Source organism: Microtus oregoni, unplaced genomic scaffold (genome assembly GCF_018167655.1).
Source record: "Microtus oregoni isolate MIOR12 unplaced genomic scaffold, Mior012 000013F_ref0000133, whole genome shotgun sequence".
NCBI lineage: Eukaryota > Metazoa > Chordata > Mammalia > Rodentia > Cricetidae > Microtus > Microtus oregoni.
This window is the reverse complement of record NW_024543072.1, coordinates 2,134,997-2,279,175: the sequence shown is the minus strand read 5'-3', so window position 1 is coordinate 2,279,175 and position 144,179 is coordinate 2,134,997. Positions and strand designations below refer to the sequence as shown.

General features: G+C 44.3%; 2 protein-coding genes across 3 annotated transcripts; one reads left to right on the top strand and one right to left on the bottom strand.

The window, feature by feature from the left end:
- The first annotated feature begins 24,793 nt into the window (after nucleotides 1-24,793).
- Capn7 (calpain 7) lies at nucleotides 24,794-64,057 on the top strand. Of its 2 annotated transcripts, XM_041662905.1 has the most exons (21): nucleotides 24,794-25,109; nucleotides 27,906-28,014; nucleotides 32,339-32,496; nucleotides 33,543-33,610; nucleotides 35,676-35,876; nucleotides 38,856-38,942; nucleotides 41,953-42,079; nucleotides 44,005-44,090; nucleotides 45,952-46,045; nucleotides 48,015-48,161; nucleotides 49,018-49,124; nucleotides 49,873-49,993; nucleotides 53,888-54,032; nucleotides 55,060-55,159; nucleotides 57,217-57,352; nucleotides 58,026-58,101; nucleotides 59,908-60,053; nucleotides 60,921-60,983; nucleotides 61,622-61,752; nucleotides 62,711-62,803; nucleotides 62,890-64,057. In XM_041662905.1, the coding sequence occupies exons 1-21, from the start codon at nucleotides 25,008-25,010 to the stop codon at nucleotides 63,032-63,034; spliced, it is 2,442 nt and encodes an 813-aa protein (XP_041518839.1). In that variant the 5' UTR covers nucleotides 24,794-25,007; the 3' UTR covers nucleotides 63,035-64,057. The 2 variants fall into 2 exon arrangements, with proteins under 2 accessions (XP_041518839.1, XP_041518840.1); XM_041662906.1 differs by lacking the exons at nucleotides 57,217-57,352; nucleotides 59,908-60,053.
- A 1,534-nt stretch (nucleotides 64,058-65,591) lies between these two features.
- Sh3bp5 (SH3 domain binding protein 5) lies at nucleotides 65,592-136,277 on the bottom strand. Its single transcript, XM_041662233.1, has 9 exons — nucleotides 135,984-136,277; nucleotides 133,984-134,046; nucleotides 110,628-110,756; nucleotides 78,661-78,825; nucleotides 71,926-72,056; nucleotides 70,091-70,133; nucleotides 69,258-69,477; nucleotides 67,258-67,518; nucleotides 65,592-66,964 (listed from the first exon to the last, which is right to left on the bottom strand). Exons 1-9 carry the CDS (start codon nucleotides 136,128-136,130, stop codon nucleotides 66,753-66,755), a joined length of 1,371 nt encoding a protein of 456 aa, XP_041518167.1. The 5' UTR covers nucleotides 136,131-136,277; the 3' UTR covers nucleotides 65,592-66,752.
- Between the last annotated feature and the right edge of the window lie 7,902 nt (nucleotides 136,278-144,179).

The following is a 144,179-nucleotide window of genomic DNA, read 5'->3' as shown; positions in this document are numbered from 1 at the left end:
ACCATGATGGAATAGATTTTACCCACTCCAGCCCCAGTCCATGTTGCTCCACGCTTTGCCCTGTGGTACTGTGGGTTGGAATTCCTCCTTCTTGGTCTTCCTATATTTTTCCTTTCCATCTCAGACCACTCCGCCTCAGGAAGCCATCTCTTAGTGTGTAGAGGACACAGGTCCTTGTGCTCACAGATAAGTGGTAGGGAAACCAGGAATGTTAGGCCCACGGGGAGAAATATATTACCTGTTTCCACCCAGAAGGTTGGGAACAGAGGTCGTTAATAGCCTGGGGACCTTTGCGTTATCTGTGTGACTGAGACCATAGTAGATCTTCCCCCAGACCCCTCAAATGTCACGTGTAGTCAATATATAGAACCCATCTTCATGGAAGATGCCACAAAAGAGTTTTGATGTAGCTGGGCCTTAAGTTTTATTGTGCACATAAGAGTGAATTAATTATCACCAGGAAAGTTTTTCCCTCCAAAATTTCCCATGCTTAAATATGCCTGAAATAAACTACCCAGTGTCAGACTCTTGAAGTTTGAACCAACACTGGCTACTGAGTCATGCTGAGTCATGCTGACTTTCTTCTTTCCTTGTGTGTACACTCTTCTGAGTGTAGTGTTTGCAGAGACCCCCACATCGCTGTCCCAGCCCGCAGAGCACACACATTCTCCTCAATACTATTTGGTAGGTGACCATGCAGTGATGTGTCTCCAGCTGTGTCCCGAGTCGATCCTCATGCCCTCCCTTCTAGAATGCTTCCCTCTCACCCAAGATTCAAGACCATTCTTGGAAGAGGGTCCAAGATTCTGAGCCCCTGTTCTCCAGGAGCGGCAAACAGGAGAGTCTCTCCTGCTTACTACCTGTCTAGGCTGAAGCCCCAGATGATAGGCCTGAGAACGTGACGTCTTTCACAGGGCATTTTCAGCAGATGCCTAAAGAAGTGCATAGGAAATGGTTTAGCATAGTCAGGTCCTGTTCTACACAGATGGGTTAATATGGAGCGGAGTAGAATTCATCGCCCCCACTGTGTGGATGGAAAAACTCAGGCTTAATGGAGGATGAAGCCTGCCCAGTGAGCCATCAGAAACTCCCAAGCCTCCTGCACTGTCCCTGGAGCTTGGGTAGGAAAAGGTGAGCTGGCAGCCTGTTTCTCAAAGTGGATTGTTCTAGAAAGGGGGAGGTGTAAGACGCAGGTTTCCTGGAAGTTTGGGTGGGGACCCTTGGTAGGTCACAGAGCCATCATCCATTCTGCTGAAATGTTACTTAGTGGCTGTCCGTCAAGTTCTTTGGAGCCGAGAGGAACTAAGATGTACTTAGAGCCTTAATAAACTCTGTCCTCCTTAGGTTGCCCTTGGTCATGGTCTTTTATCACAGCAGCAGAAAAGGAACTAATACAACCCAAAAGTAATATGATTTTTTTTTTTCATTTAAAAACATCACTTCTGGTGTGACTAGATGGCTCAATGGTTAAGTGAACTCACTGCTCCTCCAGAGGACCCTGGGTTCAATCTCCAGCACCCACGCGGCAGCTCACAACAATCTATAACTCGAGTACCAGGGACCTCTTCTGACCTCTGCAGGCACACTCTTGGTGCATAGAAGTACATGCAGGCAAAACGCCCATACACATAAAAATAAATCTTAAAAAAAAAACACACTTCAAAGAAAGAAAAGACCCCCTCAGTTCTTAAAAAACCCTCCCAATATTATAATAAATCTTCTTAGGAATCATTATGAAGTGGTGAAAGTTGAGAGTCACATGCTGTAGGAGTGTTAATTGTCAATCTTACCAAAGGAGCCTCCCAAGGAGTTGGGCTTCTGGGCATGCCTGTGGGGGGTTATCTCAATTATGCTAAAGTAGGAAGCCAGTCAACCAGGGGTGGCACCATTCCTGACCCGGGTGGACTGTAGAAACAGATGGAGAGACCCAAGCATGCATGTGCGCATTGCTCTCTGCCTTTTGAATATGGATGCAATAGGAGTAGCCCTGGCTTCTGGGGATCCTCTGCCAGTATGAACTGTAACCTAGAGCTGTGGTAAACAACAAACCCTTTCTCAAGCCGCTTTCATCAAGAGTATTTTATCACTGCAGCAGGTAAATGAAGATGTGTGTTTCAAGTATGCTGTCTGGAGTTTTCATTTCAACTCTTCACACATTTTAACAGCCCTTAGAGGTGTAGCCAAGGAAGGCTGCTGAGATGGATGCTTCGCGGTACTGTAAAGACCTGTGCAGTGAATGAATGGGTAAAAGTCCTAGAGGTTTCTGAAATCTCAAAAGGGGACCTGCTCAGCTTTCTGCTTTACTTTGGTCTTCTCTTTCTACCTACCATCGTGATTCTCTATATAATGGGAAGATATAAAAAGAAAAGCACAAAATGTGTCCACTCCTGTCTTTATGACCTGGAGTTTACATTAACAGCCAGATTTAGAGAATGCGTTTGTGGGGCTTTGGGAGCAGAAGGAACCATCCTCTCTCTCCATCTGTACTGCATCAATCCTTTCCCCATGGCAACTGCCCATTGGGATTCTGGGGCAGCAAGACAGCGAAGGTGACCTTTGAGATGCGTGAACCAAGTGTGCCACTGCGCACATGAGGGGAGCTGCTGCTGAGCTCCAGGAATGGATTCTGGAGATGCCTTCTGACTTCTCACTCCTTAACCATGGCTGTCACACCTGGGACATGCTGGCTTCAGCACTATCATCTACTTACAAAACCTGAAGGATTCATTCAAAGCTAGGAGGAGGTACCCAGTGGGTTATGTAACAAAACAAGTGTTACAATCCTATAATGCTGGCTAGGCTGTAGACAAGTTACTTTGTATCTTCATTGAATTAATCAGGTAAAGTTAGGAAGTGTGAGATTTGCAAATTAATTTAATGCCGCTTGCCTTGTCTACTTTTACGTTTATAGCAAATAATATCTCTAGATTTTTGTGGCTTTTTGAACCCAGTGTATCTCATAACTTAGCAGTCTATGTCGGAGTCAATATCAAATTTGCTGATGGTGTATTCTATTTATGCAAAAACCCCATATATATTCCACAAATTATCAAATGATGCGACACAGAGATGACTAAAACAAAAATATTTTAGAAAATATTTAGAATATTATTGTTGAAAAAATGATGTAGGCCTACAGACACTTGTTGAAAAAAATGATGGGCAGCTGCTGGCCGCTCGCTGCATGGATCGGGTTGACATGGAAGCTTGCGGGCTGCTGGCCCGGACCTGAAAACCGTCTTCTTTATGGTAACTGAGCTCTCTGTTTTCTTTGTTTGGGACAGTTTAGAAACGCACTTAGTGACGGAAAGAGGGTCACTGTTTTGAAGAACACCTGGCCGAAGTCGAATTCCCTTTAAAACTTTTGAAAATGGATTTCTCGGATTAGTGGAGAACCGTACCGATTCTCAGATGGTCGGACACCAAATAAGTATCCACTTAAAGGGGCTGGAGAGATGGCTCAGTGGTTAAGAGCATTGCCTGTTCTTCCAAAGGTCATGAGTTCAATTCCCAGCAACCACATGGTGGCTCACAACCATCTGTAATGAGGTCTGGTGCCCTCTTCTGGCCTGCAGACATACACACAGACAGAATATTGTATACATAATAAATAAATAATTTAAAAAAAGAATCCACTTAAAGCTTTTTATGAAAGCAGGGCTTACATACCTAGAAACTCATCAGCACCTGCTTTTAGAACATCACTTATCTTTGTGGAAACAGAGAGAGCTTTCAGAAAAACTAAGTACAGGATGGCAAAGGTGGCGATCAGAATCAAAAGTTGGCAGATGAGGCTTTGAAGGGAGACGATTGTGACTGTCAACCTGAATTTCTGCCACCTCCACGTCAGCCTCCAAAACATAAAGGAAAACAAAAATCACAAAACAATGAATCAGAAAAGCACAGTTCTAATTCACAAGTGACTTTACCAGTAGATTTGAAAAACATTTTGGAGAAAAGTTTTCAAAATCTTCAAAGCCGTACACCACAATTTTGCTAAAATCATGAAAATGTTGAGAAACTTAATTCAGGATGGGTACACAGCCTTGTTGGAGCAGTGCTGCCACAGCGCAGCCCAGGCCTTTACAGAGTTGTGGAATGGTTTAGATCCTCAGACAATCAGGCAATTGAACCTGGCCATGATGAATTCCATACTAGTAGTCTATGGACTTGCTATTTCTCTCCTTGGAATAGGACGGCCTGCGGAGCTGTCTGAAGCAGAAAACCGGTTCAAAAGGATCATCGAGCACCACCCCAATGAGGGGCTTGACTGCTTGGCCTACTGTGGAATAGGAAAAGTGTATCTGAAGAAAAACAGGAAGCATGGTGGCATGCAGCCAGACATGGTGCTGCAGAAAGAGCTGCGAGTTCTGCATCTGGATCTGCAGTTTCTTCCCCGCACCTGTTCTAGTGGAGATTATTGACTCTGGATCTGGTCGCTGGCTCAATCCTGATCCACCCATGTCCCAGGACTGGATTTGCTCCTGGCTTCTGCTCCTGGTGGAGCTTGTTCTCTCTCTGTCCTAGGTAGCTGGTTGAGTCCCACTCCCGGGGTTCCGGTTCTAGTGGAGATCACAGACTCTGAGTCAGGTTGTTGGCTCAATCCTGGTCTGACTTTTAACTATGGCTCCAGGGAAATTGATACCTCCTTCTTCTGACCTCTGCAAGTAACCACATGTACCTGGCACACACAAAAATCTTAAACCAGCACTGATTTCGTGATTTTTAATATACCCTTTGAGATAATTTTAATATTCTGTGATATGAATTTTAGTTCTATCTTGTGAAATTCGTGATAAACTCCAAGTGCAAGAGATGCACTGGGTGATATTCGAGATAATCATGCTAGTGCTCATTGGTCCTTGATTGATGTGGAGTTGGTCTGTACAGTCATGTTAGTGCTCCCAGTCCCGAGTCAAACTATTCAGAAGGTAAGAGATGTACCATGGAGCCAGGGCTAGTTACAAGGTCATGGGCCAATTATGCTCTTGGAATGACAGTTGCCTAGTTAGTTCTAAATAGATTACAAAGCATGGAAACTTTGAAATCCGAAAAAGATTATAAAACACAGAAAGAACTAAATGTTACAATGGTGCTGTGAGGATCAGCCCTCAGCAGCTCAGGAGTTGTGGGGGAGCCATGAAGATTGTGGGCTAACCACTCAGTTGAGTTTCTCTTCTGAGGGAGTAAAACTTAATTTTCTGGGGCCTTAATCAGGGTGAAATTTAACTCTCTGAGGCTGGCGAAAAGAGAAACACACACACACACACCTCCCCCAACACGTCAGGATCTCACTAGGGTGTTGATGAATGGAAAGCCTTCAACAGGTCAGAGAAACGGAAGAGGAGATGCGGAGATACTGGACAGACACACGAGGACTTTTCTGAGGGTCCAAGCTTAGTTCTTCATTTTATTATTCTTGCTGTCACTTGTTCTGTTCTGTTTCTGTTAGAAGTGCATTGGGAATGGGATTGAAAGATTTTACCTCTGTCCTTGCTTCACTGTCTGCTCTGTGTTCAAGCAATTAGTTAGCTAGCAGTGTTTCCTGTCCACACACCACAGTGGAGGGTTGTGTTCCCATTGGAATCCACAGCTCTGGATCCGCACCAAGCTTCAGGAATATGGCACAATATCCCTCCTACTGTCTTACCAGGAGGCCTGTAGGTATTTTTACAAAGAAACACATTATCGATTCAAAGAAGTTGAGACAAACATTCCAAAAATTTCACTGAATAGTTACCTTTAAATGAGATAAAGTTCTGTGCTATATGGATATTACCCTCTCCTTTTGAGACAGGGTCTCTTGATGTAGCTCAAGTGTCCTAAATTAAGAATCTCCCCGTCTCAGCCTCCCAACGCTACTATCATGGTTGTGTACTACCACACCAAGATATTCTAAGCATCAAAATCAAATCCATCTCAACTGAAGCTGTCGTCCACGATCTACTTTAATTAGACATGTGCAGTAGCCCTCATCGCAGGCAGTATGTTACATTGCTTCTCTGTCAGAAGTCACCACATCTGGGTGGTCATGGGTGCAGGAAATGCCGAACAGTCCTGAGAAAATAAAGGGACATTTTAGGAAATGACAGAATGCTGCATCAAAGCCTACTCATCCGTACAACTCTGAATATTAGATATTAGGATGTAATTCATTTTCTTTGAAGAACGAGGACACGCTAGGATAGATTTTCTCTACTCGTGTGTCCCATTTGCAGTGCTAGAGGTATCTCCCATGGATGTCCCATTCGAGGCAAGCGCCTATCAGTGAGCTACATCCCAGCTCAGAGCAGCTGACTGCGTGAAAGGAACATGGCCCTTAGAGTTAACTCACCTTGGATTTGAATCCTGTCATCTGTTACCTGCCAGCTACTTCTTAGGCTCAGCAACTCAGTTTCCTCATCTGTACAATGGGGATTAGAAATGCTTGTTACGGGACTGGAGCAATGGCTTACCAATCTTGCAGAGGACCTGAGTTCAGCTCCCAGCACCCATATCTGGTGGCTCACAACTGCCTGAAACTGTAGCTCCAGGGTATTCTGATGGCTCTCGCCTTCACGGTGTGCATATAGCCCTCCTTGACACACATCCACAGTAGTTATGCCACCCAGATTGCTTTAAAGCTACCAGTAAAGTACTCTAAAGGAGGAAGAGCAGGTGGTGTATTTGAAAACCAGGGGAAAAGCTTTATTTCTCATAAAGATATCTTGAATGCTACATGGTATGCAAGTTCCAGATGCCTGGGAGACTGAGGCAGGAAGAAAGCCCAACATCCTTTCCCCTATCTCAGAAGCTCCCAGAAGGTAATGCTTCTCCCATGCTGCCCCTGCCTGATCCCCAAAACTGCTGCTTCTTCTATTCCTCACTCGTTCCAGACCCTCGACTCATCTGTCTCTTGTCTGTTACCAGTGTTATATTCTTGGAATGTGAGGGAGTGCTCCATGGTGGCCCCAGCACCAACGCGGTTGCCACAGCACCAACACCTAGCAATTTTGTGGAGTAGTCCCACAGCCGTGTAACTGGTGAGGTATCTGGGCACTGGATGGCTGTCACCACTAGCACACTTGAAGCCCAAGTAGGTGGTTGCACTACTTTGAGGACCGAGAGCCACCTTGAATCTGGACATCAGAGTTAACGTCTTCTGTTGATCAGGCCAAGGGCCTCCTAGGTTCCTCCCCTGCCTCTTTCAACACTAGGCCTTTGAAGGTAAGTCAATTCTCCCTCTGCTCTTCAAAGAACATCCTACTCCCAGAAAGACTGGTGGTTCCTTACCTGTCAGTGCATTTTGTTACCTAGAATCATGGCACAACTCTAAGTGGTTCAGTACCTGACAGTGCTCTATTTCACGGCCAAGCCATGCCATTGAAGTGTTCGCCACAGGTGCTCATATGCGTGCCTCAGACACTGGAGACAGGAGCCTAGCCCGATGAGCACAGGCTATGCACAAAGCCTGCTTGCAAGCGCATCTCTGGAGCACACACCTGGAGCAGGTGGTGGTCCAGATAACAGACTGTGAACACAATTTCCTGGGTGCCTGTGTTTGGATCCTGCAAGGTCCCATTTTTCCGGACTGATGCTGAGCCACTATTTGGATTGCTTACTTTCTTTTCTTAGTATTTTTGGCGTTTAGTAGGTGTTGCTCATCTGTCCAAACCCCCTCTCAGGTTGTTCCCACCCCCTTAACTTAAAGATTGGCATCTCCCCGTTATTTGTTTTACTTGGATTCTTCGGAGCACATGTGTTCTCTCTCTCTCTCTCTCTCTCTCTCTCTCTCTCTCTCTCACACACACACACACACACACACAAACACACATCTTCACTGTGTTTAATTAAAACCTTACCTTCCTCAACTCTTGGCTGTGTCCAAGCTTTGAACAATTCTATGGACATTAACAGAGTTTGACAGTTTGCAACTAACTGTTCCTCAATGATTGCTCTTTCTTTCATTTTTGAGATTTTACTTACTTTTTTATTTTATGTGGATATTTTTCTGCATGCTTATCTGTGCACCACATGTGTACCTGGTGCCTATGGAAAAAAAGGGTGTCAGATCCCCTAGAACTTGAGTTATAGACAGTTGTGGTCATTGTCAACTGTCATGTGGGTGCTAGGAATTGAACTCCAGTCCTCTGGAAGAACAGCTAGTACTCTTAACCAGAGAGACATCTCTCTGTTCCCTCTTTCTTTTTGATGATATTTGGAATGTGCTTTAAGTTACTTTCAGGTGTGTTCATTGATAATGTTCAGAAACACAGTTCATATTTATTCCTTGACCTCATAGCCTATAGTATTGCTGAACTTATTTTATATATTCTGCAGAATTTCCTTTATTATATACTATTATGTCTTGGGTATTAAGAAAAAACTTTACAGTAACAAGCTTTTTCTTTTAGGCCACCAACCAGCTCCCAAGTCATGACATGGAGACTTATTATTCGTTTTGAATGCTCAGCCTATCTTATGCATGTTCCTGGCTAGCTCTTTTAACTGAAATAACCTGTTTCTTTTTATCTACCTTTTGCCTTTGGGCTTTTTATATCTTTCTTCCTTCTGTATATCTTACTTTCTTTATTATTATTATTATTTTATTACTTTAAAAAATACCAATCCAAATTTCCACTTCCTCTCTTCCTCCCTCTCCCTCCAATCCTAAGAGAGGGCAAGGCACCCTGCCCTTTGGAAAATCCAAGGCCCTCCCTACTACATCCAGGTTGAGCAAGGTATACATCCAAAGAGAATAGGATCCCAAAAAGCCAGTTCATGCAGTAGAGACAAATCCCAGTGCCATTGTCATTGGCCCCTCAGTCTGCCCCTACTGTCAACCACATTCAGAGGGACTAGTTTGACCCATGCTCGTTCATTCCCAGTCCAGTTGGAGTTGGTGAGCTTCCATTAGCCCAGGCACACTGTCTCAGTGGGTGAACCCCTTGTGGTCTTGACTTCCTTGCTCATACTCTTCCTCCTTCCGCACTTCAGCTGGACCTTGGGAGCTCAGTCCAGTGCTCTGATGTGGGTCTCTGCCTCTGTTTCCATCTGTTGTTGGACAAAAGTTCTATGGTTATATTTAAGATGATCATCAGTCTGACTGCAGGACAAGGCCAGTTCAGGCACCCTCTCCTCTATTGTTTAGGGTCTTAGCTGGGGTCATCCTTGTGGATTCTTGGGAATTTTTCTAGAGCCAGGTTTCTTGCTATCCCCAAAATGGCTCCCTCAATAAAGATATCTCTTTCCTTGCTCTCATACCTGTCCTTCCTCCATCTCAACTATCCCATTCCCTCAAGCTCTCCCAACCCTCCCCTTCTCCCCTTCCTTCTACCACCCACCCCCATGCTTCCAAATTTTGTCAGATGATCTTGTCTGCTTCCAATTTCCAGGTGGATCTATATATGTTTTTCTTTGGGTTTACCTTAATACTTAGCTTCTCTAGGACCACGAACTATAGGCTCAATGTCCTTTGTTTATGGCTAGTATCCACCAATGAGTGAGTACATACCATATTCATATTTTTGGGTCTGTGTTATCTCACTCAGGATAGTGTTTCCTAATTCCATCCACTTGCATGCAAAATTCAAGATGTCACTGTTTTTCAGAATTCAAGATGTCATTGTTTTTAACTTTCACTGTTTCTCTATGTTTGTCTGTCTGGCATCCGCCTGGTTTCTTACCCCAGGTTTGTCCCCCATTCTCTCCTTTTTTTTTCTCTTCTCCTTCCTTCAGAGCCTAGATTTCTCTTCTTGTTTATTCTCTTTGCTGCCAGCCCTGCCTATCCTTTCTCCTGTCTTGCTATTGGCATTCATCTGTTTATTAGACCAATCAGGTACCTTAGGCAGGCAAAGAGTAACAAATGCAGCAATCTTTTCATAATTCAACAAATGCAGCACAAAAAAGTATAACACATCCTTACATCATTAAACAAATGCAGTATAAACAAATATAACACACCTTTACCAAGTTAATATTCTCCAACACTTTACTCTTTTAATATGTAGTTTTTTCCTTACAGGATTTATTTAGCAGAATCCTAGAGTACAATGCTGAATACAAGAATATCTGTGTTTGGCTTCCATATTTGGTGGGGAAGGGGATGTAGGCAGAGGCCGCTCATTTGTTTCTGGCTGCCCAGACCTGAAATAATCACACAGAAACTATATTAATTACAACACTGCTTGGCCTAGTAGCGCAGGCTTCTTATTAACTAACTCTTACAGCTTAAAAGAAATTAACCCTTTTCTATCATTTTATATTTTACTGTGAGGCTTGTGATTTACCGGTAAGGTTCCGGTACATCTGTATCCTTCAGTGGCTACATGGCATCTCTCTGACTTCATAGTCTTTCCTCCTCTGTCTGCTTGTAATTCCCGCCTTATTCCATTCTGCCCTGCCGTAGGCTACAGCATCTTTATTCATTAACCAATAAAAGCAACACATATACAGAAGGACTTCCCACAGCAGGGAAGTTGTCTTTCTATGATGCTTACTGTAGGTTTTCTATTGATACCTGTTGTGTGAATTTCCTGAGAAAGTAGCAAACAAACAAACAAACAAACAGTAAACAGTCTGCCTCCAGACTGAGATGTCTTGGAGAAGTGCAGCTTGGCAAGCCCGTGTTTATGATCAGCTATTTTCAGAGTGACATGAGCGCAAGTACGGAAGCGGCCATCATCCTCCACCACAGTTCAGCGGCTACTTTAAGTCTGCCGAGGGATGTGCACAAGCCTGCCTTACATCACTGCCTAGTGTTCAACAGCAGATGTGACTACTTTAAGTCTGCCGAGGGATGTACACAAGCCTGACTTACATCACTGCCTAGTGTTCAACAGCAGATGTGACTACTTTAAGTCTGCCGAGGGATGTACACAAGCCTGACTTACATCACTGCCTAGTGTTCAACAGCAGATGTGACTACTTTAAGTCTGCCGAGGGATGTGCACAAGCCTGCCTTACATCGCTGCCTAGTGTTCAACAGCAGATGTGACTACTTTAAGTCTGCCGAGGGATGTACACAAGCCTGACTTACATCACTGCCTAGTGTTCAACAGCAGATGTGACTACTTTAAGTCTGCCGAGGGATGTACACAAGCCTGACTTACATCACTGCCTAGTGTTCAACAGCAGATGTGACTACTTTAAGTCTGCCGAGGGATGTGCACAAGCCTGCCTTACATCACTGCCTAGTGTTCAACAGCAGATGTGACTACTTTAAGTCTGCCGAGGGATGTACACAAGCCTGCCTTACATCACTGCCTAGTGTTCAACAGCAGATGTGACTACTTTAAGTCTGCCGAGGGATGTGCACAAGCCTGCCTTACATCACTGCCTAGTGTTCAACAGCAGATGTGACTACTTTAAGTCTGCCGAGGGATGTGCACAAGCCTGCCTTACATCACTGCCTAGTGTTCAACAGCAGATGTGACTACTTTAAGTCTGCCGAGGGATGTACACAAGCCTGCCTTACATCACTGCCTAGTGTTCAACAGCAGATGTGACTACTTTAAGTCTGCCGAGGGATGTACACAAGCCTGCCTTACATCACTGCCTAGTGTTCAACAGCAGATGTGACTACTTTAAGTCTGCCGAGGGATGTACACAAGCCTGCCTTACATCGCTGCCTAGTGTTCAACGGCAGATGTGACTACTTTAAGTCTGCCGAGGGATGTGCACAAGCCTGCCTTACATCACTGCCTAGTGTTCAACGGCAGATGTGACTACTTTAAGTCTGCCGAGGGATGTGCACAAGCCTGCCTTACATCACTGCCTAGTGTTCAACGGCAGATGTGACTACTTTAAGTCTGCCGAGGGATGTACACAAGCCTGCCTTACATCACTGCCTAGTGTTCAACGGCAGATGTGACTACTTTAAGTCTGCCGAGGGATGTACACAAGCCTGCCTTACATCACTGCCTAGTGTTCAACGGCAGATGTGACTACTTTAAGTCTGCCGAGGGATGTACACAAGCCTGCCTTACATCACTGCCTAGTGTTCAACAGCAGATGTGACTACTTTAAGTCTGCCGAGGGATGTGCACAAGCCTGCCTTACATCGCTGCCTAGTGTTCAACAGCAGATGTGACTACTTTAAGTCTGCCGAGGGATGTGCACAAGCCTGCCTTACATCGCTGCCTAGTGTTCAACAGCAGATGTGACTACTTTAAGTCTGCCGAGGGATGTACACAAGCCTGCCTTACATCACTGCCTAGTGTTCAACAGCAGATGTGACTACTTTAAGTCTGCCGAGGGATGTGCACAAGCCTGCCTTACATCACTGCCTAGTGTTCAACAGCAGATGTGACTACTTTAAGTCTGCCGAGGGATGTGCACAAGCCTGCCTTACATCACTGCCTAGTGTTCAACAGCAGATGTGACTACTTTAAGTCTGCCGAGGGATGTACACAAGCCTGCCTTACATCACTGCCTAGTGTTCAACAGCAGATGTGACTACTTTAAGTCTGCCGAGGGATGTACACAAGCCTGCCTTACATCACTGCCTAGTGTTCAACAGCAGATGTGACTACTTTAAGTCTGCCGAGGGATGTACACAAGCCTGCCTTACATCGCTGCCTAGTGTTCAACGGCAGATGTGACTACTTTAAGTCTGCCGAGGGATGTGCACAAGCCTGCCTTACATCACTGCCTAGTGTTCAACGGCAGATGTGACTACTTTAAGTCTGCCGAGGGATGTGCACAAGCCTGCCTTACATCACTGCCTAGTGTTCAACGGCAGATGTGACTACTTTAAGTCTGCCGAGGGATGTACACAAGCCTGCCTTACATCACTGCCTAGTGTTCAACGGCAGATGTGACTACTTTAAGTCTGCCGAGGGATGTACACAAGCCTGCCTTACATCACTGCCTAGTGTTCAACGGCAGATGTGACTACTTTAAGTCTGCCGAGGGATGTACACAAGCCTGCCTTACATCACTGCCTAGTGTTCAACAGCAGATGTGACTACTTTAAGTCTGCCGAGGGATGTGCACAAGCCTGCCTTACATCGCTGCCTAGTGTTCAACAGCAGATGTGACTACTTTAAGTCTGCCGAGGGATGTGCACAAGCCTGCCTTACATCGCTGCCTAGTGTTCAACAGCAGATGTGACTACTTTAAGTCTGCCGAGGGATGTACACAAGCCTGCCTTACATCACTGCCTAGTGTTCAACGGCAGATGTGACTACTTTAAGTCTGCCGAGGGATGTACACAAGCCTGCCTTACATCACTGCCTAGTGTTCAACAGCAGATGTGACTACTTTAAGTCTGCCGAGGGATGTGCACAAGCCTGCCTTACATCACTGCCTAGTGTTCAACAGCAGATGTGACTACTTTAAGTCTGCCGAGGGATGTACACAAGCCTGCCTTACATCACTGCCTAGTGTTCAACAGCAGATGTGACTACTTTAAGTCTGCCGAGGGATGTACACAAGCCTGCCTTACATCACTGCCTAGTGTTCAACAGCAGATGTGACTACTTTAAGTCTGCTGAGGGATGTACACAAGCCTGCCTTACATCACTGCCTAGTGTTCAACAGCAGATGTGACCACACACTTAGAGCACATAGAGCACGAATAAAGCCAGACCGAAAGCTACGTGTTTCTATGGCCCCTGTCTAGCTCTTATCAAAGGTTCTGATGGCCCCAGCAAACTCTTTCAGACAATGGAAAGAAGTATTTATAATGATACAGTCTAGAATGTGGACACAATGCACAGACAACAGCCAAGTGGCTGCTTTCTGTAGGGTGGAATTATTCCAGCTAAGGTACAGAGGACTAGACTTCTCAAGTGTACTTCATTAGAGTGTGAAAATTCTCTTTAATTCTTATTTTTCTTAGTTCTTAATTGTAGATAGATCTAGTAGTACATTGCTATTTCTTATCACATCCATACTCTCCCTTATTTTATTAATATTACATGATATAATTAATTTTTATACAGAGATTATAATTTGATATACAGAAAGCTACATATTTAATAGACTTGACTTAAGTTCTTAAAATATTCGTTTTTATTTCATGTGTGGATATTTTGCTGGAATGTATATCTGGTGCCACTAGAGGCCAGAAGAGGGTGTCAGATCCTCTTGGACTGGAGTTATAGACAGTTATGAGCCACCATGTGGGTTCTTGGAATGGAAAACAGATCTTCTGGAAAAGCATCTTTTGATCTTAAATACTAAGCCATTTCTCCAGTCCCTATAAGTTTCTTGATCATATTTATAATATAGTACCATTTAACCAATCATCCAGGTAATGTGTTTACCCCAACACACACACACATACATACACACACATATATATACACACAGCACACATATACACACACAACACAAATATACATGCATACACACAAACACATATACACAACACACATACACACAACACACAATACACACACATATACACATATCACACACATACATACACACACCACATACATACATACTTACATATACACATAGACACACACATACAAACACGCATACAGACATACAGACACACACTACACACACATACATATATACATATACATACACACCACACACAATACACACACAAACATACAGACACATACATATATACACACCACACACATACACACACGTACACACTCACACACATACACACACACACACATACACACACACACACACCAGGAAATTTGGAAGTGCAGATATGATGCACACACCTGTACTACTTTACATATTAAGTCACACATCATGGCACAACCACACTCTGTCATGATATACGATGTGTTTTATGTTACTATGTTCAGTTTGATAGTATTACATTGACTACATCTTTGTCTACATTCAAGAAAGCAGTTACTCTGAGATCTTAGGTTCTTTTGATGCTTTTTCATAGTTTTGTGTAGTGACAATCTAATCTACAGAAAATGTCACCATAAAAATCCACCATTATGTATATTAATATATGCTAACAATACATACCAATACATATAAAGCTCTTTTATCTAGCATATTACTTCAATTGGAGCCTTTATAATACAAGCTACATTTTAATTATAAACTACATTGGGGATCTTTCCCCATGTGGTAAAATATACTATTATTTCATCATTACTGAATAATCTCAAACTAAGTTCTAAAATCTATTAAAATAGACTTCAGTAATTGGAGACTGAGGCAAGACAATTATGAATTCAAAGACAGCCTGGGAGAGGAGTGGGGGGAGGGGGAGAAAAGTGAGGGAGGGGGGAGAGGAGTGGGGGAGGGGGAGAGGAGTGGAAGGAAGGGGAGGGAAATGGGAGGCGGGGAGGAGGCGGAATTTTTTTCAACAACAAAAAAAAAATTAAAAAAAAAAGACAGCCTGAATCCCAGCACTCGGGAGGCAGAGGCAGGTGGATCTCTGTGAGTTCAAGACCAGTCTGGTCTACAGAGCTAGTTCCAGGACAGGCTCCAAAGCCACAGAGAAACCCTGTCTCGAAAAACCAAAAAAAAAAAAAAAAAAAAAAAAGACAGCCTGTTATAAATGAGACCCTATTTAAAAAAATTTACGAAAACAATTAAATAGCGAACCAGAAGGTAGAATGAATACATAAATGAAATAATTATTATGGTGGCGCACACCTTTAATTTCCAGTACTTGCTAGGTAGAGGCAATAGGACTGCATAAGTTTCAAGGACATCCAGGGCCTTATACCAAAACCTCATCAGAAAAGAAGGAAAGGAAAAAAAGAAGGAAGTGGGGAGGGAGTAGTTACTGCTTTCCTGGAGTTATCATAAACCTTGAGCACCAATGTCTCCAAGATTCAGTTTCCTGTCCCTGTAAAATGGGAGCATTTGTTGTGGAATATTACTTTAACTATGGAAATGTGTGTTACATTTGTTTATGTTGTGAACTATTGTTTTAACTCTGTAAAGGTGTGTTACAGTTGTTTATGTTGTGGAATATTACTTTAACTATTTAAATGTGTGTTACATTTGTTTATGTTGTGGACTATTATTTTAACTTTGTAAAGGTGTGTTACATTTGTTTATGTTGTGGACTATTAACTATATAAAGGTGTGTTACATTTGTTTATGTTGTGAACTATTGTTTTAACTATGGAAAGGTGTGTTACATTTGTTTATGTTGTGAACTATTGTTTTAACTATGGAAAGGTGTGTTACATTTGTTTATGTTGTGGACTATTATTTTAACTATGGAAAGGTATGCTACATTTGTTTATATTGTGGACTATTACTTTAACTATATAAAGGTGTGTTACATTTGTTTATGTTGTGAACTATTATTTTAACTATGGAAAGGTGTGTTACATTTGTTTACGTTGTGGACTATTACTTTAACTATATAAAGGTGTGTTACATTTGTTTACGTTGTGGACTATTACTTTAACTATATAAAGGTATGTTACATTTGTTTATGTTGTGAACTATTGTTTTAACTATGGAAAGGTGTGTTACATTTGTTTATGTTGTGGACTATTATTTTAACTATGGAAAGGTGTGTTACATTTGTTTATGTTGTGAACTATTTATTGTTTTAACTATGGAAAGGTGTGTTACATTTGTTTATGTTGTGAACTATTGTTTTAACTATGGAAAGGTGTGTTACATTTGTTTATGTTGTGAACTATTGTTTTAACTATGGAAAGGTGTGTTACATTTGTTTATGTTGTGGACTATTACTTTAACTATGTACAGAGAGTGAAAGAAAGGTAAAAAGTCCTGAGACAAAGCAGATGAAGAGAAACAGGTTAATTTAAGTTTTAAAAGCTGGTGGGACAAGCATTAAGCTAAGGCTAAGCATTTATAACAAATAAGAAGTCTCAGTGTCATGATTTGGGAACAGGTTGGTGGCCCAAAAAGCCTGCTGCAGACATTAGTCTTACTACATAAGGTCTTATGACTAAGCAAGAAAATGCTGGAAATGCACAGTGCCTGGAACATATAGACAAGATTAAATTCTGTAATAGTATGGCCCTTGCTCTCCTGCTTATTTCAGAGATGATTCATCAATGCAAAGTCAGAAGAAATGCATGGTGGTCTAGCTTTCTCTCACTGGCTGCTGAACTTTGATTCCATGTCCTCAAGTCTGACCATCTTGGAAGACACAACCAACAGCAGTGTCCAAGAGCTGGGACTATGGAATGTGAGTATTCATAGGTTTCTTTTCCCACAGACGATATTGTAGAATATTCCTCTACAAAGTGTGAAGATGTTTCGCTCTGAATGGTTTAAAAACCTGAACGGCCAATAGCTAGGCAGATTTCCTGGAAGAGAGGATGCTGGGAAGAAGAAAGGCAGAGTCACCAGTCAGACTTGGAAAAAGCAGGATGGGCAAATGAAGGTGAGGTAAAGAGTGTGTGAAAAAATGTAGATGAAAAATTATGGAGTTAATTTAAGTTATAAGAGCTAGTTAGAAACAAGCCTAAGCTATTGGTTGAGCTTTCATAATAATTAAAAATTTCCATGTTGGCTCTTTGTGTGTGTGTGTGTGTGTGAAGCTGGTGGCTCAAAGAAAAATCTGCCTACAGGATTATGTGTTGAAAGCAGGTTTACAAATCTTTGTCATATCCTTGGTGCAAATTTGCAACTCATAAAGACTGGCTACCCTGTGGTAGGACTGTTTCCTGACAAGGAACCAGGGGTACTTCCAGATGAATGCAAGTGACGTTAAATGGAATATAAAGATATGTACCCACATTTCAAATTGTTTATATGCTATCCCCCATGTTCATTCCCCTCCTCCCCTTTTTGGAGAAAGGTCTCATGTTGTCCAGGTTAGCCTCAAACTCTCTATGTGAAGCTGAGGATGACCTTGAAATCCTGATTCTCTTGCTTTCACCCTCCAAGTGCTGGAATTATAGTTGTGGGCCACCACAGTCCTCTTAATTTTCTTGAAGACTTCTTCTGTAGTGATAATTCTAGGTCTGCACATTGGGTGTGTTTGTGAGCCGACTTCTTAATCCTTTAATTCAATCAAAGACAGTAATGTTCAGAGTTGGACACTACCCCCAAACACACAGCCAAGTCACCTTACTCCTGCCCTGAGTCTGATTTATATGACAAGATCCTGGACTTGAACCCGATGCTTTCATAGTTTGAGATCCAGGAGTTCTGAGAGTGTATCTGGATCTTTTAATGGTTTGCAGGCCAACTGTAACACCTTTCAAAAGGATATATAACTATGAATATTTCTTTTTTTTTTTTTGTGGTTTTTCGAGACAGGGTTTCTCTGTGGTTTTGGAGCCTGTCCTGGAACTAGCTCTTGTAGACCAGGCTGGTCTCGAACTCACAGAGATCCGCCTGCCTCTGCCTCCCGAGTGCTGGGATTAAAGGCGTGCGCCACCACCGCCCGGCTTATGAATATTTCCAAAGAGAACCTGGACTGCCTTCCCACCAGGAAGTATATCAGGGGAATTTGGGAATGCTGATTGGGTTATTCACATAGGTATTGGAGTTACCTACTGTTCTTGCCTGGTTGACCAAATAGAAACGTAGAGGACAACTATGTGCCAGTTATTCTTCATAAATTTGGAGAAGTGGAGTTCAGGACATGATGTGATGAAAATGAGTGGTATATGTCACTGAGAAAGCCAGGGGAGGAGAGCAGTTACGGTACAGCTTCCTGGTCAAGCCTAGGAGACAGCTCCAATAATCCAGGCTAGAAATAACAATGCTGTTCTCACACTTCTCCTTTGTCTACAGTGGTGCTCACTTCCTCTGTTTCTGATAAACCTCTCTTCTCTGAAAGCACTTGCAATGAGGGTGACCACTTCAAACCGACACATGCTGTAAACAGGGACAGTGTCTATGTCTTTAGAATTTAGCACAGAAGAGAACGTAAAGTGCTGTGGTTTTTGTATTAGTTGAGACGAACCATTTTCCAAGATACAGGGTTAAACATATATTTTGAATTATATTTCAAAAACCAGTTTCTCTTGCTTTACCTCCTGTATGTATTTTACATACATACCTGGCAATGTATGTTTACACACATCAATGTATACGATTGTGGGCACATATGATGAAGTCCATATGTGGAGGCCAGAGGAAAACCTTGGGGGTTGATCTTCGCTTTCCACTTTGTCTGAGTCAAGGTCTTTTTTCCCCCCAATGCGTGTGCCCAGCTAGCAGCCATGGCTGTTAGGGACTCTTTTTTCTACATCTCCCGTCTCTCCACTCACATCCAGTTTTTACTGGGATCCTGGGCAGTCAGCCTTGGGTCCTCACACTTCTGCCAGAGTGCATTTACCCACCGAACCATATCCTCATCATTTTTTGTTTCTTTTAAAATAATGTGTCTATGGGAGGTAGAGGCAGGGGGATTGCTGCTAAATCAAAGTCAGCCAAATCTAGGTATTGAGTTCTAGGCCAAACAATGAGACTCTTGTCTTAAATAAACAAGTAGAATAGCAGACAATAAAATGTTTCCTAGGAAATTTACAACTAATGTGGCTCACATTACATTCCTGCTGGCAGCAGGGTGCTTAGATAAACATGCTGTGTCCACTCACATGTTATAGACTGTAGCATTTGCTCTTTAGTCGAGGTCTTGATGGTATTCTGTTGTCACACACTAGGATCTCAGGAAATCATATGCTAAAATGGAGTCAGGAGTCTAAGGAGCCTGTTAAGAGCAGCATCTGGGGAAGGAAATGGGAGGAAGACAGAATGGAAGGCAGCTAGGGGTCATTAGGCAGACCTGATAGAATGCACCTTCCAGACTGACGAGGAGCTTGTCCTTTCATGGTGCCCCTCTTTGGGCAGAAATACCCGGCTGATGTATCATTGTCTTGATCAATTATCAATTGGGAGTTGGCTGTCGTAGTCTGTTTGTGGTGCAATCCCCCAAATACTTTCTGGGCTAACTTAGAAACAAAAGAAACTTACTTCTCACAGTTCTGAAGATTGGGGGTCCAAGATCAAAGCACTGGTACTGACCCCAGTTAAGGTGACTTGTTGCCATGTTCTCATATGGCAGAGGGGACCGGCTCAGAAGGGCCAGATGCTCTGTTAAGCCTCTTGTACAAGTCGTTTCCACCCTCAAGACTTAACCTCTGCTCCACATACTTTCAGGTTGGAGATTAACTTCCAGTATGAGCTTTGGAGGGACACATTCAGACCATGGCAAGAGTATCTAAGAAGAAAGTGGCTTCGACTTGAAGGCAGAAAGAGACTAGGAGGAGGCCAGCAGCTGGCCACATCATCCTCAGCCAGGCAGTGAGTTCTCTCTTGAGCAGGGACCACTTATTTCTAAACATACCACAAACACACATGCTTATTAAATTCTAATAAGCATTTAATGGTGTATATCTAAAATAATTTACATTTCTATGTACTTATTAAAACATATCAAAATTAAAATATACAATAAAACAGTTCCAACACCCTAGATACCCCCTTTTATTTTTTCCTAGATAGTATTAACCAGAAATAACCATTATTTCAACTTTCTCACTTAGATCAGCTTTGCCAGATCTAGTTTCATACAACTGAAATCATAGATACATACCCCTTTGGCCTGGATTTTTTAAAAACATAATTCTTTATTGATTCTTTGAAAAATTTCATATCATGCATCCCAATCCCGCTCAACTCCCAATCATCCCATATCTGCCCCCCCCCACGTGCAACATCCTCCCTTAAATTAATTAAAAACAAAACAAACAAGAAAATTCCTCGCTCTTCCATCCTCCCATTGCCTCTCATTCATCCTAGCGGCACTGGGAACTGCAATGTGTCAGGCAGTATAACCTTCTGTTCAATCAGTTCACCCACGAAATGTTCCTTGCAGTGAGTCACTGGTCTGGCTCAAGGGCTCTGGCACACCATCACCACTGGGCCCTCACTGAAACTCCTCTCGGATCCCCTGCTGTTTCCCAGAGTCATGGAGATTGTGCAGTTATTCTTCAGGACCAGTCCCGGTATGCACTCCAGCAGGTCAGAGATGGGGTAGATGTTATGGTGGACCAACCCAAGGTTCAGGATTGTAGGTCTGGCTGGTGAGGGTTGGAGTGAGGGGTAGGGCCATCTCTTCTCATTGAATGGGAGGTGTGTGGGGAGGGTGTTCTCCCATGGGGGTGGACCAGCTCTCCTAGGCCCATGGGGCCATCTCTGTGAGTGTGGGGAAGGTGACAGTTCTCCTGCTGCAATGTCCAGTGAGAGGGAGGACCTGGCTGGCCCAACACAGCCCTTGGATTTCAACATGCATGGTTTCTATTACCTCCGGTGTTTACATGGGCCTTGGACATAATCACAGACCCCAGCTGTAGTAGGAACATGGACCCAGACATGGCCCACAGCAGCAGCTGAGGCCTGAACACAATGGCCCTGTGTGGCAGTGCAGACCAACCAGACTGGCATGGCCCCAGTGGTAGCACAACCATCAGACACTAACACGGCCACAGGCTGTGGCCCAGACCCCAAGCAGTCACGTGGTTTTTGGTGGAACCATGGACAATGGACATCAATGCAGAACTTAGCTGTGGTAGGACCAGAGACCCAGACATGGTCCTTGGTAGCAGCCCAGGCTTGGGTGTCACCATGGCCCCACGCCACTTAGATTGTCATGGCCCCTGTGGTAGCATTTGGCCTGGATTCTTTAATTCCTCATGTCTTTGAGATTCATCCTGTTTTTCTCTTTTTTCATTCTAATGTCCCTTTAAAACTTCTTGTAGCCAGGCAGTGGTGGCTTTAACCCTACACCTTTAATCCCAGCACTTGAGAGGCAGAGACAGGCAGATCTCTGTGAGATCAAGTCCAGCCTGGTCTACAGAGGGATTTCGAGGACAGTCAAGCAACCTTATTCCAAAAAACAAACTAAACCCAAAACCAAAATAAAACAAAAAATCTTGTGTGCTATTCAATTGCATAAATATGACTTTATTCACCTACCCATTCTATTCTTTTAAAACTTTTCTTAGATTTTAATTCAATTTTATGTGTATGGGTGTTTTGCCTGTATGTATGTCTGTGTAGCATATGATACCTGTAGTCAGAGGAAGATGTTGAGTCCCCTGGAACTGGAGTCTGATGAGCCATCTCTCCAGCCCTGACCCCTTCTGATCATTTCTAGTCTCAAGAGTAAAGTTGAGGAAAGCATATTTATGTCTCACGGTGGATATGCACAGTCATTTCTCCTGCATATGGGTCTGGAAATGGAGCTACTGAATCAGAAGCTATGCTTCTTTTAACACAATAAGCAGCTACCAAACCATTTTCCAAGTGCTTGCTCTAGTTTATATACCCACCAGCATGGACTCAGTGCTGATTCAGCTGCTGTTCCTGAGGCCCTCCCAGTCCCGACAGCTTTCTCATTAACCACCCAAAGGTGCTGCCACCTGTTGGCTGGTGCGGGTCAGCAGGCCACCTTGCCTTAACACCCAGCATATTTATTGAATGAAGTAATAAATTACCACTGCCTGGCTAGGAGTAGTAATGAAATAACTGATAAGTCACTTCACATTCACGAAGTCCTTCCTATGATCATTTTTATATTTAAAAACCAATTTTATTAGGGTGAAATTTTTTTATACTCATATAAAACACTAACAAACACTGAGAGCTCAGTGATCCTTCCCCATCAACCACTCTGTCCCACAGTTCTTGGTACACGCTGACATACTTTCTGTCATAATTTAGTTTTATGTTTTCTTGAGTGTTAGCGATATAGGGTCAGAAAGCATACTCCTTTGTCCTTGCTTTCTTTGCTCAGAATAATATTTTTGAGATTCATCCATATTAGATAGGATGTGTCAGTAATGAAGCCGAGCCGAATTTCATTGTGTAAATATATCACGACTTCTTTATCTGTGCTTTGAATTATTTCTAGTTTTTAGCTAGTAAGAATAAAACTACATGAATTTGTTGGCTCAATTTAACCTCAAAAATATTGTTAAGGCAGCATGGATATGTATATTTACTAATTACAAGATAAATTTAAAAATAAAGCCGCTATGAACATTCATGGCTTTTTTGTGAAAAAGTACTTCTTTTAAAAATTATGTTTAGATTTATTTATTTTATGTACATAAATATTTTGCTTGAATGTAGTTTGGTGTGTGGCTGATGTCCTAAGATGTTAGCAGATGACATAGAAACCAGAATAACAGATATTGTGAGCCACTAGGTGGATGCTGGGAATCCCTCGAGTCCTCTGTAGGAACCAAGTGCTCTTAGCCACTGAGCCATCTCTCCGGCCCTGGGAAAAAAAGTATTTACTCTTAAAAGCACTTCTTGCCTTTTAGGTTCATGAACATCCTTTTTGAGCTTCGCGAAACCTGGGAGATTTGACAGGTGAGGAAGGACCTGGCGTGTGTGAGAATAAGTAAATATTTCTCAACTGGTGAACAAGTATACAAATGTGTAATTACCCACCTGAAACATGATTTGCCTGTCTCATCACGGTGCATTTGTGATGGACCATCCAAGACTAAGCCTCAGCCTAGAGCTTCCCTAGGAGATGACATGGAACAAAAGCCCTGGACCCATGCCTCTGAGGGGCTGGTGTGGAGAAAATCCTAACGCTGGGGCTTGAGACAGTAAGAAGGGAAGGAGGAGATGACAGTCGTAGCTGGAACAAGAAAGGTGAAAGGTCCAGGTAGTCAAGATGAACAGGGATGCTAAGCACAGCCTATTTAGCTGGACACTGACTAGTTCTAGTAGCTAGCATCCACATGCTTGTAACCTTGATAATGAACTTCCTGAACCACCAACATTAGTGTTACTAGGGAGTCTTTCTTGAGTTTGCGGACAGCTGACACCACTCTGGACTGGATCACAATCAACTTTTTTTTTTCTTCTCTGTGACAAGGTTTCTCTTTGTATCCCTGACTGTCCTGGGATATGCTCTGAAGATCAAGCTGGCCTCAAATTCAGGGCTCTGCGTGCCTCTGCTTATGTCTCCTGAGTGCTGGGATTAAAGGCATTCATCACCATGCTCAGCTCACAATCAACTCTGAACAAGATATTCAGGTGACGTGTGTTCGTGTTTGATGGAGAAGCATTGCACTATGACAGATATATGCTTCCTGGGGTTGTTCAAGGGTTTTCACTGTGTAAAATGTGCTGGGCTAGTCCCCTTACCTCAACCTCCAGAATGCTGGCTTCCTGGCGTGTGTTACCATTTGCTGTTCTAACGTTTCTTATTAGTAGAATCATACTACAGTATATAATTTTGTCAAGACCTGCTACTTTGACGCAGCATGAATTTTGAATTTCACCCAAGTTCTAGACTCCCCTATTTATTTTTTTATCATCGCTGAATTCAAACTTTTAATAGAACAGAAGAAGGCAATTAAAATATCACATTTAATTACAACGTTAAACCTGTCTAAAGATACAAGTAAAAATACATCATCTGGTTCGTAGACAATTCAAACACTACCACACTTAGGTGTACCTTGGGGCGTCATATAAGGTCATGTTTTAGTTTGTGAAAATGAACACAATCTCAAGATCACGCAACAGACCATCTCAAGAGCACGTCCTAGCCTCACTTCATATCTCTGATTTATCCTAATTAATCCAGTTGGCGACGGGAGGTGCTGATTGTTTCTTTCTGCCTACCAGACACTTAGTGGATGAAAGGCTCTCAAGCGCATGCTCCTTTTAAGCAAAACCGGAACCGTCTGGAACACCCTCACCTGCGTGGCCGCCTCTCCTAGGCGGCCGGCGTAGAGAAGCCCTCGGCGTCGACCTGGCACCTGCTTCTTCTCGCCCAATCCCACGGAACACCGTTTAGGCCCCGCCCACCTGCGGTGCCTTGAGCCCCGCCCTCTCCGGAGGGAGCGCCTTGGGGCCGAGTGCGCCTGCGCAATGCCGCCAGTGGGCGGAGCGAGGAGGGGTAGATGTGAAGAGGGGCGGCCGCGAGGGCTCCGAAGCGAAGCTGTTCAGCGCTAGCAGGCGTCCTGGCCGGTCTGAGGGAATAGAGGCTCCGTCTTCCCTTCCTCCGCCCTCGAAAGTCAACTTCACCGCTCCGCCCGCAACGTCTGCGGGCGGCGGGGGCCGGCGTCAGGGCTTGTCTGCCTCCTCCGGCGTGGGGCCTGGGCGCCATGGACGCGACGGCGCTGGAGCGGGACGCCGTGCAGTTCGCGCGGCTGGCGGTGCAGCGCGACCACGAAGGCCGCTACTCTGAGGCGGTGTTCTACTACAAGGTGAGGCCAGGCGTCGGGAGGGCTCGGGCCGGCTCCCCGGAGCGAGCGCTGGCGGAGCCCGAGGCGGAGGGGCGGGGTCCTGCTACCCAGGCCGCGGTCTAGCTGGCAGATGCCCTCGGCTCGGCAGGCGGCGGGCGGGGAGCGGACGGCCTCTTCGCTGTACCTTGGCCCTGTTGTGTGGCCAGCCGTGGATGATCTGTCATAATATGCCAAGAGGGCATGTTCGATGTAGAAAGGAAAATGTAAATTAGAAAAGAAATTCATCTCTTACCAGCATTTGATGTATATGTTAATGGTTGTTTCCTAAACGTTTGTGTACACAGATTTTTCACTCCGAAACTTGAATCCTATCATTTATACTATTTTGACACCTCACTTCTGCATTGTTCTAGATAACCACACTTGCAGCCTATTCCGTAGTTTGGTTGTGGTCTAGCAATGTAATGATGCGGGTTCCTTAGAGCTAAATTTTTGGGCATTTGTGATATTCTTCTTTTGGATGAATGACTGGGAGTACAATAGCTAAACCAAAGGATCATGCGTTTCCGCAGCTTATCCTGAGGGTTTGCAAACACACCCCTCCAGTTACAGCTTCATGATGTAGGCATTCTTGATTATACAGTGGTAGTAACCCCCCCACCCCCCACCCCCCCCCACTCCCGCCGCCGCATATGTGCTATCAATAAAGCATGGTTTGCTTTCCCTTAATATTTTATTGATTTTATTTTAAGATATACTGTACACTTAGAGACTTTTGGTGTGTTTTAGGATCATTCATTTCAAATTTTCTAGTTTTAGATTTTACAACCCCTGTGTGTGTGTGTGTCTGTGTATCCGTGTATCCGTCCGTCCCCGTCCGTCTGTATGTGTGTCTGTGTGTCAGTGACCCTCTCTCTTTGGGATCTAGCTCTATAGTGGAGGCTGGTCCTCTCCTTGCCGTAGCCTCCCCAGTGCTGAGATTTCAGGAATGTGCCAGCATGCCTGACTACCAGTTGAGAGTTCCTAAAAAGAAAATTCCGTTTTAGTTTTGTGAAACTACTTCCCAACTACTAAACCAGTGAAACACTGCCACATAGCCTAATGGAGTAGCACCTGCTTATTTGCTTGTAATCCCAGCACTCAGGACCAAGAGGTAAGAGGATCACTCTGTTCAGGCCAGCTTGGACTACATTGTAAGACTTTGTCTCAAAAACAAAACCCAATAGTACAATATAAAAATAGCTTTTTTTTAAAACAAAAGAAACTATTGAGCCATTTTCTTTTAGAAGAAGTTGTAATTTAAGAATTAAAATCCTTTGAGGATGGCTGTGGCTCTCCAGTGCTTCATAAAAACTGGAGTCAGGAGGATCAGCTTAGGGCGTATGAGACCCTGTGTGTGTGTGTGTGTGTGTGTGTGTGTGTGTGTGTGTGTGTTGGGGGGACGGCAGGGTTGGTCAGGGGACAGAGGGAGAGAGATCCAGAGTCCTTTTACCCACGCGTAGTCCCCAGCACTTGGGAGGTAGAGACTGGTGGGTCTCTGTAAGTTTAAGGCTAGCCTGGTCTTCATCTCAGTTTCCAGGCTAACCAAAGTTACATAGTGAAACTGTGTCTTTAATTAGGGGGGGGGGGGGGTTTGAACTTTGCCCCTGATTATGTTTTCACTTTTGAATATAAGTGAAATGAGTAAAATAAGATTGATAGTTATTTGACTTTTTAGAAAGCAAGGTGATTATTTGAAAATCACTACTTAATGTGAAGGGTAAACTATTTTCAGGTTACTATTTAATTTATATACAAGGGGTTCAGTTCATTGAAGTTTAATGTATTTTAATAATTATGATAAATATATAAGATTAGATATTTAATGTTTGGATGGAAAATTATTTTTTCTCCCTTGAAATACCTGCTTTATGGACCCTGAAGAAATGTTTTCTACCCCATCTGGCTTTTATGGTTGAATTTCTCATGGGTTGTAAACTTCATTTACTGACTTTGTAGGATTCAGTTAAACAGTTTCTGTTTAAAATCTGGTTTGCAAAGTGAAGCTGATTATAGCACACAGTTTACCTTAGAACAGTGATGGGAAAAGTAGAAGCTCTCTCTCCCTTGCTAGCCATAGTACAACTGACTATGGAAGTTAGGGAAAACTGGAAGGCAAATTAGGCTTTCTTAAGTTTGTTTTATAAAACTGAAATCTACTTTATGTTTATATTCTACTGTGAGACTTTTAACCTTTACAGTTTAAGACTTTTTTAATTGATAATTTGTTTTGGTGATGGTTTTACTTATTTGGTTTTGGTTTTGATGGTTCTGGATATTGAACACAGTGCCTTCCTTCCACATGCCAGGCAACTGCTGTACATAGCTAAGCCCTACATCTGTTTTCATGCTTTTAAGACTCGGTGTGCCTTTCCACAGTTGTACAGATTACACATAAAAAAAACACAGAAAACATGTAAGTCATTCAGTATCTTTTCAGAGTATACAGTTTACACATAAGGAACACAGAAAACATGTAAGTCACTCAGTGTGTCTTTTCAGAGTATACAGTTTACACATAAGGAACACAGAAAACATGTAAGTCACAACTATTCTGAAGAAATGTTTAGTAATTGGGTTCTTCAATTTTAAGCAGAATATAAAAAGGATATTGAAAATGGAAAGAAAGATACTAAACTTTTTAACTTACTTGCTGTATAAAAAGAATTTGTAGATGCTTTTGTTTTGTTATGAAATGACTAGAAAATTAGAAAGTAGTAATTAAAATTTGTATTGTGAAAGTCTTTTGAATTCTTTATATTATTATTATTTTTTAAGGAAGCTGCACAAGCCTTAATTTATGCTGAGATGGCAGGATCCAGCCTAGAACGGATCCAAGAAAAGATCAGTGAATATCTGGAAAGAGTCCAAGCTCTGCACTCTGCAGGTTAGTCAAAAGATGCCACATTACTCCTGTATTTGTCTTTCCTCTTCATCTTGGATCTTTTTCGAGACATGGTTTCTCTGTGTAGCTCCTAGCTGTCCTGAAACTCACTCTGTAGACCAGGATGGCCTGGAAACCACAGAGACCCACCTGTCCTTGTCTCCTGAGTGCTGGGACTAAAGGTGTGTGCCACTGCCTAGTTTCATCTTAGATCTTGACACTCGCTCTTTCTGTTCACTGAGAAGAATCTCCTAAAGAGATTTAAGAAATCATGATAGGGAAGTAAGAAAAATGCTGAGACCTATGTAGAGCACACTTTCCTAATTTTCTCTAGCTGTAGAGATAGTAAATTCTCGATAGTAAATTCTCCACATTGAATTTATCATTGACAGAGTTGCAGTGAATACCATGTCAGAACCTGTTTTAAAGTGTTAGTTCTGGGCTGGAGAGATGGCTCAGAGGTTAAGAGCGTTGCCTGCTCTTCCAAAGGTCCTGAGTTCAATTCCCAGCAACCACATGGTGGCTCACAACCATCTGTAATGGAGTCTTCTGGCTTGCAGGCATACACACAAAGAGAATATTGTATACATAATAAATAATAAAATAATTTGGGAAAAAAAAGTTTTAAAAAAAAATAAAGTGTTAGTTCTGACACTAAAGTTAGGACACAAATTGTTCTTACTGTTTAAAGACTTCAGCAGTAGGCAGTAGATTCTCAGACTTTTCTCTCAGTGTCTTCTACCTTGAGTGAACTGGTTTTTTTTTTTGTTGTTTTGTTTTTTGTTTTTATGCTACACCTTGGAAGGAAAACATGTAAGCAAAGACCTGGAGCAGCTTGTATTTAGCTTTATGAACAGCTTAGCAGGTGCCACAAGAGACGTATTTATTAGCTTAGTGGTCAGTTTTGTTAGTGAAAAAGGGTTTGTGTTCATATGGGTAGAAAAGAAAAAATATTGCTAACCTTTGGCTTAGAAATATATTCATCTCACTGGGTGGTGGTGGTGCACGCATTTAATCCTGGTACTTGGGAGGCAGAAGCAAGTGGATCTCTGTGAGTTCCAGGCTAGCCTGGTCTACAGAGCAAGTTCTAGGACAGCCAAGGCTAACAGAGAAACTATGTCTCAAAAACTGAAAAAAAGAAGAAAATATTTGTCTTCAGGATGATTTTTAAATCTTTTATCTCTTTCGACTACTCAGGATTTCGTTTTAGATGGGTTCTGTTACTGTCCATCCCTCCTCAGTGGAATGAGTGAGCAGTTATAAGCATATAATTAGGATGAAGTCTGTGTGATCTGCTTTTGATTCCCTGTTACGACAGTCTTCTTAAAAGTTGATAGGCTGCTTAACAGTGGTGTCCAGAAGTTGCCTGAATTATAGGAATTGTTTGACAGAACGTTACACTAATCGCTGCATTCAGAATATCTTGTTGGAAGCTCTGGGAGTGGCTCAGCTAGGAGACCTATTTAGCATGCTTTAGGTTCTGGGTTTCCTTCTTAACATGGGGTGAAGGGCCATAGGACCTGCTGCATGATTAAAAAGAATTTCATTTTCCCAGCCAATAAATGATGCTCTTAAATGTAATTGCCTTGTTTAAAAAATGATTCACATTATTTCATATACTGTTTTCCAAGAAAATTATTTTAATAATTATTATTTTAATAACAGTAAATGTTCTTAACTGCTGAGCCATCTTTCCAGCCCCAAGAAAATTATTTTTAAAGTTCATAAAATAATCCTTCAGGATTATTTCCATGATTTCCCTATTCTCTCTATAGATATTTTAGTTTATTTCAACAGTGATGTACTGAATTGATGTTTGAGCTGAATGGTAAATGGGTGGGTGGTACAAGAGCCCCCAGGAAGCCCTAAGCAGCCAGATGTGGAGATCTAAAAATAAGAACATTGCAATGTTTTAGAAACTCTTTCTGAAACATATTAGCCAAATGTGAACATAGACTTATCTAGAAGGAAAAGAAGGTGTGATAATACTAGCTTAGGAGTAGGAACTAGTAACTGAGGGAATTTTCATCTTCTTAGTCCATGGGCTGTTATATTCATTCCAGTCAGTGATCTCTAAATTCTTCAAGTTCTTCCAACAATTGTGAAAAAAATACAATTTTTTTCCCTAGAGAATTAGGAAATATCTCCCTAGTTTGTGTTATATTTTAAAATTTTAAAAATTGCTTTTAAACTGGTGTAGCGGTATGAGCCTGCAGTCCCAGTACTCAGGAGGCTTAAGCAGAAGGATCATTTGAGTCTATGAATGTAAGGCCAGCCTGAGCAATATAGCAACAATGCAGAACAAAAACAAATTGCATTTGATCCTGGAAAGTAAATTCTAAAATTGATACTATGAATGTGATTCTCTCTTACAGAAGAATAACACTAATCTCTTAATTACTCTTTTGTCATTTGGCTTCTTTCACTGAGCTTAATGTTTCTAAGGTTTATTCATGTTATAGGATGTAGCTAGTCATTCTCTGTCCTGCCAGACAGCTCCCAAATCTCAACACGGAGACTTATTATTAATTATGAAACCTCAGCCAATAGCTTGTTTTTGGCTAGCTCTTATAACGTAACCCATTTCTATTAATCTGTGTGCTGTCTTGAGGCTTATTTACATCATTTACGTATTGCCCATACTGCTTTCCTGCTACTTCTGTGTCTCCTTGCATTTCTACCCTTCTTCCCAGCATCCTCTGTGCCAGGAAATCCTGCCTAGTTATTGGTTGTTCAGCTTTTTATTAATCGACCAGAGTGACACTTCTTCACAGTGTACAAAAAGATTATTCCACAGCAATAGGATATATCAGTACTTTATTCCTTTTCATGGCTAGATAGTAGTCCATTGTATTAACATACTACAATTTGTATGCCCATTTATCAAGTGGTAAATATTTGGGTTTTCTTCCTTTTGTCTATTGTGAGTAATGCTGTGCACGTTCAGGTACTATGTAATTCTGTGCATAGTGGACTGTGTACACTCAGGTATAAAATGGCTGCATATTTTATGCTTACTGTTCCACCAGCAGCATAGCTGGTTTCAGTTTCTTAGTTCCCTTATGTTCTTACTCTTATATACAAGCTCTCTCTCCCTCTCCTCTTTTCTGTGTATGTGGAGAGTGCTGGGAATTGCCTGATATATGCTAAACAAGTGCCTTGCCACTGAGCAATATCCATAGCTCTGCAACGCCTTTTTTTTTTTTTTTAAAGACTAGACCTTGCTGCCCAGCTTCAAACTCTGATACCCCTGTCTCCACCTTCCAAGTGCTGGGATTACAGAGCTCTGCCTCCAGTATTGCCTTGTTAATGACTTTTATATTTAGCCATACTGATGGATTATATCTCATTGAGTTTTGATGTGCATTGCTTTGAGGAGTAATGATGTTGAGCATCTACACATGTGCTGTAGACTGGAGAGATGGCTGAGGAGTTAAGAGTACTTGTTCTTGCAGAGGACCCACATGGTGATTCACAACTGTCTGTAACTCCACTTTCTAGGAATCTTATACCCTCTTCTGACCTCAAGGGCACCAGGCATGATCGAGTGTACAGATGTACATGCAGGAAAAACACCCGTGGACATAAGCACATCTTTCAAACAAAACACAAACACACACAAAAACCAATTCCCGTAAAAGCACGATGGCTTCTTCTGGACTCAGATGGATAAGAAAAGCAGAGCAGGAACTTATCGTCATGGTCTAGTATTATCTGTACTATGTACTAAAAAATTACCTTAAAATATGATGATTACTACTTCTCCCCCATCTCATCCCTTCTTCCTCTTCCTTTTCCTTCTCCTCTTTTCGTTTCTCCTCCTCTTTTCCTTTCTTTTCCTTTTCACCTCTTCTTCCGCTTTTCCTTTTCTGGTAGTAGCCATAGAGCCCAGGGCATACTGTGAAGCAAGTTTGTTCTGCCCCTGAGCTATGCCCCCAGCCCTATATGTTTCTTAATAGTTAGCATTTTCTAAGTTTTTACTTTGTTCATGTGGAGGGAGAAGGATATGAGGAAGACTCTCCTTTGTTTTGCTTTTTATTTTAATGAAGGGAGTGCTAGTAGAAAAAAATTCAGGGAAATTTTCAATAAAGCATTTCTAATACCCTGTCTCTGATGTCTGAACAATTGGGCTTGGCCAGGGGACTTAAGATTAGAGAGAGAAAGGAGAAATTATTCCTCTTTTAAAAGATTTTTGTTGTATAGCTTGCTAAATCTTTTAAATGAGGGATGTAAAATTTAGTAAGGAATGTCTTAAATATATTAAAATATTGGTATTCCCTGGCTACATTTAAATAATCTTTCTACATGTTTTTTTATTCTGTACTAGTTCAGTCAAAGAGTGCTGATCCTTTGAAATCAAAACATCAGTTGGATCTGGAGCGTGCCCATTTTCTTGTTACGCAAGCCTTTGATGAGGATGAAAAGGGAAATGTGGAAGATGCCATAGAATTGTATACAGAAGCTGTGGATCTCTGTCTAAAAACCGTAGGTATAGCTATGAGTTAAACTTGATGGAATTATGTTAGGAAATTGCTTCTCTTACTTACGAATTTAATTTGAAGGAACCCCTACATTCTATTGTTATGAATAAAGCTAATTTAATCTTCATTGAAAATGTTGAGTAGATCACTAATAATAGAGTTTTATACCTTATGAAAGTTTTGCTGCTACTGAATCACTAAGCAATTGCTTTTAAAACATTATATTTGCTTATTATTATATTTAAACTGTTTAAGGTTATCATGTAACTAAGACTACTATAAGAAGGATTCACTATCATGAATCTGTAAATTTAGCATAAACTTTTTTCAATTTCATACAGTAAAAAATAAAGTAGTAGTTTGGGAGAGCTTCATTAACTTGCGATATAAAATCTATGTGCTAGCCGGGCGATGGTGGCGCACGCCTTTAATCCCAGCACTCAGGAGGCAGAGGCAGGTGGATCTCTGTGAGTTCGAGACCAGCCTGGTCTACAGAGCTAGTTCCAGGACAGGCTCCAAAGCCACAGAGAAACCCTGTCTCGAAAAACCAAAAAAAAACCAAACCAAAACAAAAAAATCTATGTGCTGAGTGGCTCTTAGTACTCCCTAATGGACCTTGATTGAGATGCTCAGCTTCAAGGGGCATCTAGTACTTAAGAGTACCATGCATTTAGGAGGAGGATGAGGTAATGTAGTAGAGGATGTTCCCATTGTCTTCCACATGGAAGCTTTTTGGCAGGCTATTGTGGTCAGAAAAACCACCCACCTTGATTTCTACAACCCTGGAGAACATAGATAAGTGCTGGTCTCCCTGGTTCCTCCTGCGCAGCCTTCCCATGGTCCATGTTTACACATTTATGGTCTAGTTCACATGGTCTACAGAAATGTGACAAAATGCTCAATATGGTTTTAAGTGATAACCTTTAAAGACAGAAATAAAATGTTGTTATTATTTACTCATAATTTCAAGAAATATATTTAATTTTGCATAGAAATATGGATTAAGCAAATTAAAGAACTATGCTTTAGAATGTCTCTCTTTCTCTTAAGTCTTATGAAACTGCTGATAAGACTCTGCAAAATAAATTGAAACAGTTGGCTCGACAGGCACTAGATAGGTGAGTTTTGTCACTTAAGTTCTTATCAATGGACAGCATGAATTGTGCTCTTTTTTTTTTTAATCATAACATCTTAAATGTGTGGTAGAGGTCTAAATGTTCGTCCATAAGCTGAGACTTAGTGCTTCAGACCAAATAAGTAGCCTATTCATTAGTCAAGAAGTCTTTTAGTTTTTGCTTATTTAGAGAATTAACTGTGATAATTGGTTTGTTTTATTGCCCTGTTTCTGAGTGTCTATGGTAGTCTTGTGGCCTGAATCCAGGATCTCGTGCATGGTATTCATTCTACCACTGAACCATATTCCCAGCTCCCCGCAGTCATATTTCAGATGGAATCCTTTCTCTGTGTTGTATAATATCAGACTTCCAAAACAGCCTTTTCAGAAAGTCATCCAGAGTTGCTATTAAAAGATAGACATTGAGAATGGCCTTACATTCATCCCAACATCAAACTGTATGTGTTGCCTTCATCTTAAGCTTGTGTCCTGAGGCTTGCTAGAAACATTTTATTTAAAGTTGAATTTAAATTTCTTCCAACACTTTCATTCTGATTGCTCTGCTTGTTTCAATATTCTTTTCCATTGTTATTACCGCATTGTGGAATATACAAAAAGACCAGTTTGTTGTATTTTTTGTTGATGTCTGTGTTACATTCAACCTTTATTCCCTAAGTGGAAACTTGTGAAGACAGAGTTGCCTATTTTGTTCACTGCTTAAGTGAGCACCCTGCAGAATGCCTAATGTAGATGTGTTCAGCATGTATTTGGTGAATGAATGGATCTGTGTAAGTGAATAATGCTGCCTCTTTCAATAGCTGAGGTAGAAAACTTTCTTGTAAAGGAAAGGAGTAGAAATTTCATCTATTTCTAGAATGTGAATTTTCGAAATTCTTAGTTTGAAGCTTTACCTGTAGCTATGTTCTAGTCCTTTCATTGCAGAATAGCTTATCCCTTCTCTGCTTCATCAGTGAAGCTTTAGTTTGTTTACCCAAACTCATGAAGTAGGAGCACTTGACACAGTTGCCTTCTCCAGTTTTCATGACATGGGAATCACCGTGTTCACCAGGCATGGTAGCCTTCTCCATCATGATTTCTTTTATCAGCTCTAATCATAGTTGGTTTTTATTCTTGTGTAGATAAGCCATCCAGTATTTCTGAGTCCATCCTAGGTGAAGGTAGGTAGGGCGAGGTATCATTTAGAGGGTCCTTTGAGGATCTGCTGAAGGAAGATTAAGGACCTTCTTCTAGGAAAATGTATGTCTAGTGTTCTTGGCATATAATTTTGGAGTGTTATAAGATTCATGAAGCTCATATGTGGATCTTAGGTGAAAAACGTTTTTAGCTTGTTAGTTCTTTGACAGAACAGTCAATAGCCCCTTGCATGTCATGTGATGCCCCCTGTCAATCAGTTTTTATTTTCCTCTCACCTCGTCTCCTGCTGTCTCTCACTTGTAGTTTTGACGGGGTCTGTATCCATCCTTTGATATTACCATCGCTTGCTCTGCTGTTTGGTACTACTGCGTGTTCTTAACTGCAGAGGAAGTTCTCTAAGACTCAAGCATTAAGTCTCAGTGCCCTTCCCTCCATTCACCCTCTTTTCTTGGTGACTAGGGCTATTATTTCTTTTGTGTATTCATTTGCATGAAACTCTTCTGTCCTGGCATCTGTCGTTTTGACAGTTATCTTTTTTATCCACAAAATCTTTTAAGGATATGATTTATACATTATTATACACCCTTTACCTTGCATATAATAAATAAAATGTTCATTTAAGTATTGCTTACAAAATATGTGCAGTAGCTTACATGGAGATATTTTGGTTAGTATGTAAGGATTTTATGAACTGATTTTACATTAGGATGCTTTACTAACTTAAAATAAGTTTTGTGTCCTGTAAGTTTAAATGAAATACCCAAGAGGTAGAGGCAGGAGGATCAGGGCTTCAAGGCCAGATTGCTACATGGCAAGTTTGAGGCCAGTCTCTTTATTGAAACCCTGTCTCATAAAAGGCAAAAGCATAAATGTAAGAAAAAAACTAGAACAATTCTTCTGTGCTTCTGTTTTAGAGCAGAAGCATTGAGTGAACCTTTGACAAAGCCATTTTGCAAACTCAAATCAACAAATATGAAAGTGAAGACTGCCCCAGTAAGAACACATTTTCCTCTGGGACCTAATCCTTTCCTTGAAAAGCCTCAGCCATTTATAAGTCCACAGTCATGTGACGCCCAAGGACAGAGATACACAGCAGAAGAAATAGAAGTACTCAGGTAAATCCACTCATGACTCAGGGTAATGAAAACTTTAAAATAACCAGTGCAGACCATTTTATTCGGAATTACATGAATAATTACATAGCAGTTATGGCAGGCTGCTCATTTTCTGTGTATCTTTGTAACCACAAGTCTCACGGGGATGGAGGGTTACTTTGAAATAGCCAGCAAACAAAAGTCTGGAGTTATGAATCCTTTAATTTGTTTGGTTTTTTTCAAGACAGGGTTTCTCTGTATAGCTCTGGCTGTCCTGGAGCTCTCTCTATAGACCAGGCTGGCTTAGAACTCACATAGATCTGCCTGCCTCTGCCCTCTGAGTGCTGAGATTAAAGATGTGCACCACCGCCTGGCTACTTTTCACTTTTTAAGAGTTTAAAAAAAACTCTTAAATTCTGAAAACAGAATTATGACAGAGACCACTTCATAAAACCTAAACTGAGTATAATGTCAATCTTTACAGAAAATGTTCATAGACTTCTGATCTAGACAGACAGCTCTGTGTATTTGAAAGCAGTCTTGGGGGCTATTAAAAATTCAAAGCCTGAGCTTGACATAGAACTTGCCTGTAATCCCAGCACTCTGGAGAAGGGATACTTATAAATTCAGGTTCAAGGCCAGCCTGGACTGCAAAGGAAACCCTGCCTGAAACAAAACAAACAAACAACAACAACAACAAAAAACAGTAACAGCAAGACCCTCGATAATGTAGAGATCCTTTACTGTCTTCTGAACCAGTTGATCAGGTGAAAGAGGATAAATCTCTGAGCCAGCTGATGGTTCTTGAGTTGGGCAGGTCATTTAGATGTTAATTTTAAGTTTTCAGAGATTGAGCTGAAAGGAACAGTGTTCCCTCCTTGGTCACAGCCTTCCAGAGCATCTTCCTTTCTTCCTGAAGATTTCCATTACACATCTCTTAGTTTGCTTCCTTTGCCTAATAAAAATAGTATGTAAACAAAACAACAACAAAAGGGTCCTTTTAAAGATGAGGCTTTAAGTTACTGAGTGTCTTAATTAGGGTTGTTATTGCTATGATAAAACACCATGACCTAAGCATTTTAGGGACGGAAGGGTTTACTATGCTTCCACATCACTGTCCATCATCAAAGGAAGTCAGGAACTCAAGCGAGGCAGGAGCTGATATAGATGCCATGGAGGGGTGCAGCTTACTGGGTTGCTCCTCATGGCTTGCTCAGCCTGTTTTTTATAGAATGCAGGGCCACCAGCCCAGGGATGGCACTCAGAATGAACTGGTGTTCCCCAGTCAATCACTAAGAAAATGCCCTATAGGCTTGCCTACAGCCTGATCCTATGGAGGCATTTTCTCAGTGGAGGTTAGCCAGTACAGTGAGAATTCATCATTTTGGCTACTCAGAATCTATATACTACTTTTATATATACTACACATTTGAAGTTCCACACTTTAACAAAACAACTCATTTAAAACACAACTGTCCTTCATACAAGTGAAAATGAGTGCTGGGCGATGGTGGCGCACGCCTTTAATCCCAGCACTCAGAAGGCAGAGGCAGGTGTATCTCTGTGAATTCGAGGCCAGCCTGGTCTACAAGACCTAGTTCCAGGACAGGCTCCAAAGCTACAGAGAAACTTGTCTCGAAAAAAACAAACAAACAAAAAAAGAAATGAGTATACACTGTCCCAACAGTTATTGTATCCATTCCTGACTACATTAATCTTCAGGTTCACTGAGTATATTACCCAAAGACTACAACTACTCTTAAAAAAAAAAAAAAAAGGAAAGAAAAAAACAGCAGATGCATAAGAAAGAAGTAGCTACTAAACCTGGTGGCACGTGCTGCAATTCCAGCCCTTGAGATTCCAGTGCAAGAATTTTTGAGTTCGAGGCCAGCCTGATAGCCTGGGTTATATAGCAAAGCCCTATCTTAGTTCAACAACAACAGACAACCCCACCCCCCCAACATAAAACATGCAGAACTTCTACAAATCTCACCGAATTTGTTGACAGATCATAGCTCTTTCTATGCCACTTTCTTCTTTCAGGACCCATCCATGTTCTGATAGCCAGAAGATAGAAAGATCACATTTTTAAGAGTTTATTGTGTCTTTTAGTTAGTTGGTTAGTTTGGTTGCCTTTTAGTTTTTCTAGACAGGGTTTCTCTTTGTAGCCCTGGCTGCCCTGGAATTTACTCTGTAGACCAGGTTGGGCCTGAACTCATAGATTTGTCTGGGATTAAAGCCTGTACCACCATTGCCCAGCTTGTTTTTTAAATCCCCAAATAACTAAGTTATTGCTTTTTTTCTTTGGCCTTAGGTTAGACTTGTCTTTGTCCCAAGTCTAGGAAGTTAATTTTAAAAGAACGTTCTTATTAAAATGAATTGAATTATAACAGTTATACTCTGGTCTCTCTCTCTCTCTCTCTCTCTCTCTCTCTCTCTCTCTCTCTCTCTCTCTTGGTTTTTCGAAACAGGATTTCTCTGTGTTAACATCCCTAGCTGTCCTGGAGCTAGCTCTTGTAGATGAGGCTGGCCTCGAACTTATAGAGATCTGCCTGCCTCTGCCTCCTGAGTGCTGGTATTAAAGGCATATGCCGCCATGCTGTGCAATGAAGGAAAAATTTCAATGACAAAGTATGGTACTATATTAAATTGACAACTTCATAGTTTTCAGATCTTTATTAGGATGGTTTTGATAAGAGAAATACCAGAGACGGGCGGTGTTAGTGCACACCTTTAATCCCAGCACTTAGGAGGTAGAGGCAGGGGATCTCTGTGAGTTCGATGCCAGCCTGGTCTACAAGAGCTCGTTCCAGAACAGTCTCCAAAGCAACACAGAGAAACCCTGTCTTGAAAAAACCAAAATAAAAAGGAAAAGAAACTTTTCCTTCGGTACTAGCTAAAAGACTGAGATGCTATTGTATTTTAAACTTAGAGTTTAACTAAAATTGGTGATTTATAAGATAGATTTGAAAACTTAGATCTTTTTCTTGTGCCTTATAGGACAACATCAAAAATAAATGGTATAGAATATGTTCCTTTCATGAGTGTTGATCTGAGGGAACGTTTTGCTTATCCAATGCCTTTTTGGTAAGTAAGCACATTTAACTTTTATTTCCAATACTCTGAAGTTCAATTTAATTCATAGCCTTGAAGTTAAATTTTATATACAAAGTTGGTTGGAAAAGAGGAGTACTTTTGGGAAAGAGGTGGGAAGATAAAGAGGTTGAAATAAAGATCTGAGCAACATGAAGTTGTCAGTTTAATAGAGTACGATGATAGAGAACCATTATATCACATTGATCTTAATTGGCTTGGTTGTGGGCTCAAGGGGATTTTTTTTAACCTAACATTATAAACATAGTGCTTAATATAATAAATATAATACTTGGTACAGTGTAAATACTGAGCAACCATTTGTCTAGTTAATGATTGGATCACTGTAGAAAAAACCCCAGAAAGTAATCTAAGTGTTTAGAGATACACTCAAATACCTACACAAAAGATACTATAATTGTGAATTATTAGAGTAAATCACTCTAGTATGTGCTATATATATATATGTATTTACACTAGAGTATGATTATATTTAAGGAGATATAAATTTGTGTTTTCAGTTTAAATGTAGCAAATTAAATCACATCTCTCATGCGAGAATGTCCAAAAGAAAAATATAGAAAAGTTGAGACAATTTAGTAATATGATTGAAAAAGTAAAACATGAAATACAAAATCTCTTTTAATTTGCAGGAGATCAATGTGTTCAGGGTGGTATGGCCATCGACAAAGCTCCCTCAGTTTAGGAATTAGTATTCCTAAATTGGGATTTCTAAATTCCATAGTTAGAAGTTCCCCCTCCACTTTTTCTTTTTTTGATAATTACTTGCTTAATACATGTCCCCATCTGGAAACTATAAGCTTTGTAAGGACAGAGATCTTGTCTATTTAACTAAATTCTATCCTGTATCTAGCACAATATCTGTTTTTTCTTTTTTTTTTAATTTCTATAATATCTCTTTATAGTAAATACTCAAGATTTACTTACTGAGTGAATTATATTTAAGATTATAATATATTGAATTATATTATCTATTTGAAGAATAGATAAATACTAAAATTGACTAAGTGGCAGTATTTTCCCACTTTTGTCATCTAAATTATTTTACATAGAGAATAATTATAAGAAAAAATGTAAAAATTTAAATTTATTTAACAGATTGACAGGAAAAAGGCTTCATAATTTAACATAATTTAGAGCAGTGGTTCTCAACCTTTCTAATGCTGTGGCCCTTTCTCATGTTGTGGTGACCTCCCAACCATAAAATTATTTCGTTGTTACTTTATAAATGTAATATTGCTACTTTTATGAAATGTAATGTAAATAACTGATATGCAGTATGTCTTATATGGGACTCCCCCAAATTGGTTATGACCTGCAGATTGAGAACCAATGATTTAGAGACTGATTTAAATTTTTTTTATTCTGGTGATATGTTAACCTTTAAATCATAAGCATTGTAGTTTATAAAATACTTTTAGTACCCTTATGAGTCTAAGAAAAGAAATGTGTTTAACACTGACTTTAATCACTAACAGTGATTTGAGAGAACAAATACCGTGGAACCTTTCTTCAGTTTATTCTCTAGTATCTGTTATATGGAAGACTAATAATGGATGAACAATAAATAAAATTATAGGCTTGAATTAGTTTTGATTTTCTTCCTTACGAGTTTGTGATTGCTGTCCTTTAAACTCCTAAGTTTACTGAGCCCTGTCTCTATTTATACTCGGCTCCTGACATTACACAGGTTCTAGCTAAAGTGTTACCTGAACAGCAGAGGTTCTGTGAGGTGATGATCAGAATGTTTGAGAGTCCAGGTGTGACGGCACACCTGCAGTCACAGCGCCCTGAGGGCAGAGGTAGGGTGGTCATAAGTTCAAGACCACTTCTCAAAATGTAAAAACAACAAAACGTTTTTAAGCAGTGTTGTAGGCAGTTGTTTCTATCTAAGAGATTTGCAACAACATGGGCTCATAAAAGTCTAGAGGTGTTCTACCTACAGTGAAGAAACTAGTACTTTAAGTTTTCAGGTCATACTTGAGCACAAAATCTTCTAATCTAATACTCATCAACATTCTTGGATAAAAGAACTACACAAATTTGTTTTAGTTTGCATATTACACATTACCGCAAAATCTTTTGAAATCCAAAGAGACCCATGTTGCCATTGGTGTAGGAAGGTGAAGACTTGGGGTTTGGGGAGGTAGGTGGTTTTTATTCAGGTTTTATGTCAGCTTTAAAGAGATCCTACAGCACAGAGTGAGTACAGTGTAGTGGGTGACACGGTGGATGTGGTACCACATGCTTGGATTCGGTTGTCACTTCTTAGCTTCATGACCTTGGTAACCAACCAGTTTGTGCTTTTCTAAAAAGTTCTTAACTGAATAGTTATTTTGAGCATTTAAGTGGAGAATAATATATAAAGCATATTGGCGTTATGCTTGGCACAAAGTCACTGTTTAGTAAACTTGCTGGTCTCTCTGCCCTTTCAAGAGCAAGGGAAGGAGCTGGTAGCTTCCTAGGTCCTCAGTGGGTCAGTGTGTATTGTTAATGACTTCATTTTATTGCTGAGTTTCCTGACCATCATAACTATGGTAAGTGTCTATACCATATTTCTAAGTAAATATAAGCTTCTGTCTTCACTTTTATTTTTTTAAACTGGAGAAGGTGTTCAGTTTGACTGATTTCTTTTTTTTTTTAATATTTATTTATTTAGTATACAATGTTCTGTCTGTGTGTATGACTGTAGGCCAGAAGAGGGCACCAGACCTCATTACAGATGGTTGTGAGCCACCATGTGGTTGCTGGGAATTGAACTCAGGACCTTTGGAAGAGCAGGCACTGCTCTTAACCTCTGAGCCATCTCTCCAGCCCCAGGTTGACTGATTTCAAGGTTAAGTGTAAAGAGCCAGATCTGACTGATTATTTTAGGAAGGCAGAAGTGTAGCTGTATGATATCTATGTCAAAAAGGAGGTCTCATTCCCACTCAAGTCATCTTTAAAAATTAATATATTCTTTTAACTTTTATTGTTTCCTCAGTGATAGATGGGGCAAGCTTCCATTATCACCTAAACAAAAAACAACATTTTCTAAGTGGGTACGACCAGAAGATCTCACCAACAACCCTACAATGATATACACTGTATCCAGTTTTAGTATAAAGCAGGTAAACATTTATTTTGTATAATGTTTAAGAAAATTGGTACTCTAAGGAAATTTGAATTTAGATTTGATTTTTATTAGATTGTATATATTTAGATGCATGAGTATAATTGCAAAATTTTCTCATCCTTCACATTATTATTTCCAGCTTGATTTGGTAGCACATACCTATAATCTCAGCTCTCATGGTTTAATGCTGTCGTGGGCTACATAGTAAGTTTGAGACCAGTCTGGGCTACATGACAAGATAAATCTCAAAATGAGACCGAAAATTTGTTATTTTTTTTCTTCTGAGATAGCATCTTGCTCTGTTGCCTGAGCTGGCCTTAAATTCAGTGATCTCCAACATCAGCCTCCCAAGTAGCTGAGATCACGGTGTGTGCCACCATGCCTAGTGCAATCTGTGCATTCTGTCTTTAACATTGAGAAAATAATACGAGAAACTGTTCTGAGCAATTACAGATTTTTTTCCAATAATGGGAATTGAATTTGGGATCTAGTGCGTGCTAGGCAATCACTGTATAACTAAGCTACAACCCAAGCCCCAAGTATAGATTTTTGCATTTGTAGGTGTGAAACTTGAGAATTGAATTTTATACTTGCCAAGGAAATTTTATACTTAATTATTTAAGTATTTAACTCTTGGAGGCTAGGGAAGTCCCTGCTGCATAAGCATAAAGACTTGAATTTGCATCCTCAGAAACACATAAGAATTCAGGAGGGGATGGAGATGGCTTAGTGGGTAAGAACACTGGCTGCTCCTCCAGAGGACCAAGGTTCAATTTCCAGCACCTACATGGAAGCTCATACCTGTTTGTAACTCTAGTCCCAGGGGATTGAATGCCTTCTAATTTTTTTGGTCAGTGGGCAAACATGTGGTTCACAGAATTATATGCAGACTGAACACCCATACACATAAAATTTTTTATTATTTATTATTATTATTATCTTTTTTTTTTTTTGGTGTTTTGAGACAGGGTTTCTCTGTAGCTTTGGTGCCTGTCCTGGAACTAGCTCTTGTAGACCAGGCTGGCCTCGAACTCACAGAGATCTGCCTTCCTCTGCCTCCCGAGTGCTGGGATTAAAGGCGTGCGCCACCACTGCCCGGCCTTTTTAAAGATTTTTATGTAAACTGGGCGGTGGTGGCGCACGCCTTTAATCCCAGCACTCTGGAGGCAGAGGCAGGCGGATCTCTGTGAGTTCGAGGCCAGCCTGGTCTAGAAGAGCTAGTTCTAGGACAGGAACCAAAAGCTACAGAGAAACCCTGTCTCGAAAATCAAAAAAAAAAATTTTTTTTAAAAAGGAAAAGGATGACTGTGTGCTACTGTAACACCCCGCCTTGGTGATGCAGATAAGTGATCTCTGATGTTATCTGGCCAGCCAGCCTACTTGAATTGGGAAGCTTCAAGTTCAGTGAAAGACCCTCTCAAAAAGTAAAGGGTGGATAAGTTTGGTTCCCACTGCATGATATTGGAGCTCATAAGCCTGCAATGTTCTCTTTTGTTTTCCTTGAGTTTCCACACTCCATGTGCACATATAGCCCCAAATAGACACATACAGAGATACATAATTGAAAATAAACACAGACACACATACACGTATATTTTAAAAGTAAAAGGTAGAAAGTGATTGAATGGAACAATCCTTATCATTGACCTTGGGCCTGCATATATACCTACGTGTACATGCTTACACTAATACACCACCCCATAAAAGTATATAATACACCACAAACCTAAAAGTATTCATTGCGATACTTTTTCTAGGATTTGTTTGAATAAAATATATGAGTTAGTAACATGACAGTTCTATTTTTCTATTTGAATATTAATCAAGATATTTAATATAAAAGCTAAAGTGGTAGATGTAATGTATAAATATTGTACAAATGCTGGTTACATGAATGAAAGAATATGCTCTTATTAACAGACAATAGTATCAGATTGTTCCTTTGTGGCATCATTGGCCATCAGTGCAGCTTATGAGAGACGATTCAATAAGAAGTTGATTACCAGGTAAATTTTTGTGTTTGTCCTTCATATAATTGTTACTTAACTGAAAATTTAAGGCTTAGACCATATGCATGTAGTAGTGGAGAGGGTATATCACTAGATTATTATGACCCTTCTGTGGGTTAAATAGATGATTCCTGAATGTTAGAAGTTCATCTAAAGAACATGTACATACGTTGCAAAATAATGTATGTGGAATTTGTTTAGAAATTGATGTAATCAAGGTAGAAACCATGTCCTATTTATACTTGGTAATTTTAACTGTACAGAAAGTTAGCCACTGGTTATTGAACACTTGGAATAGGTTAAGATGGGTGGCAAGTGCAAGAGGTCCATGAGATTTTGAAAACTTAACATACAAATTGTAGAATTGGAAAATATTTCTTTAAGTGTTGAGTATTTGTTGGAATCATAATTGGATTAAGCAAAAAATATTACAGAATTAATCTGATTTTTAACTTTTTTGTTTGTTTTTGGAGACATGGTCTTTATGTCGCCTGACTGGCCTCAAACTTAACAAAGATTTACCTGCTTCTGCCTCCCTAGTGTTGAAATTAAATGATTTTCATCTTTAACTTTTAATATGGCTACAGGAAAATATAAAATGGCATGCATTTCTGTTGACTATAACAGCTTTAAATTGTATTGAAATGTTTGAGTTTTGTTCAGTTTTTGAAAATTATATTAAGCTTAAAAGCACTCAGTATAATTATAACCATGCTCTCATTTAGCTTGTCCTAAGAATAAACGATAAATCAGGCAGTGCTTAGTTTCATTTATTTGCCATATAAATAAACAATTTGGAATGTGCTTGATTTGGTGCACACTTTTAAAAGAAAATTGGTAATGAAAATTCTTAAAATATCTCATTGTATAATTTAAAAAAAATTTAAAATGTGTATGGATAGATGTTTTGCTTGCATGTATATCTGTGCACCACATGCCTTTTGTGCAACTTTGTAATTTATTAATTGTATGATCATATGTGTTGTGTCTTTACTCTCTACACAAAAATTGTCTGGTGCCCTTTGAAATTAGATGGTTTTGGATCACCTGGATCTGGAGTTAAAATGGGTATTAGCCACCGTGTGGATGCTAGCAACAGATCCCAGGTCCTTTGCAAAGACGAGAAGTACTTTTTAAGTGCTGAGTCATCTCTCTAGAATTCATTATATACTTTTAATTTTGTGTAGCCTTATTAGAATGGTGCTACGTGCTTTAATTATATTTATTGAAATGATCTTTTTAAAACCAATGATAAAAGATAATTTTAACTGGCTTAAAATATATTTATTCAATATGTGATTTGTTAAAACTTGTAGTTAAAAATTGAGTACTATAGACTGTAGCTCAGTTAATAAAGTGCTTGCCTAGTACACGGGGCCCTGGGTTCAATCCTCAATACTGTTTAAACTTATCATAATGGAGTACACCTATCATCCCGCCATTCTGGAGGTGGAAGCTGGAAGATCAGAAGTTCAAAACCCTCCTCTGCTATATAGTTAGAAGCCAGCCTGAAGTATGTAAGACCCTAACGCAGAATATTGTGAAGATTTATGCTCTAGTTTATGATTTTAGAAGATATTTCCTTAAGTTGGGAATGGTGGTACATTTGGTAGGTTGAAGCAGGAAGCTTATGAGTTCAAGATCAGCTTGGCTACATAATGAGACCCTATCTCAAAAGGAAAACCAAAACCAAGCAATGTTTAAAATATTAAAATAAAATAGTCTGTTTATTTTTTATAAAGTTTGGAAGAAAATATCAGTGAATGGCTTATGTTTAAATGTAATATAAAATTTTATATATTAGTTGATGCTGAATATTAACATTGGTATTTTAATACTTATTTTTTTCTTTCCAAAGCATAATTTATCCACAGAATAAGGATGGAGAACCAGAGTACAATCCCTGTGGAAAGTATATGGTAAAACTTCACCTCAATGGTGTCCCAAGAAAGGTGAATATCTTTTTCCTTCCCATTCCCTACTTCCATCTCTTCTTTGTTTATCTCTTCACCCTTGAATCTTGAGGGAAACAAGCTAAGAAAAGTTGACTGTGTAAAGATTTTAAAAGTCAATTGGTTTGATTTGAATATGTGATATATTGTATATACTACTACTAATAGAATCATTTGTTAGTAATTAAAAATAAAACAAGTATAAAATTTTTCAAGACTTTTTAAATTTGTGTATATTTGTGTGCATGCATTACATGTGTGCAGGTGCCTGGGACTAGAAATTATAGGTCCTTGTAAGATATGGGTACTAGGAGCTGAACTCTGGCCTCTTGAGGAGCAGCAAGTGTTCTTAACCACTGAGCTGTCTTTATAGCCCCATAAAAATATTTTCTTATAGATTTAATTGTTTTGCTCAAATTGTCTTCAGTTGGTCTCAAGTGATCCTCATGAATAGCTGGAGCTACAGGTATGAGTCACTGCACTAAAGTCTTTTTTAAAAATTGGTTTTCAAATACCTTATGCAGAGTTCTAAAAGAATTGTTAATGATTAATAATTTTTAATCTGATCTAAATTTTTGTTTTGCTTCCTTTTTCTGACAGGGTGTGGTTAATGTATCCCATTCTTGCCTCAAACCTGTAATGCTTTTGCCTCACCTTGAGAACAATGGAAAGTCTCTTTAATTCTTTTAATTAAAAGGAAATGGGGATCAGCCAAATTGTTTCATGGGTAAAGGCACTTCCCTTGCAAACCTAATGGATGAGTTCAATTCTTGGAATGTAAATGTGGAAGGGGACTTGAGTGCCTTCACTCCTGCTGTGACATATCCTTCCACACATGTCCATGCATCATGCACATTCACAGATAATAATAATGTTTTTTTAAAAATTATAAATTAATAAGAGGTTGGTGGTACATAACTTTACTCCCAGCATTCAGGAGACAAAGGCAGGCAGATAGATCTCTTGAGTCCATCCTGGTCTACATAGTGAGTTCATGCCATCCAAGACTACATAGTGATACCCTGATGCCTGCCTCAGCCTTTGGAGTAGCTTAGACTATAGGTCTGTATCTCCAGCCCTGGTTTACTTTCTCATTTAGCAGATCTGGGATGAGGCCAGAACTTGCCTTTTTAACAGTCTCAGTGCTAATCCTAATGCTGATGCTATTGTTTGGGAACACTTTAGAATTACTTTGATTACTTAAAAACTAAATAAACAATTTTGAGAAAGATAGTAACCTCTTGTTTAAAAGACCCTTTCAGTGTTGAGCATGGTGGCACATAGGCACATACCTATACCTAGGACTCAGGAGGCTGAGACTGGAGGATAGCTAGTTAGAGGCCAGCCTGGGCTACATAGCTTGTTTCAAAAAGTTTTGAAGTAATAATCTTTGTACTATTTTCAGATTAGAACTCTTATTTTAGCCCCATGTCTTCCAAATCATTTTCTTCTTTTTTTTTCCCAAGTCATTTTTGGTATTAATTAGATACCAAATCTTTGTGGTATTGCTTGCTCAGTTATTTAAATGTATTTTTTAGTTAGAATATTCTACTGGTACAATCATATATAGTATAAATCTTTTTATAAAGATATACCAAAAATAGGAAGGCTCTTTTGTAATTTTAAATATAGTATACATTCTAGAATCCCTAATAATCTTGATATATATGTATATATAATATATATGTATATATAATATATATGTATATATAATATATATGTATATATATATAATATATATATACACACACATACACATCTCTTGTGTGTAATTATTGGCTTTCTTGTCAGTGAGATTAGCTTGTAAGACTGAATAAAGACATTGTATTAAAATGGTAAGCATTTTATAAAGCTGTCATTATCTTAATAATAGGTACATTGTGGCTGTTGTTGATATAAAGTTGGTTTTTTTTTAAATTGAGATTTAAAGATTGTTTCACCTAATGAAGTTAATGTTCTCTTTCTGCAGGTGATAATTGATGATCAGTTACCTGTTGATCATAAAGGAGAATTGTTGTGTTCTTATTCCAACAATAAAAGTGAATTATGGGTATCACTTATAGAGAAAGCATACATGAAAGTTATGGGAGGATATGATTTCCCAGGATCCAACTCAGTAAGTCATGGATATGTGTTACAGACACACACTTATGCTACCTAATATATTTTAAAGTTTAAAAGTCATTCTTCAGGATCTTACAATGCAAGGCAGTGAATGGAAAGGTCATATTTATATTGATATTAACAGTTTTACTTCCCAACCCGCACATTCAGTTATGTTTTTTCAGATGCTTTTAGTTTAGTTTTGTAATTAATTGCCCCTTTTTTTGTTTGTTTGTTTGAGATGCTGTTTCTTTATGTAGCCCTGGCTGTCCTGAAACTGGCTATATAGAGCAGGCTGGCCTTGAACTCACAGAGATTTATTTGCCTCTGCCTCCATCATGCTTACCTAGGTGATTGCCTTTTTATTCAACTTAGAGAAAGAAAGAGTAGGAGTGTATGTAACATGCTAGAACTGACTGATTGTAAAAACTTACTGTGTGATAAATAACTTGTCATCATAGCAATCTCTTATATTGCATTTTGAGTCTTCTTATATCTACCAATAAAAAAAAAGTCTTTTTATGAGGCTGGATAGATGGCTTAGCACTTAAGAACTCCTGTTGCTTTTGTAGAAGACCTGAGTTCTGTTCCCAGCTTCCAACATGCCAGCTCCCAACTGTCTGTAATTCCTGTTCAAGAGGATCTGATGCCTGTTCTGGTCTCCATGGGCACCAGGCACACAAGTGGTGCACAGACACACATGGCGGGCAAAACACCCATACACATAGATCTTTCTTAAAGAATTCTCAAGTTCAGAAAGCAGAAAAGCCACTTTATCTTCAAGATCATTATGCCAAATCAGTAGCTCTCCTGGGAATTTATTAGCAGCCTAAAAACACTGACAGTTCTGAATTGTGTTTATATTTCAGAATATTGATTTGCATGCACTGACTGGGTGGATACCAGAGAGGATTGCGATGCATTCAGATAGCCAGACCTTCAGTAAGGATAATTCATTCAGAATGCTTTATCAAAGGTAAGTGTGTTTCCTCACTCTCTCCCTTCCTGTTTAAAGGCATCACACTTTATTTAGGGTAGGTGATGGCAGAAACTGTTTGTTTTTTGAGAAGTATGGGTGGACCTCCAACTTGTGATCCTCCTGCCTCAGCTTTCTGGAATCACCTCTGCACACACTACCTCCAGTAAAAGCAGTCATTTTACATGTGTGCTAACTGACAGCCTTAGTTGTCCTTAATTGTGGACACAGTTAATCCAAATTTGAGATGTCCCATAGTTGTTGAATATGGAATGTGGAATGTAGAAAAACCATATGCTCCTGCCAAAGTACTTATAAAGTCTGAGGGAAGGTGGGAAAAGAAGTCTCGAGAGTTTAAACTGCAAATGGGAAATTTATATGAAGGTTCTGGGAAACTCTCCAAACCATAACAAACATAGAGTATCAGAAGTAGGAAACTTGTGATTTGGTAAACAAAGCCAAATCCATTTTGGAGAAGTAAATTTAATCTTTCACATCTGTATCCTTGTTCGTCAGGTAAAAATTTAGCACTTGTTTTTCTTCACTGATAGGTTGTGCCTGAGAATTAAGTTGTCCTGGTGGGGTGGTGGGTAATAAAAATGATAATTCATCTGTTAAAATAGCCAGTTTTAAAAACAGTTTTCAAATGTGAAGTTTTTGTATAAGCCAGCAGACAGTAAGAAAGATGGTGTGATCTGAGATTTAAAGTGTGTCGTGCTCTAACTGCCTGTCTCTGGTGCCCGTGCAGATTTCACAAAGGGGATGTCCTCATCACTGCGTCAACTGGAATGATGACCGAAGCGGAAGGGGAGAAGTGGGGCCTGGTTCCCACACATGCATATGCTGTTTTGGATATTAGAGAGTTCAAGGTTAAGCCTTATAATTTTATCTTTCTTGATTGATAACATCTTACAGTAGCACAGTGATCAGACTTTAGAGCCATTCTACTAGTGTAAGCAACTTGGTTTCTGCCATTGGAAATTAGGAGACCAAAGGTGCAGATGAAATGCAGTGACAGTGCAGTGACAATGGAACAGAGATGCCAGCACACCTTTTCTTCTCCAGGACAGTCACCACAGTTGAGACTAGTACATAGCTCTGACGGGCCCAGGTAGCATGTTGGTGCTCTGGGTTAGTCATGGTAGAAAGCTCAAGGGCATAGAAGATATATATCTGTGAAAGGAAATATAGGAAAATGGCTAGGAATAAGAGATGATTGGGCCTGTGTGCACGTGCACTTCTCTTCCTTGAAGTTTTTACAGCCTTTCTCAGTATGTCCTTGGGCATCCTGAGGTCTTCAAATGTGACCTTATTACTCTGCAGGTTATTGTTATTTTTAAATGAAAAGTTGATGAGTTCTCTGCAGTAGAAGATACAAGTGGCCTTCCTTAACTGGATAGAGGTGTGATCATTCAGAAAAATAGTACCCATTATTTGTTAATTAAACTGTCAAGTTGGCACACAGAAATAGGTTATTTAGCCCAAGATATAATCCAAGAAATCTGTCCGTGATTTTGTTATGCAGACACAAGAGTTCCTTACAGAGCCTAGATGGTATGGTCTTGTGTCTGTCTGTCTGTCTGTCTTGCTCCTAGGGCCTTCAAGAAGAAATACCAGATTAAATCAAACAAGAGAAAATGGTGCAGCAGGAGACACAAGATGTGTGAAGCTCTTGTTAGCTTAAGGTAGCTGCATACAGTTTGACAGTTAAGGCTTTTTTTAAGACAGGGTTTTGCCAGGTATCCCAGGCTGGCCTTGAACTCCTAACCCTTCTGCCCTGGGATTACAGGTACATGCCATCATGTCTGGCTCCTTTTTTTTTCTTTTCAGTAGGAGTATATTCTAAAATGATGATAAAAAAATATAGGGAGTATATAAACTAGTGCCAGAAGTATTTGTCATTATTAGATATTGTGTACTTTGCATAATTATATGTGCTATACTCTTTACAGTTGACTGTACAAATACAATAGGTTTATTTTTACAAGCCTCACAATAAAAGAAAAGCAAATTTTAAAAAAGGTTAAAAAACAATTCCAGAATTCCAGATACAGGGTAAGAAACAAACTCTAAAGGCCAACCTGGGCTACATAGTCACCCTGGGATATGTAATGAGACCTTTCAAACAACAAATGCATAGTATTTAACAGTAATAAATGTTATTCATGATATTTTGGCCAGTGATTGTCGTGTGTTCAGTTCTAAACAAACAAGCCTCCGAGCTTACTTAGTTAAAATGTGTATATATAATGCATTGCACTCTGACCTTAGGATGGCTGTGATGTCACTAAGCATCAGGAATTTTCAGATCCATTATAATTTTTTTTTTTTTTTTTTTTGGTTTTTCGAGACAGGGTTTCTCTGTGACTTTGGAGCCTGTCCTGGAACTAGGTCTTGTAGACCAGGCTGTTCTCAAACTCACAGAGATCCGCCTGCCTCTGCCTCCCAAGTGCTGGGATTAAAGGCGTGCGCCACTACTGTATGTGATCACTGTCATATATAAGGTCCACTACTGGCCAAATGCTGTTGTGACACATAATTGTATAGGAATGAAAGGCAGTATGAGCCTGCCACAACAGTTAAACTTTAAATCCTCCACTGGATGATGTTGCTGAGTGGCAGAGCACTTCAGCAGTCATGAGGGCATAGATTCAATCCTCAATCCTTGGTATAACTTATAGATTCAATCCTCAATCCTTGGTAAAACTTTATGATCTTAAGGCTTTATGAATTAGGCAGGATTCCAACCCCAACCATGTTGTATAAAATTGTTTATTTCCTTAAACATGTCAGTAAAATTGAATCTTTTTTTTTTTTTTTTTGGTTTTCGAGACAGGGTTTCTCCGTAGCTTTTTGGTTCCTGTCCTGGAACTAGCTCTTGTAGACCAGGCTGGACTCGAACTCACAGAGATCCGCCTGCCTCTGCCTCCCGAGTGCTGGGATTAAAGGTGTGCACCACCACTGCTCGGCTAAATTGAATCCTTAAAGCAAAAAGTAAAAAGGTAATGCAAAGTTCAGGAAAGCTAAAAGGTGTGCTTGTTTTAGAATCGTAGTTTTCTCCACACATGAAGTACTACAGTTAACAGTTACTATCCAGGCCTGAGCTCCTTTTTTGTTTGTTTGCTTGTTTGTTTGAGACAGGGTTTCTCTGTAGCTTTGGAGCCTGTTCTGGAACTAGCTCTTGTAGACCAAGCTGGCCTCGAATTCACAGAGATCTGCTTACCTCTGCCTCCCAAGTGCTGGGATTAAAGGCCTGCGCCACTACCACCGGAGCTCCTTTGTTAGAGGTTGGTGTCAGTGCAGTAGATAGTATATAGTAATATATATATATATAAGTAATATAATAAGATATATAATATAATAACTACTTATAAGTAATATAATAAGATAGAATAGTAAGATAGTGGCCTGTGATTAAGTTTGGATAGTGAAACAGCAGCCTTTCTAGTTAGATTAGTGCCTTTACACTAATCTGTACAGTCATTCTGTACACACTGAGGCATTTTATTAGAGTATGTGTAACCAAAATACGTTGTGGCCCAGTAATAGTTTTTTCACTAATAATGTTCCCTTTCAGACTGCAATCATGTGCATTGTTGCCCAGCTTGAGCAGGTTTTATAACCTGTAGAGTGCCCACTTTAAACTTGCTTGTGAATTTCATGCTGTCAGAGTTGATCTTTGCTCAAATTCTTGATGTGTGTTGAAATTGAAAGCATTAACTAGTGTTCTTTAATGGTGTATAAATTTGAACCTTTCCTGGGCTTGTCCTTTATTGGGTGTGTAGTTTTATTTCTGCTGTCTTTAGTCTTTGAAACATTTATTCAAATTTTAAGACAGGGTTTTACTATGTTGCCCTAGCTGGCCTGGAACTCAGAGATCTGCCTTTCAAGTGCTGTAATTAAAGGCATATTGCCACCATGCCCTACCAATTTTGACTTCCTTCTAAAATGTTATTATGCCTATAAGACTTTTTTTCACAGTCTTAAAGCTACTTAAAATCTCATTTGTGACTTTTATTAATATATTCCTAAAAGTATTTTGTGTGTGTGTGTGTGTATCTGTATCTAACACGTTTGCATGCTCTGCGATCTTTATTTCCATTTCCCATCCTCCTTCAATTCTGTGTCTCCTGGAGGAACTGTCCCATAGTTTACTCTAAGGCCCATCCATGGTTCAAGGCCCTTGCTTTTCTGTCCACTCACCTTACAGCATTTCTTAACCTATATTAAGGCTTTCTCCTTTGCTGGAAATAACTAGAATTTGTATGTTGCTGCATATACTAATTTTTTTTTCTGAACTTTTCTTGTATTTCTTCTTCTGTTCTGGGCCCTTTCTGCTTATCAGTAAAATCTCCAGTCATATGCCTTTGAATGCCTCTGGATATTTAGCAGAAATTTCTACTCCTTTATGCTCCCCTTTTAGAAAATATTGCTGTGAATTAGGAATTGATATTTGAGGGGCTGGAGAGATGGCTCAGGGGTTAAGAGCATTGCCTGCTCATCCAAAGGTCCTGAGTTCAAGTCCCAGCAACCACATGGTGGCTCACAACCATCTGTAGTGAGGTCTGGTGCCCTCGTCTGGCCTGCAGGCATACACACAGAACATTATATACATAATAAATAAATAAATATGAAAAAAAAAGAATTGATATTTGATAAGTAATGAAGTTTATTCTAAGAAGATTATAACATGGTAAATCTCTTTCAATTTAATGTTATCTTTTGTTGTTAATCTTTTTGTTTTGTTTTGTCTTTTAATATAGGGCCTGCGGTTTATCCAGTTGAAAAACCCTTGGAGCCATTTACGCTGGAAAGGAAGGTACAGTGAAAATGATGTGAAAAACTGGACCCCAGAATTGCAAAAGTATTTAAACTTTGATCCCCGAACAGCTCAGAAAATAGATAATGGTAAATATCTCTTTGTAACTTTAATACCATTTTGGGATTGGGAGGTGTGTATGAGTGCCTGTGTGTGCATGCATATGGAGGTCACAACTCAATATCAAATATCTTTCTCTGTTGCTCTCCACCTTACTTTTTGAGAACAAGGTGTCTTGCTGAACAAGGAGCTTATTGATTGACTAGCCTAGCTAGTCATCAAGACCCCAGGATCCTCCAGTCTTTGCCTCCCCAATACTGGGAATATACACATACACTGGCATGCCCAGCTTCTGTATGGGTGCTGGAGATGGGCGCAGGTCCTCATGCTTGTGCAGTAAGCACTTTGCTGACTAAGCCATCTCCCTAGCCTTTACTTGCTTTTATGTGTGTGTTTTGTCTGCATGTATGTATGTATGTGCACCAAATGTGTGCAGTCTCTACAGAAATCATAAGAGGACTCCCTGGAAACTAGGGTTACACATGGGTATGAGCCATTGTGTGGGTGCTGGGAACCAAATCCAGGTCTTAGAGCAGCAAGTACTAACATTTGCTATCTCGAGCTCTCCAGCCCTTTAATATCATTTCAAGATGAGATAGACCACTGGGAGGTGGTGGCGCGTTGCCTTTAATTCCAGCACTTGGGGGCAGAGGCAGGTGGATCTCAGTGAGTTCAAGGCTAGCTTAGTCTACAAGAGCTAGTTCCAGGACAGGCTCCAAAGCTACAGAGAAACCCTGTCTCGAAAAACCAAACAACAACAAAACAAACAAATAAATAAATATGAGATAGACCTGTCTCAAGAGTTTCTAATTTTTAATTGTTATTTTTTTACATATGTAGGCGTTTTGCCTGAATGTATATCTGTACAGTATGTGTGTGCTTGGTGACCTTGGAAACGGATCACTGAAACTGGAGTTAAAAAGAGTTGTGGGCCATTGTGTGGGTGCTGGGATTGAATCCGGGTTCTCTGCAGAGCAGCCAGGTGCTCTTAACCACTGAGTCTTCTTATTTATTGCTAAGATATGTTTTAGATTAACAAAGACATTTAATTTTTAGGAATATTTTGGATTTCCTGGGATGATCTTTGCCAGTATTATGATGTAGTGTATTTGAGTTGGAATCCAGCTCTTTTTAAAGAATCAACTTGCATTCACAGGTAAGTTTTTATACATTTTATAGTATGCGTCATAATAGTCTCTACATTTGAAAGATTTAAAAATTTTTAAATTTATGTGGCAAATGAGAATGGGGTTTGCACATGAGTGCATGCGTCTGGGAAGCCAGAAGAGGATGGATGTTGGGTTCTCAGGAGCTGGAGTTACAGGCCGCTCTGAGTCACCCAAAATGGGTTCTGGGAATTGAACTCAGGTCATCTACAGGAGCAGTACATGCTCTTAACCACAAACTGTCTCTCCAGTGCCTATACTCCACATTAAAATTTTTAAATACAGTGATCAATTCAGAAGGACCATCAGGCCCTCTTTTTGGTATTTGTAGTAGACATTTTTTCTATATTACTTTATTACACCAAAAACTTTTTAAAGGATGAAACAAAAAAAAAATCTGATAGTTAATGCGTAGCAATGGTAGTGCACACCTTTAAGGCCTGCCTGTCTACGTAGTGAGTTCCAGTACAGCCAGGGCTACACAGAGAAACCCTGTTTTGAAAAATAATAATTGATTAGGGCTGGAGAGATAGCTCAGTGGTTAAGAGCACTGGCTGTTCTTCCAGAGGACAGAGTTCAATTCTTAGCTCAAAACTGTCTGTAACTCCATTCTAGGGGGGAATCTGACACCTTCACACCAATGTATATAAAATAAAGTTGAAATAAGTAAAAAAAAATAATAAAAATCTTTGAAAGCTTATTTGCATTTGAAGCACATCACTTTTTTCTTTTTTTTTTTTGATATTTATTGAGCTCTACATTTTTCTCTGATTCCCTCCCTGCCTCTCCCCTCCCCCCTTCAACCTTGCCTAAGTCCCCATGCTCCCAATTTACTCAGGAGATCTTGTCTTTTTCTGCTTTACACTTCCCATATAGATTAGATCTGTGTTAGTCTCTCTTAGTGTCCTCGTTGTTGTCTAAGTTCTCTGGGATTGTGGTTTGTAGGCTGGCTTTCTTTAATTTATGTTTAAAAACCACCTCTGAGTGATAATTGTCTTTCTGTGTCTGGGTTACCTCACTCAAAATAATGTTTTCTAGCTCCATCCATTTTCCTGCAAAATTCAAGCTTATCGTTATTTTTTTCTGCTATGTAGTACTCCACTGTGTAAATGTACCACATTTTCCTTATCCGTTCTTTGGTCGAGGGGCATTTAGGTTGTGTCCGGGTTCTGGCTATGACAAACAAAGCTGCTATGAACATAGTTGAGCACATGTCCTTGTGGCACGATTTGAGCGTCCTTTGGATATATACCCAAAAGTGGTTATTATTGGGTCTTGAGGAAGGTTTTTCATAATTTTCTGAGAAATTGCCACAATGACATCCAAAGGGGTTGTAACAGTTTGCATTGTACCAGCAATGCAGAAGGAAACACATCATTTTTATGTTTTATTTTTTCAAGACAGGGTTTTCTCTGTGGCTTTAGAGCCTGTGTGGAACTAGCTCTTGTAGACCAGGCTGGCCTCGAACTCACAGAGATCCTCCTGCCTCTGCCTCCCAAATGCTGGGATTAAAGGCCTGTGTCACTGCCGCCCAGTGAAACATTTTAAAGTAGTGTTTAAAAGTTTAGTTGTGGACTAGAGAGGTGACTCAGCAGTTAAGAGTTCTTGTTGGTCTTGTAGAGAACCCAGGTTAAATTTCCAGCACCCACATAGTTGCTTACAATCATGTTAACTACAGTTCCAGAGGATCTGATGCCCTCTTCTGATCTCCACAGGCACCAAACACACATGCACAAAGATACGTGCAGACCAAACATTCTTTTTTTTTTTGGTTTTTCGAGACAGGGTTTCTCTGTGGCTTTGGAGCCTGGCCTGGAACTAGCTCTGTAGACCAGGCTGGTCTCGAACTCACAGAGATCCACCTGCCTCTGCCTCCCGAGTGCTGGGATTAAAGGCGTGCGCCACCATCGCCCGGCCAGACCAAACATTCTTATACATAAAATAATGAAGTAAGTATCCAAAAAGATAATTTTTTTTAAAAAAAAGTTTAAAAATATCTTTACTGGAAATTTAATCATTGCTGTCTTTTTGTTAATTTTTCTTTTAGTTCTTGGGATGCTAAACAAGGACCTGTGAAAGATGCTTATAGCCTGGCCAACAATCCCCAGTACAAACTGGAGGTGCAGTGTCCACAAGGGGGTGCTGCAGTTTGGGTTTTGCTTAGTAGACACATAACAGACAAGGTATGGATACCTTCTAATGCCACCACATTCACCACATAGAAATTCTTTCAAATACAATTGTTAGAGCCATAGCTTTATGACTAGCCAGTTCCATGTATATAGGTGGTCAGAAAATGTTTTCTCAAGTATATAATTATTATCATCAGGTCAGTTTCCTAATAATTATGCACTAAAGTCTTAATCAGATTTCTCTGAAGGAGAAGCTTGCTTTTCAGTGAGAACATAAGGGTTGATACATACTTTGGAATTTATGAATGGTAAGCTTAGACTATTCTGGAAGGGATTTGGAAATGTTGGATCATTAGTTTTGATTGTAGAAAGGTTTACTGTAATCTTAATCATTCACATAGTCATTTATTCAGAAAAGCATGGCTCCTATAGAACTAAGTAGCTGAGTGTTCTTGAAAATGAGTTCAGCCGGGCGGTGGTGGTGCACGCCTTTAATCCCAGCACTTGGGAGGCAGAGGCAGGCAGATCTCTGTGAGTTTGAGACCAGCCTGGTCTACAAGAGCTAGTTCCAGGCCAGGCTCCAAAGCCACAGAGAAACCCTGTCTTGAAAAAAAACAAAAAACAAAAAAAAAAAAAGAAAAAGAAAATGAATTCAGTAGGCATTTAGAATAAAGAACATCCTGAGTCCATTTTCCTAACCACCTTGCGTTCTCTGTGATTTTAGGATGACTTTGCAAATAACCGTGAGTTTATCACAATGGTTGTGTACAAGACTGATGGCAAGAAAGTTTATTACCCAGGTAAGTTCTGCTGAGCAGACATTGAACGTTCTTATTTATATAATTGAGTTGGAAAAGAAAGACTTGTATATAGGTGGCATGTAGAAATCAATAATGATTATGCTGTTAGGCTAATAAAATAGCAAAACAGATTGGGTATTTAGGTCTTGTTTTTAATTTTGAGATTCTTGGAATTTGGGTTTATATGTTCTTGTACATACCACCAGAACTTGATTTCTAAGAGGTGCAAAAGTCTACAAACTGCCCAAAAGAGAACAGAGGGAAGATGACATAGCTTGGGTTTAAAAAGCATTGAGTTTCTTCTCAACATTTATTAGTTACAGCCCAAAATGAAGCAATTTTACTTGAGAAATGATGGTTTGAACTTGGGTTGTTGTAGTGTAAGGTAAGGAGGACAGATAATGCGTTTCAGTAAGGACCCTGGAATCAGATGTTACTAAGACGGATAAGAATTGGTCAGATGCAAGGAGGGAGCAGATTTATGTTATAGAGTAAAATCAGATGTTAATTTTTGGCTTGTTAAATTTGAGGTAATATGACTTCTAGGTTAGGATGCCAAGTGGGCACTTGATTTCTGAGCAGGGATATAAGGCAGGTTAATGACTTGAGGTGCAAACTGATGATGCAGAGGCATATAGGTAGCATTTGAAGCCTGTACTGTACAGATCATTTTTGGAGAGGGCTGTAGATAGAGCTGAATACCCAGGACTGACCCTTAGGTTCTCATACGTCTTGAGGCTGGGCAAAGGAGTTGGCACTATTACTGGAAAACTTGATCAGGATGCTTGATGAAACAATGGATGATACAGTGAGGTTTGATAGAACCTAAGCAGAGGAGGTATTCCAAGAGAAAAATGAGGACACCTGTTTCCTGCTGTCTGAGAGGTCAGAGAAGATACAGTTGGACTTAACATCTGGTAGTCATTGTTGACCTTGACAAGAACAGCCCAGTCCGAAAGGTAGCTCTAGAGAGGATCAGAATGAGTTCATGTTTTTCTTTGTTCAGTCATAAAGGAAAATATGAATTCTTCACCATTACACTGGTTATGGAAGGCACTAAACCTTAGTAGTCAGTATCTCAGTTTTGAAATTGGCATGACACATAAGATCCAGTGGTCATCAAGTCAAACTAGCTGTTTTCAAATGTTGATCATCATATAACTAAAAAAAAATAATTTCCATGCATGAAAATTTTATATGGCTTTATAATATCAAATGCATTTTATTACTCCCTTTACTTTTAAAACTAAAGGGTTTTTTTTTTTTTTTGGTTGTTTTTTAGTTAAACAGTGTTCCCTCTTTTATGTGTAGTGATTTTTCAGGATACTTCTAGGGTTACAGTTTTATTTTCATCACACTAGATCAGGTATTTTTGCTCTCCATTAACAAAATAAACAGACACAGATTAAAAACTTAGTCCATGGGCTGTTGAGATAGCTCAGTGGATAAAGGTGTTGGCTGCCAAGTTTGACAACCTGAATTCAATCCCTGTAATCCATATGGTGGAAGGGGAGACTGACTCCCTCAAGTTACCCCTGACCTCCACATGTGCACACACACAAATCACTGTTAACAAAACCCCCTTTGTAAAAAGCCCCACTAAATCATTAGTGAAAGGAAGATAAGATTAGTAGTTAAGAGGGATTTTAAGAAACTAATTTAACATCCTCCAAGGTTTATTTAGTTCTGGGGTGGGGCTAAATAGATGTCTTTATATAACTTTTTATGTCTTTAAAAAAATGTTAACTTCCAAGAAAGCTAATCCTGGCTCTGAAAATCTTTTCTATAAACTCGATATGTGTGCAGCTGACCCACCTCCATACATTGATGGGATTCGGATCAACAGTCCTCATTACCTGACTAAGATAAAGCTGACCACGCCCGGGACTCACACCTTTACCTTAGTGGTTTCTCAGTATGAGAAACAGAACACAATTCATTACACAGTCCGGGTAAGAAATTCACCAACCATGAACCAGCCATGCAGTGACAAAATACAGTAATGAGGGTCTATGCCATGTTCTGCTTTATAAGTGGGGCCATTTGAGATAGTCTTGCTGTATGGCTTCAAGGTCACTATGTAGCGCAGGCTGGTGTTGAATTCATATACTCTGATCTCAGCTTCTAAAGTGCTAGAGAAAAGAATTATTTCTGAAAATCATTTTGTTTTGTATGTTTATTAAATAATTATACTTCCTGTAAAAATGTAAGTTGTACTTTACTTTGAATAACATTTTAAGTAAACACATTTTCATAGTGATGGTTTATTCCTGAGATAATGTGGTATATTGAATTAATAAGTGCAATTAAATGGCAGCTTTCAGTAGGGTACAATGATGGCAGCACACACCTGTAAAACTTGAGAATTTCAAGTTCAAAGAAAACAGTTTTCAACTGTTTACTTATATTGCTTCAAAGGTAACTGTCCTTCTGTTGTACATAGATTTGTTTGTCAGATATAAGAAGTTCAATTTGAATGGAATGTCTTTTTTTTTTTTCTTGAGACAGGGTTTGTCTGTAGCTTTGGGGCCTATCCTGGAACTAGCTCTTGTAGACCAGGCTGGCCTTGAACTCACAGAAACCCGCCTGCCTCTTCTTCCCCAGTTGCAGAAGCTAAGGCTGGTAAAATTGTCCTGAGTCATACACAGTAACAGACTAAGCCAGAATCCTCTAGTTCCTGGTTACTTAAGTCTGACTTGATCCCAACTAGTATTTTAGCCGTAGAATAGATCCAGTGTATTCCCTTAATCATTGTGATTCATTCCTGTGACGTTTCTCAGAATAATTTTTGGTGGGCCTTACCATGTTTTTAAATCTAGGTATATTCAGCGTGCAGCTTTACTTTTTCGAAGATCCCTTCACCATATACCTTATCAAAACGGGTAAGAAAGTCTGTGGGTTGTAATCTCATTTTTTTTTTTTTTAGCTTTTTAGAAATTCATTTCGGCCGGGCGATGGTGGCACATGCCTTTAATCCCAGCACTCGGGAGGCAGAGGCAGGTGGATCTCTGTGAGTTCGAGACCAGCCTGGTCTACAGAGCTAGTTCCAGGACAGGCTCCAAAGCCACAGAGAAACCCTGTCTCGAAAAAAAACCAAAAAAAAAGAAAAGAAATCCATTTCACTGCCATTAAAACACTTCCTGGGATTTTACAGAAATAAAGGGAAAAAGTGTTTGCTTATTTTGGTTAGAATAAAAGATCAGTGAGCAACATTGTTTCTATGGAAATAGAATAAAAGTAATTCTAGAGACAGGATTAGGATAGCCTTGCTTATCAGAAGTCCACTTAGATGAACTGAAAAAGAATTTGAAAATAGTTTGCAGTGTGGGTAAAATAAATATGCAGAAGAGTCTAAGGAGAATTCCTGGTAGTGAGAACAATTTAACTGAGTGAGAGGCGGAGTATAGTAAAGCAACGGCTGAAGGAGGACAGGCTGTCAGTGACAAAGATTGGAGAAACATACTAGAACTATGGTGGAATCAGAATGTGAAATTTTGTTATGACAAACTTTATTTTATAGATTAATGGAAAGTGGAGTGGTCAGAGTGCTGGAGGATGTGGAAATTTTCAGGAGACTCACAAAAATAACCCCATCTACCAGTTCCATATAGATAAAACTGGACCGTTACTGATTGAACTGAGAGGACCAAGGTTTGTGATTCGTAGCTGCCTTTTTTTTCCTTTTCGTGCTGCAGATGACCCTAGGGCTTTGTGTTTGTCAGCAACCACTCTAGCACTGAGCTATGTTTTTACTTAGAATCCTTAGTTTTAAATTAATGAGGATATATTAAAACTGATCTTAAGGGAACAACGTTTGGAAACAAATCCATGTAAACATAGGCAAAGTATTTTTGATAATTACAGCATTATAAAGGGGAGGTCAGCCCTGAGTAAGTGTCCATGTATGACAGTAACTTCACCTAGCTCACACCAGGCCTAAAAGTCAGTTCTAGATTACAGACTAGTTGTTAAAAGTAAACAGTAACTTCTAGAATATAATACAGATGATATCTGGTATGAAATGCAGTTCAGCATTTTTTTCTCTGTGAATGAGTGTGTCTTGGAATGCCATATGAGTCACATACTAACTATTCTGTGAATTTGGATTTTGAGGGCTTTCTTCTGTTCTGTAGGGTTTTCTGTCAGTTACACCGACAGTCTTTCATCTAGAAATTTATGTTAAATGATGTTTTATCTTTTATATTATTCCCTGGGCAGCCTGTAGTTTAAAAAAAAAAATCTAGCTGGGAGTGATGGCACAATGCCTTTAATTCAGCACTCAGGTGGCAGAGGCAGAGAGATCTGAGTTCGAGGCCAGCTTGGCCTACATAGTGAATTCTGGGACAGTCAGGGTTACTTTCTGAGACCTTGTCACAAAAAGCAAAAGTCTGTGTTAAGGTAAGCTTGATGCGTTATTAGTCTTTATGGATTCCATTTTAAAACTAGATAGAAATTGTGAGTAAAAACAGTATGCAGAGTTTTGGGGTGCTTTCTTGTTGGTAAAGAGTGGAGCACACACACATACATACTTCAATAGCTCACCTGCACCTTGCAGTGTCTTTTAAACTGTTTACTAACATAGCAATGCTGTTTTGATTTCTAATACCAGGCAATACAGTGTTGGATTTGAGGTGGTAGCAGTTTCCATAACGGGAGATCCTGGTCCTCATGGCTTTCAGAGGAAATCTAGTGGTGACTATAGGTAACAGTGGCATTTTGTGTTCAGTGTACACTTTATATGACATTATGGTCACATAATAACCTTATTCTCATTTTCCTTCAATATAGGTGTGGATTTTGCTACTTAGAATTGGAAAATATACCTGCTGGAATCTTTAATATCATCCCAAGTACTTTTTTGCCTAAACAAGAAGGACCGTTTTTCTTGGACTTTAATAGTACTGTCCCCATCAAGACAACACAACTCCAGTGATAGAGAAGTCTCAGCTATTACTGGATTCTATATTTTGCAGTCATCGGCTCTTCAGACAGAGACAAATTATGATGGTAAACCATCAGAATGGAATTCAAAGACATGCTACAGTGAAATCTGGTACTTGTCATGCTGTTTGCTAGGAACTGTACATAGAAGTACCTTAATCTTACAGGTACTGTTTACATGGTTTTGTGCATACAGAGTTGGCATGTATTTAGGGGCTAACTTTGTATAAAAATTATATATGATTACAGATTAGATTCAGCTATCACTGTGAGATGCTTTTGCTAACAGGACAAAGGAACTGAAACAAGATGAGGACAACAAGGGCCACAGATCCACTGAATGCAAGAGCAGGCTATTTTAGTATTTTGAAATCCTTACATTACGTTTCCCGTTTTTACAGAGCACGTAAGTTTAACCTGTTCATGTTGAATCCCACCATACATCTGAGGCAACTAATTACCAAATGAATCATGCCATTATAACTAATTTGAATTTTCCATTGTGTGTTTAAATGTTTGTTGCCTAGATGTCATGAAAGAATAAAGCTTTAAAAAGTACCATTTAGCTTAGCATGAAGATGCTCAGGCTTAAGAATGAAGGTTCTCAGTGTTAGATACATCATTCATTGTAGAGAGAGAACTGAGGTATATTTATTGTTGCCATTTTTTAATTCTTAGGTTGGTGAAATGTAATAATCTGAGACTGGAAATGTTAAAGTTTAGTGTATAGAGTTTTAAACTGCTCCGTAGTTTGTGCTTTCATAACAGGAATTTGGAGAGTCCTTGAGACTTTATAGTATGTGGTGATCGAGTTATACAACATTCATAAAAAGTGAGTTACCAGGAATTAGAGGTGTTGTGTAAATTCCCATTTGTTTACATAACAATGCAGAATGATGCTCAAGATTTTAAAATTCTGAAAAATAGGATGGGATCTGTTATTGTCTCTACTTTATAATTATCAAAACTATTTCTACTGCCTTTAATTGAAATAAAATATTTGTACTTATGGAAATTATATAGTTTAACCTCCAGAACTTGATTTGAGTTAATCTATTTTAAGTTTTGAGACAGGGTTTCTGTGTTGCTTTGGAGCCTATCCTGGAACTCTCTAAGCCAGATTGGCCTCCAACTCACAGAGATCCGCCTGTCTCTGCCTTCTGAGTGCTGGGTTAAAGGCCTGTGCTTCAAGGATATCTTAATTCAGTAGTTGGAAGGTATTTAATTTTACTTAACTAAACTCTTAGGACTTTTGAGTTAGCCATATAAACTTGAAATGTGAGGATAAGGGTTAATTTTTTGCATTAAAAAACTAATAGAAGGCTGAGAGGCAGCTCATTGGCACAAGCACTTAGCATGCCCAAGGTCCTGGGTTCAGTCCCCAACAGCACAAAAACAAAAACCCAGTGGAGAAGACCTATATGTAAACAATATTGATTCCTGTAAGCAAGCTCCATGGAGAAATCAAGTGTAGGCACTATTCCTACAATCCTGCAGCCCATCTGCTTTCTATGTGGGGACAGCAGGCTGGAATTGACAGTTGGATCTGTGTTGTGGGAAGGTGACACAATGGAAAAATTAGAAATTGCTAGTAAGAGGAGGGGATGGCTCAGGTTATCTTATTTCAGTACATGCATAGATGTTGAGCCTCAAGAAACTCCCCCTTGACACAAAAAAAATTATCCAGAAAAGGTGACATCCTAAAATTAGTAGCATATGGTTCGTGGTCACCTTAGGGGAAAAAAAAGCCAAAGAGGGCCAAAAAACTGAAATTGGTTAGTAGCTGAATTTCAGACATGGTGACCCTAAAGACGAACAACAGAGTAAAAAGGTCAAAATAACAGTGATGGCACTGTTGTAGTGGGACACGTGAGAGGAAGTGATGAGACAGCAGCCAGGGTCAGAGGTCGGAGACAAGCAGGTGGCAGGCTGATGGAGTGGGGAGAAGCCAGATTATGAAGCCCCAGTGCTCAAGTAAGGGATATAGTGCTATGCTTCCCAACACAAAATCCATCTGCCATAAATACGAGATTTTACCATGTGACTCCAACTTAGAAGGCAGATGTCAGGACCAACATTCAGGGTGACAGGTACTTGATCCTGTGGTGGATCCTGAACATTAGAGTACACAGCTGTAAATGTGAGAGGTAATGTGAGAGGGATTAACAGTAAAAGGCAAAGCTAACTAGGATGTCCTCCCACAACACATTTCAGTGTAGCATATACATTAAAATCCAGTACTCTCAGCTTCCTAGTAGAGCCAGGCTGAGTCAGGTGAACCCGTACTGCAGGATTGTAGCTCCCCACCCCAGCCATCCCCAGGAGACTACACTGACCAGTGAAGCAGAGACCCTCTTTTCTTGGGCCTGTGGCTGCCTGCCTCTGTCTCTCCTCGGTGCTCCCCTTTGTAACACCAAAGGTGGAATTCTAATTCAGACCTTAGGATTTTGAGCTTAAACTACCAGGATGAGAGCAGAGGGCCACAGCATCCCATGGTCCTTCTTAACAAAGCAAGGGACATCCCAGAGTGGAAGACACACAACAGTGGCTTTCTCAGTAGAAGTCACAAAGTTTTCTTAGTTTTTATTACCCTCAAGGTATTAAAACAAGTACAAAATAACCTTGTAATTAGGATACTGTATCCATCAATAAAAAAGAAGAAATCACTATTGTATGAAGCTATACACACATGGCTAAAATATACAAGCTGTGACATAATTAAAAGACAATTTGAAATGGGGTTGCTTTCTTCAGAAAAGCCAAATCGATAAAACAGGACAAATAAAATACAGTGCCCTAAATATGCATAAGTATAAACACTAAGAGTCTAAACATACTACTATTGGCATAACATCCACTGCTTCTATTTCCCAGCCCCTGCCAGCACATGCCTACTCCCTCTAAAGAATACTAGGTGCAGCATAAACCTTAAATAGTCTCAGTAGATAGAACAGTGGCATGCACTTCTAGAATAAACCCCCTCGGCTGGCAGGCTAAGTTAGGCTGTAAACCTCCTGCAACCACAAACCCCATATGCTATGTCCCTGCTCCCTCATTCCCCATCCCCATATTGGCATTCAGTCACCTTTCCCACCCCCAAAAAGTGCAGTTCATGGTACCTTTCCTAGGAAATGGTTATAATGGGTGTCCCAGAAGACATGCTTTTTTTAAAAAAAAAATCCCTCTCTGTGCACCAGAGGTGATGAAAATGAAATTGTGTTCTTGGCATTGTTTTTGAGATTTCACTGGGTCAAAACAATGTGTTCTGAACACTTGAGTTTCTGTTTGTGTGAGTTTTAAAATTATTTTGGTGCCCTGTGATATAATGGAGAGAACATCTCAGTTTCCCCAAATAGAGGGATAGAGATGTAGGCTGCTGACCCCAGTCTGGTTAAGTGTCCAGTTCCCCTCCTGGCTCGGCTTCTTTCACAGAAACTAGTTATTGCTTCTACACTGCCGCTACAAGGGAACGCTCCGCAAGGCTGTGACCCTGGTCACAGTTTACCTGTGATGGCTCTGCTCTGAAAAACACCAGCCCAAGAGCTCTTACCCAGAGGGAAATGCTTCAGCCCTCAAGGTCAGTGAAACTTGGTTAGTGCAGTTTAGAGTAAATGCATACTATCTGGCTTATGTTAAATGAGTATTGGCACGATGTTCCTCAAGTTTCATGTATAAATGTGATTTGCACATGGGCCGTAGCCCTGGGTGAGTCAGCCAATCTGCACCATTTTTATGTCAGCGATAATCCCATCTCTTCCTTTTGAGCACTGTAGGGAGAGGTGCTTCATACGGGTTTCCAAGGCCTGGCCTTCACGGGATGTGCTGCTTTGGCTCCTGCCCTTGCCACCACCACTGTTGCTGTGAACACGGTTGTTGTTGGCTCTGTCACTCGTTTTATTCTCAGCCCCTTCTGCTCTGTCTCCTGTAGAGATACAAAGGTTGCCGAATGGGAGCTGACAGTTCCAGCCCCCTAAGCCCTCTACGATTCCCACTGCCACCCACCATGCATCTCAGGGGCTCTCCAGCATTGGATAACACACTGTATTTATCCCTTAGTATGTATCCTAAGATGAGATTTACTCTCCTTACTTTGGAGTTAGGAAGCTAACCTCTCTAGCAGGAACCTGCCAAGGGGATTTTTCTTAGGAGAGACTCGGGGCCTAAATTCTGTAACAATTGAAGCTGGCCAGGTAGAGTGCCAGGGGTCGAACTTACCTCGTTCCACCTCACATTCAGGGGAGGAGGCCCCACTGCATTCACTTCGAGGGCCCAGTATTGGAAACATCATTCCAAATTCAGACAGGGATACGGGGCTGGGCAGATCCAAGCTGCCGGGCCTTGCCACTGCAGGGAACTGGTCAGGCATATCAGATGGACTTGTTGGTCCTGAACTAAAGCTGGACACAGACTGAGTTTCTGAGTCGTCTTCAGACACTAAGTTGCTGCAGTTGTCATCTTCAAAGGCTTCGGAAGCCACTGTGGGATGAGAACATCCGTCACACGGAGCCTGCTAACAAGTAGCCCAGGTCCCTAAAGGCTTGCAGACAAGCTCTCTGCTGGCAGGCAGGCAGGTAGGCAGGCAGGCAGTCCCACAGCATGGAGTGCAGGTTCTGCAACCATCCTGAGCCTTCTGACTCGCCTCCTGCTAGGTCCCATAGAAAGTCAGTGTTCTAGAAATAAAATTAACTCCTGCTCTATGATTTTATGCCAGCAGGTGCTACCTAAAGAAAGGATAGCTAGGGTAAAGCACATGTCTAGCATATACAAAGGCCTGATTTCACTTCCCAGCACTGAAGAAAAGGGAAGATAAATTTAGACACTAGCCCTTTGTGATGTGTCCTAAGGAGGCAATCTTACAATGAAGACTGAAGGTTTTCCTTCCAGCATAAGCAGCAGTTGCTGCTGGAAAGGGCAACTCTGCATGGAATGTATGTCTGTAGTAACTTTTGATCTCATAAGCCTGCCTAGACCACTGTCTGCAACAAAGAACAACTCATTTACAGTGTTCTCGATGTGCCTGTTTGTGAACCAGAATAACCAAGGCTCAGAGACACACCATTCTTGTTTTCAGAGCCTCTCAGCCTGCATTTTCGCTTTAAGATCCTTCCTAGTTCTCATTATGCCTATAGCGTCTTTAAAAATGATCTTATAGTAACCCTCTCTGGAATGCTAGAAGTACTATACTGCTTGAGACAGACTGAATTCAGATCCGGACCCCACTGTTGACTGTGTGGCCTTGTCAAGCTACCTGACTGCTCAAATGCTCTACGTACAGGATTAATGAAGTGATATAAAGCAACTCATTCATAGCTATTGATTACATTATAGTTTCATTTCCCTTCAACCTGGCAATTCAACCTTTGTTGATGGCCTTCAAGAATTACTGAGGATGGGTCTGGAGAGGGCTCAGTGGTTAAGAGCACCTGCTGCTTTTCCAGAGGACCCAGGCTTGATTTCCAGCACCCACATGGGAGCTCACAACTGTAATTCCAGAGTATCTAGTATCCTAACACCAAGCAAGAATGTGGTATACATAGATACATGTAGAAAAAATTCATACACAAATTATTTTTAAAAATACTAATAAGGAAAAGAAAAAAGAATTTCTGAGGAAGGTGCCTAAAAGAGCCACAATGGATTATTCCACAGGAAAAGAGAAGCTGCAAAGTGTTCACTGTCACAGGGTAGCTTTCTTAACAGAAACTAGGTCAGTCCTCTATTCTGTCTGCACAGGATATCCTTGGACAGAAGAGACCCATGTGCTTCAGACCCCAGGGAGAGCTGCTAGGTGTCACTTCTCACAACCCTCCTGACCACTCTTCACACAGCTAAAGCAGCTAACACACCAAGACCCCGGCTAGCCCACTCCATGCCATGGTAGAGTGGGGTCTGAATCAGATCTGGATACCAAGTCCCTTTTAATCTTCCCTCAGAATGTCTTAAAGTCTTGAACATTCTAAAGTGAACTTAGACTCTCTGAGAAGGGTAAGGATAGAGCTGGAACATTTCCCAAACCTACTTGATCATGGAATGCTAACATTCAGTAGCAATCCGACAAACATAGTGTCCCACAAATCATGAGAAATTACCAGATAGCCTGCAGGGCTGCCCAGCTCTCCAATTCTTTAGTGATGGGCAAAAGACGGGGCCTGTGGGACAAGAGGGCCCTGAAAGCAGATCACATATGCTGTGTGGTCCCCGCTGGCCAGACTCACCAGAGATGGCATCAGGCTCAGGTCTGCTCCCAGACAGCTTCTCCACTGATATGCTGCTTCCCTCAGCCCCCACGCCACAGCCCCGAGGCCCCATGGCATTGGAACGCCGGCGCTCGTGGATCTCATCTGAGATTCTCTCCAGGCTCTTCAGCGCTGCCTTATACTCGCCTTTTGCCAGGGCCAGCTTGGCCTGAAGGTCATCCACTGTCTTCTTCAGTTGCTGATTGGGAAGATGGAAGATCTGGTAAGCCAAAGTGGCTCTGTATATCCCCATTGAGAGAGGGACTACAGATGACTACAACAGAACTTTCTAGAACACCCAAGACATGACCTAAGGAGGATCCAGTTACTTTTATTGTGGCTAACCATTCACTGTAAAGAAAATGACTATCATCTCAACACTGGTCACACTGACACAAAAATATGCAGAAACAGCTATTAATGGAATGTAGCCCTCAGGGAAGGTCACAGACAAGTTCTTGGCCCCATATTTGAAATCACCTGTAGAGCCACTTCCAGTGTAGACTGCTGACCCAATCCCCCAAAGGTTCTGGGAGTAGATGGAGAGCCTGGGAACTCTACTACAGAAGTTTCCGGGACCACTTGTCTTAGGCACTCACCAAGATCAAATAAGTTAGTACCATTCAGTGAGCAGTGAGCAGCAAATAGCTCTAGACGACACACAATGCCCAAGACCTCTTGAGACTGAGGTGGAGGAACATGTTTCCTTGTCCTCCCCTCACATGGGTCATTCAAAGGCCTGCACCACACTAGAGTTGAGTGGGGGGGGGGGGCAGGACACAAAACAGTGACAAATCCAAGGTCACACGTACCTCGAGTTGCACATAGTACTTTGCCTTGAGCTCAAAATAAGGCCTGCAGAAGACAGGAAGAAATGGTAAGAATATGATCTTATGGTCAACTCCTATAGATAAATCTGCTACAGCTAGTTAGGCCATGGCAGCGACAGACACCAGCAGAGCTCCTGGCTCACCCAAGGCCTCTTCGTTCCCATTTCAAAATTTTAGAAACCTTGCATTCTGGTTCCTTTTACTCTAGGAGACTGCTTGGGTCTGCTGACCAATAACGAAGATGGGACTGAGGAACAGGCTGCTGAAAACGCTTCCTCTGCTGGGACCAACTATAGAAGAAAGCAATACCACTCCCTGTCAGCTGGGTATAGCAGGACCACCACTTCCTCAACCTCAGATCCGTCCTCTTATACAGTGATTAAGGCTAGGTGTTGGTGAGCTAACCAGGTTACAGGCAAGGAGAGAGAGAAGACCCCTGGACTCTGGGTCAGACAGCTGGCACTTTATAGCAACTTTGGTGTCTGAGCTATTTCTCGTCCATCAAATTCCTAAGTCCTGCCTCTGTAATTGCTGATGACGATACATTGGAGGACCTCTTTGGTGTGTAAGGAAAATCTGAAATGTGGGTATAAGTGGTTAAATGGGGGTGGATATCAGCCCAGCCAAGGTGCAGAGAAAAGTGTGGTAGGAGTATGAGATTCCCAGGTGAAGGAAGTGTGTGAACTTGTCAAAGATGAACAAGGGAAGCAGATGTGACCAAAGCAGGAGGGAAAGGCACTTTCCATGGAAAGCACAGACAGATGTTTAGTCTCACAAGCAGACAGGAGTCTCAGAAGCATCTGGAGAGGCTGGCAGAGTGTGGCCACAGGAGTTTATTTCCTTAACAGGTTAGTCATGAGTGAGCAGGTCAAATGTGAAAGGGGTGTGCAGAAGGCACCATGGACTTTAAACTCCACATATTCACACCATACAAAGCAAGCACGGAGACTTCCCCTCTGCAATAGGGGAGGGAAGGGCTTTCCAGGGTCCCTCACCACCTCTCGCAGCTGTGTCCCCTGGAAGTGCAGTGGCAAACAAAGCGTTTTCTCTGATGCATGGATGTGTGTGTGTGTTGGAGGGAGCAGGCAGAAAGCAGAGGCAGGCCCAGGAGACGACATGGGGCGTACAGAACACAGAGGCTCCACCTCTTCCTTTAATAACGCCTTCCCCTACTTACCTGAACCCTGGTTCTCTGTCAAGCTTCTAGCTGTCCAGTCTCAGGACGAGCAGATAATCAGTAGTTTAGCACATGCTCCCTGTCCCAGTTCTGGCTCGCTCTTTCTCTCAAGGCCCAGTGAATGAAGCAAGGGACCCGGTCTTCCCAGCTGTGCTTCCCACTGATTGTTACTTTGTCAACATGTAGGAGAGTGTCACGGAGAAGAGTTTGGGGAAAGCACCCACTGCTACCCTAACTTGTAGCATTTCGTCAGCTACTTCATTGATCCATAGAGACCATGGATGATGAGCAGAACTCACCCCCATGATTCTGACAGGTAAACTGAGGGACAGGGCCTGTCCAGTCCACATCATCAGCTACAAAGCCAAGCATACAAAGCAAGCTCCCAAAAGCATAATCTATAAGCCAAATAATGGTTTGCTTTGGAATTTCCTTTTTCTGTGTCATCTCCTGTTTCCTGCCAGCATCCTTGCCCATGGCAGCGGCAGCGGCAGGAGTACTATGGGGTGTCACATGTGACTACAGGGGCACAGGGCGCTAGGCAGCAAGCTCCAGACAATCCCTCAGTGACGGTACATACAGGGGGAGCAGCTGCAGAAGAGAGCCGCTCCCACCCAGGCAAGGATGTGCCCAGACTTACTTGGATTTGTTGATGGCCCGCTTGAGTTTCTTCTCCAGCTGCCGCATACGGCCCATGGCTGCATTGTACCTGGCTGCTGTCTCCTTGTGTACCAGTTCACTCCTTGTCTTGGTCTGCTCGGCCTCCATGACCTTTCAAAAAACAGCAGAGGCCAGCCTGGTTAAGCTCAGAATGGTGCCCAGCTGGCGTACTGTTCATACTCATATCATTAAAAAAAAAAAAAAAGTTCCTTGAAGCCAGGGCGGTGGTGGTGCACGTCTTTAGTCCTAGAATTTGGGAGGCAGAGGCAGATGGATCTCTGTGAGTTCAAGGCCAGCCTGGTCTACAAGAGCTAGTTCCAGGACAGGTTTCAAAGCCACAGAGAAACCCTGTCTCGAAAAATCAAAGAACAAACAAAAAAGTTTTTTGAGTAAATCTACAGGAATATTAAGATTAAATGTCAGTAAAACAGGGTCTGCTTTCTTCCTGACATACTTTGAAAAAAGCCTGTCAGATAACATACCCAAGTTGTACCCAAGTACTAGGGGAAAAAAGCAAAAGGTTCTTCTGCTTGGGCCTGCAGAACCTGGGAGAACCCTGAGGTGTTGTAAGGAGGGGGCCCGCTTGTTCTTCTCGACCGCCAGGCTAGCTTAGCCACAAAATAACCACACAGAAATTGTATTAATTAAATCACTGCTTGGCCCATTAGTTCTAGCCTCTTATTGGCTAACTCTCACATCTTGATTTAACCCATTTCTATTAATCTATATATCACCATGTGGCAGTGGCTTACTGAGAAAGATTCTAACTGGCGTCTGTCTTAGGCAGAGGATCCATGGCTTCTCCCTGACTCTGCTTTCTTCCTCCCAGAATTCAGTTCTGTTTTCCCCACCTACCTAAGTTCTGCCCTATCAAAAGGCAAAGGCAGTTTCTTTATTCATTACCCAATGAAAGCAACACATAAACAGAAGGACCTCCTACACCACGGAGGCCAGCCTGATAGACAGGCACAAACCCCTGTGGCCACACTGTCTTCTGATGTCTCCTGTCTGCCGGTGAGACTAGACACCAGTCTGTGCTTTCCATGGAATGGCTTCAGAGCTACCTAACTAGAAGAACAGTAAAAAACACACCCAACTATGCATGACGGCAGAAAAGCCAGTGGGGCAGCCCTTCTCCAAAGGTCTTGAAGTTAGCTAGGCACAGAAAAGTCCAGAATGTAAAGGGGTCAGACTTCAGCAACACAGACACTGAGAGAAACAATTAATAAATGGGATCTCCTGAAACTGAGAAGCTTCTGTAAAGCAAAGGACATGGTCAACAAGACAAAACGACAGCCTACAGAATGGGAAAAGATCTTCACTAACCCCACATCAGACAGAGGTCTGATCTCCAAAATATTAAAAGAACTCAAGAAATTGGACACCAAAAGATCACATAATCCAATTTTAAAAAAAATGGAGTACAAATCTAAACAGAGAACTCTTAACAGAGGAATCTAAAGTGTCTGAAAGACACTTAAGAAAATGTTCAACATCCTTAGTCATCAAAGAAATGCAAATCAAATCAACTCTGAGATTCCATCTTACACCTGTTAAGAATGGTCAAGATCAAAAACACTGATGACAACTTATGCTAGAGAGGTTGTGGGGAAAGGGGAACACTTCTGCATTGCTGGTGGGAATGAAAGCTGGTACAACCCCTTTGGATGTCAGTGTGGCGATTACTCAGAAAATTGGGAAACAACCTTCCTCAAGACCCAGTAATACCACTTTTGGGTATATATCCAAAGGATGCTCAATTGTGCCACAAGGACATGTGCTCAACTATGTTCATAGCAGCTTTGTTTGTCATAGCCAGAACCAGGAAACAACCTAAATGCCCCTAAACAACCTAAATGATCAAAGAATGGATAAGGAAAATGTGGCACATTTACTCAACGGAGTACTACACAGCAGAAAATAATAACAACAGCTTGAATTTTGCAGAAAAATGGATGGAGCTAGAAAACATTATTTTGAGTGAGGTAACCCAGACACAGAAAGACAATTATCACATGTACTCACTCAGAGGTGGTTTTTAAACATAAAGCAAAGAAAGCCAGCCTACAAACCACAATCCCAGAGAACTTAGACAACAACGAGGACACTAAGAGAGACTTACATAGATCTAATCTACATGGGAAGTGTAAAGTAGAAAAAGACAAGATCTCCTGAGTAAATTGGGAGCATGGGGACCCTGGGGGAGGGTTGAAGGGAGGAGGGGAGAGGCAGGGAGGGGAGCAGAGAAAAATGTAGAGCTCAATAAATTTAATAAAAAAAAAATGGAAAAAAAAAGAGAGTCTCCCAGGAGAAGTGGGGCTCCCCAGCTGTGCACAGGCTTTCGTTCCACCTCGGCTCCCACAACAAGCAAAGCCTTTCCAAACTTAAGTACCCAGAACGTCCTAAGCACTGGCTATCCTACCTGCAATGCCTTCAAAGGCAACACACATCAGGATTTCTACCTCACCAAGGAGACTCCTCCATCTGCAGCCTAGAATCAGGCATAAGCTGGGTGCAGTGATGGGGGAGGAAAGTTAGGCATGAGGGGGAGGCAAGTTTGGGGCCCAGGGACAGAAGCCACCCCCGCCTCGCAGGGAAGGTGGACTAGCATGGACAAACCGAGATGGAACCACAAAGAAAGCCTTCCCCAGGGCCACCCCTGGCTCTTTGAAGCTCCCATTGGTCGAGTTTAGCCCAGACTCAGGTTCCCTATTCCCATCTCAACAAGGTGCTCTTCTGTCTCATTGCCACTACCCTCACACCTCAGAGCCGTTCCCACTGATCAGGCACCTACTGGGGCAAAGAACAAGAGGCGACACCTGGAGTCGGCAGCCTAGCAGGGGATGAACACTCCTGCTGCAGTATGGATCTATCATTCAAAGCAGTGTGGGATCCAAGCAGCTGGGGTAGCTCTGGCTGCTTTAGGGGAGTTGTGATAGCAGAGGCAGCATTTGGAGTGAACATGTCACTGGGTTTTGTTTCATTATCTGAGATGCTGTATTCCCCACGTATCTCCATAGCATCTAATACACGGTGCATGTATCCCCATGTACTGCCATGCCCAGCTCAGAGGAAATACTACAGGCTACAGCTTTCTTCTGCATCCATATGCCCCACTTGCCACTGCCACGGCCTGACCACCCAGGACGTACAAAGATGGGCAATGGTGCTTAGTTTTCCACATCCTTCTCTCAGGTAGACCTTAGCTCAGGGACAACTGTCTAAGATGAAAGAGGTCTTCTCTTCTAGTCAGGTGGTTTAGAAGATTCTCCCAACATGGGACTTGTCCTAGGGCCTGTCCACAGTCTCTCCCTAACCTGAAACATTCATCTGGACGGAAAGGGCTTTCCCATCTCCTCGCAGCTCCAAACTGTTTCCCACTGCACCTCTATGCCAAGGAGAGGCCATAAGGTGGCCCTCGACCCCCCTTCAGGCAACCTTCCAGGAAGTGACTCTTCTATCCCAGCCTTCATGGCTATCCTGGAAGCCTGGAGGAGCCGTTGGTTGGCTGCGTCTTGCCATTTCCTCTCCAGGAGCCCTTGCTGCCAGCTCACCAGCAGGGACAGCCTTCCTGTGTCCACGCCACACTTACCTCTTCCTCCATCTGGTCAGAAAAGCTAATTCCTCCCTCCCAGGCTGCCAGCACTCCTGTCTCAGAGAGTTGAAAGTCCTTGCCTTCCCTAGAAGGCCGCTTCAAGATCAAAGCAGCCAAGAGCTGGAGAGACCTCTGCTGCCAAACCTCCCTCTGGTTCTGGGGAACCAGACATAGCCCCGAGGGAGGCTGCTCAGCTGCAAGCTCGGCAGTGTTACTGGAACCATTTGCTGTTTGCCAGCACCAAGCCAAGAACTGTCCCCATGGCCTGTCTATGGTGTTACATGTGACCACCAGAGAATATTGGGGCTCCTGACATCTAGACTGTTAGCTTCTGATAAAACATCAAGTATGGCCATCTAATGTTACCATTAGAGTAGAGACTAAGAGGAGACAGATGGCCTCAGGTGAGGAACATGTGGAGAGAAAGAGGAGAGGGTTATAAAAAGCTCCGTTCCCCTAATGAACCAGGCTTTCTGGCATCTCCAGAAGTCAGTGTCTGCATGGCCTTCTGCTAAGGCAGCCCAGCATGCGAGCCCCACAAGGCCTGGCAAATGGTCCCCAGGAGCCCCATTGGGAGAAATGCTCAATTCAAACAGAGCCAAACATGAGCATCTGGACTGCAGGGAGGATGAGGCAGGGCAAAGGTCATGGTCTCGAGAGCATTTTTATGTGTGCTTCCCCCCTTGTTGCTGGGGATGGATTTGACGGCTTGCAAGCTAAGTCTCCAAGCACTTGTTCCACTACTGAGGTGCCTGCCCAGAGGGGAGGATCATTTCTCACCAGTTCAAGGAGAATCATCCTAGCGCTATGTAACCATGAAGGAACCAGAAAAAAGGAAGTACCATCCGTGATGGGGAAGGTCTGGCCTGTGACCCAGAACTCCCCACTGATCACACAGGTTCATAACATATATAGACATAGATGAACCGGATGTTTGGGTCCTTTGTTTTGGTGGTCAAAGGAACCACATCAGATGGGCATGGGCCATTGTGAAGCCCCAACTGAACTGAAAGAGCTCTGAAGCTATCTTGCAAAGCTCCACAGCCTGCTTGCTGCAGACCCCAGAGCCTTGTTTCCACAGGCCAAGCATGTGATTCCTGGAGACAGTATGTGGGTCTCAGGAGCCTCTGTGGGCAGCTACCCACTGCCATTAGCCCGTGACTAAAACGTGGACTTTCCTAAATCATAGTAACATGCAATGGTTTCTTCCTCCTTTTTTAAAAGATGGGGTTCCTTCCATAGCCCAGGGTAGCCTTGATCCTTCCGTCTCAGTCTCCGGCCTGGCATCATAGGCACACACCACCATGAACAGGCACATTTGGTAGTCTCTGAAATGACCTCTTACTTGTTGCTACAGATCTACAGCTTTGGAGGGGAAGAGTCCCAGAGGAAGGGCAGGCCTGAGGCTTGTTTAGTTGCTTCTTTCTCTACCCGGCTTGGCTTTGCACTGGTTCCAACCTCCCCTTTAGCTAGAACTATAGCTGACCCAGTAATATTTTTCTCAGCCTTGCTGGGTCTACAAGCATTATGGCCACTAGGGGGCAGGAAGCTCAAGGCTGCCAAGCCACGGGCAGAGCTAGTCTCCTGAAATCATTTGTAAGTCAGCCACTTTTAATCATCAGAAACCCAGGACTGAGTTCCTTGCTCGTGCTCCGGCTCCTTCTGCTCCTGATTTGGACCTTGAGATTTAGGTCTGAAAAAGCATGGGATAAATCCGGACTAGCTGAACATAGCGGACAATGAGGAATACTGAGAATTCAAGAACAATTGCAGTGGGTTTTTGATCCTACTGCACGTACTGGCTTTGTGGGAGCCTAGGCAGTTTGAATGCTCACCTTACGAGACCTGGATAGAGGTGGGCAGTCCTTGGGCTTCCCACAGGTCAGGGAACCCTGATTGCTCTTCGAGCAGATGAGGGAGGGGGACTTGATCGGGGGAGGGGGAGGGAAATGGGAAGCGGTTGTGGGGACGAGGCAGAAATCCTTAATAAATAAGTAAATTTAAAAAATAAAAAAAAAAAAAGAAAAAAAAAGAAACCCAGGACTGAGTCACTGTGGCAGGTGACACTGTCGGGGAGCAGCCACTGGCACCGGCTCCTGGACCTCATTTCTAACCCCACAGACAGCCTTTCTGACAATCTGAAACCAGAGCTACAGTCTGCGCCCAGGGACTGCAGCTCGTCTGCCTGCCTTACAACAGCCCCCTGGCCTTGTGGGAGAACAGGCCTGTGCCAAGGGGACCAAGACTCAGAAGAACAAGAGCTGCACCTGGCTAGAAGGAAGCAGTATCCGGGAATATTCTGTGACCCCAGCAAACTCGGGTCTACAGTGTCAAGCAGGTGGCCCCACTTGCTGGAGTAGGAATGTCCCTAGGGTGGCGATACTGTGGGCCTTGAGAGAGCAATGCTATGGGACCAGTACACTCCTTCATATTCCCAGCCCTGGTTCTAGACTTGCTAGCTTACAGAACTGTGAGAAATGTATTTGTGTGGGAGCCAGGCAGTTATGGTATTTTGTTAAGTAGTCTACCTAGACCAAGACAATTATTACTTCCAACTCTGAGCCAGAGAGTGCGTCCTGGGAACAGGTGGAGAGCCATCTTATGGTGACATAAATCCCACAGTGACAATCACTCCCAGCTACTGCCTACTGCACATCACTTCCCAGACCCCAACTTCGCCTGGAAGGCCCTGCTTGAGTGTCCACTTAATTCTGGGCTAGGCACTTCACCCACCAACACACACACACCCAAGTGCAGGTTCAAACTGTTATCAAGGCTTCCACTGAGGACTGATGGTCCTTCTGGGGTACTGGGAGCTGACCTTGGAGAGCATCCTGGCCCCTCTGGGAAACCCAACTCTACTGCCAAGACATTTGGGGTCTATGTGAACCAGATAAGTTTCAGGCAATACAGAGAATGAGTATCCTCACGTGTCACTGGGAGACTGTCATGCCTGAGCATGGTTAAAGCCAGGCCAGCCGAAAGGTTCTGGAGAGCAGACAGCCTTTACAGAAGTATTCCACGCCATCCAGGAACCTAATTATACTCCTGTGGGGAGTCAAAGAACATAGAGCATACAGGCCCAGCTCCCCACGGCCAGCATACACATGGCCCTCCTACCCTCTGAGTAGCATGATTCAGCATCTCCTGCCACGCAGAGTCGAACTGCCGTTTGTCATCCTCCAGCAGCCGCTGCTCAGCCAGGGAGATGGTCTCCTTGGCAGCGCGGAGCACCTCGGTGGCCCTCTGGAAGTCCTGTGTGGCTTTCTGAGCTTCCAACTGAGCCTGTTGAGAGAGGAGGGCTTGTGAGGCCAGAGGCAAAGACCAGGAGTCCCCAAGCTCGTTACCAGCCCCTTTCAGAGAGGAGTGGCCAAAGATTTATCTGTCTGTGTCTGCCTCTCTTGGATAGGCTCCACAGACAGGCACTCATACATGGGACAGTAGCAGGGGAGTGACTGACTGATGGCTGAGTGGAACCCAGATAGGTGAGCAGACAGTCTTGGCAGTCTGGAGCACAACAGAGAAGTAAATGCATAGATCTTGCGTCTGTGATGGCAAGGGCTAAGGCAGCTGTGGACGTTCTCCGAAGACCTGAGCCAGGCAGAAGCAGCAGCCCTGGGCACCTTCCCTTCACACCACACAAAAGTGCCCCAGAGACCATGCTTGTGGGACTTCACGCTACAGACGAGGCAGAGAGGATGCAAGCAGCCTTTCCTGAGCTCCAAAGCCGGCCAGAAGCAAGGCTTCAGGCAAACACCCCACAACAAGAGTGCCACGGTCTCAGTCCACAATGACTGCACAGCCAGGCCAGGCATGACCAGTACAACCCTGCTTTTGGGAAGGAATTAATACAAACTGCAGCCATCCTCACAGCTACAGCAGACCCAGCACGTGCGATGTTTTTGTGTATGTGTGTACATAGGTTTATGTATATGCATGTGTGAACATATGTGTGCATGTGAGTGTACATGTGTATATATGTATGTGTGTGTGTGTGCCGAAGCCTGAGGTTTATCTTGGAGCCTTGTTCTCTGTGACAAAGTTACTCACTGGCCTGAAACTCACCTGTTAAGCTAGGCCAGCCAGTGAGCCCCAGGAATGCATCTACCTCTCCAGAGCTAGGATTACAAGCATGTCCCACCATGCCTGTAATCTTTTTTTTTTTTCTTTTTTGGATTTTTCAAGACAGGTTTTCTTCCGTAGCTTTTGGTTCCTGTCCTGGAACTAGCTCATGTAGACCAGGCTGGCCTCAAACTCACAGAGATCCGCCTGCCTCTGCCTCCCGAGTGCTGGGATTAAAGGCGTGCGCCACCACCACCCAGCCATGCCTGTAATCTTATACAGGTGCTGGGGATAGAGAACCCTGCTGCTCGCCCAGTGAGCTCTGTGCTGACTGAGCCATCTCAGGCCAACACGTAACTCATGAGCATCTGAAATGTGGTTAGCAAGGAACGAATACAAACATCTCTCATGGCCGGGAAAGCTCGGGGGCGAATGTGCCTGCTACACAAGCAAGGACTAGAGCTTCAGGTCCCCAAACTCACAGAAACACTGGGGAGCTGTGGCAGCTGCTGCAGCTCAGAAAAGGAAGATGGGATCCTTGAAGCAAGCGGTTAGAGAGACTAACTGTATCTCAGACCTCTGGACAAGCGACTGAAGGAGATCCTGGTGCCCACCCCCCCACATGCGCATGTAGCTGTACAGTCATGAGGACTTGCTCATGTGTATGCCACACATATGGATATGCACACCTGACACACAGACACAAGAAAAAACGCCTCATTTCAAAGACTCAACACAAAAATGTTAATTATCCCATTAGCCATTTTTCTGATCAATGATGAGATAATATTCGAGATACAGTAGACTAAATCAAATATACTGAAATTAATTTTACCTCAGTGATCAAGGGAGTATAAATGTGCACAGGTGACACTCTCTCACACCACCTTTGGACATTTGATGCTCCTCCCTCAAGAGTAGGCTACATCATGTGACCGCACCAGAGACAGGCAGGGGAGCTGGCCTGCTGTGTGTGTGTGTGTGTGTGTGTGTGTGTGTGTGTGTGTGTGCGTCGTAAGGACCTAAGTTCGGGTCCCCAGAGCCCACATAAAGCCAGACCTGGTAGCACGCATCTGTAACCGGGCACTCCAGTGAGCTGGAAGACTCCCCAGCTCACAGGCCAGTTGTTAGCCAAGAGCTACACCCGAGGCTGTCTCCGACCTACACACACACACACACACACACACACACACACACACACTGCAGCACGTGCTCCCTGTGACAAAGAAAGCTGGCCACACTACAGGCCCCAGCCTCCCCTGGGTTCACCTCCAGTTTCTCACCCACCAGAACAGGGCAGGCCACTGCAACCTGCTAATCTGCCACTCCCTCTCTCCTGTAAATCAACAGGGTCCCTGGGGCAATTACAGAAGCCCTGACAGGACACTAACAGGACAGCCCCTGGGACTTCGGAGGGGATCAACAGGGCCTCACCCTTCCCCAGAAAAAGTCTCACATGACACAGAGGAAATTGTCACATATACTGAAGAGAATTTGCAAAGAAAATTAAGAGGAAAAGAAACAAAGAAGCTGAGCACACAGAGCACAGCAGCCCTAAGGAAGCTCAGTGACCCATGATGGCCCGCGATGGGCATCCTCCTGGTCTAGCCTGTGCACAGCCACAGTCCCAGTTCTCCAGACCACAGGAGGGCCACACAGGAGACTGAGCCCCATCTGCAGCTGAAGGGCACATTCGTTTCCTGGCTGCCCAGATCCAAATAATCACACAGAAACTATATTAATTACAACACTGCTTGGCCATTGGGTTATGTATATTCCTAGCTAGTGCTTACATCTTATTAACCCATTTCTATTTATTCTGTGTATTGCCATGAGGCTGTGGTTTACTGGGTGAGGTTCTGGTGTCTGTCTCCTTCCCTAGCTATATGGCATCTCTTTGCCTCTGCCTACTCTCTCTCTCTGTCTCTTCCAGCCTAGCTATCTTCTGCCCTGCCACAGGCCAAGAAAGCTGTACTCATTAACCAACAAGAGCAACACATATACAGAAGGACCTCCCACATCAGCCTTTGTGGTTGGTTACTTTGTTTCTTTGTAGTGTGTATGTGCCATGTGCACGTGTGTGTTCATTTGTTACAAGTGGTTTTCTTTTAGCTGTACAGTACGGGTGCTGAGAATTGAACCCAGGTCTTCTTCAAGAGTGGAATGTGCTCTTCACCCCTGAGCCACCTCTCCAGGCCTGCATGTGTTCACTTGCCTTGTATGGGCGCACATGGGTGTGGGAGCCTGAGGCTGACAATGGTGTCTTCAGTGGCTCGCCGCCTTATATATGAGGCAGAATCTCTCATTTGAACCAGAGCTCGTCAGTTCAGCTAGTTTAGATACCCAGCTTCTTCCAAGAGTTTTTGTCCCTCTCCAGGAACTTGGGTTACAGGTAGGTGCAGGGGTTGCGGCGGCAGGCTTCACACTTGGATAGCAAGTACATGACTCCTTGAGCCACCTCCCCAACCCCTGTGTTTACTCATTCATTCATTCATTCATTCACTCACTCTAATTTTGAGACAGGGACTCTGTATGGCCCAGACAAGCCTCAAACTTGAATGAACTTGAGAGCTAGAAAGGACTTAGTTCAGGTTAAGTGCACTTCCTGCTCCTTCAGACCATGACAGGAGTTCAAGTGCTTGGTAGCACTCAGGTCAGGTGCCTTACAGCCACCTGTGACTCCAGCTCCAGGGCACCCAGAATGCTCTTACACACACACACACACACACACACACACACACACAAATAAAAAGGCAAAAAAAAAATCCCAAAAAAAGGATGCTCATGAACTCCTGCAGCGAGCACACGGTGGGAGTTCAGGAAAGACCCCTCACCAGGCACTGACTCAGCGGGGACTCTGGGGACTTCCAGCCTCCAGAACATGGCTTCTGTTTAAGGTCTCCAGTCTATGGCATTTTGTCACAGTGATGCCAAGAAGTGAGGTGCTATATAAGGAATACCTATCAAGTAAAAGCATCTGTGGGACTTCTGGGGTATACACTGGAGACCACCTTCCATAAAACACCCCCTTCTCCTTTGGTCTTTGATAAGGGATTCCCCTCTGTACACTGTGAATGTGTTTTGTTAATGAATAAAGCTGTTTTGGTCCTATAGGAGGGCAGAATAGAATAAGGCTGTAATTCCAAGCAGAAATAGGGGAGAAAGTGGGCGGAGTCAGGGAGATGCCATGTAGCCGCTGAATGAGATAGAACCTTATGATAAACCATGAGACTTGTAAAATATAGAATAACAAAAATTGGGTTAATTTAAGATTCAAGAGCTTGCTAGCAATATGCCTAAGTGATTGGCCAAGCAGTGTTTTTTTTTAAAGATTTTATTTATTTATTATGTATACAACATTCTGCCTCCATGTATGCCTGCAGGCCAGAAGAGGGCGCCAGATCTCATTACAGATGGTTGTGAGCCACCATGTGGTTGCTGGGAATTGAACTCAGGTCCTCTGGAAGAACAGTCAATGCTCTTAACCACTGAGCCATCTCTCCAGCCCCAGCAGTGTTTTGATTAATACAGTTTCTGTGTGATTATTTCGCGTCTGGGTGGCTGGGAACGAACAAGTGGTCTCCACCTACAGCTCGCTCTCTCTGGTTTGAAACCGTGTAATGTAGTCCAGGATGACCTCACAACTACACAGAGAGGTGGGGTGTGAACGCCTGGTCCTTCTACCCCACCTGGGACTACAGGCACACACTACCACACACACAGAGCACTCCTCTCACACACTTCCTAAACTATACACACAGGACACACAAGGCAGGCACACAAGGGGATGGGACATTCTATGGCTCACTAGCCAGCAAGACACAGAAGGGTGTGGTTCTGCCTCTATTGAATACTTCCTGGATACTTGGGCTCCAGAATACAGAGGCCAGCCTTAAATAAGGGGCCCCGGGAAAGTTAGGAACTTTCCTATGAAGACAGTCATGAACTGTGAGAGGCACAAAGCGCTGATGGTGTGAAGAGAGAGGATGGTTATTAAAGTCTCTTAGGATAGATTTCTCGGGCATTGGGCCTGAGGCCATGCCATCAGAATCATCCAAGAGCTAATACCTGTATTCGAGATTTAACTTGAGAGAGCCTCCCAGTTAGATCACAAGATGCGGAACTGCAATCCCAGAGAGCTGGTTCTCTAGTTCGAGCATGCATGCATGCATGCATTCATTCATCCTGTGGGTGGGACCCAGGAGCTCACACATTCCAGGCAAGTGTTCTCTTGCTGAGCTACACACTCAACTTCCTCATTTCCACCATGGTATGAAAGATGACATCCAGAGATCCTTGACACACCTAACAAAATCAGCCTCTGAAGCACCGCAGAGGCCCGACCGACCACGTGATCGACTAAGGGCTTTGGGCTCTGGGCTCTGAGGTGTGGCTCAGGTCATGCAGTGGTGCACTCAGCAGAGACTACCAATGAGCAAACTGGAGAGGTGAGGCCTGCAGCTAGAGTACCACTGAAGCAAACACTAGCTCTGCTTGGGCTGTAAGACACCCACAGGAAAGGACTGGAATCCCTCCGTGACTCAGAGAGGCTGCTCATGAACAAACTGGATAGGTGACACAGTGTCACGGGCGAGGTAGGGTGAAAAGTAGATGTTTCCAGAGGGCAACAGGCAGGGTATCCCTTGACTCAGCATGCACGCCTCTCATAACCGCTCTCAGAAGGGCAACCATACACTGGTCTTAGCTACCACAGAGGTTTGGGCGTAATGAGGTTTATAGGCCACCCAATCTAAACCCCCTCATTTTTCTTTTTTTTTTTTTAAATATTTATTTATTTATTATGTATACAGTATTCTATCTGTGTGTATGCCTGCAGGCCAGAAGAGGGCACCAGACCTCATTACAGATGGTTGTGAGCCACCATGTGGTTGCTGGGAATTGAACTCAGGACCTTTGGAAGAGCAGGCAATGCTCTTAACCACTGAGCCATCTCTCCAGCCCCCCCCCCTCATTTTTCTAAGGAAGGCTATGAAGTGATGCATCTCAGACACATCAATCGGGAGCCCGAGCCCCTGGTCCCTGTATCATGAAGCATTGCTGCTGGGTTGCTTCTGATACTGACATCATGGATGGGTGGTGGGATAATCTACAGTCAACAGTAAGGACAAGGACAGTGACCTGGGACTCAGCCTGAATCGGCATCAGTCATTTCTACTTCCTCCTCGTGCTTGGACCTCCGTCACAATGATGAGCGACTTAGACAGATGCCAGCCACGTGCGGCAGGGCCTCTAGGAACAACCCATTCCAGATCACACTCTTCCTGTGGCTTCAGGGACATACACAACAGATGCCACCTTCTCCCTGCCCCCCTCTCCAGAAGGGTGCACCCACAGTGCTCCTGGGGCTTCAGGGACATACACAACAGATGCCACCTTCTCCCTGCCCCCCTCTCCAGAAGGGTGCACCCACAGTGCTCCCACATCTGCTGTGCTGCAGCAGGCACAGGCCCATCTGCTGCGGGACTCCTGATGGCAGGAGTCCTCGGCCAGGCATGTGGCAGGGGCATGGGACAGGGACAGATAACAGTGACCATTCTTCCTGGGCCCTACACATTAGGCAAGAACGAACCACATTCTATACCTATAAGCTACAAACTACCCTCTGCTGTGGCAGTTTCCCCAAGGCAGTGAGACAGAACCTCCATCCCACACATCCAACACATGACTTGGCCTGCAACCATGCCATCTGCAGGATAGGCAGCTAGCTTCGGAGTCTAAGACACATATGAATCTGATAATACAATCATCCTTCCTTCTACTGGGGAGCAAAATGCGGACTCAGGGCATACAAGTGGCTGAGTCACTCATTGCCCAATACTCCAAGGTGGCGGCATGCTGCCTTATACCAGAGGAGATGCTGAACGCTCACTAGGGGAAAGCCACACTCTGTCATCATCCTCACGACAGTCCTCGGCAGCTAATAAGCTGGCGCTGACAGGAGCGAACGCGTGGATAAGGACCTAGGGTGGGCTAGGGGTGCAACTCAGTGACTAGGATGCATAAGGCCCCAGGGTCCATCACAGAAAGGGGAATGAGGGAAAAAAAGAAGAGTAAATGGGGAAAGAGGGGGGAAGGAGAGGGGATGAGGGAAGAGATGGCTAGAGATGGGGAAAGAGAGAGGCAGAGATAAAGTACCTGCCAAGCAGGCCTGATGACCTGCATTCAATCCCGAGAACCCACATATATAGAAGAAAACTGACTCCACAAGCGCTTTCTGACCACCACACTGGTGTGCACACATGCACACCATACACATAATAATAAATAAAAAGAGGTGCTTTAACCTCTAAAAGAAAACAGAGCTAGGAAGCTGGAAGTGGACACAGTGTCCCCCAACCCTGGTCTTGGTCCCAGTCCTAGTGTCAAGGATCTGGAAACATCAGGAGCCCTTGGCCAAGTTCTGACCCCTGCAGGTATAGCCTTGTTGACCTGGGGACTGTGAGGAAAGGTACCCATATTTCCCAGCATCCTCAATACAAACAGGCCCCCTGTGGTGGTGTCCCAGTTCCCACTACACCAGCATGCTAACAAAAGACACATTCCAATGCCTTGTACAGAACTGGCATTGAAGGCTTAGACAATTGGGTCACTATGAGGCAAGAGGCTGTGCCCAGAGACACGGGAGGAACAGGGGACATTCCTGGCACCAACAAAGACTGTTGTCTTGGGCCTGCAACCTTGAACAAGTAGCTCCCCGTCTCAAGCTGAAATGCCAAGGCCTCTGATAACACCCGGGAAGTCTCACACTATCTAAGCACAATGTCACCACAGGGACCCATAGGAAGGGTCCTGCAAGGCAGAGGTCGGCTGAGGCACATGTGTCAGGGGACAGCTATTGAGCAACTCTGCTTGGGCTGTCTTTATTTTTTAAAAAGATTTGGTGTGTCTGTGTGTCTGTGTGTGTGTGTGTGTGTGTGTGTGTGTGTGTGCGCGCACGCATGTGCATGAGTGTGAATATGTTTGTGTACCTGTGATCATACGATTGCCACTGGACACCTCAGAGCTAGAGTTAGGACATCTGCAGAATGCTCAGTTTGTCATGTGTGTGTGCTGAGATCCAAACCCTGACCCTCACAGCTGAGCAAACACTCTTAACTGCTGAGGCAGGCATTTTCTTCCCCTGACATTTTTTCATACCATATTATTTTGATCATATTCCTTCCCCTCCCCAGTCCCTCCCAGGCTCTCTCCACATCTCTAACTCACCCAACTTCATCTCCTTTCTCTCTTAAAAACAACAACAACAAAATGAAAATCAAAACAAGCAAAACCCAGCAAGACAAAAAACTACCAAAACAGAACACATGCTCCCTGCCCGCCCCTCCCCCCTTCCCCCTCCCCCCCCCCCCCCCCCCCCCCCCCGCCTCAACCACGGAGTGTGTTTTGTGTTGGCCAACTATTCCTACGCACGAGGTCTGCCCTGGAGTGTGGCTGATGTACCAAGTACATGTCATGGGGGAAGACTGATTTTTTTCCTTTCCCAGCAGGCATCAATTGCAGATATCTTCTTGGTGAGGGGGTGGGACATTGTGCCCACTTCCCCCTGGCAGTGCTGGGATGTGGGCTGACTCTGCGCAGGGCTTGTGTGTGCTTTCACAGTCTCTGTGAGTCTCTATGGCCATCAGCCCTGTTATGTCCAGAAAGGCACCGTTTCCCTGGAGTCAGTCACCGCTTTTGGTTCTCACAATGTTTCTACCTCCTCTCTTGAATAAATCCCTGAGCCTGCACATTTCCTTTTCTTAACAGCTAGATTACACTCCACTGTGTAACACACCCTATTTTACTGCCAATTCAGCAGCTGACGGACATCCAGGCGGCTTCCAGTTTCTGGTCATTGTGACTAGAGCAGCAGCGTACACGGAGGAGCAAGTGTCTCTGCGGTAGGATGCAAGGTCCTTTGGTATATGCCCAAGAGAGGCACAGCTGGGTCATGTCTCTGCGGTAGGACGCAGGGTCCTTTGGTATATGCCCAAGAGAGGCACAGCTGGGTCATGTCTCTGCGGTAGGACGCAGGGTCCTTTGGTATATGCCCAAGAGAGGCACAGCTGGGTCTTGTGGCAGAGCAAATTTTGAGGCCCCTCCACATTGATTTCCACAGTGGCTGTAACGGTTTGCACTTCCACCAGCAGTAAATAAATCTTCCCCTTCCCTGCATCCTCGCCAGCTGTGCTGTCCTTTGTCTTATCAATCTTAGCGATTCTGATTGGAGATGAAAATCTTAGAGTAGTTTTAATTTGTATCTTCTTGATGACTATAGATTTTGAGCATTTTTAAAATAGTTTTAATAGTTTACTTATTTTTATTTTATATGCATTAATATTTCGCCTGCCTGTATATCTGTGTGAGGGTGTCAGATCTTTGAGTCATAGACAGTTGTAAGCTGCCATGTGGGTGCTGGGAACTGAACCCAGGTCCTCTGTAAGAGCAGCTAGTGTTCTTAACCACTGAGCCATCTCTCCAGTTCCAGATTGAGCATTCTAAAAGTGTTTCTCAGCCATTTCTCTTTCATTTTTTAAGAATTTTCTGTTTAGTTCTATCCCACATTTTTAACTGGGTTGTTTTCTTGATGTTCATTTAAAAAAATCTTTACACATTCTAAATATTAACCTTCTATAAGATGCATAAATGGCACTTTTTTTCATATTCTATAGGCTGAACTTGGCTTGAATGATAGTGCCTTTGCTATAGAAGCTTTTCAGCCTCACGAGGTCCCATTTATTATTGTTGGTCTTTGTGCCTGTGCCATGGGCATCCCGCTCAGAAAGTTCTTTCCTGTACCAATGAGTTCAAGCCTGTACTAATTGGGGTTCTTCAGAGCAGTGAACTTATAGAATGAATCGCTTTATAAGGATGGGATTTATTGGGACAAATTACAGGTGATGGTCCAGCTAATTCAAGAATGGATGGGCAGGGCAATGGTGGCACACGCCTTTAATCCCAGCACTCAGGAGGCAGAGGCAGGCAGATCTCTGTGAGTTCGAGACCAGCCTGGTCTACAAGAGCTAGTTCCAGGACAGGCTCCAAAGCCACAGAGAAACCCTGTCTTGAAAAACCAAATATATATATATATATATATATATATATATATATATATATATATATATATGAAGAAAGAAAGGATGGCTATGAACAGAAAGTCCAAGAATCCACAAGTTGCTCAGTCTACGAGCTTGAATGTCTCAGCTGTCTTCAGTGTACGCTGAATGCCAAAGAAGTGGGCTCTAGTGCCAGTGAAGGGATGAACTTGCTCTTGAGAGAGCAAACAGACTGAGAGCAAAAGCTTCCTTCTTCCATGTCCTTACATAGGCTTCCAGCAGAAGGTATGGCCCAGATTAAAGGTGTGTGTTCCTGCCTTAAGATCCTGATCAAAAGTGCCTTCGTATCTCAAAGATCCATACTAGAAGTGAATTCACCCACTTTACACCTAGCAAGAATAATCTCCCATAGGTGCACACTTCATTTCTGTATTTTAGTTCACTCCAGATGTTAGTCAAGTTGACAACCAAGAGTAACTGTCACAGTCTATCCCTGACTCTCCTCTGGGGTGTCTATTAGGATATGTTTGCAACTTCCATAAAGAGTTTATGAAAGTGCCTCTTTCCATCTTATTTTATTTCATTTTATGAGACAGAGCCTTGCTACACAGTCCTGGGAATTCAGCACGTGTGTGTGTGTGTGTGTGTGTGTGTGTGTGTGTGTGTGTATGTTTGAGATAGGGTCTGTCTCTCTGTAGCCCTAGCTGATCTGAAATTAATTATGTAGACCAGGCTGGCCTTGAATTTAAAGAGATCTGCCCATCTCTGTCTTCTAAGTGCTGGGAGTAAAGGTGTGCCCAGCCTGCCTCAGTCTCCTGAGTGTTCACAGCTCCCCGCCCCCACACCCAGCCCACGTGTCCCCTCTCAGCTATCACTGCTGATTTTCTGCTACATAGCTCTTTCCTTAAACTCAAAACTATGACACTGGCTTGAGCAACCGTGCCACTGAGCCAGAGGGGTGGGTCTCATTGTACTTCCCAAAGACACAGCTTTTCCCAGTCAAATGCTTTAAACCTGGCAGGTCCAGACTGTGGGCCACAGGCTGCCTGTGTTTCATGATAGCTAGGAATGCAGCCAGCATATTTGTAGGTGACATCATGTCACAGTGTCAAGGAGGCGGACACTACTGCTTTAAACTAGTCACAATTACACACTTTTAAGCCTGAACTATATGAGACCGTATTTCAATGCCACCACCACCTCCCTTCCTCAAGAAGAACTGTTAGTGCTGGCAACAGCACATGGTGTTCACTAGTTACTCTTTCAATGTGTGTGTGTGTGTGTGCACGCGCGCACACGTTAAGAAATTCCTAAGTAGGCAGGCACGGTGGTGTACTCCTTTAGTCCCAGCACTAGGGAGACAGAGGCAGGCAGATCTCTGGGAGCTTGAGGCACTGAGCGCCTAAATTTTCAGACTGGTGTGGTGAGTCCAAGGTCCATATCTATAATTTCAGTACTCAGAAATCCAAAGCAGGGGGAATTTGTGTGTGGTGCTGGAACCTGGCAATTGAATTGGGGATATTTGCGTGTGCCTTGTAAACTGCCACCGAGCCATGTCTCTAGTGTCTCTTTTCGTAATTTCTAATTCTGAGGCAAAGACTAAGTTGTTCTGGCTGGCCTTGAACTCTGAAACCTAAGCAGGCTTTGAGGCTATGATTCTTCCTCAACCTCCTGAGTGAGTAGATTACAGACCCATTTAACCAGGCCAGGCCTGGCCAGGAGGATCAGGCCACACAGGAGACACTTTCCACTGACCCGTCCGACCCCACCGGGCCACTGCAGGACAGTGCCGGGCGAGTGTAGTCTCCATGCCTGCACGTGGAAGGCCTGGTGCTCTTTGCGATGTGCATGTCTGGTGATGTCTGGCACCATCTGCCTGCCTAATGACCACCCCAACATAGCCACAGCACGAGTCCTGTCTGCCCTCCATTCAGTGAGCCACAGTTCCCCGCCCATTCCACATCCTTACACCTGCCACTCCCTCAACAAGAAACACAACCACCCTACCCCCCATACCATCCTGGGGGACTCCTATTCACCCTCTAAAACCCACTTCAGAGTCCCAACTTCTGGGCATTCTCACAGAGTTCTCGCAGAATACTGGCCTTGTGTTAATTATTCTATTTTCTTTCTTCTGCTCTTTAAAACTTATCAGCCAGAATTGTCCTCTGAGTCCTATTCTTCTAAGATGCTGGTCGCACTATGTAACCCAGGCTGAACGAGAACCTCCTGCTTCTGCCTCCAGTGCAGGAATTACAGGTGTGCGCTGCCACCCGTGGTTCTTTTCTGAGCTCCTGTTTAACTTAGATGTCCAACCTGTGGCCGCTAACTTTCAAAAGTTATTGATGACTTTCTGCACCGCCCTGCAGCAGCTCAAGTACGGTCAAGAGCGGCACAGCTACCACAGGTGACCATAGGGCCCCCCAAACCCGCCTGCACTTCAGTATAGCATCCTTCTCACCCCACAGGCAGATGGAGGAGAAAGTGTCTCCATCCCCAGTGTGCCACAATCAGGTTCTCCCTGCACAGACATCTGCTTGACAGCACACCACTCACAAGCAACCCCCGTCCCCAGGACGGTAATCACCGTCAGGCCAGAGAAACTCCGTAACACTATAAAGACACGAAGAGACACGAGATCATCATGTTCAGAGATTCAGAGACAGGGCTGGGCGGAGGGGTAGCCACAACAGGCCCACAGCCTCCGTCTGCCACTCCACCAGCCCACACACTAACCCTGACCCATGCCAGTCTTCAAAGTCAACCTTGTGCGCTCCTTATGCCTACCTGGAGGCTACTTTCCACCGTGCTAACGTAAGTTCACAGTCATTAACAGTCTCCATGCCTCCGTGACAGAAAGTCAGGAGTGGCTGGCCACGGCCCCTACCGCATGAGCAGGGCCTGTGGGCACATCTGTCCTGGACAGGCTCCAGCCGCCTCAGTTTGGGGCTTCTGTGGCTTCCCTTCGAAGAGCTGAAGTCTGAGGACTCAGCATTCTATACAGAATGACTTCAGCAATCACCACTTCACTCTATGGTGGAGGCTCAGTGGCCTCCCCATCTGAAGACCTGCAACAGAGCCGGGGGGGGGGGGGAAGGGGGGGCGTGAAGGGAGAACGTGATGGGAGGAGACCGAAGGGCAACTCGAATTATAGCACCAACACCACTAGGTGAAACCTGTCCAGTTCCCACGCCCGAGAGCCTTGGGGTCAAGATGCTACAGCAAAGTCCAATCTACACCATCCCCTCATTCATTCACAGTGAGGCACAGGCTTCCCTAGGACCAGGGAAGCCTCCTGAGGGTACAGCTGCCGCTTTTGTCTTTCATGTGTGTGTATGTGGGGGTGGGGGGGTGGGGGGTGTGAGTTTATGAGTGTGTGAGCGTGCACATGCATGTGCTACATGTGTCCAGGTACCCAGAGAGGCCAGAAGAGGATATCAGATCTAGCTAGAGCTGGGTGGATTATGGAAGTTGTGAGCTACCCAATGGATGCTGGGAACCAGAGTCCAGCTCTGTGGAAATGCAAAAGCCCTCTTAACCACTCCACTGGGCCTCTCCAGCCCCACTGCTGTGGTTTTCCCTTCCCATACCTACAAGGCTGCCAGTGTGTAAGAAATATTAGTTTAATTAAGGTATCTTGCTATGAGCCATGCTGTGTGCAACCCCTCGTGGCCACTTATTTTAAGGCATTTGTGATTCTTTTTTGCTCTCCAGTGGCTCACACAATAAAATCCATCTCCCTGCACATTTGTTCTTGGAAGTCTCCGAGGAAGGACAGCGTGAAAGCACACCGCCAGGGGTATGCGTAAGTCACCACAAGAACGCCCCCTTCCGGGCGGATCTCTGTGAGTTCAAGGCCAGCCTGGTCTAAAGAGCTAGCTCCAGGACAGGCTCCAAAGCCACAGAGAAACCCTGTCTCGAATGCCTCCTTCCCTAGCTCATCCCCTCACCGTACCTCATCTTTTCCGGGCTAGAGGTTGCATAACCCCGATCCCAAAAAGACTTCAGCAAACACAGGCGTGGGGGGAAGGAACCTTAACATCTTGGAACTCACAGGTCCAGGGTTCTGTGTTTTGCCATATGGTAACATGTGTGAAAGCAACTTTGAAACCGCCCAGCATCTTCTGAGGTGTGATCAAGGATGCAGGAGAGCTCTCTAACCCTCATCTGGCCTCACCTTTGTTTGCCCTTGGTCAGGAAGCTAATATCCCAGCTATGACTTTTCAAAATACAGAAAGACACCCATAGAACCCGAATGGCCCTTACCAGGTGCCCCGTTGAAGTCTGGAGAAAAGTGGATGCTGACTTGCCCAGGGGCATAAAGGAAATAATCCTCAGATAATGAAAGCACCAGTGTGATTTCCGAAAAGACACTAGTTTGTATAGTGATATTTTATTGATGTTTTAATAAATAAAGCTTGTCTAAAGATCAGAAGGGAAAAAGCTAAGCCACTAGAGGCCAGGCAGTGGTAGCACACATTTTTAATCCCAGGATTTGGGAGACAGAGGCAGATGGATCTCTGAGTTCGAGGCCACCCTGGGCTACACAAGATCAATGCAGAAACAAATCCAGGTGGTGGTGGCTCACACCTTTACTCCCAGTACTAGGGAGTACATGCCTTTAATCCTAGCACTAGAGGGGATATAAAATGGAAGGAGAGAGAGGCTTAGCCTTCTTAGTCTGCAGTCACCTAGCCTTGGTAGAGGTAAGACTTCTCTAGTGGCTTGGCTGCTTTGCTTTTCTGGTTTTCTGGTTGAACTCCAATATCTATCTCTGGGTTTTTATTATTTGTGCTATAAGTTTGTATCTCATCAAGAGCTTAAGAATCACTACAAGAAGCCATACACGGTGGCCTGCACTTTTAGTCAATGCCAGCACTTGGGAGGCAGAAGCAGGCAAATCTCTGCAAGTTTGAGGACAACCTGGTCTACAGTGTGGCTCAGTCCTCGAGAAAACAAAAACCACCACCATCACCAACAAAAACACCGTAAGAAAAACAATGTGGGGAGAGTCTGAGAGTCCACATGCACTCAGTGATTACACTTCTGAGTGCTAAAGCAGTGTTGAGCAGGAGGCTGACGTCACCAATGCAGATGCCTAAGATAGTTCTTTTAATAAACTGATTTATTGGTTAAAAAAGGGCTATGCAGTGAGATGGCTCAGGAGGTAAAGATTTGTTTTGGAGATTGATGGCCTGAGTTTGGTTCCCAAGACTCACATGGTGTAAGGGAGTGCTGGCCTCTGTAAGTTATTTTCTGACCTACACACACACACACACACACACACACACACACACACGCACAATTTTTTTTTAAAGAAAAGAGAAAGAAAATTATCAAACTTTTGGAAACCAATATCTTGAATGCTTTGCCAGCTGATTGTTTTTCTCAATAGCATTGCAAACACCTTGGAGACCCTGAGTCTCATCACCAGGACAACAGATAATCTGCACCTAGAAACCCAGGTCAGCCAGGGATTCTGGCTTCTCACGCCTGCTTGCTCTGACTTCTAGGGTTTCCCTGGTTCACTTGGCTCTAGCAGTTGCCTGGTGCACTTAGCCCATTAGAAGTACCAAGCTTCCACCCCTGACCCAGCCTCTAAGCCGGTACAGCTGCATTCACTCAACCACAGGCTGAACATCCCTTACCTGAACCCTTGGAACTACAGTGTTTCTGATCTTGGACTTTTCAGCTTTTATAACAGTTCCATACGTTTTATTAGTTGAACATCCAAAATTCTAAAATTTCCATTAAGCCCCAAACCTTTTTTATTTTTATGCTTTTGAGGGCTAGTCAATCTGGGGAGGAAAGGCGACAGAATGCGGAATGACTCAGAACACCCCTTGACTACTCAGGAACTGTGAGGAGAACACCATGTCTCGACAGCTGTGAGCTGGTGGGGAGCGGCACGCTGAAGGACAGCACCCAGTCAGCTGTGGGCTGCTGGGGAGCGGCACCAAGTCGAGTTGTGCAGCTGGAGCAGCCAGGGCAGTCGGAATTTGAAAACTTCTTGCCCTCTGTTTGCCTCTGAGGCACAGTGTTCAGCAATTCCTCTTCAGGGAACAGGACCTGAGTTGCATGCACAAATCCAGAGTACTAACTTTTCTTTTTCTTAAATAAATTACATTTTATTTATTTTGTGTATTCATGGGGGTGGTATGCATGTGCCAGGGCATAGTATGAGGGTTCAGGGGACAACTTGTGGAAGCTGGTTCTCTCCTTCACCATGCGGGCCCTGGGGATCAAACCCTGACTGACCCTGACCATCTGGCTGGGCACCTGGCTCATGTATCTTGCAAGCCTGCGAGCAGTTAGTTGACTTTGAAGTTCTGTCTCCTGTGATTGTGTAGTAAGTAAGGTGAGCCTAGATGCTGCAGAGGGGAGTAGAGTCTCCAGGAAGAGACAGGGCTGCAGTTCAAGTCTGCACAGTGTCCGTTTGCTGCAGGGAGGTTCCTTTGTTCTGTTCAGATGCCAATTGCTTCAGCATCCTCATGGAAACCCCTGTAAGGTCTGGCCACATGCCAGGCACCATGACTCGACCACAGAACATGTAAGATTAACCATGTGGGAGCTCCTCTGGGTGAGGCTATCAGCACAACTGACTTTGGAAAGACGGCTGAGCTGGGAGGTGGTGCAGAGATGCGGGGGCACCGGGAGATGGGCTAGGGCAGGGGCAACGCTATCCCAACAGTGTGTACCAGCCACGAGGGCTTGTTATGAGAGGGCCCTGGGAAGTGAGTCATTCAAAATCATATTTCTAAAAGGAAGTCTGAGTGGATTCTACAACTTTACAAAACACAAGCACATCCACTTACAGATGTGTGGGAGGCAAGGATTTTCCTCACAGGACTCTGATACAACACAAGAGAAAGGAAGTCGCCCACACTGCAAGGCTGGCACATTAGTCAGCCGAGGAATCTGGTTGGGTACACAGTGCTTCTCTGTCCAGAGGGGTCCCACGTCTGCTCCATGGGTCACATATGCCTGCCTGTCGTCTATTCCAGCCAGGCGCCTTTCTAGAAGATAGTAAACCACAGAGCAGAGATGGAGAGGCTGTTAAGGGGCCACCCAATATCCATTCTCCCTTTTGTCCCTGGAAACAAACCAATCTAGCAAAAATCAAGCTCAAAGTCATGCCTAACAGCTCCTGTGACCACATAACCAGGTTCTAGTAATATAGAGAAGTAATATACTAGGTGAGTCTTTAAAACAAGGGACAAATGCCCTCCCTCCTCTCCGTTCATCCTGGAACACAGATATGGGAGGGCTGGTGAGATGCCTCAGTGCTGAAGAACACTTCCAAAGGACCCCTGTGCAGCTCAGCACCCACCAAACCTCCAGCTCCAGCGGACCCGATGCCTTCTGCTGGCCCACCATTTACCTGTGCAGACATGCATGAACACATACCCATAAATAAAAAAGAATACTTAAAAATACAAAAAGCCTGGTACAGATACCTCCTACCACCTTGGAGGAGGACCCAGGCCAGTGTGGAAACAGACTTCCCAGGCTTTTCTATATGCAGAGACTTCCAGTGGGCTAGCCTGGGCCTGAGGCTGGGACCTTGTAGTGAGCTGCGTCGAGCCACATCTGATAGTCAGCTCCTAATTATGGCTAAGACCTGACTTATGCTGTGATCAGGCAATGATTGTCAGCTGCTTGCATATGCGTGAACCTATGGGCAGGGCCCACCTGGCAATCCGGGGTTGGTAGCCCGTGCCTTTTTAAGGGCTGGAAGAGGTTTGCCCAGAGAGAGAGAGAGAGGGGAAGAGAGAAAAAGAGACAAGGTCCTGAATAAACTGCTGCAAGAAGAGCTCCGGGTGTTGCGTCTTCCTTGTTGGTCGAGGCTGAACGTGACAGGACCTGAATTCTAGGATCTGGGTGCTCCACTGGGCTAGCCTGTGCCTGAGACTGGGACCTGAATTCTAGGATCTGGGAGCCCCGGGAGCTCTCACAGTCATCCCTTTTACAAATAAAGAGACCCAGCAGCTCCCCCAGAGCACAGCTTCTGCCAAGGTCAGGGCAAACTAACAAGCAAACAGTAGCTTTTCTGGCGTCCACTGAAACCATCCTCCAGTAAAATGGACACAGAGGCTCCCTAGACCGCGCGTCATGGCCCAAATGAGGCGGAGCTGCTGCTCTCCCTTCTAAGGAAGCAGCGGCTCCCAAGAGTCTAGGGAAATCTTACACAGAAAGAGCGAACCGTCAATAGTCCGTAATTAACTAATTAAGGCAGTCATAATCATGAAGAGGTCACTATGGCAACCCGTGTGGAGGTTCCTCAAAACACTAAATATAGAACTACCCTACCCTATGACCCAACTGCACAACTTCTGGGCACATTACTAAGGACTCTAAGTCACCATACCACAGAGATCCCGGGATGCCCACATCACAGGACTGCTCGTGACAGCTGCGGTGTAGAATAGCCTAGATGCCCATGAACAGATGGTAAAGAAAACATGGTGTTAGCCGGGCAGTGGTGGTGCATGCCTTTAATCCCAGCACTTGGGAGGCAGAGACAGGCGGATCTCTGTGAGTTCGAGACCAGCCTGGTCTACAAGAGCTAATTCCAGGACAGGCTCCAAAACCACAGAGAAACCCTGTCTCGAAAAACCAAAAAAAAAAAAAAAAAAAAAAGAAGAAAAAAGAAAACATGGTGTGTTATCCGCCACGACGAGTAAGCATGCCATTTCTAAGAAGCATTAGTGGGTCTGGAGATAACCATTGCTCTGGTTACTTCACTGCCGCTGTGACAGAACTCTGAGCAAAAGCAGCAAGGGGGAAATGGGCCTCCTTCAGCCCATGCTTCCGGGCACTCTTTCTTGGAAGGAAGCTGAGGCAGGAACTTGTGGCAGGAATCTGAAGGCCAAACTCTGCTATTCCACACAGCATCACCTCTGCCCAGGAGACCCAGTCCAGGGAATACAACAGGAGATGGAGGCTGCTGTTCCTCGCTGGCTCACACACCGGCTCATCCTTAGCTACTTTTCCTGTCCAGCTCAGGACTGTAGGCCTCCTTAGGGACAGAGTCACCCACTGTGGGCTGGATCCTCCGGCATCAGCTCATGAGACCACGCCCCTCAGAATGCCCACAGATCAATCTGATCCGTCAATTCCTCCACTGAGACTTCCTCTCAGATGACTGACTGTTGGCTGTCACGCTGACTGAAACCAGGACAGTCATGTCAGGCAGAAGGGCAGGTATCATGTGTTTTATCTCACATGTGGAAACCAAGCTAAAAAGAGGAAGCCATGTGTGGTTTTGCGTGTCTGCAGTCCCAGCATAGGGATGGTAGGTGAGTGGGATGATTGGGAGTTCAAGGTCATCATTCTTGGTAACAGTAAATTCAGTGCTGGCCTAGGCTACATGAGACCAGTTCTCAAAACTCAAACAGAAAAACAGGCTGAAGGAGGAGACTAAGGATTCAGACGTCCTAGCCTGCACAGCGAGACTTGTCTCAAAACTATCAACTTAATTCCCTTTTAGAAGACGTTATATAAAAAGGACTACACAAAAGCCGAGGACAGGGGCCAGCGAAGAGGAGAAGACAGCATCACAGATGATCACACTATCATGAAACCCACCACCTTTACAATCAAATATGCAAACAGAGACGAAAGAGGCGGGCAGAAAGCTGAAGTCGGGTGTTGTAGCTTGAGAAGTTAACCCCCAGGCTTCCTCAGGAGGCTGAGGTTGCAGGACTGCCATGAGGTCAAGCCTGGGATACATGGTGAGTTCTAAGTCAATATAGGCTACAGAGAGAAACTATCTCAAATAAACAAAGGAAGGGAGGGAGGAGGAGCTGGAGTGAGGAGAAAACTACCAAGAGAGAAACCTGGAAGTGGCTGGAGAAGTCAAGGGAAGAAACAGCCTCGAAGGGGCCCAAATTCTAGGAGATTCTTCAGAGAGAGCCAGCTGACGTAGACTCCCATGAAGACCTTGGGAATTCTGTCTGGTGCTGACCAGCCCCCAGCAGCTTTGTTAGTGGAGTTTACGGGGCAGGAAAAACCTCCAGTTCTTTAGCCGAGTCTCCAGGCTTGTCAATCACCCAGCACAGCTGCACCAGACCATCTTCGCTGGTGCCTGAGCCTGGCTCACCCCAGCTAAGCAATGGGTGTGTGCACAACAGGCCTGCGTGGCTTCACAAGCCGTGAGTCAGAAGCCCAAAGGAAGGGCAGCTAACACCCCAAACTCTCCTTCACCTGCTAACACCTCAGGGCAGCTTCCTTCTTGCCAGATGTAGCCCATAAAAATAAATACAAGAGGCTGGAGAGATGGCTCAGGGGTTAAGGGTACTTGCTGTTTGTGAGAGAATTCCTGGAAAGAAGCAGCGCTGCAGAGGCCGACTGGCTGATAACTGGCTGTGGAATGCTGCAGGTCCAGAGGCCAATTACCTTATCTTAGGCTAGCTGGAGGCCCCTGGATAGCCATTCCGTGCCTAGTGGGTATCAGAACATCTTGTGACTAACAGATAAAAACCTTCTGGAATTTAGTAATGTAACAGACCACTAGCATCCAGCGAGCCAAAAGCTAAGAATGTCATTGAATAGCATCTCAGGCCCACAGACGACCCCATTCCTGCTGTTACTGTGTCCCTAATGCACCCAATCTATTTTCTAAGTGCCTTGATTCACAGCCTTCTTTGTTTTGTTACTATAAAACTCCATGAGCCCATGTGGTGGTGCACACCTTTAATCCCATCACTTGAGAGGCAGGTCGATCTCTGTGAGTTCGAGGCCAGCCTGGTCTACAGGAGGAGTTCCAGGACAGCCAGGGCTACACAGAGAAACCCTGTCTCAATGAAAAGAACAAACAAACAAAAACAAAAACAAAAAAAAAAAAAAAGAAAACTCCATGAAGCTGCTTGTGTGGAAACAGGGAACCTGAGGTAACCTAGCTCTGAGTTTCCTGGGACTTGGTCACTCAAATCTAGTTCCAGAATAAATTCTTATTCCCTTCGAGGTGAGAGCTGTGTTTTTACATCAACATGCTCTTGCACAGGCTGCCTTAACCTGCTGTCCTCTGGAATGCTGGGAGTACAGTTGTATGTATTTCATTTTTATGGTTTTTTTTTTTTTTGGTTTTGTTTTGTTTTGGCAATTATGGTTCTCAAACCCAGGGCCTTGAATAGACTAAGAAAATGTTTTACTGAGCCACATTCCCAACCCAATTAATTGACCAGATTTTTTTAAAGGGTCATTTTCATGGGGAAATATAAGTCGAAGGGGGAAATATAAAGTCACATGTGGGGGTGGGAAAAAGGAAAGCAGGGGCACCCCCAAAGTAAAAAAAAAAAAAAAAAAAAAAAAACAGGAACCGAAATTATACCAAAGTGCTCTTGAGAAGCCCTGCCCTCTGGCCAGAGCTCAAACCATGTTGCGTGACAGCATAAAAGGCCTACCTATGTTTGACCAAACTGGTTACAGAAACACGTCCAAATTAAGAGTTTCTGCAACTTTTTCCAGGGAATGCCTGGGGCGTGCAGAGAGGGCAGGAAGGGACTATCCACCCACTCCAGTGCCACATTCTAGTAAAAACAGGAAGCACAAGTGGGTGTGGAGGTTCCAGCCTGTGACCTCAGCTCACAGGAGGCAGAGGCAGGAGGATTGCACGTTCCAGGTCAGCTCGAGCCACGCAGCAAGTATAAAAATACATAGCAGCTAACCAGAAATACCAAGGGGCTCCGTGGTTTCAGCCCGTGTAGAGAACTCTACAACACCGTTCTTTTCTCACCGCTGTGCCATGGTGCCCACGTGCTGCCCACCCAGCAAGGCTTCCTGGGAATCAGCCATGCCCCAGAGGAAAGCCGACTCCCAGGAGATAGAAAAGCAGGCTGTTGGTAAAGAATTCCGGGAATGGCAATGGGCTCCTCTTGCCTCACTGCCTGGCTAAGACTTCGCACAACCAATCCTCTGGGACCATCTTCCTGCCACCTGCACTCAGGAAGAGTCAAATGCAAGTGCGTCCATGTCACTGCCAGAGAACCCTCCTCCAGATGGGCCAGGCCATATCTCTTTCTGGTTTGAGCCCTGGGCCAGGATGCTTGAGGCAGAGCTCAATAGCCAAGCAGGAGGTGCAGCCAACCCCAAGTGTGGAAGAATTCGCTGCAGTCAAGATGCATCCCTGTGAGCTGGGGGTGTTGGCTTAGCAGAGGCTGCCACTCATCTCCAGAGCCCACTTGAATTTAAAAGTGCTGCTTTCAGTCAGGTGTGAGGCTGCACATCTTTAATCCCAACTCTTGGCAAGCAGAGCCCTCAGAATTTTAGGCCAGCTTGGTCAACATAGCTCAAGTTCCAGGCCAGCTAGAACTACATTATGAGAAAATGTCTCAAAAAAAAAAAAGTAAATATTGGTTTCCTGAGCATGGTGACACACACTAGTGATTCCAATGTTTGGGAGGCTAAGGCAGGAGGATCAGTAGTTCAGGGCCACCATGGACTATGTAATGAAAACCATGTGTGTGTGTGTGTGTGTGTGTGTGTGTGTGTGTGTGTGTGTAGAGACAGATCTTTATGAGCTCAAAGTCAGCCTGGTCTACATAGGGAGTCCCAGGCTAGCCAAGGGCTATATAGAAAAAGCTTGTCTCAAAACACACACACACACACAAAGACAAGGAAGGAAAAGAATCTAAGCTTTCCCAGACTCTGCAGCCAAGACTGCAAAGCAGGGCACATCCTCTGGGCATGAGAGAGGCTAAGGCAGCCTTCCACTTCCTCCACACTGTAAATCACTTCTCCTGGGGGCCAAGCACCCCCTCACTCCACTGCAGGCTTACTTCAGAGGCAGTTATGCATGACGCAGTTCCCAGAAACTGGCCTGTGGCCACCCAGAGGAATGTGACCGGGGCCACAGATGTACGTCATCCAGCCAGATCTTCTCACCCAAGTCCCACAGTGAGAACTGACTGGGCAGGAGGAGGCACAATGAAGCTGTGCTGCAGTTCCAAAGACAGACAGTGTGCTGTGAGGGGCCCAGGCTAAAACAAGCACCTCCAGCATAACCGGCCAGCAAGCCTGACAAACCCATGTTCAATCCCTCAGGACCCACATGGCAGAAAGAGAAAACTGACTCTTGAAGGCTGTCCTCTCACCACTTCTACATGCCACAGCACACGTGCTCCTGGACAGACAGACATGCACATCAGCGAACATAAAAATCAAAAGGAACCTCTGGCTACGCCAGCTATAGTGATAGATTATTTGTGTTTTAATAAGTAAAGATTGCCTGAAGATCAGAGGGCAAGGCAGCCACACTAGTCAGCCATACAGGTCAGGGAGTAGTAGCACACACCTTTAATCCCAGGACTTGGGAGACAGAGGGATCTCTGTGAGTTCAAGGCGACTCTTGGGCTATACAAGATTGAATCTGTCTAAAAGAGAAACAGAGCTGACACAATGGGGGAATCACAGGCGTTTAATCCCAGCACTAGGGAGGTGGAGACAGGTGGTATGGCTGGGAGGAGAGGAATATAAAGGGGAAGAGACAGGAACTCAGTGGAGAGTGGAGTCTGAGGCTGGTGGAGAGCACTGCAGGACTGTCCCTTTGTCTGAGCCTTGGTAGAGGTAAGAGCTCTCTAGTGGCTTGGCTGCTTTGCCTTTCTGATCTTCAACTTGAACCCCAATATCTGTCTCTGGGTTTTTATTACTCATGCTACACCCAGCCCAGAAGAGACAGGTAGCAGAGAAGAAGGACCTGCAGACAGACATCAGTCCGTTGTGCACCCTGCAGTCTCCTCAGTTTGCCCATGGGTTGGTCAGTCATGATTATACAGTCCCTAAGTGCCTACAATGTGCCAACAATCAGATGGCAGCCAGAACCAGGCAAACCAGGGTCCAGTCCTTCCTACTCTCTTCTCAGGGTCTGGGAACCCCTCTGTACTTCCTCAACCTGTTATCCCCCTGAGAATGAGGAAGCTAATCCCACTCTGACACCTTGACACAAACGATCTAACTGCCACAGGCCAAGCTGCCTGGTCACCTTCACTCAGGACTGCAGGGCCTTGTGGCCAGCTTAACCTCCCCAGGCCAGTCCTAAAAGGAAGTCCCCTCAAGTGTGTAAAAGAGTACCTCCCTTCTCCCCCTCCATCTTTAACCTCTTGACTCTTGGCCTTCCAGGCACATCCTGTCATAACCTCCCCAATCACTGAATTTCCTGCCCTCTCAAGATGCCTCCCACTAAGGCGTCCAGCCACCTCCACCTAATTGTTCTGAGAAATGACGCACACCCAAGCTAGACCCGCTCTCTGACAACGTCCTATTGGCCAGTCAGATCGCCACACAGTCCTGACCAAAACTAACTACTAAGTCATTTGGCATTAACCTGCTTCATGTTCTCTCAGATGAAGCCTCCGAACTGGAAAGGTTTGGGGAGAGGCCCCCAAAGCAATCATCAGGCTCTGATATTAATTTTATCATTTGTAAAATAACGAGGAGGAAGGAGAGGTGGCAAGATGACCGAGCGATTAAGAACACTTAACTGCTCTTCCAGAGGACCCAATTCTATTCCCAGCACCCACATGGTAGCTCACAAACCATCTAAAACTCCAGTTCCAGGAGACTGACACTTTTCTGGTTAATTTTTTTTTTTTTGGTTAATTTTTTTTAATGGAAGCTAATGATAGCAAGCACGATACCTAATGTAGTTAGAGCCTAATCAAGTGGTGTTGCTGACCTGGACATGCTGGTTCACACCGGAAATCCTAGCACATGGAAGATCAGTTTTGGCTACTCTGACTCAAAGCCAAACAAAGCGAAGTGGTGCTCATTGATATAGGAACACCACACAACATAAGAGCTCTCCTGCATCCTGCCCCACCATGCCCCAGTGGGTCTGCAGCTTGTGCGCCTGCTCTCACTGGCCCTTCATGCTCCATCCCTCAATGGTACTTCAGCTCCCTTGACCGCTTTTCCCAGGCCCCTGTTCACGTTCATGCCACTTTCTCCCTTAGACCCCTGTTCTCCTGCCATCCCCATGGCCTCTCTTTTTGGCCTCAGGATCTCAAGCATGCTGGTCTCCAGGCTTTCCTGGTCAGTAGCAACCCAAAGAGATGTTATTCCATGTTGTGGTCAGCACACTAACTGGGCCTCTGGCTCTTAGCAAGCCCAGGTGACCCCCGCCTCACACATGAATTCCATACCTGTAAGAGTACCTGGTTGCTAAGCTTCCTTCTAACCCCAAATCAATGCTTGGGATGCTCCCAGGGTCATTGAGAGACATGCAGGGAGCGAGAGCAGCCTGCCATCTCTGCCTTCTGGTTCTGCTCTCATGCAGTAAGAGGATCCTCTCTCCATGGTCTATTTTTTTACATTTGTGTTCTTTCTGCGATTTTGCTATTTAAAGTAGCCTCAAAGGGCGGTGATAGAGAGACCTAGTGCTGGTGAACACATGACTGTGACATACATACCTCATGGAGAAGAGCCGTGTGCTAGCTGAGCTTCACACAGCCGTGGGCTGTTGGTGCCAATGAGTTGGTTAAGGAGTTAACTGTGCAATACACATTTCAGAAAAAGGAAGGGGAAATTTGCCAACATGAATGTGTTCGCTCTCCTAAGTGCTAGGACATCCGTGGTACATAAACAAGCTACAGATAGATGGGAACGTGGCTGCATTTGTGGAATGCATTTGGTATTGATCTCTTTATATGTATCTGCTCCCAGTCAGGTAAGGTCTTTCTCTTATTCTATCTATCTAGATTATTTCTTTTTTTGTTTGGTTTGGTTTTTATTGTCTTTTTAAAAAGACTTATCCTCATTATTTATAATTAGCTGAGTATGTATGTGGCATCAAACTCCCTGGAGCTGGAGTTATAAGCAGTTGTGAGCTGCCAGGAGTTGGTGTTGAGAAACACTAGGGTCCTCGGCAAGAACAGTATGTGTGCTTAACTGTGGAGTCATGTTTCATTGTATTTAAGGTGGCAGATTCACCATGGATATACGATATTTGACAGAAAGATTATCTAGAACAATGCATTTTCTATCTAATGCTTCCAGGACACTAAAATAATCACCAGGGTAAATTACACAAATGCCTACAGGTGCAGATCATTTTTCTCCACCTCCTGGAACAGGGCTGGTCATGTGACTCACTCCAGCAAGAAGGATATCAACAAACATAAAATCAAGCAGAGACCTAAGAAGGGCATGCTCTTTCTGCTTCTGAAATCCAACACCACGTAAAAGGGACCAGTCTGTCCTATTGAATGAGAGACAGTCACCCCTGCCACCCCAGGTGACAACCAAGTCTAAAAAATAAGGTCATCCAGGATGAGCTGCTGGCAGTCAACTGTGTACACACAGGATTGGCAAAACCACTGCTTAGCAAAGCCATAGGCTAAATAAGCATTTCAAGCCACTACGTCACAAACTGTTTGATTTGTAGCAGAGCTAACTGACAGAGAACCCATTTTATTAGAACGGGAGGCTCAGACGCTAAGAGAACTGCTAAGGTCCCATAGCTAACTGGTGACCTGGGGATCCTAAGCCGGGCAAGTCTGACGTCACAGGTCAAGCTTTGCCAGTTCTCCTCCAGCCAAGTCACTCTACAAATTCCAAATGTTTCCTCACTTCGCGACTCTCCTACAGAAGGTTAAATGTAGACCACGACCTCATGTGGCCCCATAAACATGCAGCGCTGAGCCCTTTTGACCTGGTCATTTTGTGCTGACACTGCCCTTACAGACAACAACGGGCTCAGCCTCCACATTCCAATCATTTCACAACAACAAGGCTGCCTGTGCAGAGAGATGAGTGCCATGGGGTAGTTCAAACAGGAGCGTACCATCACCCTAAAAGATGGGGGCAGTGGGATGGCTCAGGGGACAAAGAACCCGATCACCAGGCCTAAGTATCTAAGTTTGTAGCTACAAATATTCTATGTCCCGCTGGTCCCCCTGGACCAGGTTTTCTTGGCCCACCTTCTCCCAAAGCCACTTAAAAAATAATCATCCTGAGGCTTAATATTAATTACATATTCTTTGGCCTACTAGCTCAGGTTTCTTACTGATTAACCCTTACATCTTAAATTAACACATTTCTATTATTTTATATTTTACCACGAGGCTCATGGTTTGTTACCTCACATTTTGCTTCTTGAGCAGCTGCATGGCATCTGCCTGATTCTGTCTTCTTTCTCCCGGCATTCAGCTTAGTTTTCCTGCTTAGCAATATTCTGCCCTGCCATAGGCCAAAGTGGCTTCTCTATTGATCAATGGTAATAAAACATAATCACAGCATATAGAGGGGAATCTCACATCATCTCCCCTTTTCTGTATAAATAAAAAGGTTTTAACTTTAACTTAGTAAAATTTATATATAACAAAACAAGTATCAAGTAAGAATTACAGTTAACAAGATTTAGTCTATTTGTATCTGACAAAATTAAATATTTTATCATCTATCTTTGTGAGTCTAAAGTTTTATATCTAATTTATCTTTTATTATAACTAAGGAAAACTATAACTATAGCTATCTATCTTGAACTCCAAGGACCCCATGAGGGTATAATATTACCTAAGCAAACAGGAAATGCACTGTAAGACTAGAAGTGACAGACATCTTGCTGCCTGGACAGTCACCCGAAGTTCTTTTGTAATATTGGGGCATCCATCTTCAGCCTATAGGTCCCAAAATATCTGGCAGACTTTTCAGTGAAGCAGGAAATTTGAAGGTCTGATCTGCCTTTTACTGGCAAAGTTTGTTTCTTTCTTTCTTTTGTGTCCTACAGAATGTCTGGCAGCTTCTTCTGTGAAGCAGGAACCCTGAAGGACTGTCCTGTCTTTGGAAAGTTTAGCATTCACTTTTCTGTGGGTCCTGCATGTCCAGTTCATACAGCACACCACCAAGCAGTCCAGGCAAGAGCAGTTTCTTGCCAAATGACTAGCCTCGTCACACTGAAGGCAAATTCCAAAATGGGTTTCTCCAATGCCCATCAACCCCTCTTTAGTAATTAATACTGCCAGAAGCAGACATGTCTCACCGTCAAGAAAAGTCTACGATCTTAAAACCTTTTAAATGCAATATTTTATAAGTCTTTGAAGTGTTGAAGATTTTCTAATTTAAATGTATTTCTGTATATCTAGAAAACCTAACTAACATGACTAAAAGTTTGACTATTATGACTATTAATCTGTATTTCTTAACTGTACATTATATTTTTAAATGAGCTGTATAAATACAATACTTTTACACACACACACAGTGTTAACAAAGTGGACCTTACATTTGTATCAATAGATCAAAATCCATACTAATGTAAAGAATTTATCTTCATATCATATTCCCCTTGTTTTTTTTTAAGAAATTTACTATGACCATTAACCATTTATAGCCAACCCTTTTAAAGTGAAAATAAACATTTATAAACAATTATTTTGGGAATTTGGGCATAGTTTCTCTAAACTGCTTCCTGTTGCTTGTTGGGTGAAGTATTTTTAGGGTTCACAGAGACCTTTCAGGGTGTCTTGTTATGACAACCAACATTGGACTGGAAGGAATCCATAGGTTCCCATCCTCTGTGGAAAGAAAAGCAGAACATCTTTTCCAAAGTAACATATCCTTAGACTCAAATTTTGAAGTCAAGATATGCTTAAAAAATTCAAAGAAAACACAATATACAAATCCAGACTCTCCTGTGTATTTTTAATCTTTATGTGGTTTTTTAAAATATTTTTACTATCTCCTTAAAGACTTTGGTTTGTTTTGTAAAACAATTTATTTCTTTTTATAACTGTCTATACTCTTTTTTCAGTCTCTCCCAAGCCTATGTACATTTTTTAAAAAACACACTGTGACTCATTTAGAGGTCTTTTATGTTTGAATCTGTCCTACTGTGTATTTGTAATCCTTTCCAGACCAGGAGCATTTTTTTAAAAATGGTAAGCAGCTTGGTGGCAGTGGCCCTGGATGCTGGCTCTGCCTCTCTCAGCCTTTCAATATGGTGGCGGTATCTTCACTGTCAGCTCTGGAACCGCCAGGTAGGAGCTCTGCTTACCACCTCAACTTTGGGGAGCAGCATGCGGCACATAAACCCTTTTTGTCTCAGTAAAGGCTAAATTTGCCATGCAGCATGCTGCACAGTCTGGAAATGTCTGTGTGTGGTGGTGGGAATCCACCATGCTCTCCTGCCTGTGTACACCTAGCAGCCCTGATCCAGGTACTTGCTCAGGTGGGGAGTATTGAGCTGTGGGTGCGCTCTCAACTACTTTCCTCTTAATCCAAAGCAGGTGTACAAGCACTTGGAGCTGAAGTGGGTGGTGGGTCACATGGGTCAGCCCCACATTGGGCGCCAGATGTAGCTACAATTATTCTCCATCTCACTGGACCCCCTGGACTGGGTTTTTTCTGCTTGCCTGTTCCTGAAGCCACTTATAAAATAACTATTCTGAGGCTTAATATTAATTACATAGTGTTTGTTCTACTAGCTCAGGATTCTTATTAACTAACTCTTACATCTTAAATTAACACATTTCTACTATTTTATATTTTACCACAAGGCTCATGGTTTGTTACCTCACATCTTGCTTCTTGGGCAGCTGCGTGGCGGTGGCCTGACTCCCTAGAACCCACATTGTAGAAGGAGGGAACAGATGTCAATAAACATACACATGAGGGGAATGCTGACATGTGACACACCAGGGGTGAAAACTAGGGACATACATCAAATAAAATGGGTCAGTCACAGATAATGAATATTCTTTGATAACTCAATACTTAATGGGGTGTCTAGAGTAGGCACGCTCCTAGGAGAGGAAGCAGCAGGATTGTTGACAGGGTCTGTGGTGAGAGGAGTAGGGAGTTGACTCTCTAGTCATGGCTACAGCATCTAAATCGGAGAAGAGAAAAGTTCTAGTGGTCTAGGTTGCATAGCAAAATAAATGTTAAGGCCACTCAATTGGTGCACTTTAAGATGGTTAAACGGAAATTTTTTGTTATAGTCTTGTTTTACCAATTTAAAAAGAGAAAAACAAAACAAAAAACCTAGCAAATAAACAAAGGTTGGACTGCCAGTGATAACGAGAGGTCCAAGAATACCGCTGAGGCAGTTCGACCCCACAGAACAGAGCAAGCAGAGGCACAGGCCACTGCAGACACATCAGGGCCGCCCTGAAAGCAAGCTTCCACCCAAGCACAACAGCTCTCAAGCCAGTCCCCTGCACCAGCCCAGTTTAGAAAAGATGGCATGGTCTGGCTCCTCTTTGTACTACCTGGACTTGGTCTCAGGGTCACAAGACAGCCTGATTTATAGTCAGGAAAACGATTTGACGTTGAGAACAAGGCCATGCAGAGTTCTGACGCACAGTTATGATTTTTTGCTGGTCCTATGATTACATGTCTTTCTAAACTCGTTACAGAAAGCCAAGTTGTAGGAAAGGTTTTTCTCCTTGTAAGTATCCTGTGGGATTCAGTGAGATGTTGGCTGGGGACGCAGGCATTCCAGATGTGCGAAGCCACCGCTGAAGAGTGCAAAGACAGAGAGGGAGGAAGGGGAGGAGGGAGCAAGTAAGCCAGTTCTAAATTTTCCACAAAAAAAAAAAAAAAGACACTGAAAGCCAAGCTCATCCAGGGACTCTGCTATCAGACACAACCTCTCATTTCAGCCCTAAGAACAATGCCATCAGCATTTCAAGAACAGGATACAGAAGCTCAGGATGTACTCTTAGAGGAAGTGCTTGGCAGGACCCTCAGTTACAACCCTTACTGGGCAAGTCAGAAGGGTTTGCAAACATCAAAAGGAAGGGATCTGGGATGAGGCCAAGGAAGAAAACAGGAACCCCACTTGGCAGCAGCTGAGGTGGACACTCTCCTACCATCAGAAAGGTTACAGGGCCACTCACAACATCTGGCTCAAGCCCAGGTAACCTGTCACCCAAAGAGTGAAATGTAACATCCTGCCTGCCTTAGCCTTCACAAGCTTCCAGTTCCTCCACAAGAGACCAAAGTCCCTTGGAGCTGAGGGCAGAGGCACCCCAACCCTTCTCCCCACTTCCCACCAGCAAGCAGGAAAAAGGTCCATGAGAGGCTTTGCAGGTTCAGCTGTAGATTTAATTCCCTCAAGACTCATCTTGCCTCTGTCCACTGCAGCCAGCTACCTCCCTGCTAGGACCTGGAACTATCTTGGCTACACCTGATAACTGGATAGTTTCCCAAGAGACTAGGTGACCATGGTTGTCATCCTCAGTGTCAAAAATGAGAAGAGAAGAGAAGAGAAGAGAAGAGAAGAGAAGAGAAGAGAAGGAGAAGGAGAGGGAGAGGGAGAGGGAGAGGGAAGGGAAATGCCACAATCCACTGCTCCCTAGCAGATAAGGTGCCTCCTAATACAGCTCCCTCCTACCCCTGTCCCAACAGAGATTTGGAAAACAGAAAAGAAAGGAAAGTTATGAAACCCACTTGGGTAGAGTGGTAGCCAGATGAGGCCCCACCCACCAAGTATGATTTGGATGAAACCAATCAGACTGCTTTGTTCCCTCAGCTATGAGCAGGAAAGGTTTGGAGGGATGTGAGTGATGATGAGAACTCTAAGTCAGGGAGGTAGAGGAGGATGAAGGATTGGCTTGTGGTTCCCACACCCATCATTTACTTGTTTCTTTATTGATTCCTTCTGTAGGCAATACCCTAGACAAAAGTCGACATGTCAGGAGGTAAGAAGTGCTACCCGAGAGGAGGAACGCACCAACTCTGGACACATTCGCAATGCCCATGAGTCTAGTCTGGCTCTCCAACTCAGAGCAATCAGCCAAGTCATGCAGCAAGAGACATATCAGCACCCATACGGTGTCAATGGTGTCATGAGCTCATGGAGTTGATAGGGGCAGGGTCTAAGAAAAGCGATCAAATACAGCCATCCTTGTACATTGTACAAAGCCATGGCCATTTCACATGGGACCTACAGTGGGAGATACAGAAATCTAAGGGTGACCCCCAAGTGCAGTTGGGAGCAGTGGCAGAGGAGACATCTGCAGGCCACCTTACCTGCCGTGCCACCCTGCGGGCCTCCCAGTAGGGCTTTGAGTCCTCCACAGCTTTGCCGAGTTTCTTCACCAGTTCGTCTAGCTTCACTGTTGCCTCGACCAGGATGGATCGGAATTTCTGACGTGCGTCCTGTAGCCAGGGGGAAGATGGAGGAAACATCATCAGGCTCAGGGAGGAAGCTACCAACACCTGCTGCATCTGACCAGAGACACCTGGATGGAATTCACACATCGCAGGAACCCAGTACCAGGCATGGCACCATCCAAAACCTGCCAGTCATTCTAAGAAGGATCCAGAACCCACACTGTCCAATCAGTGCTACCATCAGCTACATGAGAGCTTCAAGCTTGTCACATGACTGAGAAGAAACAGTATTTGCAACTTACTTTAGCTACACGTACATGTTAGGCTTTCCAATCACTCACCCATCCAGTCACCCATTCCGAGTCACCTCACCATGGCACTGAACACTCGGATCTTCCTGCCTCCACCTCCCTGGCACTGAGATTTAATCCGCATTCACCACCACACCATGTAATTTAGGTATTTTATTTATGTGATTTAAAAATCTTGTAAAAATGTATCTAGTTGCTGGGCAGTGGTGGTACACCTTTAACCCCAGCACTTGGGAGGCAGAGGCAGATGGATCTCTGTGAGTTCGAGGCCAGTCTAGTATAGAGGACAAGTTCTAGAAGAGACAGAGCTATTACACAGAGAAGCTCTGTCTTGAAAAACCAAAAAAAAATGTCTAGTGACTTACGTGGGATAATGTTGTTGTATATTGTAAAGATTTGTCACTCGTATTGGTTTAATAAAATGCTGATTGGCCAGTAGCCAGGCAAGAAGTATAGGTGGGGTAACCAGACTAAGAATTTTGGGGAAAGGAAAAGCTTAGATGCAGTCAGAAGCCAGATGCAGAAGAAGCAAGATGAGAATGCTACACTGAGAAAAGGTACCATGGTGGCTAAACATAGACAAGAATGATGGGTCAATTTAAGTTGTAAGAGCTAGTTAATAATAAGCCTGAGCTAAGATGCCAGTTTATAATTAATATAAATCTGTGTGTTTCTTTGGGACTGAACGGCTGTGGGGCCAGGTGGACAGAAACTCTGGCTACAATGACTTATATTGGACACCCTGTGTATGTTAAACCTTCCTGATCTGGGTAAGAGCTCTCAGCGGTCTTTGGTGGTTTCAGTTCACATGACCACACCATTTCCCACACTTCCTCGGAGCTCTAAACCATGGGACACACAAGTGTTAAACAGAGTGCAAGCTTACCCTATGTGGGGCCCTGACCTCAGGGCCCTTCCAGCCTGGCAGTGCAGGGCTGCTGTGGAATTTAGGGATGCCGTGGAACTCAGAAGCAGAGACTCTCACTACATCAGCTACTGCAGAGGACCCCTAGAAAACCTTCAAAGGAGCAGGCAGGATCTACACAGAAGCCTGAGGGGGAAAAGACTCTTGGGGAGCGGGGGCTGATCCCAAGAAGGACACAATGGCCTTCCTTGGCTGAGAAGAACAAAAGGATGGCAAAGTTTACAGGCGTCTAAGGGAGCCAGATGTCTCCTCCTCAAAAACTTGTGTTGTACATGTGGAATTGGAGGGCCTCGTGCAGGTGGAGGAGGCTTGGATCAGTTCTCCCAGTTCATACCGTCATCATCTCAAGCTACAGGCTTGGAAGGGAGGGGGGGGTGTCTGACAATGCCGCTGGCCTTCCAGAACACAAGGGAGTGGCCTCTGCCGTCTGAGCCCGAATCCCACTTCTGAACCAGGCGTTTGCCCAGTTCTGTGTCACCGTCATGGTTTTTGTAGTATACACAGTCATCTCTTCCTCATTGAAACCTTCCCTCCTGGAGAATGGCAAGTCCCTAAAGACTCAGGAAGTCCACAAGCTTACAGGGTTCAGGGTGCCCAGAATGGTACAGCAGCCATAAGCCCCAAGCCAGGGCTGGCAATCCTCCTATGGAGCTGTAGCTACAGATTCTATGAGTCATCATCCATGCTGGGGTGGGATAGTAAGAGACAGGTCCCTTCCTCTGTAGTCCAGGCTGACTTGAACTCATAGCCCTCCTGCCTTAGCCTCCCTGGGAGGCTAGCATCATAGCTTGTGATGGATTTCAGGGCAAACGACCTGATATATTTGGGCCTTCTCGAAGGTGCCTTGGGCAGTGAGCCCATCATCAGCCTGGCTGACATCTTTTGTGACTCTCTGTACTGAAAATGTGACCGCTCAAGGGCACGGGGAGGTGGACACACAGGTTTGGCAATCATTTCCCCAACAGTGAGCTATACACATGGGCATTACACAGTCAGCTCCATCCCACCACACTCCTGCTGAGGTGGCCGAAGAATGGGATGGAACCATGAGAAAGCCTGACAGAGCACAGTGGTAGGAGAGAAGGCAGCCCTACACTCTACTATTCTTCTCTTCCTTAAGACAGTATCCCTCCCCGTCACCACCCACATCCTTGCTTTCTCTTTTGCTCAAGCCGGAATTGGTCGTCTATCAACTGCAATTGCAATAGCCCTTTAAAAACCATGAGACCACAGTGTGTACCTTGAGTTACTATATTAGCTACGCTAATGCGGGTAGGAAGAGAAGGCCGATCTCTGTGCCATCCCGGGTACAGCCTTGTAACTAAACACAGCTGGCTGCGGGAGGGCTTCAGTCACTGGCGTACAGTGGGTGGGATTTAGCTCAGCTAAAAAAGATTTCCTTAAATACTATCTGAACAGCTAGTTGTCACAGACTCGTGCCTCCTGCTCCATTCCCTAGCTCTAGAAAAGCCTAGTTCTTTGTCAGCTACATCTTAGTCAAATGATCCTCCAAGATAAGAGTAGGGCTGCTTCAGGAGTGCGCAGAAAGTTGCTTTCCTGGGAAACAATCCATGAAGACAGGTAGTCAGGACAAACACCTCCGGAAGATGGGCAGGTCTTTACCTGTCAAAACGTGAACTATTGTAAGTGCTTACTCGAGCCCTGTGTTGCCAGAGCCTCGGATTTAGAGGCAAGGAGGATCTGGAGATCTGGAGTTCAAGGCCAGCTTGACCCCGCCCAAAAAAACAAACAACAACAACAACAAAAAAAAAAAAAACCAAAAAAACCAAACCAAACCAAACCCAAACAAAAACAAACAAAGCCCTTTACCATCTCAGGGCTGTTTTGAGATGGGTTGTTGGCTTGTCACTTAGCCCAGGCTGGTCTGGACTTCACACTCCTCCTCCACCTGTAAGTGCTGGCATTATAGGTGTGTGCCACCACACCCAGCAACCCAGTTGACTTAAAAATCTGCACGCCAAGGAGTTCTGAACTGGTTCCCACTGAGCCATGTCTTCAGATCTTCTAAGCTTCTGTGACTCACAGGGAGGGTAATTTACTTAGGCAGAGAATCGCTGACAGTGGCAGTCTCCTTGTTTGAATGTGTCAGTGGGTCAAAAACACAGCCCCACATCAGATAAGAACTCCAGCTAAGCCACCCAGAGCCAGTGTGCCTTAGGAACAGGGTGTCATTGTCACACTGTACTGGGGAAAAGTCCCTGTTTTCTGGCCAATCAACTTAGCTGAGCCTCAACCACCTCGCTTGTAAACTGGGAATAATGAGTGGTTTCACGGAGGAGTCCCCAGAACCAGCTGCATAAAGATGGGGTGGCAGAGTTTTCAAAATAACTGTCCTACATATGAGAGACGGCATGAACTTCAAAGGTTCCTTGGTGATGCCGTTTATAAATATACAGCCTTGGTTTGGGAAGAGAGGCTTCCAATGCCTGGGCTGAGCCTGGAAATGACCCTGTAAGACAGGATCAACAGGAACCACAGCCAGCCACAGAATGCAGATAAGAAAACGGGAGCCAGGTGGTGTGATTGTGAAGGCAGGTATCTCACGCTCGACAGCGAACCTTCCAGTCCAGCATGCAGAGGTCTCTAGTGCTTCCCTTAGCGTGCGGTCTGCAGGATCCACTGGGTGATGCTGGAACCCACTTTCATAATACAGTAGGACTGGACTTTTCATTCTTAAAAAATTATTTAGTGTGTAGCCATGTGTGCGCAGCCTCACGTGGAGGCCAGAGGCTGACTGTACAGTTGGTTCTGTCCTTTCACCGATACAGTGACTCCAAGAAACATTCAAGTCAGTGTTGGTGGCAAGTGCCTTTTAGTCCCTGAAGTCCATTCCCTTGCCCTCTCCCCCGGGTTTTTCCAGAGGCCATGTGCCTTGTGGCATCACAAGAAACAGAATGCAGACAAGAGACAAACACACTTCCACAGGGATGAGATGCAGTTTGGATCTTCCTCTCTCTAAACCTGAGAAATACACAATATATATATATAAAGCCAGGCATACACCTGTAACCCCAGCACTCCCCAGCACTCCAGAGGCAGAGGCAGGCAGATCTCTGTGAGTTTCAGGCCAGCCTGGTCTAGAGTGAGTTCCAGCACAGTCAGGGCTACACAGAGAAACTGACATGAAGAGGGGAAAAAATAACCTTTTATTGGATGGTTGCCCATGTGTAGAAATGAAGCTTCCTCTTTGGGCAGGGTGAAGTAAAAATAAACACCAGTTTAAATGACTACGTGGAGTCGGTGTACACGCAGTCCTGGGACACGGAGGAAATGGTGCCAGCAGGCAGCTGCCCAGTGTGAGGGATGAACCCGAGTGATGAACCCGAGTGATGGCCATGTCACTGTCGGCAAGAACACTCCAGAGTCACGGTAAAAGGAACCACTGAAGCGTTTGGGCTTACCGGCCGGTAGTGGGGAGCCTGAGCTGGGAAAGTGAGCTCACTGCAAACTGTGCTCTCCAAAGATGTCCAATCCAGTCCTTGAGAGTACTTGTGGGAGCGCGAAGAAAGCACTTGAGTGATGTTTGGAGGAAGGAAAGTGCTCTCTGCCAGTTCAGAGAACTATCTGAAGGGCTCAGAGGCCATAACCATACCACAAGTGGCTAAAGAACACTTGATGTTGTTTCTGCAACACATTTTAATTAATTTAAGCTTTAACTTCAGCAACCACACACAGCTAATGGTTGCCATATTGGACAGCACTGCCCTATCTGTAAAATTTGCTCTTAATGACTGCATCATGCTCCTTCTGGCTGCTGCCACTGTCCGTCAGTTTTTCTCTCAGCCCATACCCCACAGCCCTGTGACAAAGGGAGCCAGGACAGCTTCTACCTGAAGAATCCCACAGCAGGCTTTGAAGCTGCTGACTATGCAGGGTGGAGCAGGGACCAAGAAGACAGGTCAGGAAGGCTGAGCAAAGCAGGAGGGCGCGGGGCCAGGAGGTGGCAGAGTCGGCCAGGGGGAGCCAGAGTGAAGAGCGGCAAAGGTTGGGGATAGCCCTGTGTAGCACATGACACCCCTGACCACTACGCAGGTCCCACACCTGACAAAGACACCTTAGTTAGAAGGACCCCACAGCCACTGAGGAAATGAACAGGACGAGGGAGAAAGCACAAGAACCCTATATTGGGGAGACCTCCAGATCACTGTTATCACAGCCCCATCTTCTTGGTCACATTCTTTCCCCACTTTAAGCCTTGACTTTGGTAGTAGAGACCTGTTGTGGGGCCTGCCAGTCTTGCTGGTTCCCTCCCTGAGGACTCTCTCCACACAGCGGGGAGCCCTGATGCCATGTTTCTGATACAAGCCCCTTCCACAGAGACCAGAACAGAGAAAGCCAGAAGGAGAGACGAGACAACCAAGAACCCAAGTGCAGACAAGAACAAGAGGTAGCAAAGGAGCCAAGTACCTGGGCTCTTGCTAGGAACAGAGTAACATGGTCATGGAGTTTGTCACTTGGAGGACACCTTTGCAGGATGAGAGTCACAGTAGTAACTGTGAGGACAGCCACATACATAGCCACATATGTGGCTAGATCCCTGGGAAATCTAGGCTCTCCCAGAAAGATCCAACAACTCTTTCTTCCCTTAGCTCCCAGAGATGACTCCTGTGGACTTCAAGAATTTCGAGTGGACAGTGGGGCAGAGCACAAAGGTGTCTACACCTGGGCAGGTGCCAGGTCCCTGGACAGTTGTGGTGTCCAAGTCAGATCCTGCCCCTTAACCTAACCCTTACATGTCCTCACATGAACCATTCTGGTTCTGAACCAAGAGAAAGAAAGATAGGGGCCATCACAGCGTCTTCCTGCAGGTTCCCCCCAAAATTAAGGGGAGGGCTTTAGAGACATTTTAGGCCTTGGTAGAATCCATCCCCTCCATACAGAAGGGCTCTCGTTAACTCTGATTTGACTAGAAACACTCCCACACAGGCAGATAAGTACCTGGGCCCATGCAGAAGCTCACAGCCTCCCTTTGAACACGCGGCGGGTGTGTCCCGATTCCAAGTCAAAATCGGAATGGGAAGAAAAGCTTGTAAAAAGCTTTTCATTCTAAAATAATTTCAGATTCGAAAAGAAGTATGGGAAAAGTGGAGATGTGAACATTTGGTGTGTATATTCCAGAGCGAAAATTGCCTTATGTGATAGCTCAGTGACCAAAATCAGAACATTAACCCTGGCCCGATATATGACTGTGCACATTAACCAACTATCTCACGAAAGTCTGAGGGCACACACCTATCATCCCAGCACTAGGCTAGGACAAGAGAAGTGTGGGTTGTAGGCTGGCCCAGATCACACTAGAAAAGAAAAAGGGAAAGGGGGGGGGGACAAAGGAAACGAGTGAGGGAGAGGAGGCGGGAACAAGGCTTTCCCCGGGGTTCGTATATTTCACTTATCTTTTTTTTTTAATATTTTTTATGGTTTATTTAACTTTATTTTATGTGCATTGGTGTGAAGGTGTCAGATCCCCTGCAACTGGATCTTCAGACAGTTGTGAGCTGCCATCTGGGTGCTGGGAATTGAACCCGGGTCCTCTGGAAGAGCAGTCAGTGCTCTTAACCACTGAGCCATTTCTCCAGCCCCTCACTTAGTTATCTTATTCCATCCTTCTACTGTCCCTTGATCTCAAACCTTCAGTCTCTTCTTTCACGGCCTTGATTTGATTTTTAACAACATGGGGCAGTGATCCAGTCCCTTAGTTAGGAGATGGCTCCTTCGCAGGTCACCTCTGTCACCAATGCTATAGGTCCACGCCACAAGAAAGGGGCTAAAGTCATTAGGAAGAAATGCTTCAACACCCAAGGCCCCAAACTCCAGAGACGAAGAAACTCATCAGCCTTTGCAAGTACCCAGTGCATGCGTCAGCCAGGCAGGCCCCCAAGGAGGAACTGCAGGGAAGGCCACCCTATGGGCTCAAGCCAAGACACACAGCTAGAGAGACTGGCAGGTCCCATGTTTTCTTGTGTGTCAGCCACACACGCATTCATGAACCCGCAGGACTCTTTAAGTACGAGAAGGCAGAACGGCCCAAGTTGCCCAGCTTCCCTGAACTCAACCACAAGCAGATGGTTTCCAGGCTTAGGCCAACAGGTTTGTTTAACTGTTTCTAATTTGAGACCCGTGCTTAAAAACAAATCTGGGTCATTACATGTCAGACATGCAAGTGACGTGCGCATTAGCCAGACAGATTTATCAACCACCAGTGGAGCTGCTCCAAATACAAGGTCCACTTTCTCAGAAGCTAGAGTTCAGAACCAGGACAACAGGGCAAGCTCAGAGCCCAGCCGCCAGAGCTCTGGAGGTCATCTGGCACTGCCTTCGCTGCCTCCGCCCTCAGCCTGTGTCCGCCCACCACAGCATTCCAGGCAAGCCGAGCTGTGTCATTTCTGCTGGCTTTCAGTTTGTCTCTCTCCTGGCTGAAGCTATCAGCGTGGAAGCAAAGGAGCACACAGAACACAGGGTACAAAGAGTCAGTGTCAAAAGTCCCTGTCACCACTTTCCAGACACACCAGAGGCAGCTGTCAAAAGGCGTCTGCTTCTGGGAGGAAAACGGGGCTTGAGGACAGAGGCCTCCCACTTTCAACCTTACTTCTCCAGGCCCTTGAAAACTGTGTTAAGTACTGTTTCAATAGAGCTTAAGTTTTGTCAGATCTTATGGTACTAGCCTAAAATCTCAGCTACCTGGGAGGCTGAGGCCAAAAAATGGCAAGTTCAAGGCCAGCCTCATCAACTTACTGAGACCACATCTCAAGATAAAAAATGTAAAGGCTGGGCATGCCAGGCGATGGTGGCGCACACCTTTAATCCCAGCACTCGGAGGCAGAGGCAGGCGGATCTCTGTGAGTTCGAGACCAACCTGGTCTACAGAGCTAGTTCCAGGCCAGGCTCCAAAGCCACAGAGAAACCCTGTCTCGAAAAACCAAAAAAAAAAAAAAAAGGCTGGGCATATCAGTAGCATAGACTTGCCTTGAATACATGAGGCCCTAGGCTCAATGCCTAGCACTGTAAAAAAATTAAACTACATTAAAGTTTAATCTGTTGCGGCACAGACTGACAGAAAGCTCCTCAACTTCCCAGTGTGTCAAGACTACAGGTGCTTGTTCTGGAGGGAGCATGTGATTAGCCGAAAACTGAAATCCCAAGGCTGCTGAACGGAGAGCTGGAAAGGACTCTGCCCACCAGTTAACTCGGATGCTTCCGTGTCACAGGAGAGGACACCAAGGGTGTCCCCCACAAACACGACATGGTGTCTCCACAAAGGCAGGCAAGCCAGCTTCTAGGCCAGCACTCTCTTTGCCAGTTTCAACAGGGGTCTCAGAGGCCTCTTCCCCATTCCCAAACATGGACCCCCAAATCATTAGAGCACAGGGGTTCCAGCCTCAGTCCTGGCTCTAACTCCACTGGCTGTGTGACCCGGGAGGACCCACACCACCGCTGTGTCTGTTTCTCTTCAACACCCTCCAGGGCTATTATTAAGAGACCAAGATTACCTACACAAACACTTAACACATACTTAGCTCATAGTAAGCGCTTGCTGAATAGCTATTTTTATGTAGGTTAGTCAACAAGAGGAGGTAAGGGCAGACCTGGCCCTAGCTCAGAATTACATACCAGGGACCATGCCAGGCATTGCAGGAACATTTAATCATTAACAACCCCTGCCAGATAAATATTGACTTTTGCATCTGAAAGAGAGGAAAATTAAAATCCAGAAGAGCAAAAACAAGCCAGGGCTGAAAAGATGCCTTGGGGGTCAAGAAGCCCAACTCTTGAGAGGACCTAAGCTTGTTTCGTAGGACCCATGCCACAATTCACGGTCGCCTGTGACAAATTCTAGAGGCTCCGATATCTCCTCCTGGCTTCTAAGTCACACACACACACACACACACACACCCCTCAACAGTAAAAATCAGGGCATGGTGACACATACCAGTGCTGGGGAGGTAGAGGCAGGTGGGTGGATCTCTGTGTCTCTGTGAGTTCAAGGCCAGCCTGATATTTGTGGTGAGTTTGAGGGCAGCTGGGGCTATATAATGAGACCCTCTATCAAATAATAGAGTAATTTTTTTTTTTTTTTGAGAAAGGATTTCTCTGTAGCTTTAGAATCTGTCCTGGAACTTGCTCTGTAGACCAGGGCGGCCTTGAACTCAGAGATCCAGAGATCCTGGAGTGCTGGGATTAAGGCATGCACCACCTTCACCCGCCAAAACAAAACCCGAATGTCTCCAAGGCTGCACAAGGAAGGCAACTCTCCCGAGCAGCCAACAGCAGTCTCCACCACAATGGGCTGTGGAGTTTCTCTCTACTAGTTACCCCTATCAAAACTCTCCTCAGAGGTTTCTGACCCTAAGCTTCACAGTATTAGAGGGCAGCTTCTTGAACAACTTCCATTGGGGAAGTAGATCCAGTTTCTAGAAAATGAATCAACACAGGGATTTGATTTCTCTAAGGGACCCAGCAGCCAGCAAGGAAGGACACACCAAGGCGGGAATGGCCACGGACCTTTAGAAGGTGCTCTTCAACTTAGCAAGTATAATTTCTGTCCCGTCTGCTCTAGGTGGCACTAATTTTTTTCCAACAGGCATTGAAGATGTAACATAATTTAAAAAAAAAAACCTATATTTGAGTGTGTGTGTGGAATGTGTGTGGAGTTCAGAGAACAAGTTGCAGGAGTTGGTTCTTTCCTGCCATGTGGGTCACAGAGATCCAGCTCAAGCTGTTGGGCTTGGCAAGTGTCCTTACCTACTGAGCCATCTCGAAGGCTCACAGAGGCCATTACTAAAGAATGGCAAAGCAGCAACAGCTCCCTATGTCCAATCAAGACCTACAGCACTGCCAACACCTACTCCCTTGTCCCTTCATGTGGTTGGCTCACGAGTTCTAACCAAAGTCCTTGTCTTGCTGGCTCATTAAACAGCAAAACAAACCTCTCAGAAACGTGAACTGCTTGTAATGTGTGCCCCCAAAGGAAAGGAGAGTCGCTGTGCCTCTGTAACCATCATGAGTATGGTGATTTCTAAACACGACCCAGAATTCTTCAGCACTACTCCCATTAGGAGGAATCTGAAGTCAGGTCTGTCTGTGCTTGGATCAAGAAAACACAGAAGTGCCATACGGAAAGTTCGAAGGATTAGACAGAAAAAGCTGTCAAATTTCCGTGTGGTCATCTTGGAACCAGCAACACTCTGGGAGATGCCACACATCCTAAGAAAGAGAATCTGAGAATACCACATAGAAGAGGTACTTTCCAATGTTCTAGTTAAAACCACTAGCTTAACTCCCAACCAAAGGCCAACAGCCTGTCAGGCAGGCACCTGAGTGGGCCACTGTGGATGCCATCATACCCTCAGATGACCACAGTCCAGCCGCTACCTGGCTGCAACTGCAGGAGACTCCTCAAGCAAGGACAGGCCAGCGGAGCCTCATTGCCTCCTCTCCAAATCCTGAGGCACAAACCATGTCCTAAATAAAATGGCTGCCGTCAACACCAAAGTGGTAGGTGCAGCCAGAAAGACCACCACCATCCCCTTTCACCTCTTCTCTCCCCGCGCCCCCCCCCCCCCGTCCCAAAAAGTCAAACATCAGAGAAGAGACAAACATTCAACTGGTGGGCTTCAAATCTATCACAAGAGCCTGAGCCCTTCCGCTGCTGGCCACAGAAGCCGTAAGAACCCATTCATCGTGCTTTGGCTGAGTCTGATGCCAAACAATGAGAGCAGCCCCGCTGAGCGGCTTTGGCCCTGGCTACAACAAACAGCGGATATTCCTTTCATTGTCTGCCTGCAAGCAGCTCATTTCAGTCAGTGCAAACATGAGTATCTCTCACAGAATCCAGCAAAACACAGCAAAGGAAAGCTCGGACAAGAATAGAACAAAAAATTTCCATCTTCCTGTAAGGAAATGAAAGGGGCTGATTCACCCAGCTCTGAGAGTCGCTTTGCAAATTTCTGTGACGCTCTTGGTTAGAATCCGCTGGGGGTGCAGGGAGCCCTCTATGCTTACTGCTAAAAAACATCCACGAGTAGAACGAGGAAGTCCAGAGAGAAGGGCTGAGCAAAGACAACCGGGATGCCTGCCAAGGACTGAGTTAGAGAGATGTTTAATACCCCCAGCCAAAACACACACACATGCGCGATGTTAAATGTCCTCACAACAAATACTAAGGAAGGAAAGAAAATCATGGTTCAGTATTAAAAGGTTAAGGTCCATGGGGACCAGAGCGCTCTGTCAATTTGATCATTCCTAAGACAAAGGAGACAATGCTGAGTCCATCTGTCAACTGCCGCAGCCCGCCTTCTGCAGTACACCTCAGAGACAGGGCTGCAACCTGGGAGAAGTCAGTCTGTGCTACAATAGCAGGCATGTGTCACCCAGTGACAGTTCCAGCTAAGGACCCAAGAATGTTCTCATGGGGTTTTACAGCTTCAAAATGAGACATTCCATTTTTTCTGTCAATGGTGTCAACTTTAGGATTACGTGGGTATTTCTATATTTTAGCCAAAGCCCAGACTGCATCATTTGCTACTGTGGCTATAAGTGAATGAATCTATGCAAGCCTTAAACCTTTAATACATGACTTGAGCCTACATGTGCCCACAAGTCTTTGTCCACTTAGAAACGACTCAAATACACTGGGCATGGTGCTCATACCGATTACCCCAGCTTTCGGGAGACAGAGGCAGGAGGATCTTGAGCTCTAGGCCAGTCTGAAATACAGACTGAGACCTAGCTCAAGAGACCAAGTGGGGGCAGGGCAAACAAAAGACCTATAATCCTACCTGAGCTAGATGAGAGTTTCCAAAATCGAGATGGGGCAGAGGTATTCAAATACTCAAATACAGACAGAAATTATATTATTATCTTCAATGTTTTCTATTGCTTTTCATCAACCACCCAAACAAGCATTTCTTGGTTACAGCTCAATCTAAATTGCTTTTAAGCTGCTCTTTATTCCCCCGGGAGTCACCCCAATCAGGCAACCCGACTGTCCTCGTTTGCTTTCTGCCTCTGTAACAACACTGACTTTAAAAGCAGGTTAGGGAAGAATCAATTTAATTCACCTTCCAGCTTATAGCTCATTGTGCAGTGCAGGAATTGAAGAACTAACTTGGAGGAATGTTGCTCACTGGCTTGCTCCTCGCGACTTGCTCAGCCTGTTTTCTGACACAAGTCAGGGCCACCTGCACAGGGGTGGCACCATACTCAGTCAAGAAAATGTACCACAGGCTTGTCCACAGGCCAGTCTGATGGAGAAAATGCCTCCATAGAGGTTCTCTCTTTCCATGTGACTCCGATTTGAATCAAGAGGACAAAAACTAACCAGTTCACCCACCAACATTGGGGTCCACTTACAATTTAGGCAGAACTGCCAAACTGCGTTTATGGTTCCTAAAATTCCTTCCATAGAAATCAAATTTCTTGCCGGGTGGTGGTGGTGCACACCTTTAATCCTAGCATTTGGGAGTAGAGGTAGGTGTATCTCTGTGAGTTTGAGACCAGCCTGGTCTTCAGAGCTAGTTCCAGGACAGTCAGGGCTGCACAGAGAAACCCCATCTCAATTTCTTTGGCACAGAAAGCATCCTTTAATAATAGTTTCACTGCTCCCCTAGCCTCCTGCCTAAGATGATAAAATCTACTCATTGAAAATAATTCAGAAAAGTGCCAAGAAATGGAAAATAAAGGCACCAGCCTTCCCAGAAGCAGCAGCAACCGGCAGAAACATCTAAGTGTAGACTCTTAGTTTTTGGAGCCATGCTTCTCCAACTACAAGGTGACAGATTGTTAAAATCCATTGTGAACTGATATTTCTATAGAACATAATAAAAACAAACACAGAAAGTAAAATGCCACAGCAGTGTCAAACTACTAAAAACTAAAAAAAGATTTGCCAACATCGTCTTTGTGACAGGATCTAACGCAGCCGAGGTTGCCTTGCCGTGAGCTCCGGATCCGCCGGCCTGAGGCTCAGTGCTGGGATTGCGGGCATGAGCTACCATGCTTAGCTCAGAAGACTCACTGTCAACTTCTGTTATCTTAGCCCTAACTGGTGATCACAGCACGTTGCTCAGCCCACACAGTAGGGATACTGAAGTAGACCATTTTTCCTCTCATATGCATGCTTTTATTATATATACCTTATAGTTTTGGGTTTTTTTATGTGTATATATGAGTCTTGTGAATGTATACTGTTGGGGGAACTACTCTCAGAGGCCAGAAGAGGGTGCTGACTGCCTGAAGCTGGAGTTACAGGTGGTTGCAAATGATCGAGGTGGGTGCTGGGAACCAAACTCTGGTCCTTTAGAAGAGTAACAAGTACTCTTAACTGCTGAGCCTTCTCTACAGCCCCAACACACACTTTTCTTACCTAAGGTTTCCAAAATACAGCCATTTGCCCAAGACCACGTCATCCCATTCTAATGCTAAAGGCCTCCTTACAGCTGGATATAATAGTGCCCAGCTGTGATCCCAAAGCTTCTGTGATGGAGGCAGGAGGATCAGGAGTTTGAGGACAGCTTGGGTTATATGAGACCTGTCTCCTCTCCCCCTTCCCACACCACAGAAGGCCAGTGTGAAAATGTTACCATAGGCCTGTGTAGTGGTGCACACACAGGAAGCAGGGTCATGAGTTCCAGGTCACTCAGGGCTACATGGGGAGACCCTGTCTCGAATTTTAAAATTCTAATGTAGTAAAAGATGGCAGACTATTGTCCTTTCACGAGCTAATACCTTCATAGGTGGACAGATTGTGGGATAGTAAAGGAGAATACAGCTTATGTTTTATCAAGGACGGTCACGGCTCTCCTCAAGATCCTAAGAACAGCGTGGTACCCAGAGCTGCATGTCACAGAGAAAGACACTTGGATTCTATGGTTGACTGGTTGATTTGGTGGTGGTGTTGTTTGGAGTTCTTTGAAATAGGGTCTTTCTTTACATAGTGGAGTATTACACAGCAGGGAAAAATAATGACATCGTGAAATTTGCAGGCAAATGGATGGAGCTAGAAAACATTACTCTGAGTGAGGTAACCCAGACCCAGAAAGACAATTACCATATGTACTCACTCATAAGTGTTTTTTTTTAAACATAATGCAAAGAAAACCAGCCTACAAATCACAATCCCAGAGAACCTAGACAACAATGAGGACCCTAAGAGAGACATACATGGATCTAATCTACATGGGAGGTAGAAAAATACAAGATTTCCTGAGTAAATTGGGAGCATGAGGACCATGGAAGAGGGTTGAAGGGGAGGGGAGAGAAAGGGAGGGGAGCAGAGAAAAATCTATAGCTCAAATAAAATCAATTAAAAAAAAAGAGTCTTTCTGTATAGCCTAGGTTGGCCTTGAACTCATAACCCTTCTCTCAGCTACCCAAGGGCTGAAATTACAGGCGTGATGCTTGCACTGGCTCTGTATAGTTTTGTTACCTGCAAAACTAAGGCAAAGAATATATCATAAAACTGTTTTGAGGACTCAATGCTCAACCCAGATGCTGGCACACCACAGGTGCTCATAGTCATTATTAAAGACACATCCTAGATTCCCCAACATGCTGCACCCCTCTCCTCGCCCAGTCAGCAGCACCATTACCATCACTAGAATGGGGAAACTGAGGCCTGGTGCATTAAGTGATGATCTATGGTCACAGTCATAATGGGGCCACTTACCTAAAAGCAAATCCCATGAGAAGGTAGACCGGGGCTCACTCAGCACGTCAGCACATTTTGGCTAGCTACGTTACTTCTTTTTGAAATAGGCCCTTGGATAGTCCAGGAAGGCCTAGGACTGGATGTGTGGTAAAGGACCCTGATGGTCCTGCCTTCTTCTCCTGAGCACTAGGATTACAGGCTCGAGTCACCATACCCTCCAAGCTGTTTCTGTGACTCAGCAGATGGCCTCAGCACAAAGTCTTGCTGACCTCATGACTGCAAAGTCATCTTGCCTAATCCTGGCCAGTACAAGCCCTCTCTCTGGCTCCTTGACCAGCACCGTCTTCTCTGACCAAAAACGATCATGGAAACACCTAGGGGAGGACAACTGAGCCATCACCAGACCTGGGGCCAGCCTAGCCTAGATGGACAACTCACGAGAGACTTTTGTTCAGCAAGCAGGCCTCAGCCCTCCTGCCATCCAAACACCTCATAAGTACTCCACCCTGAATGACCCTCAAAAGTAGATACACACCCAGCATCTCTTCTCGCTCCCTGAGCCACCTGAGGACCTCCCCACAGTCACAGATGAGACCCAAGGCGCTTCAAGGCCATCAGACCTCCTATTTTCACCCAAATTATGTGATGCTAAAGTCATGGTCTTTCCTTTCCATCTGCTCCCTTCTCCACAGCTCCGTCTCATCTTCACAGCAGAGTCTCAAATGCAGCTATCTTACAAAGGAAGAAACAGGCTCACACAAATGACCTTCTCAGGGTCCCACAGCTAGTAAGCAGGGAAGATGGGATTCAAAGCCAATCACTCCACACAAATCAAATGATTGTTTTCTCACCTGATACCAAAGACAGTTAAGTTGAGGCGGGGGCATGGCTGAAGCACAAGGCCTGAGCGCCGATTTTCTCTGGACATGGTGATGCAGACTAATCACAGTTACTCTGGAGGCTGAGGCAGGAGGATTGTAAGCTTAAGGCCTGGCTTGGCTACAGAGTAGGCTGGGAGACGTAGTTCAGCAGTCTCTCTCTCTCTCTCTCTCTCTCTCTCTCTCTCTCTCTCTCTCACTCCCCCCCCCCATCAGATGGAAAGCAGCAGGCCCTGTAGAGGTTTTACAGAGACCTGTTGTCTGGGCCAGCTGCTAACATGGCCCAGTAACAGGGGCAGACAGATTCTAAACTCCTAACTTCAACTACAAACTCTCCTGTTTCTCTGGTGAGTTCTTAACCCTGTTCTCAAAGTCTACCTCACAGACTGAGGGGCCTCATCATGTGCTCCACTGAGAAAAACAAAAAAACACTGGACTAAAACGTTTATTTTAGCCTTACCTATTGTTTTTAAATTGTTAAATCTGGAAGAAATTAAATGTGCAAAGAAATAAATTATTTTTCAAGTCAGTAAACTTAAAAAAAAAAAAAAAACACTGGACTACAGTCAGACTAAAGGCACTAGGTCTTGTTCCGCTGTGTTTAGAAATGGGGCCTTCAAAACAGCAACATTAAGTGAGGCTGTGCGGATAGGGCCCAGCACACAGATTAGCATGCTCATAAGAGGACGAGATAGCCGCCTTCTTCCTGGTGAGAAGACAGCCCTGTGCAAGCTGGGAAGGGAGCCCAGTCCTGGGCGTCTGGCCTCCTGCTCCATGAGAAAACAGGATTATGTTGTTGGAGCTAACGATAAGACAAACGCAGCGACCTCCTTTCCCAGTCCTCGCACAGGCAATGAATGGGTCACGTCGGCTCTCTTTCAGCTCCAGCTTTAGGCTGCTCTGGAGGGTGACTTCAAGATGACCGGAATCCTTTAGGCCTGGACTGTGACAGTCTCCACTCTGTCAGGGCCTCCTGTGTCCTCTTTTGGAACCTCTCTCACGCCACTATCCAAGGGGTAGCAACCGTGGCAGCAGGCACAGGCCTCATCTTCTGTCCATCGCAGCTGCCCCTGGTGTCTCAGGTGTCTCAAAAAACCTCAGGGACGAGCTGATATTCATTTCAACCAGACCTTGTGTGGAAAACACAGTCAGGCTTCCCACAGCCCAACTGCCCTGCCACCAGGCCTAGAATTTGGTGCCTGCTTCAAGACATAGTTATTGGCTACTTAAAGTCAGTTATCACTTCAAATGCTCTAGCACTTTCTTCAAAGCACCATGTTGCTTCATGGGACCTTCCTGGCCCAGTGCCCACCATGTCTACATACACACAGGAGAAACTGGTAGGCTGTGCTGGCACTGCCCATTAATAAAGGGGTTTTCCTCTTCTGACTTGGCCTGATAACCCACTAGGGACAGAAGCCAGGTTCTCCAATGGGTGCCCTTCATTCCTGCCTATTCCAGAGTTCCCAAGCTCAAAACATGGCTGATTTCTCTCTCTCTCTCTCTCTCTTTTTTTTTTTTTTTTTCGAGACAGGGTTTCTCTGTAGCTTTGATGCCCGTCCTTGAAATAGCTCTTGTAGACCAGGCTGGTCTCGAACTCACAGAGATCCACCTGCCTCTGCTTCCCAAGTGCTGGGATTAAAGGCAGTGCTACCACCGCCTGGCTGGTTTTTGTTTTCTTAAGTGACATGTTTGCTAGTTCCCGGAGGAGGAAAGGATAGATTCTGGGGCAGGCCTCATACACGCGGAGGACTCCAGTGATTTAATTCCAAGCCACCTTGTGAGACTGCTCTTCCTCCTCTGAGAGCAAGGGAAGCAGATAAACATTCACCAGGCAAGGCTCTGACCGCCCAGGGGAAGGGGGTTGGGAGTAGTCAGCTGCTGACAGCAGCCCAGGAGCTGAACGACAGACTAGCAGGTGCCCATGACCTTCCCCTCCTGCTCTCAGTCCCTTTCACAGTCCTAAGATACCCTCCTCTCAGAACAGGGAGGAGAAATGCTGAAAGCAGTTGAGTTTTAAAGGCATTTTACGCTATGTACGAATACATACACATACAGGTATTGTTGTAATTATTCTAAATCTTGGCCCTAACTAGATTTGGACATTTTGTATCTAATCTGTTTTAAGATATATTTGAAAAGAGAGAGAACAGACAACAAGACGTCTCAGTAGTTAAAGGTGCTTGCTGCCAAGCCAGATGGCCTGAGCTCCCAACCTCAGATCTACTCACATGGTAGAAGGACAAAACCTGACCCCACAACGTTGTCCTCTAACCTTCACATGCAATCCATGGCACTTGAACACACACACATCACTCACATAAAAATAATAAAACAATACTTCTTAAAGGATCAGGCATGGTGGCACACACCTTTAATCCAAGCACAATTGAGGTAGAAAGCAGGTGGATCTCTGTGTTTGAGGCCAGCATGGGCTACAGAGTGAATTCCAGGACAGCCAGAGCTATATAGTGAGACTGTTTAAAGAAAAGTCTTTTTAAAGACTATCCAGGTAGATGTGGTGGCATACTCCTGTAATCCACCAGAAGTTATGGTCAGCTGTGGTATTGTTTTTTTTACATTTTTAAGATAATGCCTAACGAATCCCTACCACACATTCCCATCATAATATTGTACACAACAGTTCCAGACGCAGCAGTAAGGTCAACCAATGACTGAAACGTCCAAAACTGTGGGTCTTTTCCTTTTTGCAAGTTGGTTACGTTGGGCATTTTGTCAGAGTAATGGAAAGCTGAGCAATGTATTAGGATATCAGTTCTATTCACTCAGAGCCTCAGTGGAGAACACCCTGCACGCGAGAATTAAAAACACTGCCGAGGGAACTCTCCTGGCAGCCAGAAATAATGGTACCCAAAGATTAAAGCGCATGGATAGGAATTTTGACTTGAGGCAGGGAAGCTGTTTGCCAAGGTGAGGGATGGTGATTAAAGGGAAGCTCTGTGCACAAGGGCACACACGCACACACGCGCGCACACGCGCGCACACACACAATGTGAAACAAGTGTCATGATGCTGTGATAACTAATGTGTGTGTTGAACTCTAATGTAACATGGACTAAATGGGAAATAAGTGAGCATGCGTTAGTTCAATGTTAGTGAATTGATAATATACATTAAATAAGTAGGTTTGGTTTGATTTTTTTATTGGGGAGGGAGGTTCTAGAGATTGGAGGCAGCGTTTTACCACATACTAGAAAAGTGATCCACCACTGAGCCATATTCCCAGCCCTTTTCACAAGCTTTGAGTCAGGGTCTCAGCCCTGAACTCTCCCCATAATCTAGGCAGACCTTGCTATCTTCCGCCTCCACCTTTTAAGTGGGAGCTGGGTCTGTAGCTCCCTGCCTGACAGAATACGTGTCTGTGTTTTTTTGGAGACAGGACCTGGGCTGACCTTGAGCACTGATGGGCCTCCACCTGCTAAGTACCGGGATTAACAGGCTGGGGACAAAGTTAAAACCCAGTTAGCCTCCCAGTTATAGGCATGAGCTACCATGCTGGAGAAGCATCTTAATGTGGAACCCGCTCTTAGCCACAGCTGTGATCACTAACTTGATGAACACTAAACCTGTTCATGGGAAAATAGAGGCAGGTTCTTTCGGGCCTCCAGCCATATGTCCATCAGCAGTCAAATGCCTGACCTTTGAAAAATTCATTCATTTATTTATTTCTATTTAAGCCAGGGTCTCATATCATAGCCCACTGCTCCCAAATTCACAGTAATTCTCCTGCTTCAATTTCTCCAGTACATTTTGATTTTGTATACGAGTTTCACGTAGCCCCGGCTGGTCTCAAACTCACCATGTAACTGAGGGTACCGTTGAATTCCTGACCCTCTGGCCTCTACCTCCCAAGTGCTAGGATTACAGAAGCGAGCCTGGCTACTTACATTTTCGACCTACACCCTCAGCCCTAGCCCCACACCATTGCTTTCTCTTTGTGCTGAGCTTATCCATGGATGCCTTCTTACTCCATGCTTCTGCCCAGGGGTCTGCAGCATAGCACTCCCCAGTTATATATCAAACAGTTACTCAGCTCCTCATTCCTCGGCTCATTGAGGGCAAGGCTTTGTCTTGTTTACCCAGGCACAGTTCCTGACCCAATGCTGGAGGTCAGGGCTTCACACAAACACATGGTTCTCAACTCCAGACCGGAGCAATATGATCATGAATTTGACAAGAAACACTGCTAGCCCTGTGCAATCCAGGGTCACACAGAGCTACTGAGTTCTCAAACACAGTAGGTTAAAATGGGCGGTGGTGGCGCATGCTTTTAATCCCAGTACTCAGGAGGCAGAGGCAGGCGGATCTCTGAGTTCGAGGCCAGCCTGGTCTACAAGAGCTAGTTCCAGGACAGGCTCCAAAGCTACAGAGAAACCCTGTCTTGAAAAACCTAAAAAACAAAACAACAACAACAATAAAAAAACAACAGTAGGTTATAAAGGGAATGCCCTCACAGTGAAAACTGCACCGATTTTGAAGACCTAGCACAAACATCTGTAGCTGCTGGGGACAGTATGGTGGAAGGGTGCTTTCCTAGCTTGTCCAGGATCCCAGCTTCCACCCAAGGGCCATGTACACCCCTACCTGCCAGAGAGTGAACCCAGGCCCTTGAGCATGCCAGGCAGTATTCCTCTCCCGAGCCACACTGCCAACCCTCAGATTAATCATTGTTATTTATTAGCGATTCCCTGTTGAATTTATACTACTGTGAATATTCTGGATTAAAGAAAACACATTACAATTAATTTCCCCCTATGTCTTTTGTAATTTTTGTTGTTGTTTTAGACAGGGTTTTCCCGTGTAGCCCTAGCTGTCCAGGAGCTCTCTGGCTTCGAACTCAGAGGTCCCCCTGCCTCTGCCTCCCAAGTGCTGGGAGTAAAGGCGTGCGCCACCACTGCCAGGCTGTCTTCTGTAATTTTTAACATATTATCTAGGGAGTTTTAAAATTGCTTCTGTGGCGTGTATAATACTTCTCTGAGTTGGTCTTGGTTGTGACTACACCAGGGGAAGGCCACCCAGCAACACACCCCAGCCAGACGACCTTCATCAAACCGCTCAGCTCGTACCACTCAGGTGTGAATTCCTGGTTGTCAACTGACTACATCTGGTATTAGCCAAAGCCCAAGCAGCTGGGCACACCTGTGGAGGATTTTTTTTTTTCTAAATTACATCATATGAAGTGGGAATACCACACTTTCAATCCCGGTGGTTTGAGGTGGGAAGATCCACTTTTACCCGGGCCACACCTTCTGCTGGCAGAAGTCTATATACGGGACATGGAGGAAGAAAGCAAGCTCTTTACCCACACTCTTGCTGCAAGTCCATCCCTTCACTGGTATTAAAGCCGAAGTCTTCAAGATTCTGGTTTATGCTGAAGCCCAGCCGAGACATCAGCCTCACGGACTGGATTCTTGAACCTTCCACTGGTAGACAGCCATTGTTGGCCCAGCTGGACCACAGTCTTTAAGCCATTCTAATAAACATCCTTCTATATAGAAAGAGATTCATTCTATAAGCTCTGTTCCTAATACACCAGGGCTCCGAATGTGCCCCAGAGCCTGGCAGGAAACACCTGTCCAGTGGCTTCCTGTGACACACAAAATCTGTGGAATTCGGAAATAAGGACTAAAAAGAATTTAACAAATGAACCAAGCTAACCCCCATAAGGCAGGTGCCATGGAGAATGAGCTATGGGGCTATGGGATTATCTTGTTCATTACCCAGAATGGTGACTAACAGTGGGTTAAGCAAACAAAAGGGACAAACGAGGCTATTATCTCTCTTGGAAACCGAAACAGAAAGCCAGACCACCCCCTTGCCATCTCCAGTTTTCTGCCTCTGCCTCAATGGTCCCTGATTACCTCCCTCTCTCCCTCCCTCCCTCCCTCCTTCCCTTCCTTCCTTTTCTCTCCCCCTTCCCTCCATGAGACAGTGTCTCATGTGCCTCAAACTTGGTTGTGGCTATGTGACCTTCAACTCCTAATTCCCCTGGCCTCTGCCTCCCAGGTGTGGGGACTGCAGACACGACACACGTGCTATGCCTAGCCAGCTGTTCCTGATTTCTGTTCATCGCTGGTTTCACGAGTCCATCAGTAAAATGCTTGTCTAGCGTGTATAAGGCCCTGGACTTCATTCCAATGCTGCTAACATAAACAAGCCAAAACTTTTGGCTCGAAACAAAAAATACTTTTCCAACTTGTCTATGTACACTGGGATGCAGACATTAAAGATTCAGAGGAGCTGGTTATAGTGGTACAGGCCTGTAACCCCAGTACCTAGATGAAGGGTGAGTGGCCCAGAGTTCAAAGGCATTCTCCACTATATACTGAATGTTTAAAGTCAACCAAGACTACATGAGTTTTTTTTTTTTTTTTTAAGAAAACAAAACGAAAAGCATGAGCACTCATGACTTCCATAGTCAACTATACAGAGCTCTGGGCTGCTATAACAGGACCAAATGAAAGCTTAGGGAAAGCCTTTGGTTTGTGTTACTGTTCCCTAGAAATGGTAAAGATATTTTTGCTTGTTTGTTTAATGTTTTTAGAAACCTGAGATTGAGAGTTTTCAATTGCTGACCTTCCCAAAGTTTGCCAATTCCTTATATAGATCATCATGATTATTAGTGATGGATGAGCCGCCCCACAGCCGCGTGTGACTCACCGCCAACACGTATCTGCTGTTATCAGAAAGCGGGCTGCCAATAAATTCCAGCAAAGTATTTTCTTATCCCCCACACCCTCACTCTGAGGGGCCTGGCGTTCTCACAACACTTGGCAGTCCCTCAGCCAACGGTCACTCACCTTGGCTAGCATCCCCAACCACTACTAGAAATGGGTAGCTTCGGAGAACCCTAACTTGTTTACAGGAAGCTGGAAAATCTTCAAATTCAAATCAAGATGTTATCTCCCAAGATTTTTCCCAGCAAGAAAGCCCTTCCCAGTCCAAACAGCTTTTTGTTACCCTTAAGATAATTACATTCTATACACGCAGAAAACAAAGGAATGAGCAAGAATGTGGAAAGAGGAGTGAATTATCAGTATGGAAAGGTAAAATAACTGGCAAGTCTGAGGAAAGAAACCTTAAACAGCTCCAAGCATGAATGGGAGGGGGCCCCCTAAATAAAATACTGAAGAGATGTGAGTTCATTCATTCTTCTCCATTAAAGAGTTCAGCTAAACCACAATTCTCTCAGCTTTTCCACAGAAACCAGGATATCTGGGACATAAGCACTGTTTAATACTCTGCTCAGCCCTTGATTTTGGCCCCACTGGAGTCTCCATAATGAAAACAACACATGAAATTGGATCCACATGCCTCTGCCCACAGCCTGGGCTCTGGTGTAGTTGGCTGTCAGGCACCAGAGTAAGGGCCTCCTGCAGTCAACCTCCAGCTATTAAAACAAAGTAAACCAGCCCAGGGTCAAGGGTGCTGACACTATTTCACCCAAGAACAGTGGCCCAGCTCTCCATACCTCAAGTTCAGTCTCCTGTCTGTTGATGTCATCCGTGGATTGATTTAACCTCTCCAGTTCTCCCTGATGAAGAGAGAGAGAAAGACAGATTTGAAGGATATGCCTTTCGTTACTAGAGTAACTTAGTCTACACCTGGAAAATCACTCTCAATGATGAGAGTTCATTCTTAAAACAGTGGTGGTTTGGCTTAAAAAACAAAGCATTTCTTCTTTTTTTTTTTGAAGACAGGGTTTCTCTGTAGCTTTGGAGCCTGTTCTGGAACTAGCTCTTGTAGACCAGGCTGGCCTCGAACTCACAGAGATCTGCCTGCCTCTGCTCCCGAGTGCTGGGATTAAAGGCGTGCGCCACCACTGCCGAGCTTGGCATTTCTAAAACCTTTAGACATTGTCCTTTTTTGACAACATCTTAAGGTCCTAAGGATTTATTTTTCCCTGAAAGGTCATTTCCCCCGAGGCGAACTAGCTGTTACAAACAGTAAGTCACCCAGTCAAAACAGCACCCTTTGCTTTAGAGAAGAACTTTGCAGAAGACTAAGCCAAATCACAAACCCAGTGAGCCAGGCAAGTAAAAGACGGACTTCTCGCATTGGCCCATCAAGTGGTCTGTCTTTCCCTATAGATGGATTTTCTTCCCTAGTCGCCATTACTCAGTCTTCCTGACGGGGGATGTTGTTGGTTAACTAGCATTAACCCTGCTCTTTTTAAACATTTACAACCTGACATTTCGTAAGAAGTTGCCAACATGAAGTTAACTCATCACTACTCTGAACAAAGGGTCTTGCTAACACACGCTAAAACCACAAAATTCTGTAGACCAAACCTATGGTCTGAATTAAGAGTAGCTAAGATCTCACTGATCTTTAGTGTATTAATTTGAAAAAACGATGAATTTAAAACGTAACCACTGAATTAAAAACAAGCTTTTTCTTCCTGTGCACTTAAAACCAATTACCGACCCAGAAATTGCAGAACATGCTTAACAGCAATAAAAAAAAAGAAGATTTATGGAAAGGAATTTGCTGTGCTTCCTGCTTAGGAGGGTGAAGGGGTTAAGCTGTCACTTCTGGATCTCGCTTAGAAATTGCTTTTTAAAGCCGGGCGGTGGTGGCGCACGCCTTTAATCCCAGCACTTGGGAGGCAGAGGCAGGCGGATCTTTGTGAGTTCGAGACCAGCCTGGTCTACAAGAGCTAGTTCCAGGACAGGCTCCAAAACCACAGAGAAACCCTGTCTCGAAAAACCAAAAAAAAAAAAAAAAAAAAAAAAAAAAAAATTGCTTTTTAATCATTTCTCCTGGAAATGGAGGCACGAAAAGCCAGGCCATTCCCTTCTCTGCCTCCATGCGTCTGCTTTGCACATCAGCTGTTCCTAGTTAGTGTTCACACCCGACCTCAAGGAAAAGCAGGGTTTTAGACAGTTTCAGGCCAAGACAACGAAGCCCTCTGTGTGTGTGTTGACAATGAACCAAAAAAGGAGGGCGGGTGCGACCAGGCATCTCTGCCAGGTGAGGGCTACGCGGCGCCGGGCACCGGTGCAGCTCACGCCGCAGGGGCAGGCGACAACCACCCGGCCCCGCTCGCACACCATGGTGTCCGCGTCCACGCAACCGGGGTAAAGCTGCTCCGAAACCCGGAGGCTGTGCAGCGTTCAGGGTATCGAGAGCCGCACCAAGGTACCCCGACTCTGCTCGGGGCCCCCGCCCCCCTTTTCCCTTTGTTGCAATCCACCTGAACCGCTGGTTGCGTTGCAAGGACCCTCGGGTTGGGCCAAAGGTCTACAGGGATCCCCCAAATAATCAGGCCACGTCCACGCGGGCACGGCAGCCTCCCGCGGGGAGATAGTGAAATGGGGTGTCCCAAGCCTCGGTGCAGGTCCTGAACCTAAATGGCCTCCACCCAGCGACTGAAGACACCCGGGGCTGCAAGGCGTGGGTCCGCGTAGACGCCGACTTCCGTGGCAGCCTTGGCCGGGTGGGGCCGGGGGCTCCTCTCCCTCGTCTTACCTGGATCCGGGGGTCCACCTCTTCCTCCTCCTCCAGGCCCTGCTCCATCCTCTCTTCCTCCTCCTCCTCTTTTTCCTCCACCTCCCGGGCGGGTGGCGGGAGCTCTGCCGGCTCCTCAGAGCGGCTCCGCTTCAGCGCCGCGTCCATGCGGGCAGCCGAACGCTCCGCAACCGGGTCGCAGAGCGCGCGGTGGAATCTGAGCGCGCCGAGGGCCGCCTCGCCGCAGCCGGGAAGGTCTGGGCGCAGTGCTGCCACCCGGGTACGCCGCCCCGCGGGCGCCGAGCGGCGGAGGAAGTGGGCGCGATCGCCCCCTGTCTGCCGCGGCCCGCAGCACAGGGCGCCCGCTTCGCCCTGGCCGCCGGATAGTCTGCCCGTCACCCGATGCTCTGTCACAAAAAGCCCAGTGCCCTGGAGCCCCTGCCATGACCACTAGGACAGGTGCCGCCCAGTGGCTCACCAGTCCGCGCTTGGGCCGGCTGCTTTAATTAAGCAAGCTTCCTCCTGCCGCCAGTGAAGCCAATCAAGGCACGGAGGAAGTTCAGGTGATTTCCATTCTCCGAAGCTACCATTGGAAGCCTGGGTAGGATTGTTTATGGGGTCAACCTGGGGAATTGCATCCACTCGGGTTCCCAGAAAAGGGAACTCTACAATGATCTCACCTGTATAGCGAGTGCAGAGGCTAGCCAGCCAACCACCGAAGGGACGTCCAAAGGCTGGGGTCCACTGTCACAAACACAGGCATGTTCTCTTCGGGCCTACCTGGATATCCAGGAAGCACTGAGAACCCGTGGAGCTGGGGAATCTCATGGACTGGGGCCGTTTTTTTTTTTTGTTTTTTGTTTTTTTTCAAAAGAGATCACACTGCCTGTTCATGGGTACACCTGGTCATTGTAGGAACCACGTGGTTTTCCTGCCCAGCATCAAACGAGCAACCAGAGCTTGCCTAGTGAACTGGGCATCACGAAAGGGCTAACAGTACTGGCGTTTCTCTGTGTAGTTGCCGGTGTCAAGGCCACTGTGAGGTCAGGAAGTACCTGGTCAGATGTCCTGAGCAAAATGGACACTTTGTGGAAGGGAGCTATGGCCCATCACATGGACTTTGGAGGACAGCTTGCTTGAGAGAGAAGTTTCCGGGAGCCCCTGATCAAAGCCACCTTACTACAAAAGTTGCTGCCGCTGGTTTTTTTCCAGAAGCAAAGGGAAGGGGTTACTCCAGGAAGGTTGCACTCCTGTCTAATGGAGACGGTGCAGGTGTGTGGCCTAGATTTATTTCTAAAGAGATCACAGCTATTCGTTGTTGGCATCTTGCTGGCAATTCTGGGAGAGATGGTTTGAAGTTCTTTGTTTCCAATGATAAGGCTGGAACAAGATGGCCATCCAGAGTCAGACCCACTGTGTAGTCTCTACTCCAGGTCTCACAGGTTAAATTGGGTTTCAGTCAGGTTGTGTTTCTTCTGCAGGCTCTGAGGAAGAATCACTTCCTCATTCAGGGTTGGCTAAATTCAGCCTGAGGATCCGACTTCCTTGCTGACAGACAAGGCCGGGCACAACCCTAGGGGCTGTGTGCCCTGCTTGTCATGTGGTGGCCTTCTTCAAAGTCAGCACCAGAGAATCTGTGTCACACCCCTCCCATGCTTCGATTTGCCTGTCTGGAAGAGCCTGATCCCTTTTTGCGTTTAACAGTTCCCTTATTAGGTTAGGGTCTAATGACTTCCCATTCATTCTCTTGCTTGTCTGAAACAGCCCTAGCCCAACCAGCAGAGGTTTAGGAGGGGTGGGTTGGATGGGGGCCAGCAGGTAAGTGGGAGGAGGGGATGGGAAGAGGAGGGAAGGGGAAGCTATGATCGGGATGTAAAATAAATGAAAAATTTTAATTAAAAAAGAAAACTACCTTGGGCTTATAGGGGCTCACAGAGACTGAAACAGCAACCTGGGAGCCTGCATGGGACTGACCTAAGCCCCCTGGGAGGCCCACTGGTTTCTGAAGAGAAAGGGAGGAGAAGGGGTGGAGTGGGGAGAGGGCAAGTAGAGTTACCAGGAGGAGAGGAGGGAGGGGAAACTTCAGTTGGGATGTAAAGACAAAAAATAAAAAAAAAAATAGAAGAAGAAAGAAAATCTTGGGCGTTTCTTTGCAAGGATATTAATTCCATTTGCTCAGACCTCCACTCTCCAGGCCTTGTGACCAACTAGGGCTTCACTTCCTAAAACCATCAATTAAGAGTTAAGATTTCAGCATAGGAATTTTTCAGGGAACCAAATGAAAACTCCAGTCTACAACCTGAGCCAAGCCCCAGAAGGTCATAAGTTCCAGACCAGCCTGAGCCACAGCGCCAGAACATCAAAACAAAACAGCAGGTGCTTGTTGTGGAATGTCAGCTTAAGGTGCACTACATTTGTTCATGCTGGGGAACATTAGTTTAATGACTCAAAGATGTCTTACATTCTTTTATGTTGCATTTGTTTAACTCTGCGAAGCAGTGTTTTTTGCCTGTCTAAAACACCTGATTGGTCTAGGAAAAAGATGAACAGCCAATAACAAGGCAGGAAAAAGGATAGGCTGGGCTGATAAGCAGAGAGAATAAACAGAAGGAGAAAAAGAAGGAAGGAGAAAGCAAGAGAGACCAAGGAGAACAAGGAGAGGAGGATGCTAGAACTGGTCATACAGATGGACAGCCAACTATGGAGTAAGCAGGTGCTTGTTGCGGAATACCAGTTTAAGGGGTGCTTACCCTGACCCCTTCCTCCTCCTGCCTGCCTCCTGGCCACCGTGAGATGATCAGCCTCCAACGCAACCATGATGTTCTGGCCTGACAGAGCCAGCCAACTATGAACTACAGCCAGGAGCTAAAGTGACTTTTCCCTTGCTTAAATTATTTCTCCCCTGCGTCACAGTGATGACTGGGGGCTGGAGAGATGGCCCTGGATCTTCCAGAGGACCCAGGTTTAAGTCTCAGGACCATGTGACATCTCACAACTGTCTGTAGTTCCAGTTCCAGGAGACCCTGATACCCCCTTCAAGCCTCTGTGGATACCAGGCACACACGTGGTGTACAAGCATATACAGACAAAACACCTATACTCATTAAATTAAAAAAAAAATTTAAAAGTCTTATTAACACAGGTGGGATGCCTTAGTCAAAATCTTGAGAAATGCTTTGCTTAGAGATTACACTAGTGTTATTTATTTTTATTGCCCTGTAACTTTAAAAAAAATATTTTTTTCTTCAAACAGTAGGGGAAAGTATGCTATCTGTGTTTCTACACTGCTTTGCCACTTCAAGATACATATATTCCTGGGTAAAACTCATAGCCTTTGTGCTTCCCAGTTAACCTCTAAACCAGCGGGAAGAAACTGGGGCGGGAGGACAACAGGTGTCTCTCAGGCCAGGCTTGTGCTGCCATAATCCTCTCTGGCCAGGACAGTGGTCACCCCTGGTCCTAGTCGGATGAAGTCTTCTGTCCCCTGTGACCCCATCTCTGCAGGTTTCTCACACGTTGTTGTCTGTGCCTGTGCCGTCCAACCTGATGTCCAGGGCGATCAAACAAGCAGAGCTCCAACAGAGAGCTTTCTTGTTTGGCCCAACCCTCGGGGAGCTGAACTTGAGGGTCTTTCTTTCTTTTTCTTTTTTTGTTTTGTTTTTGTTTTCCAAACAGAGTTTCTCTGTAGCTTTGGAGCCTGTCTGGAAACTAGCCCTTGTAGACCAGGCTGGCCTTGAACTCACAGAGATCCCCCACCCACTTCGTCCCAAGTGCTGGGATTAAAGGTGTGCGCCACCACCACCCAGCTTGGTATTTCTATGTTTATACTCATTTGGATTTATTTACTAACAGTCAATGGAAGTCCTGAGCTGTTCCAGGGGTGTCACATTTCCATCTTCAGGAGCACAGCTGTGTTGAAAATGTTCCTCTCTTTTCCAATAAAAATGTCTTTTCTAGGCTAAGCATAGAGGCACATGTCTTTAATCTCAGCAGACTGAGAAACATTAAGAATTAGTCTTGTTTTGATTTTGGAAACAGGGTGTTACTATATAGTCCGAGTGAGTTAGCCTTGCACTCACAGAGATTGTATGCTTCTGCCCCTTAAGTGCTTTGATTAAAGGGTGCACTTAAACTTTTGTTTAGCACAAGAAATTCAAATCTTGTTCTTTCACCTTGTAAGATGTTATGCTCATCTTTTTATCTTCTCCATCTAGTGAATCTTTATGCAAATGTTTTAATCCCTCCCTCTAGCAAAATGCTTACACACACACACACACACACACACACACACACACACACACTATTCTTGGAACTTAAGTGACCCACCTCTTCCCCAATTTCCTTAATTTCCTTTGCTCCAATTCTTTTAAAACTAGCCAATCTTGAAAGACTGTGAAGGTGGACCCCAGCTAAAGAGAGACACACACAGTTTCTACCTGCCCTACTATAAAAGCCAAGGGGCTGGCGAGATGGCTCAGTACTTGAGAACTAGTTGCTCTTCCAGATGACCCACGTTCAATTACCAGCACCATCTGGCAGCTTTAACAACAGGGGATCTGACGCCCTCTTCTGGGCTGTGCAGGCATTGCATGCATGTGGTGCACAGACATAAAACATGCAGCAGGCAAAATACTCAGGTAAATACTTTTTATAAAAGTGAACTTCTTGTCCTGAAGTGCTTGCTAGCCTAATTTGGATCTTGCTGTGTACTTTTTTTTGTTGTTGTTGCTTTGTTTTGTTTTTTCGAGACAGGGTTTCTCTGTGGTTTTGGAGCCTGGCCTGGAACTAGCTCTTGTAGACCAGGCTGGTCTCGAACTCACAGAGATCCGCCTGCCTCTGCCTCCCGAGTGCTGGGATTAAAGGCGTGCGCCACCACCGCCCGGCTTGCTGTGTACTTTTTGCAAAAATAATTCTGCTGAGCTACTTTCACTTTGTGATCCTTTGTGCGACACAGGAACTGTTTATAACAGTATTCAGGAAGCAGAAGGATCTCTATGAGTTCGAGGCCAGCCTGGTCTACAGACTGAGTTCCAGGACAGCCAGGGCTGTAAAGATAAAGCCTGTCTTGAAAAACAAACAAACAAACAACCTTTTTGTCTTTTCCTCCAAACTGTAGAAACCCTGACATGGGGGGGCAGGGGACAAGGAGACATGACTTGTAAGCAATGTGAATGAATCCAGCTTAAGGGAGCAGCTCGTCCAGGCAGGGAAGGACTAACAGTAATAGCCCGAGAATGCTCACATCTGGACAAATCAGAAAGCAGAGACAGGAACACTGGTGCTCGGCTGACTTCTCTTTTTCCCGTGGTTCAGCTTAGGACCCCCAGCTCATGGGACAGAGACCACTTACTTTAGTGTGGGTCTTCATTCCATGGTGAGACCTCTCTAAGAGACACCCTCACAGACTGGCCAGAGGGCTGTCTCCTGGATGATTCTAATTCCAGTCAAGTTTATAGTGAAGATGGGTCATCACAAATACACACTCTGGAAAAAATGAGGTACCACTCAGTTGTCTGTCCATTTAGTCATCAGACAAATACTTCTTGGGTACTGACCACCCCAAGATGCCAAGTGACACTGTGACCTAAAGACAGGACCTCATCACAGACAGAGAGCTTATGTTCTATTACAGTCAGACAAAACACCCAGCGTCAGGTGTGAGCAGCGCCGAGAGGAGGAGGTCCTATTGTGGTTAGAACATATGCGCATACTACGCCAGGACCTGAATGCTATGAAAAGACAAGCCACTTGTGCTGCCTTTCGGGGAAGAACACTTTAGTGATGAGAACATCATGTGCGATAGCCCGAGATGGCAATGTGCTGGGGGAAGAGGGGGTGGGCAGAGCAGGGATGTGTGTGTGTGTGTGTGTGTGTGTGCGCGCGCGCGCGCGCGCGCGCGCGCGCGCAGCTCAGAGAGCAAGGCAAATGAAATCCAAGACCTGCCACGGGGTAGACTGCAGTTCCTGTCTGCCATGGTAAGGAATTCAGGTTTTATCCTATTTACTTTACATACATGTGTTAATTCAAGTGTATGTGCACATGTCACGGTACACACAGAGGTCAGAGGACACCATGCAGGAGTCAGTTCTCTCCTACTACTGTCTGAGTGGAACAAACACAGGTTGTTTGGCTTGGCAATAAATACTTGGCCTGCTGAGCCATCTCAACAGCTCCTTTATTCTAAATGAATGATTGTACTATACCTCTGACTCTGGGGTGGGGGATATTAAGTCAGGCAGAGGAGGCACAAAGCCAGGCACAGGCCATTCCCAGGTAACCCCCCTCAGCCAGCCCTACAGACTACAGCGGCCATGTGAGAAGCTGGCTCCCTCCATGCTGCAGCTCCTGGTCTCCCTTCTCTTCCTCTCCACCTTTAAAGAACATGACACATGGCAAGGCAAAAGCAGTTTAACACACACCTTAAGCTCCTCAACAATATACATCTGCACCCATACCCACCTCCCCGCACAATGGTTGGGGCTGTGCGCTCAAAGGTATCTGTTTATTGCTGTGGTTGTATAACATCAGTGTGTTGCCAAACTGTCCTGCCCTGTGGCCACCACCTTCTAATGAGACCCTTTATTTGAGTGCGTACTTGTTAGTGAGGTGTGTGCATGTGCCCAGGTGTTGGGGGCACAGGGGTTCTTGTACTCACAGAGAAGCACAGAGAGAACTAGGGATTTTATACAGTATTCCAAGCTTCTATCGCATAATTAATAATGAATAGATATCAGCTTGATAGCTGTAAATATGACTGTCTATGTCCTGGACATAAAGATCTGTATGTACATAAAGTTCAGATAGGTACGCACTATTCAGCTGCAGAACACAGGCATGGCATAGGGTCGTGGAAACCCCAGCAAACTAACAGTTCTCTACACATTTCCTTTCTAGGACCTATTACAACTAAAAAATGACAATCGTCCTGCTTATACTAGCAAATGATAGAAAAATTTTAATATTAATCATGTTACTGAAATACCTTACTATCCACAGGGTCAAACTATTATGGAATGACATATCAGATACTTAATTGGTAAATTAAAAAATAAAGGGGGAGCCTGGCGGTGGTGGCGCACGCCTTTAATCCCAGCACTTGGGAGGCAGAGGCAGGCGATCTCTGTGAGTTTGAGACCAGTCTGGTCTACAGAGCTAGTTCCAGGACAGGCTCCAAAACCACAGAGAAACTCTGTCTCGAAAAACCAAAAAAAAAAAGGGGGGGGGGGAATTTATAAATCCTCACAAACTATTATACTATTTAGCTATAATAACTTTAGATTAAAAAAAAACCATTTTATTTCAAAGGATAATGGTTTTTCTACTGCCCAAAAGAATTTGCCCTTAAGAAGACTCAACCTAAAATAAATGCTAAATAAAAAGAAAGAGCCCAATGTTGTAACAATAAGACAAGATAATGCTTGAGTCTTTTCAGAAAACAAACAAGTCCCAGATGGCACCTTATCTGATGGCATCCGACCAGGACATCAGAGACCACCAAACAAATGAAGGCAGACAAAGGCAGACAAATCCATAAGGGGAGAGGTCCCAGGAGGAAGAGGAAGTTGATAATCTGGGGAGACAGCAGGACTTTAACTCAACGTCAAGCTGAGACGTTTGGGAAACAGCAAGGACTAACCCCAAACTGATGCTGTTGTGTTTAATGACTACTGCATGTTAGTTCTTGTCACTGCAGAATCCAGACGCCTATTGTCAGGGCTTTGGGACACACCTGTGACAGGAGACATGCTATTGTCTTGCCAAGGTTTATGTAGAGCAGGATGTATTGCACCCTTTTTGCTCACAGCAAAAACATTAACAGAAACTAATCATCTATTATCATTGATATAAAACCTATCTCTGATCATATTGTGTCTCAATTAGATTCCAAATCATCTAAAAACCAACTATACCCTGATTTAAAAGATCTTTCTGATGCCTTAACACCCTAGAAAGAGGCTTCCTTGGAAAGAGAGAGGCAAAATACCATAATCCCTACCTGCTCCCCCAATGGGGCCAGACGCAATGGCCTCCTCGGCACTCTCTGCAGCGCTGCCAGCTCTACCCGTTCCTGCCCTTCCCGAAAAAGTCCCCTAAATCCCCTCCTTACTTTCTCCCCTCCGCCTTATTCATTGCCCTTCTGTGCTCCAGTCATGGATGATGATTTTAGCCCTGAAAATTCTCCAGTCAGGCTGGCAAGAGTCTCCGCCCTTAGGAAAC

Coding starts and splice junctions, on each gene's coding strand:
- Capn7 (XM_041662905.1), top strand. CDS start 25,008: ATGGACGCGACGGCGCTGGAGCGGGACGCCGTGCAGTTCGCGCGGCTG. Junction 25,110..27,905: donor AGGCGGTGTTCTACTACAAG/GTGAGGCCAGGC, acceptor TTATTTTTTAAG/GAAGCTGCACAAGCCTTAAT. Junction 35,877..38,855: donor GAAGAAATAGAAGTACTCAG/GTAAATCCACTC, acceptor TGTGCCTTATAG/GACAACATCAAAAATAAATG.
- Sh3bp5 (XM_041662233.1), bottom strand. CDS start 136,130: ATGGACGCGGCGCTGAAGCGGAGCCGCTCTGAGGAGCCGGCAGAGCTC. Junction 70,134..71,925: donor CGGGCCATCAACAAATCCAA/GTAAGTCTGGGC, acceptor TGTCTTCTGCAG/GCCTTATTTTGAGCTCAAGG. Junction 67,519..69,257: donor TGAGCCTGATGCCATCTCTG/GTGAGTCTGGCC, acceptor CTCATCCCACAG/TGGCTTCCGAAGCCTTTGAA.